Source organism: Labeo rohita, chromosome 13 (genome assembly GCF_022985175.1).
Source record: "Labeo rohita strain BAU-BD-2019 chromosome 13, IGBB_LRoh.1.0, whole genome shotgun sequence".
NCBI classification, from domain to species: domain Eukaryota; kingdom Metazoa; phylum Chordata; class Actinopteri; order Cypriniformes; family Cyprinidae; genus Labeo; species Labeo rohita.
In genome coordinates this window covers 29,065,510-29,209,688 of record NC_066881.1, presented here as the reverse complement: position 1 = coordinate 29,209,688, position 144,179 = coordinate 29,065,510, and the positions used below count along the sequence as shown (strand labels likewise).

Sequence of the window (144,179 nt, the reverse complement as noted above, 5' to 3'; positions counted from 1 at the left end):
CTGAAATTTGGAATGTTAACTTGCATTTGTGAGAAAAAAGGTCAGAATTGTGAGATAAAAAGTCACGATTTTTATTCCACGGCGTAAACAAACAACTACAAAAAAAAAACAGAATTGTGAGGCGTAAACTCATACGTGTATGGAAGCCTGTTTCCGCCACTGAATAAAAAAAGGTTATTGAGACTTTTTATCTCACAATTTCAACTGTTTTTTCTCAGAATTGCATCATGCAAACTTGCGATTCTGACTTTTTCTCAGAATTGTGAGATATGCACTCGCAATTGTTAGAAAAAAAGTCAGAACTGTGAGATAAAAAAGTCGCAATTGCAAGTTATAAAGTCAGAATTGCATGATATAAACTCACAATTGCGAGAAAAAGCCAGAATTGTAAAATAAAAAGTCACAATTGTGAGTTAAGTCAAAATTGCATGATACAAACACAATTCTGACTCTATTTCTCTGAGAAAAAAGTCACAATAACCTTTTTTTTTTTAATTTATTCAGTGGCGTAAACGGGCTTCCATATAACTGCAACATGTAAAACTCAGAATTTCGCGGAAAAGTCTGAATTGTAAGATACAATTACCATTTTTTATCCCATGGATTTTTATTCATATTATCATGCATTCTCTGTTGAAAATAGATACCATTATATATTTTGTAATGTTCAGTGGATGTGATGGTCCCTGTGAGTCTCTACTGGTAATTTGTCGCCTTTTATTGGTGGCTTGTCAAAACCATGAAATCCTAATGGAATATGTCCCAAAACACACTACAAGAAACCATTTTTTAAATGGCTTTAATGGTTAATTGTTGATGGTTTGTAATGGTATTTGTAAACCATTACAATTTCTGTGATGGTTTCTATTGTTTTCTTTTTTTTCGGCAGTGCTAGTGTGGATGCCAATGTATAGTCAAACCAAAAATTATTCCAGATACCAGATATAATTTTTAATATTTTTTCACTAGTGTGTGCAGGACACTGTAGTTCATTTATGTAAGTGAAGATTGCAAAATAAAGTAAACTGTGACATATAATAATTCTTAAATAATGTGATAATGTGAGAAATGTTGAAGGTGTCCAAATAAATTTTGATTTGGCTGTGGTTATCATAGTTATCATTTCTGGTATGAACAGGCAAGTAAATGATAGAATTTTTTTTTTACATTCTGAGCAAACTATTGCTTTAATGTTACCTGTCTACTCCCTCTCCTTTCTCTGACAGAGCCGCAAGCACTTACCACCTTCATTGTTTCTTAGTTTCTCACCTTTCATTTTTTTCTCCCTGCTCTGAGAAAGGATTAAAGAATGCCTGTTCTCTTGTCAACTGTGACACGATGTGCTGCTAAATCTTTGAGCGTGTCTGTCCCACAGTGCTCCGCTCCACCCGACTGACAGCTCCGCTCTACTAACCCCCCGTTAAATGAAAAGCACATTACACACTCCTCCGTACTCACAAAACGACAGGAACTGTGCCACATTTGCAACTCTGGAGTAGGAGGCTGATTTATGTGGAACAAACTGTCAGCAAGCTATCAGTGAGAGCAATGATGAGAGACCGAATCTTACAGATTGAGACATTCAGTTCTTAGCTTTGGCGTGTTTCTGCTAGAATATCCTTTTTTTATCCAGAATTTGTATATTTTACCTAAATATGAAAAAATGATCTCTCTGCTAATGCTGTGGATTATATAGGGCAGTGTCTCAATATGACACAAACCCATAACCCATCATTTTGAACTATTCATTCAAAGAACCAGCTTGTAAGAGTGATTAATTTTGAGGGGCTACACTGGTTCATGCTGTTTGTCTTTGATTTAAACAAATGTGTCATTTGTTCCAAAAGAACAAACACTTTTGGAATACTCATTGCAACATACTACAATTTGGTACACACTAATTTTAATTTTGAATACTATTTAGGACTGACAGTATGCGAAATGTGATGCAACATACTGAGAGAAAGTCAAAATTGTGAGTTAAAAAGTCGCAATTACTTCATTTTTTATATTGAGAAACAGAATTGCGAGGTGCAAACTCAGAATTCTGAGAAAAAAGAATTGTGAGATATAAACTTGGAATTTTGAAGAATTCTAAATTTACATCTTGAAATACTGAAAAAAATCAGAATTATGAGATATAAATTTAGAACTTTGGAATGTTACTTGCATATGTGATTCAAACTTGTAACCTGTTGTTTTGAACTGTTTATTCAAAGAACCAGCTCATAAGAGTCGTTTTGAGGGGCTACATTAGTTCATGTTGTATGTCTTTGATTCACTAAAAAGAACCGGAGTCATTTGTTTGAACGGCGAATGCTTTTGGAATACTCATTTCAACATTCTACGATTTTGGACACGATATTTTTAATTTTGAATACTTACAGTATTCAATATACTGTTTTGAATACTGAAAGTATACTGATACTGATACAAAAATCATTAGGATATGAAATAAAGATCATGTTTCATGAAGATATTTTGTAAAATTCCTACTGTAAATATATCAAAACTTAATTTTTGATTAGTAATATGCAATGCTAAAAACTATATTTGGACTTTAAAGGTGATTTTCTCAATATTTAGATTTTTTTGCACCCTCAGATTTCAGATTTTCAAATAGTTGTATCACGGCCAAATGTTGACCCTTATGACTGGTTTTGTGGTCCAGGGTCACATTTGTTTGTGAATAAGACTGGTGGTGTGCAAGTTTGCTTTTGTATGCCACCTGCGAATTCACTTAAGACATTATAGTCATTATTTCATTATTTTTATTGCATTATTCAACAGGCTTCAAAGTTTTTTTTAACACCAATGCATTTTAGGGTCTTGTGCCATGAGCACTGCATTTTCAAAGATTTTTAAAGATTTTAAGATTCTATTCCATGAACGGCCATTTCTGGCATAAAATAAAAAGGTAATTGCTACTATTTTCTGACTTTATTCTCAGAATCGTGTTTGAGTTTATATGTTGCAATTCTGATTTTATATCTCACAAATGGACTTTTTTTAGTTATGAAATTTTAACACCGAATTGTGTAATGTAAACTTGCAATTCTGTTAAAAATGGCAGAAATGTAAAAAAAAACAAAACAACAAAAACAACAACAACAACAACAACAAAAAAAAAAAAACACAGAATTTCCAGATTATTTTGTCTTGCAATTCCAAATTTACAGTTCATAATTAATTTTTTTTTCAGTTGTTGTTTTTGTGTTTTTATTCTGAATTTTCATCTCAGAAATAAGAGTTTATATCCCACAATTTTGAGTTATAGTTAACGTCTTGCAGGTTAGATTTTATGTATGTGTATATATATATAATCAGTCAAAAGATTTTTAATGTTTTTAAAGAATTCTCTTCTGCTCACCAAACCTGCATTTATTTGATCCAAAACACAGCAAAAAATAAAAAATAAAAAAAATAATAATAATAATTGTGAAAGATTTTTACTATTTAAAATAACTCCTTTCTATTTGAATAGTTAAAAATATAATTTATTCCTGTGATCAAAGCTAAATTTTCAGCATCATTACTCCAGTCTTCGATGTCACAGGATACTTCAGAAATTATTCTTATATGCTGATTTGCTGTGTTTAGGAAACATTATTTCCTAAATGTCCTAAATTTCCTTATGTCATTTTAAAATAATAATAATATTTTTATTTATTTTTATTTATTTATTTATTTTTTTTTTTTTTTTTTTTGAGCAGCAAATCAGAATATTAGATTGACATCTGAAGGATCATGTGACTGGAGTAATGATGCTAAAAATTCAGCTTTGAAATCACACAAATTAATTACATTTTTAAATATATACAAACAGAAAACAGTTGTTTTAAATAGTAAAAATATTAAAAAGTTTTACTGTTTTTGCTGTACTTTGGATCAAATAAATGTAGGCTTGGTGATCAGAAGAGACTTTTTTAAAAAACGTTTAAAAAACCTTTGACTGGTAGTGTATTTATATATTACCGCCTACCTCCCTACGGCTGTGAAACCGGTAGATGCGTGACCTAAAAATTGAATTTCATATTGTTGGCAAGGATTCGCCCTTTGTGATTTAGGTTAGCACACAGGAGGACGATGAAAGTATGTGAACAGGTCAGTGGAAATATGGTGAGATGGCGGAATAATATCCAGCAGCACCTCCGGCAGCTCAGCTCACTTTCTAAAAGTCAGGTAAATGTCAGGGAACAACGGCAGAGCGGATTCACTGACATGAGCTTTGTGTTCAGTTGAACGGATCCTTCAGCCCCTGTCCTTTCTCTGATCACTCACACCTGTCTATTTTATTTATGAAGCAGATACAGTGATGTTTGTGGGCCAACATATCTGACAAAAGGTTAAAGGCCAAACCCAATTGCTAATTTATGGAAGCTGTTTCTGGTACTTGCGACTTTTTATTTTACAGTTCTGAGGAACAAAATCATTAGACAAAGATATAAACTCATATTATTAACAGACAAAACACACAAGATAGAGTTTGGAATAATGTCGCAAAACTAAAATTGCAATTCTTTAACAAATATGTATAAATGTGTATTCTCTTGCTTTGTTTACCACCGCAGATGGCTTTCTTCTCTGCGCTCATCAAAAAGAATTATAGGATTGCTTTCTCTATGAAGGAAACATGCAACGCTGGTAAAAAATGTACAAAAGAAGCCTTACGGAACAGCACGCTTTTGATGCCTTAAAATTCTGCCTACGTAGAGGCTTTGTTATCAGACTGTATCGCACTGGCAGGGGCCTGATTCACCAGCATGAGCTTCATTCTGGAATTGGATACATGAGCAGAATGGTACATGATGAGTTTCCACTGATCCTCACTGAATGATGCTAGATGAAATATAAATAAGGGTCAAAGAGGAAACCCGAGCTGGGGTTCATCATGCCGGTGACTCAATCAGCTATAATAGAGTTGAGTCGAGTAGCTTGGCATTACAAGCAGGTGTGTGTGTGTGTGTTTGAGTGTATGTGAGAGAGAGTGAGTCAACAGAGAGTCAGAGTAACCTTGTGAGCTGGTATGGCAGGGTAGTTTTTGTCCGTTTTTATAATTCCCACAACCAGTTCTTGATGTTTATCTTATTTAAAATATTTTATATTATACATAATAAAATCATAATTAATTGTAATTAATTTTTAAAGTTTTAAATGTGCACAAATGTGCAGTATTTAAAGATGCACTATAGAAGATTACTATAATATTTGAATTTTTTATTTAAATGATAATATTTGTATAATATAATATATAATTTAATATATTTATTCTGGATATTTGTCTTTTAAAATGTTTTTAAATATTATTTTAATATTATTTTAAATCTTTATATTATATAATATTTTATATTTTGTATAATTTTACATTTTTATAAATGTTTTATTTGTGTATTATTTTATATTATATTAATGATATTATTTTAAATATTTTATATAAAATATGTTTTTATTTAATCTCAACAGACACATTTGTTATTTTATGCTTTACCTTTTTAATAGTGTAATAAAAGGTGCACTATAGAGTTTTTATTGTATTATTTTAAATATTTTTATATAATATAATTTATATTTTATTTAAATGTATACATTTGTTATTTTATGTTTTACCTTTTTAAGTGTGTATTGAAGTGTGCGCTATAGAGTTTTTATTAAATTAATTTAAATGTTTTATATAATAATTATATGTTTTATGTAAATATATATATTTGTTATTTTATGTTTTGCCTTTTTAATTGTGTATTAAAATGTGCACTATAGAGATTTTATTATATTATTTTAAATATTTTATATATCATATAATTTCATATTTTATGTAAATTCAGACATTTGTTATTTTATGATTTGCCTTTTTAATTGTATATTAAAATGTGCACTATAGAGTTTTTATTAAATTATTTTAAATATTTTATATAGAGAATAATTTTATATAATTTTATATGTGCATTTTATTTTATACTTTTAAATGTTTATTAAAAGAGCAATGCAATAGCAAGAGCAAAATTACATAATGCACCTATGTTTATCAAAATGACCAACTCATTTTAGTCCTGAACCTTGTGAATTTCCTCATTTGTAAGTTGCTTTGGATAAATGCATCACCTGAAAGGTTGAATGTAAATGTAAACGCAACATTGCAAACCTCATAATCTGACTGGCATGAAAAGCGACATGAAAATCACAATTCATCTGGTGTGTTTTACATGTCACTTAGGGTGGGTTTTTCTGAAATTACTCACTGTAGGAAAAAACACTGCGGGAAACACTGAAGAAATAACGATACACTGCAAAACAGCCAAACACTGAATGCAAATAAATATATTTTTTCAGCTATTTTTAAATCTGTAATTTTTGCCTGAAGGCTGTGATGTTTTCTGCTCTTCTCACGTGTTAGGAAAGTTCATCTGGGTGTGAAGACAGCAAAGTGCTTTGTCTTGTCTAGTTTTTATCTGGCGTTCACGCTTCGCTCTGCTGTTTGAAGCCTCTGTCACCTCATGTGGAACCAAATGCATAACGGAGCATCAGACGTTCACAGTAAGACGTTAGATTGATTCTGAAACACAGATGTTGTTTTTCTTAGTGTTCTACATTCTCATTCATGTCCTCTATTTGGCTCTCAATTTCCCTGTCCCCCTCATCTCAGCTCAGCATCATAGATTACAGCCTCTCGTAATTACATAGGGAACCGCTATAGAGCACCATTGAGATGCAGAAGATGTCCTGACATTAGGATGATAATCCATACAGCACACTCTTCTGTCAGACTTCATTCCCTCCGGAGGCATTGTGGGAATGATTTGCCTGCTCAGCTTGCGGATTCAGTTCTATCTGCCGGAAAGCATAGTAATGAGGAATTTGCATGCACAGGCCCAGTGGGTGACCTGTCCTTTCTGCATGCCAATAGTCCTGCACTGAGCAGGAGGAAACCTTACAAGGTTGTTCACTGCATGTATATGCAACATTTTGTTCTGTTGAATCTAGCATTGCATGCATGATTAATTATTAATGTGATTAACGCTGATCTTATTGCTAATCTTCAGTGCATGGCATAATAACACGGTTCGATTCAGACAGCTGTCATCAGTGATGGCGGACAGGATTTTCTTTATCTTCACTTTGATAAGATGGGAAGTATTTGGGATTTCTTCAGCTGATCACTAGGGTTTGGTTTTTGATCTTGTGTTCATGTACATGAAGTAGAGTGTACAGTTTTCAAAAACCAGACTATCAAAACGACCAAAAATCCCATGGACTGTCACTGAGGGGGTGAAAACTTTTATACAATGAGACTTATGGTGTATTTAAGCCGTCTATTGCTATAGAAAAGCTTAACAACACCCTACTGAAAAACAGCTAAAACCAGCCTAAGCTGGTCTCCCAGACTGGTTTTAAAGTGGTTTTGGACACTTTTTGGCTGGTCTTAGCTAGTCAAGCTGGAAGACCTGCTTAAAGATCAAGCAAGCTTAAACCAGTTGCTTTCAACATAAACCAGCTGGTTGGCTGGTTTTAGCTGGTCATCTAGCTGGTCTTAGACCAGCTTAAACCAGCCAAGACCAGCTTAGGCCGGTTGTAGCTGGGCTTTTCTCAGCATGGGTTAAATTATTTGCTAAATCAGCTGGTTTTAGCTGTTTACTTGTTTTTTTTTTCCTACATCAGCTGTATTTAGCTCGTTTTAGGTGTTGTTAAATGTTAGCAACTTGCTAATCATCTTAACATGCTAGCAACATGCTAATCATGTTAACAACATGCTAGCAACATGTTAATCATGTTATAAACATGATAGCAACAAGCTAACAACATGCTAATAATGCTTAAAACATGCTAGCAACATGCTAATCATGTAAAAAACATGATAGTAACATGCAAATCATTTTGGCAACATGTTACTCATGTTAGCAAAATGTAAACAACATGTTAAAAATGTGCTAGCAAAATGTTAACAACACGTTAATCGTGTTAGTCATGGTAACAACATGTTAGCAAAATGCTAACAACATGTTAGTCATGTTAACAACATGCTATCAACATGCTAATCATGTTTTAAATATGCTGCCAAAATGCTAATAATGCTTAAAACATGTTATCAACATGCTAATCATGCTAAAAACACTATAGTAACATGCTAATCATGTTAAAACATGTTACCAACATGTTAATCATGTTAGCAAAATGGTAACATGCTAGCAAAGTGAAAAATACATGTTAATCATGCTAAATCATGGTAAAAAGCGAATCATGCGAAAAATGTGCTAGCAAAATGTTAATCATGTTGTAAATATGCTAACATGCTAATAATGCTTAAAACATGTTATCAACATGCTAATAATGCTAAAACATTATAGTAACATGCTAATCATGTTAAAACATGTAAGCAACATGTTAGTCATGTTAACAACATGCTAGCAACATGCTAATCATGTTGTAAATATGCTAACAACATGTTAATAATGCTTAAAACATGTTATCAACATGCTAATAATGCTAAAACATTATAGTAACATGCTAATCATGTTAAAACATGTAAGCAACATGTTAGTCCTGTTAACAACATGCTAGCAACATGCTAATCATGTTGTAAATATGCTAACAACATGCTAATAATGCTAAAAACATTATAGTAACATGCTAATCATGTTAAAACATGTTAGCAACATGTTAGTCATGCTAACAACTTGCTAGCAACATGCTAATCATGTTTTAAATATGCTAACAACATGCTAATAATGCTTAAAACATGTTATCAACATGCTAATAATGCTAAAAACAGTATAGTAACATGTTAATCATGTTAAAACATGTTAGCAACATGTTAATCATGTTAGCAAAATATAAACAACATGCGAATCATGCTAAAAATGTGCTAGCAAAATGTTAACAACACGTTAATCGTGTTAGTCATGGTAACAACATGTTAGCAAAATGCTAACAACATGTTAGTCATGTTAGCAACATGCTAGCAACATGCAAATCATGTTTTAAATATGCTAGCAACATACTAATAATGCTTAAAACATGTTATCAACATGCTAATAATGCTAAAAACATTATAGTAACATGCTAATCACGTTAAAACATGTTAGCAACATGTTACTCATGTTAGTAAAATGCTAACAACATGCTAGCAAAATGTTAACAACATGATAATCATGTTAAAAAAATGTTAAAAACATAATGCAGCAACATGTTAGTTCTGCATGTCTAATCTTTTCATGTGCATATTCCTATCAAATGCAATGCAGGTGGTTATTTTAACAGCAGGTCCAAAACAATTACTGTGACAGTCTAATCAGCTCCGAACCCAATTTCACAGATCAGCGATCAACAGGCAAACTGGGCAATGGTGATGCAGTAAACTTCAAAGAGTTGCGGTCACAGAGTTGAAATGAGGGCTTACAGAGGAAGAACCCTAATCAAAAACAACCAGGAATATATTGCTCATCAATTATGCATCGCTGCTTTTGTAGTTGCGTGTTGCAGGTCTCAACACAATGACTGTCAGATAACGCTTCTCTACACACTAATAGAACAATGCCCTATTTATGTGATTTTGCTGAAAAACTTTGACTGAGAAACTGATTCATGTAGTGTTTCATGCAGAAGACTGCATTGTCAGAAAATTGTACCTGAAGGGGTGCGACAGCTTGTATCATGAACCTTTTAGGGGTAAATAAAGTACAAAGATGTACCTTTGAAAGTACTGTGACAGTGACAAGCTGTTGTACCCCTAAAGGTACAATTTTTGCACAGTTTTTCTGAGTCTGTGCTGAGGCAAATGATTAAATTGAAATGCTCGTGGAGTGATTCTTGTGAAACAGTGATATGTGCCCTAATAAAACTATCAAAGCAATCTTGTGTTCTGTATTGTTATGATGAAATGAAATAGCTGTTGTATGGTGTTATGTTGGGTTGCCAATATTGAAATATTGTCTGAGCTTGTGATATTGGGTTTGAACACATTATTATTATGAAAGCTAAATATATTACGCTTTGTTCTTCTAGAACTTCTAAGATACAGCCAAAACCACAACATTCATAATCTGCATCTGTCTGTGCTGTTTCATGACTTGAGGAAGTGTTATTATTATGAACTCATGTTTTGGCCAGAAGCAATGTTGTAAAGTTAAACATCTTAATAATGATGTAGATTTCAATTTGTGTTATATTTTAAATCTCTCCTTTAAGTGATAAAATATATCAGCTAGTCAGCTAGTTTTAGCTGGGTTTTTCCCACTACATCAGCTGTTTTTAACGTGTTTTAGCTGTTTTACCCCTGGTGTTAGCTAGTTTTTTGCTAATGTTTTGACATATACATTGTTTAAGCTGTTATTAAAGCTTAATGGCTATCCTAAACAACAGGCTAAATCATGCTAGCAACATACTAAAACATGTTAGCAATGTACCAATCATGCTAACAACATGCTAATCATGCTAAAAACATGTCAGCAACATGTTGATTGTGCTAAAAATGAGCTAACAACATGCTGATTATGTAAAAAACATGCTAGCAACATGTTTATAACATGCTTATAATGCTTAAAACATACTAGCAACATGCTAATCATGCTAAAAACATAATAGTAACATGCTCATCATATTAAAACATGTTAATCATGTTAGCAAAATGCTAACAAAATGCTAATCATGCTAAAAACACAATAGTAACATATTAATCATGTTAGCAAAATGTTAACAACATTATAGCAAAATGCAAAAAACATGCTAATCATGTGAACAACATGCTACCAAAATGTTAGCAACATGCTAATCATGCTAAAAACATAATAGTAACATGCTCATCATGTGAAAACATTGTGTTAGCAAAATGCTAACATGCTAGCAAAATGCAAATAACATGCCACTCATGCTAACAACATGCTACCAAAATGTTAAACATGCTAATCACATTAGCAAAATGTTAACAACATGTTAATCGTGTTAACAACATGCTAGCAACATTCTAATCATGTTATAAACATGATAGCAACATGTTAACAACATGCTAATAATGCTTAAAACATGCTACCAGATTTAAATAATTTTTTTAAAGAAAAAGTTTCTCACAAACACACAATTTTTTTCCCCTACATCAGCTGTTTTTAGCATGTTTTAGCTGTTTTCCCATGGTTTTAGCTGGTTGTTAACAGGTTTTTTTTGCTCATTTTGACATATACATTGTTTAAGCTATCTATTACTAGAAAAGCTTAATGGCTATCCTAAACAACAGGCTAAATCATGCAAGCGACATACTATTACATGTTAGCAATGTGCCAATAATGCTAACAACATGCTAATCATGCTAAAAACATGCCAGCAACATGATAATTGTCCTAAAATGAGCTAGCAACATGTTTATAACATGCTTATAATGCTTAAAACATAGTAGCAACATGCTAATCATGATAAAAATATGTTTGCAACATGTTAAATCATGTTAGCAAAATGCTAACAACATGCTAGCAAAATTTTAACATGCTAATCATGCTAACAACGTGCTACCAAAATGTTAGCAACAAGCTAATCATGTTAACAAAATGCTAACAACATGTTAATCATGTTAACATATTAATCATGTTAACACCATGCTAGCAACATCCTAATCATGTTATAAAAATGATAGCAACATACTAACAACATGCTAATAATGCTAATAAAACATGCTATCAGATTTTTAAGATTTTGAACATTTTTAAAGAAGTTTCTAACAAACACGCAGCTTTTTACTTCACAATATGTTAACTGATGATCTGGAGTGGTGTGGATTACTTGTGGATTATTGTGATGTTTTTATCAGCTGTTGGACTCTCATTCTGACGGCACCCATTAAATTTCTCCAAATCTGTTCTGATAAAGAAACTCATTTACATGTTGAATGGCCTAAGGGTGAGTAAATTTACAGCAAATTTCCATTTTTGGGTGAACTATTCCTTTAACTTTCAAACTTAAAGTTTAAAAAAAAGAATGCAACTAGTCTGTCTAAAAAAACCCTAGTTTCTAGTTTAATGTGAGTGCATATATTTGTAAAATCGTTCTGTATCTGTCTGCAAAAACCTTTATAGTCAATAAAACCTTTGAACAGAATGTCTGACTCTTGAAAAGTAGCTTGCTAGTGATTTCTGCACGGCTCCCTAATGCGAGAAAAAGATTTGGCTTTAATTCATATAGCTGTCATTAATGAGGGCAGGTGGTTTCTGCTTCATGAGAAGCTGCTGAATATTGTGTTCGTGAAATGTTGCTTTTAATGCGTTTTAGATGTTTTGCTTCTTCGTGGTTTGCTGGCAGAGTGCACTTCATAACAATGTTACATCATATTGATTTAAAAGGTGAGTCGTTTGGATCCCTGATAAACTTGAAGTGCATGAAAATTCAAGATTAACACCAGGAATACAAACACGCCTGTGGAGTTTACAGAAGCATCTAAAACCCCCGACTGTACAGGAAGTCGGTCAGCCAGAATATTGAACTGAGAGACCTACAGTAAAGGACCATCATTGATAAACAAGCAGAGCATTCAGGTGAGACGTCTGTTTTATCACTCAGAAACATTCAGTTCTTAAAGCTGGATCTTTCTTCAGACAGCAGCCCAGCAAAGGATTTACTATAGAAAGGAATTAAAGACAGATTTCTGAAAAACTGCTAAGCAGATTTGTGCCAAGACTCTTTGTCAATTTTTTTCCTGTTAAGACTTTTTGAACTAAATGAGTCCCTCGGGGAAATCTGACTGTTATCATTTTCTATAAATTCTTGGAATTTTTAGATTTTAGAATTTTAGATTTTTAGAATACTTAAAATGTTTTAATTTAGATTCACATCAAACATAAAATTCAAAAATGAAATCCTAATATCTCAGCTGTTTCTCCTAATGATAACAAATTAAAAGTGGATTGAGATCTTGTCTTAAGCCTCCTGCTTCTCAGGGTATTTTTCTGAGTTAAAGGCCCCAGTTACCTCACATCTGCCTCATCTGTACTTTTATGAGTTCTTTTATGTCTTAAGCTGTGCTTAGATTAGTAGGCATTTTAAAATCTGCAATGAAAAGTCAGAGATTTATACTTGAACTCTTTGAACTTTTAACATTTCTAATCACATTCTTTCACAACCATATTATCTGTCCACATTTATGTTATAGGTCTTTGCTCTTGTGTCAACAACTATCTCATTCTGTTCGGAATGGACATAACTGAGAACTTAATTAAGTCTCCTGAGCTGAAAAAGCAAACTTTAGCAATAAAATTATTCTCACTTCAGTGCAGAGAAAGAAAAGTGATGACTCTGCAGAAGAAGGATTTTCACAAGGGCAGATCTTTAAAGGAACAGTTCACCCCAAAATGAAAATTCTGTCATCATTTATTCACTCTTTATTCACACATTTTTCCCAACAGGTTGGTTTTTAAACTTCAAAATGCGCTAAACATGTCATTGTTATTCATGTAATAAATTTCAAGTCGTATGAAATCACATGACAGCTTTGTGTGAGACTTACAGTAGGTTCTTAATTCTCAAATGAATTTCAGTGATTCAGAAACAGGCTAAACTAGACAACACTATTAACATGTTAGTAACATGCTTATCAATCTAAAAACAAGCTAGTAACTTGCTAATCAGGTTAAAATCATGCAAACAACATTCTAGTAACATGCTAGTCATGCTAGAAACATGCTAACATACTAGTAGCTCACTAATCATGCTAGAAACGCTAGATAATCATACTAACATGTTATAATAACATGCTAATAATTATAGAAACGTGCTAGGAACATGGTAGTACCTCGCTAATCATGCTAGAAACATGCTAGCAACATGCTAGTAGCTTGGTAATCATGTTAACATTATAATAACATGGTAATCATTATAGAAACATGCTAGCAAGGATAATCATGCCAGAAACATGCTAATAACTTGGTAATTATGCTAAAATCATATGAGCAATATGCTAGTAACATGCTAATCATGCTAGCACATGCTAGTGACGTGCTAAATCATGTTAGCGACAAACTAATTCATGTTAAATTGTGCTAATGACATGTTAATTCACATTAAATCATGCCAGCAACATGATAATTTATGCTAAATCATGCTAGCAACATGGCTAAACCATGGTAACAGCATGGCTAAATTATCTTAAATCATGGTAGCAACATGATGATTCATGCTAGAAACTTCAATTTAAACAATTAAATTCAAACTTTTCAAAGCTATTTCAAACTCTCAGACAAGTTTCAAAGTTCGTCTGTGAACTTTACTCATCTAGTTGTAATTGTGATCTGATATAAAGAACATTTTATAATGGAACAAATGTCGACCCCTGGACTAAAATGTGGTTTTGCTTGTTAATGTGCAAACTGCTGTAAGCAATTCATGAGCACCATCAGAGATAGAGAGAGAGAGAGTTCAGAACAAGGTCAGACACAGAGAAAAGAAAGACGAGATGGCTGCTGACAGATGTCACAATCCAAGATTTAAACAAAGTCAAGTGCATGTATGAAAAACACACAGCACTAACACAGTCTCAGTGTTGTGACATATAATATCCACATAGCATTAGAGGGGTGAGCACCTGTCTATCTGAATGCTATCAATCTTGAACACCACAATAGCAAAGTTTGTAGTTTAGGCAAATGTCATTGTCTAAATGTCACAAGGATGTGAGGCAAAGAGTGTTTGCAGAGGTATCTGGAAGCTTGTTGTTTTCTTCTGCTTCAGAATTCTACATGCAGATCACGATTGTAGTGAGAAATGTGATATTTACAGACACAGCCTGATCTGGAATAAAATAAACATGAGTGACATTTGATTGCTGTGTTCCCTCTGAGGGAAAGGATATTTTTGTTCTTGTAAAAGATTGTTTGTTTTGATAGGTACATGGTACACTGTGTTCAAGAAAGGTTTGTTTTATATAGGTCGTTCTCTAAAATGAGGCGAAACATAAAATGCACATTCCTAGGATCATTTCCTTTTTTTTATTACTCCGAACCCATGATGTTACCAATTTTTAAAGCACGTTTTATGCCTGCTATATTTAAATGTTTGGGGGTTGAACGGTCAGTCTAAAAATGGCAAAAATCACTGCACTACATTAATTCACTCTTGTTTTTCATTAAGAAATTCCCGGCAAATTTCACACAAATTACAAATAAATGACACATTTTGTGCATTTTTGCTACATTGGAATATACCGCTGTCGTAAATACAGCTGATAACTGTAAACATAGGTTTGTTGCTGCTAAACTTACATACTTCCAAAAAGAAATCTGACACCTGGCAAGGAAACAGAAGACTTTCATCCTGCTAGAAATGATTTTCAAGCTCATGTTACGAGGTAAAATCTTATATGCAGTTGCTTGGGAAGCACTGAAGTAGAAAGAATGAAATAGTATTTTTTTGTAAACATACTTTGTTTTAGTTACAACTAAAAAATATGTCTAATATACAAAACCGTTTTCTGATTACAGAGTTAAAGTATTGAGTTTGACAAGGTTTATGATGTAAATACAGGAAAATCATGAATTTAAATAGGGGGGGAATGACATACGATAATAGGGGCAAAAGGGCAACATGAATGTTTTCAAAATGACCCTAAAAGCACTTATAATAATGTTTGTGCGTATTTCAAACTAAAATGTGTTTCATCTGTAAAATCTTGTATGAAAGAGTGCAAATGCAAAATCTAAACCTGCATATAATTAAGCAAACAAGCAGAAATTAAGCATCCATTCATGTTGTGCTTTGTTTGCAGTTCGCCAACTAATTTCACTTTTTTTTTTTTTTTTTTAATATCCAAATCTCACTGACAGCATCTCATTGTAAAACTCACGAGCACCTGTGGCCTTCAGCTCATGTCTTAAATAACACACTTTCAGAAAATTCTTGAAAAGGTGACATTACTGAATGAATTTATATGTGGCCTGACGTGAATGTGGCATATTCTCTCAGGGTTGAGCAGGCATGGAAGATTTCATGATGCATATTTAATTGCGCTGTTTTACCTTGATGCATTTTTAAAATTCCATTTGGCACTGGTCCTATATACTGTAGAGCCATGAAATCTACCCTGAATAACCTTCATTACTTTAGAGAGAAAGAAAACAAGAGACTACAACAACAACACATTTTTTAATTAAAATAAGCTGAGCTTGTTTCTTCATCAGATTTGGAGAAATGTAGCATTACATCACTTGCTCACCAAAGGATCCTCTGCAGTGAATGGGTGCCGTCAGAATGAGCGACCAAACAGCTGATAAAAACACACCACTCCAGTCCATCAGAAAATGTCTTGTGAAAGAGCTGCATGTTTGTAAGAAACAAACTCATCATTAAGGTATTTTAACTTTAAACTGTTGCTTTTGGTCAAAACAGAAGTCCATAGTCCATAATAACTCTTCCTCCAGTGAAAAAGATTGGTAGGTCTATTTGTAAAAACTGTTGATTTCTTTGTTGTATTATGTGCCAATGGTGACCATTTGAAAATGGGGAAACAGCACTTTTCAAGTTTTTCTCCAAAGTTTGCATGCCTCTAACTCAAGAAGTATTAAAGATATGTTAATGCCCTTTTAGATAATAAAGTCTTGAGTTACAGACATGCGAACTTTGGAGAAAAACATGAAAAGTGCTGTTTCCCCATTTTTGAATGGTAACCATTGGCACATAAGTAATTGCTAACGTCAACAGATTTTACTAATATAATTATCAATCTCTGTGTGAAAATAACATTATAATGCTGCCATCTTTCTAAAGTAATTTTTACCCCCCTGTAGCTTGACTCTGAATTTCAGGTGAAAATTGCCATTTTGACCTTGCCCTACAAAATAGTGGATTACTCAGTAAATATTCATCCATGACATTTAATATTTTGGCTTTCATCATTATACAAGTGTATCTTTCTTCAGAAAATAATATTAGCAAAATCAAAAATTTAAGCTGGGGAAGTTTTTGAAATTTGGTTGATTTGACAGAATGACACAGCTGTTTTTTTTTTTTTTTTTTTTTTTTTTAATAATGGGGTTTCCATCTGAAATCTGATTCACAATCACAATCACTGATCACAAAAATACAGCTCCAAAGGTGAGTTACATTAGATTGACTGCCAGTTTACTATATGCGTCATCTATAAGAGGTCTGATAATTGAGTTTTTATTCTACACACTAGAGTTGGTACCAAATTGTGCAGATGTAACAACTGTGTGTGAAGCTAAAAATTCTCTTCCACTAGATTCCTACACAGGATTTCCGTGCCCTACATTTTTGACGGTAATCGTTGTGTGACGGGATGCTCACAGGCTCTGAATGCTCATAGATGATCCTGATGAAAATCTATGCTTAATAAGAGAAGGAAGTGCAGGCGTGCAGTTGTGTTTACATCCGTGTGCATAATCTGCCAAAGAGATACTTTGAATGACAAAATATAAGATTAAGGAATTGAAAATGGTCTGACATGCGTGTGGGCCCTGTAGGAAAACACTGAATGTATTTTAGGCTTTGAATAGAATATGGTTGAATATCATCCGTACCGTCTATGCAGTATTTTCTAGTATATACTAGTTTCTTCTCAGTTGCTATGGGGACATGCATTTTTATTATGCTTTGTATAAAGGTGCATAAAGGTGGTCAGGTTTTTGTGAAGATTCTGTCTTTCAGCCTGAGAGGCAGGCAGCAAGTCTGAACATAAAGTTGTTCTATAAATTGTTCTTTAGAATATGGTAGCACCACTTAACACTTACAGTAGAAAATGCAATTTACATATCAAATCAAATATGTTTTTAACACTTTATTGAATAAACAAATTATCATGGGAATAATATTAAAGACATTCATATGTGGCATTTCCATGCAAATGAATTGTGCTGGTATTAGATTAATTATTTGTTGTGGTCACTATATTTAGAATGTGTCCCATTTCCATCTTCAGAGCTTCTCAACATGGAAATGGTTCGGCAACATTTATGGCTGAAAGTGTTGAATAAATACGAAGAGAACAAATTAAAAGGGGAATTTGTTTTCCTCCAGGGGGATGTCTGAGAACAGTACTTCAGAGGTAAAATATGCACATTAAAATCTAGGCCAGAATTCTAGGAAAAGGAATATGTTTTGTTTCACTTTTTCTTCTCAAATAGCAGAATATTTTGGTTTGTTTTGACACACTTTCGCTGACTGTTCTTTCACCCACAACATTCTTCATCTTTTATTTGATTCCCTGGGCTATGTGTTGTATCGCAGTTAATAGGGAACATTCTGAGAACTTTGGATAAAATTGTAGCAATGTCATGAACAAACTTTTCATCCAGTAATGTTAAAGTCCCCCTGTAGTCAAAAATTGTATCCCATCAAAATTACATATTTAAATGTTTTTTCTTGTGAAAACAATTTTTTCATGCCTTAAAACAGCTTGAATGTAACTCTACCCCTTGCCTCATTTACTATACGCGGAATTATGAATATGCAAATTAGCTCCGCCCCCACATAGTCCCATGAGCCAGAGACCCCTGATCCACAAACTGAACTGTAGTAAACACGATATAATGGCGTTAATGACTGATAAAACTATGTTTTTATTAGAGGACAACTACAGTAGATAGTTAAATATTCTATTTAATATTTGGTTTTGTGCTGATAATCCTATTGGTATATTTTGCATGCTAATGAGAGGAATCTGTCCTTTGACGTGATTGGTTACTGAAGTTTGTGACGTAGGAAAAAAAAAGCGCTGTTTCAAACCGCATTTCTGGGACAGCCTTTGGGAAACTACAGTTTTAAGGAGAAAATACTCAGCAATGGTGTTGATCAATGGACTGGCACATGGTTTGTCTAAAAGCATATTAAAAACACCACGTAGACAAATAAAAAACATAAAAATCTTGATTTTCACTACAGGGGGACTTAGAACACACTTACAACAGGGACTTACAATAGAATATTTGTTCAAAGTCATCTGGTCTGTAATAATGTTCTCAGAATGTTAGCACAAAAATTTATTTATACGTCATTCCCTGAACTTTTTTTTTTTCTAAAACGTTCTAAATCTTACAACTTGTTCCTGAACATTCTGGAAATTTCAAAAGTAACATTCCTATAATGTTTGCCAATGATAAAATGGAATGTTCCCTTAACTTAATGGGAATGTTAGTAATACATTCTTAGAACATATTTTTATTAGTTGGGATGTGGGATGCGTTCCTTGAACTTCAGGCACTTTTATGTCCCATGCAGGAGTTCAGCTTTATTAGTTTTTTATTACATGTAATCCTGCAAACACGCACCATTGTGTCAGGGTCAGTCAAACTCAGCAGTGTTTCAAAAGCTTTCAGGTGGTCAGAGTTTGGCTGGTTAACATAATTCAGTTAACCTCTGCTGGTGGATGCCATAACTACAGTCTCTGGAGGCAAAAAGCTCTGATTGCAGCCAAAATAATAAATAATTAACAATAAATGAATCAAGAACCACTTCAGTCAAAACATTGCTTGCACAAGCTCTCAAGGATATAGTTTCTGGTTATTTTTTCCATTTGTTTCCTTTCATGTTCTCTAGGCAGCCTCACAAATGCAAGATCTTTTATTACATGTAGACTGATTGATATGGTGGTAGAAAAAATCATAAGATGCAGAAAAGGCAGTCTTGTGTGAACTGACAGAGAGAGATTTAAATCTCAACATATAGGTTATCAGGTCAGTATTTGCATGATTCAGTTGTATGACGTACTTTATAGTGACTCATCAACAGTAGCTAAAAATAGACAGTTAAGCCTCGTGGTTGTTTTGTATTCTTGAATGTGCTGTTATTGTTGTTATCAAGGCTTAAAATGTCAGCTTCCTTTCCTTTCATAGTTTTTGTGTTCTATTTCTATTTATTCCAATCAAGGCTTTATTATTTGAACAAACTGCGTATTTGAGAGACAATATTTTATTCGTTCTAAGCAGCTTTTGCTGTCTTTTTTAAATCAAGTTTTAAAATGCTAATATTTAATATATTTAATATTAAATAAAGAAATGTTGGTTTTATGTTTCTTTGAGTAACATTCCTTCTCATAGCCTTCTTATCATGTATTATTTAATCTCTACATTTTGATGTTACACTATAAGCCACAGAAAAACACAGAGAAGACTTCATCTAATTCTCAAATGCACTCTACACAGTGAATAAAAGAAAGAGTGGCATAATTTACTAAATTATTTATATTAATAAAAGAATGTAACAAAGCCCTTTGGCACAGCTTTATGTTAAATGCCAGCAAGGTAATTGAAATATGCCAGCAAGGCTATGGTTGTAATAGTATACTTTCAAAACATTTCATATATGCATGGATTATCTGAAAGTCATTTGTAAGTGCAGCATACAACCAAAGACTGATTCAAGCTTCCATTTCTAGTTTAACAGTAAGGAAATTATAACAGCTGTGATATCTTCCACTGACAAATTGTTGAGGTCATTATACAGAGCAGAGTGATTATACAGAGCTTGCATTTATGCATTTATACTGCAAGCAGAAGTGCATAAATAGGCGAATATTATGATATTGATGTTTAAATCTAAAATTTTTAATATAGATATATGAAATTATAGGAATCACTTCAGAGATGACTGGATACTTTCAACTGATTTCCTATTGAACTGTTACCAGATGAACTGTAGTGGTCAAACTGTTTAAAATATATCATTTTAATGGAGTTTTTCACTAGTTAACAGTAAACCGGTTACCTCAACTGTACATGTTCGTAGATTTGTGTTGGATGTTATCCTTGGAATGGAAATATTGATATTTTATTTGTAAACATAATACTTTTTTCACTTATTTCAGTTTATGTCATAAAACTAGCTAGCTAAGCCAGTAGTAGTACTGACTATGTTGTGTACACATGGCTGAAGACGCAAAAAGCAGAGAAACAGACAAACCGATTCAATTGAGTGAGTCATTTACGCTGGAATACTGGGTCATATTGTGTCTAAAATGTAAGTACCCCCTTAATATTAGGCATTATTTTGTTTACTGAACTGTTATGTAAAATCAAAATCGTGTGTGTTAACAGCACTTGTGTGGTAGGCTATTGCTGAACTATAAATATTAAAAACAAGAACTCATACAGGGGCATTTCTGTTGCCATATCTTTCCATTTGAAGCATTTCTTCATTTTAGTAGCATTTTTGAACATCTGCATCAAGAACACAAGCTTTGGGTATAGTCTGTATGCTTTTAGTGACAATATCTTGTCAGAATCGTCATAATGCAGTATTCTGCACTCTGTCTCTACCTCTGGCTCCCTGTTCGAAGTGTCATGCAGAGGGGAACGAAAACGCCCCCAGGAGACAGAACAGAGCTTCTCTTTTAATAGCGCTTTCCTTGCTCATCATTAAATGACTTCTCTCTCTCTCTCTTATTCTCCAGAGGTGCCCTGTCTGTCTTTGGGTCTGCTGACATAAGGGGTGAAAATAAAGAGAAAGAAAACCAAGGCCAGCACCCCCGGGCAATGCTGCCTTTTATCTTCCAGAGAGCCAGGGTGTCATCTGCAGTTTAATTTAAGGCCCGAGTCTGCCAATCAGCATGCGTGTTGTGTCTCAGAGGATGTGGATGGTTGGTGATGTAAGGTCAGTGTCTGAAGAGAGAAGTCCAGAGCATTAAAGGGCTTAAGAGTAAAATCAATACATATAAATGAATCTGCACAAGTGTTGTGGATTTGATGCACTGACACTCTATTGTTTCTCATATGAAAGATAAAAAGCTCATTGAATCTGTATTTAGAAACACAGATTTCGAGTAATATTTGGCTCACGTGCATTCAAGGTATACGTTTTATTCATAACTGAACCAAATGACCTTGCTAGTGCCATTGAGGTAGGACCTCAAAATATTTCACAGCATGTTGTAATTAGTGAGCAGACACGTATCCATTAAATTAGTATTTTGCACAATGCCTCTGATGATGTATTGTTTTGCAGTTTAACAACTGCAATAAACAGTGTTAATGCGCACATCAGCTCATCTAATGAGACAGCTAAAAAGAATGGGAAACATAAACTTCATTATTAGTGTAACACGTACAAGCATCATTCAGAAATGCTTTAGAGAGCTATTAGTTTGTAGACATCCTACGTTGGACATATTGTCATAAACCATATCTGAATGTGCATTAACTACTAATCTATTGTGCATTAGTGTCCAATTTAGATTTATTCTGATGTGCATACAGTTTTTGTTTTTTAAGACTGGGAGTAGTTGTCACTTTTTACTTCAGTGAGTATTTCTAAGGGTTGGTTGTTTTTTCCAAGTCAGTGTCTGTATAGACACATTAAACAGCCTATTTTAGGCTTTTCAGCTAAAATTAAAAGAGTTATGAAACACAAAAAAGCATGAAACAGCACAAAATGTAACATGCAAAAATATCAAAGCATTATTTTTATAACAGAAACAGTAATTACACCAAGGTGAGATTACAAAATATAAAACATGTGACTTGTCCCGACGTTGACAAGGTTTTTAAGTTAAAAACTAACTGTCTGTCAGTGTGGTTTTATTTTGTGCACTTGTTTTCCCAACGGCTATTCAAAAAAGTGCATTGGATTTAAGTTTGGAAGCAAATTTAAGAAAAAATATTTACTATACAAAACCACTGCTAGCGAACAGAAACATTTTTAAAAAGTACTTGAATATGATTTTTTTAAATTTAAGGCCTGGAAAACCCTTGAAATCTTCCTGCAGAGGTACTTGAAAAGTGCTTGAATTATTAAAAGACAATGTATCTATGAAATGTGTTTGATTTTTTCAATGAAATATCTTTTCATGCAAAATTCAAAATTAAAAAACATCATACTTTTTTCGCTTGTTTCTGTCAATGTCATAAACAGAGACAGAGTCGTGTAAACATGGATGAACAGATGAAGCGAATCAATTTGAGTCATTTACGCTGGATCCGCTCCGATTGATTCAAACTCGTGACTCTGATCATTCATTTTAAGCGATTCACTAGCAAAAGCCAGATTAAATTAAAAGAACCATTCATTCATGGGTGAAACGGACCTTTTCGAAACTCCGAATCAGTACAATGTGTTGCAAAGTGATTCACTGTTTCGAAGCGCTCCAGTCGGATCGCGTATCGCAAATCATTTGTTTCAGATGGGGACTTCACATCGCGAATCATTTGTTTTAGATCGGGACTTCAAATCGCGAATCATTTGTTTTAGATCGGGACTTCAAATCGCGAATGATTTGATTTAGATCGGGACTTCAAATCGCGAATCATTTGTTTTAGATCGGGACTTCAAATCGCGAATCATTTGATTTAGATCGGGACTTCAAATCGCGAATCATTTGACTTGGATCAGTTGCAGGACTTCAAAAGTCGCGTAATTTTTTCTTTAAAACTGGTCATCATTATTTAAATTCAGTTACATAAAAATGGTTTATATCGGACATTCGCATATCTTGACTTATTTGATTCAGATCGGGACTTAGCGTATTATGATTCATTTGATCTAGATCGAAACGCGTTCTTTGAATCATTTTCTTTGAATCATTTCGCGAATTGAACGATTCAAATCAAACGACTCGCGATACGCGTTTCGAAGTTCCGATCTAAGTCAAATGATTCGCGAACCTGCTCCAAAGTCCCGCTCACAGGAATCTGAGTTTCATGTTGTGTTTTATTCAGTGGTCGAGGCATGGAGGTTGGGATATCCCAAGATAAGAACATTTCTGATAATATGAATCCAGTCAAATGATTCGCTAATCATTATTCAGATCGGGACTTCGGAGCGTGGATCGTGAATCATTTGATTCAGATCGAGGCGTGTATGGCGAATCATTTGCTTCAGATGGTGATTTCGGAGCGGTTTCACGAATCTTTTTATTAGGTTTTTTCTTAAACAGCAGAAAACTTAAAACAATTAAGGCAGTACAGCTGTAAAAACAAAACAAAGAAAAAAGAAAGTATACACAAATACAAATCCCTTAAGAAAATTAACTGTGGTTTTACTGTATTAAAAGTATAGTATACCTTGTAGTAGTAATACTTTGCATGTGCTTCACTTTATTTTTGCCGTTTTGTTTTATTATAATATTTTTATTTATCCATTTTTTTAGAATTTGAAAGAGAAGATATTGTTTGATAAGTGAGATATCTGATTGAAGTCCTTGAAAATCCAAAAAGTGGTGCTTTTCTGTATGAACCCTGTTTTTCAACCTTAAACTTGTCTCCCCATCACTAGAAATATATCGTAAATAAAGCAGGTGCTGTTCCTTTCCATCTTCAATAAATGGTGCAAAATTTTTTTTTTTTTTTTAAAATGTATTTTTAAGCTTTATGAAATCTGACCTCTGATTTCAAGCTTATGACTCTCTCTTGCTCTTACCTTGACTTCTCATTTGAAAGTGTTCAACACAGATGCGGTTACCATAGACACATGAATGCAGAGTCAGAGGAAGCATCACTTAAGAGAAGACAAGAAATTGGCCAACTGGCCACAGCTGATTTAGACTGTAGCACCTGTATTGATTTGGCTTTTGTCTGTATTCAGTCTGCAGATCAGGAATAATTGCGGAAAGCCGCTTAACAAGAGATAAACAAGGACAAACTGACCTGCCGAACCCCAAGAGGCAGTTCAAAGGGAAGTGAACATTAGGGACACTTTTGATCATCGCTTAAAAGAACATAATGTAGTTTGTTTCTCCTTCTCATGTCTTTTTTTAATGGTAGCCGTAGTTTTAATTTATACAAAAGCACCTTAATTTTTAATTTCAGCTCTTTAAAGGAATATTGGAGGATTGATTTAGTAAAATCAGTCTAATGAATAATAAAAAATTAGTGAAATAACCTTTTCAAGAGCAGATTAATGAAAGCTTCAGTTCATTAACTTCAATGTGTCACAAGGGGGCGCTGGAGTTCAAAGAATAAATCACATCACACGTTCATGTCATACTGACTATATAATTGTGTAGCTAGACGCAGTATGTTTTTGTTATTGTGCAAGTATGTATGATTTTTCAATAATAAATGCAGCTCAGGGCTATAAACAGATTTTTGGACAAAGTAACCACTTAAGGTTTATTTTTATATTATGTAATATGTTAAAATATGTTAAAAGGCCTTATGCACCTGAAGACAAATGTCAGAAAGTGTTCAGGAAATTTAAAAGTTTTTAAACATTTTGCAGTTTTAATGTTTTGCGGCACAGAAAGTAAAGGGCATCACGTAACTTATCTCCAGTGATATAAGTGGAGGTCAATTAGGGAAATGCTTTTGTAAAGCTCAAATGGCTTTGAGAACTGTGACGATTTGTTAAATTGTGTTCTTTCTGGCAGCAGGTTAAACTCCTTTAATAGGATTTATGTCATTAGCAAAAACGTCTTAATCATGATCATTCTGGGGCTTAAAGGGATCATTTAGCATGCAAGGTGTAAGCTGTTTGTTTTGTTTATTTATTTATTTATTTTTTTTTACCACATCCAGTATTACGATACGTGCTACACCTCTTTCAATTCTCACACTGCAGAATGCGACAGAAAATCAGCATAACAGATCTCATATTAAACGAAGTCTCAAATTACTACTAGTTAAAAATTAGTTAAGTGTACACAGACTACACTGTTCAAAACAGCATTAAAAGACACCCAATGTAATGTAATAGTGACAGAAAAAATATAAATGTGATATATAAGTATGTGTGTTTGTGTATATGTATACATAGAGAGATTTTTATGTGTTGATATATGTAAATGAATTAACCACAATTAATTTTGTGATTCCAGAAGTTCAAAAACTGTGTTTTTTAGGAAAAAATAAACACAGAGGGAAAAAGGAATATTAATTCAATTCATCTTTATTGTATGCATTTGTTTTGATATATGAATATTAATTATATAAATAATATATTATGTAGACTATTGCATTTGACACTATCGTAAATTAAGGTTTTTACAAGTAGTAAGAATTATTTTGTTGACATTAGAATATTTTATTAGAAATTTCACTGTGGATTTCATAATATTTACAGTTTTAAAAATGCCAATGTTACATTTGTAATTATTTTATGTAGTAATGAATACAAGACTTACAATTCATTATGTGGATGATTCTGTAAAAACACCTTTCTCATGGCCCTGAACCTCTATAATATATTTTATTATATATTTATATATTTATTTAGTTTGTTCACGTTAGTTCACAATGCATTAACTAATGTTAACAAACACAACTTGGGATATTAATAATGCATTAGTAAATGCTGAAATTAACATTAACTAAGATTAATAAATGCTGTATAAGTATTGTTCATTCTTAGTTCATGCTAACTACTGTCGTTGAACCTTATTGTAAAGTTTTACCAGTATTTTAATGTATTTTCAAAAATGCATTATCGTAATCATTTTAATACCATATACTATTCGCATTCGCAGCTAAGCAATCAAAACACTCAACATTAAACTCTATTCTAACACATTTCATGTCTTTTTCCCGCTGTCAGTCTGGTTATTCGTCAAAATGCACCTTCATTTAGAATTTTTCTGTGGTTCAGTTTGTGCCTCCTGGGAAAGACACAAAAGGTGTTTGTAAAACTGTCCATGTCTGTGTGATTCGTTCCATTTTACTTGGAGGCTCCAGCCTTTTTTTTCTGTTTTCTGTGCAGCTATCAGGCTCTCAAACAAGAGCGATTGTTTCTCTTTCTGCCTCAGCATTAATTTAACCGTGCTGTGTTCTCTCACCGCTAATTAAAATTCTTCCTGGCTTCTGTGGGTCTGATCTAGATTACATTACGCTGTAGGGTAGCTGACAGGTCTGAACGGGGCGACCTGGACATGTGACAGATACAGGACAGCCGCTGCCGTCTAATGATCTGCTGGCACGCAATGTGGTCACTAACTAGGCTAAATTAGCAGGTTGCATGCAAAAAGTGTTGAGTTCGAGCCAAATCGAGGAATATCGCTTTTTTCCTGCTTGCTTTTCAAACACTTTCTTTCCCTTGGGAGGCACAAAATCAGATAATCTCATTAGTCTAAACAAAACATTTCAGAGAATGTCAAAATCTTTGGCCACAGATTTTCACAGAGGCTTAAAGCTACAATATGTACCTTGCAGTGTTTCAAATGTATAAACCAAGTGAACCTGCTGTGACCATATGAAAGTTCAAATCCCTGGTCCAGCTTTAGTTTGTAGTTACATTGTTATATATTCTGTATGTGTGTTTAATCATTTCCGAATTTTAACCTTACTTAAGTGTTCCAAAACAGAACAGTTCAAATATACGTTTAAATTCAAATTTTTTTAAAAAAGGAAAAAAAAAAATTGACAGGTGGTGCAGTTATGTTTTCCCCATCTTAAAGTGCCATGCCTACCTGAAAGTGACCTCTAAAGGTCAGCCTTTAATGTCGAAGAGGGTCATGCCCAAGGTCAGAGTTCAACTGACGAAGTGTGACTTGCTCAGAAGACATTCCACTAGCTAGAAAGGTCAGTCAGTGACAAAGGTTGAAGGTCATGGTCTTCCCTGAAATAAATTATTAAAAGATTGCCCTCAGTGAATGCCGTTTATCTGGCAGTGAAGTTATGCACATTGAAATAGGCCTGTTCTATATATGTTAAATAGATATTTTGAAAATAAAATAAATGTTAATTTTCAAGCTTTAATACTTATTGTTAAAAGCATTAAAAATGTCAGAAACAGTTGACTAGGCATATAGTTTTATATCTTATTCAATCAATCAAAAAGAAGAACAAGAACAAATAAATGTCAGGGTTTTCAGAGTTTAAAATACTGTAATTATAGTAATAGTATTATAATAGCAATTCTCATGTAAATCTGATGAAAATGAAAAAATGCAATAATAGATACACTACCAGTCAAAAGTTCTTAAACAGCAAAAACTGTAATATTTTGAAATATTTTTACTATTTAAAATGATTGTTTTCTATTTGAATATATTTTAATATATTCTATTTGAATATATTTGAAGTAATTTATTCCTGTGATTTCAAAGCTAAATAAAAATATTAGTTTCTATAATTAAAAAAATTATACTGACTCCAAGCTTTTGAATGGTATAGTGTATAAAGTTACAAAAGCCTTTTATTTATAAATGCGGATCTTTTTATTATTCGAAGAATCCTGAAAAAAAATTACAATATTGATAATAATAATAATAATAATAATAATAAAAAGTTTATTGAACAGCAAATCAGCATATTAGAATAATTTCTGCAGGATTATGTGACACTGAAGACTGGAATAATGATGCATAAGATTTAGCTTTGATCACAGGAATAAATTACATTTTAAAATATATTCAAATATTATTAAAAATAGTTCAAAATATTTCACAATATTACTGCTTTTTATTTTGGAAGAGAATTCTTTAAAAAACATTAAAAATCTTACTGTTCAAAAACTTTTGACTGGAGTTCACACTAATAAAGAACCAACTATGTCTAATGAATATAAAATTACTACATGACATAATTTATGGTCATCATTTTAATCCAAATTTTATTATAGATACATCTGATAGGATCAGTTTTAGATTTTAACTTCTAACTAAATATAAAAAGCTTTTACATTTGCAATGATGAGGCTGTTAAAACCTGATGCTGGTGTAATACTATATTAAGCCCACAGAGGGCTCATGTGTTCAAATATTATACATTTGGATCTTCAGCTGTCTTTCAAAACACCAGTGGGTCTTAGTCTCTGGCAGTTTGATTCATACTGTAAGTTACATGAAAGATATATAAAATGAAAGTTATATTACTAAATGCTTAAGCATGAAGGGCAAAATATTTATGAGCTTACAATGCAGGTACTGTAAAACTCTTGCCCCATAATATTGTATTGTATTCTATGAATGACTTACGTCTGAAGGTGTGTTTGAGGAAGGAGTTCTGCCTTAAATGGGTCTATTTAGTTGTGTCGTTCATGGCCTTCAGCTCAGGATTATTGAAGCGGCTGAACCTCCTCTAAACAAAACATAAAGAGACGTGCTGGCAGCCGATCCAAAAACGTGACTGTATAACAAACCGTTTACAGCTTATTAAACTGGAGAGACGAACACTAATAGAGAGAGAAGGCATCATATATATTGGAGACGAGAAAACATTCCAGCATAGAAGAGTCTCGGTGGGGGGTTCAGGCTCGAGTGTCGTCTGGTCTGTTTCATGCTGTTGGATGTGCCTCTTTTTCAGCCTGTAGGCCTGTGACCTTTGACCTATCCTCAAAACTGCTGCCTTGTGACAGAGATACAGACTTTGTTTCCAAGGAAACAGCCAACAAATATCAGTAAATGTTTGAAATGATTTTTTTTAACTTGCTACGCACATCATTTCACACTCTACTTCTATGTTTTTTTTTCCAGTGTGGAATTTTTCAGGATTTTTTTGTTCAGAAGATTGAAAATGCTGTCCAAGGCTGCATTTATTTGATCTATAATACTGCAAAAACTGTAAAAATTGTAAAATATTATTACAGTTTAAAAGTACTGTTTTTTATTTTAATATATTTTCAAATTTTATTTATTCCTGTGATGGAAAGCTGAATTTTCAGCATCATTACTCCAGTATTCAGTGTCACTTGATCCTTCAGAAACCATTCTAATATGCTGACTTACTTAAGAAACATTTATTGATATTATTTTATTGCTAAAAACAGTTAGATTTTTTTATTTTTTTTTTAAAAGAAGTCTCTCCTACTCACCAAGCTTGCATTTATTTGATCAAAAAAAAAAAACAGGACAATTTTGACATATTTTTACTATTAAAATAACTGTTTTCTATTTGAATATGTTTTAAAATGTAATTTATTCCTGTGATCAAAGCTAAATTTTCAGCATCATTACTCCAGTCTGCAATGTCACATGATCCTTCAGAAATTATTCTAATATTCTGATTTGCTGTTTGAGAAACATTTATTATTATTATCAATATTTAATTAAAAATTAAAGTAAATTTTTTTCAAGATTCTTTTTGGAATAGAAAGATCCGAAGATCAGCATTTATCTAAAATAAAAAGCTTTTGTAACATTATACACTAAACCATTCAAAAGCTTGGAGTCAGTATAATGTTTTTTTTTTTTTTTTTTTTTTTTGGTTTTGGCAAAGAAATCAAAGAAATTAATACTTTTATTTAGCAAGGATGCTTGAGATTGATCAAAAATGATGATAAAGACATAATTAGACATTATAATGTTACAAAAGATTTCTATTTCAGATAAATGCTGTTCTTCTGAACTTTCTATTCATCAAAGAAACCTGAAAAAAATCTACTCAGCTGTTTTCAACATAATAATAATAATAATAATAATAATAATAATAAATCTTTTTTGGAGCAACAAATCAGAATATTAGAATGATTTCTAATGGATTGTGATACTAAACACTCGAATTGGAAATCACAGGAATAAATTCTGTTTTAAATTATTTTCAAATAGAAAGAATTTTAAAGTAAAAATATTTCAAAATTGTACTGTTTTTGGTGTATTTTGGATCAAATAAATGCAGGCTTGGTGACCAGAAGAGACTTCTTTAAAAAACATAAAAAACTTTTGACTGGTAGTGTAGTTGTTTAGCTGAACTATGTGCCAATGTATTTAATTCCAGTCCTCTCTCTCCATCATAACAACACGTAGCCAGTGTGTCCTTCCTGTAACCGGAACATTATCCAGACATGGACTAACACCATTCCAAACCTTTCCTTGTTTTAAAATGCATCTCATTTGTTGCTATGGAAAGGAAATTACATTCATTCTTTCAAATATGGCCCTGTTTCAGAACACTTCCCGTCAGTGAAAAAGAGCCAACAGTACATTCTGTCTTTTTATTTGCTTCCACACCGAGAGCAGAGAAATGTTGTATGAGAGGTTTCCCCTGTGTATCACCCTCATGTCAGAGACACTGGCGGCTTTATAGCGAGTGCTGTGCTGGACCAGGTGGAAAATCCTTCAGTTTGAATTATGCTTACTTTGGCACCTCCGTATCATAAGCCAAAGTATATTTATCAAGAGTCTGACAGTCTCACATTATTCCAGGAAATAGAGGTTTGCTGCTTTTGTGCTTCACAGTGTTTGACACTTTCATGAGTTGGAAACCCTCAGTCGATAATTTAGAAAGTGTTATAAAAATAAAACTTTAATTACAAATATTATCAAGGGTGTAGGTTTGATTTTGGCATTGATGGGGACATAACGGCAAACAGCAGACATTTCATTGTTCTATCGAATTTACTGCTAGGGACAATTTAGTAGTCGCTGGATATTTGTAGGGACATGTCACAGCATCCCTACTAAATTATATGGAAACTATAGTTCTCTCCTTAAAGAGGTTGAACAACAGATTTTACTCCAAATTTCACAAAAAGCTTCATTGTAATTTAAATTGACACTGAAGTGAGTTGCTGTTTTTGTCACTCTTCCGATGAAGAGTGTTTGATAATGTACCCATTTTGGTCAGATTTTTAAAAAATGTTCCTATAATCTCATTTTGTAAGTGATCTTTCTTTCTGTTTTAAAGAAGTTTACTATGGATTACTTGACTACTTGAAGAGAACAGAGGAAAATGTAGCAATTAATTTGTTTCCTTCTAAATTTCACATACATAAACAAAACTTTAGGTCTAAACATCTCTTTTCTTTATTCAAAGTTGATATTGACAAGTATGTTGAAACTATCCAAAATTCTGTTAATCCGACAGCAATGAAATCTGCACATCTATATTCACCCTATGTCTTAAGGTGAAAAAAAAAACATGGTTAATATAGTTTAATCATGGTAAACACGAATTAACCATGGTTTTGGTAAATTAACCGAAGTTTAACCATGGTATTTGTAGTAAAACTATGGTTATAAAAAAAAAAAAAACTACACTTTTAGTGTAACAATACCATGGTTAATTTTCATTTGTGTATTCTTTCTTTCTTTCTTTCTTTTTTTTATTTGGTTTTGCACTACTTTAATGGTTTGATGGTTTGTACTGTTCAATTAAAAAAAGAAAAGAAATCAGAAAAAAGATTTGCTATACAAGCTCCAAAGTCGCAATCTGAATCAGATGATTCGTGAACCTGCACCGAAGTACCATTCTGAAATGATTCGTGCTCTGAATCAAAAGATTCGCAAATCATCATTTCAGATTGGGACTTCGGAGGGGGGATTTGGGAAATGATTCACAAATTTGCTCAGAAATTCTGATCAATTACAAATATTACCAGGGGTTAGGTTTGATTTTGGCACTGATTTTGGCACTGGCAAACAGCAGACATTTAATTGTTTGATCAAATTTAATGCTAGGGAGAATTTAGTAGTCGCTGGATATTTGTAGGGACATGTCATAGCATCCCTGCTAAATTATATGGAAATCAGAAAAAAAGAAAAAAGGATTTGCAATACATCTCCGAAGTCACGATCTGAATCGATTCGTGAACGATTCGCGAACCTGCACTGAAGTACCATTCTGAAATGATTTGCGATCCGTGCTCTGAAGTTCTGTGAATCATTCACTTCGTAAAGTGATTTGCGAACCCGCTCCGAGGTTCTGATTTGAATGAAAAATTCACAAACCCACTAAATCAAATGATTTGCAAACTGGCTCCCATGTCCCGATCTCAGAAGTTCTGATCTAAACTCACTTGTTCTAATCTAAATCTAAAATGATTTGCAAACCGGGTCCAAAGTCCCGATCTGAATTGAATGATTTATGAACCTGCTCAGAAGTTCTGATCTAAATCAAATGATTTGCAATTCCCGCTGCTTAGTCCCATTCGCAATTCATAATTTAAGATTGGGACATTCAATCATTCAATTTGCAAAATGATTCGTGAACCCACTTCTGATCTGAATCAAAAGATTTACAAAACCGCTCCGAAGTTCCGATCTAAATCAAATGATTTGCGATACATGTTCTGAAGTCCCGATCTGAATCAAATGAATCATGATACACAAAGTTCTGATCTAAATCAAATGATTCTTGAACCCACTCCGAAATCCCAATCTAAAGTGAAGTTCCGATTGAAATCAAATGATTCACAGTTTGTGCTCCCGATCTGAATCAAAAGATTCGCAACACATAATTTCAGATCGAGACTTCAGAGCATGGAGCGGAAATTGGTAATCATTCAATTCACAAAATGTGAACAATTTGTGAACCCGTTCAGAAGTTTCGATCTGAATCAAAACATTCATGAATTAAGCTTAATTCACTTTAAATAGTTTTAAATAGTTTGACCGCTGCAATTCAGCTTGTGACAGTTTAATAGGAAATCAGTTGAAAGCATCCAGTCATCTCAAGTGATTGTTTAATTTATCAGTATATATTGTAATAAATTTTTGATTGTAGTTGCATCTGATTGTATTAGTATATAATATGTGCATTGTTGAAAGTGCACAGTTTTCTAGAGCATTTACTTTAACTTCTCAAATAAATTAATAAAACATATCACTTTTCAAAAATGATTAAGCAGCACAGCTGTTTTCAACATTGATAAGAAATATTTCTTGAGCAGCAAATCAGCATATTAGAATGATGATTTCTGATGATTTTCTGAAGGATCATGTGACGCTGAAGACTGGCGTAATGATGCTGAAAATTCAGCTTTGCATCACAGAAAGAAAATACACTTTCAAATATATGCAGTTAAAAACATTATTTTAAATTGTAATAATAGTTCATGATACTACAATTATTACTGTATTTTTAAAAAAATAAATTCAGCCTAGGTGAGCATATATTCTCATAACAGGACCTACAACATGAAAAAGCCATTCTGGAAGAAAAATAAAGATATGTTTCTCAGATATGTTTCATTATCTCCTGTAATACGTGCTTGGATTAAACTCTCTGAAGCGTGTGTGATGTGTAAAAGAAAATAAACCCGTCTCTCGCTGCCAGGTTTCCTTCATTAGTTCAGCCTGAGTGAGACCCAAACAGCAGTGAACTGCTGAGTGATAGTGAGATATTTTACAGAGATGTGAGAACATTTTTTGAGATACAGTATTTTTCTATACAGTTTGTAGAATTACAAAGATGAGGATCTCAAGCTTAGCTGCTATGCGGTCTGGCTAAAAGTGGAAACTTATAACATTTTCACATTTAATCTTAAACTTTTATGGAGTCACAACTTTAATGGCTGTGTTTTCACCATTATCTGAAGTCCTTTTTGTCTTGTTATCTGTCTCCTCACCAAAAAGCAGAAGGCAAGAGAAGGAACAATCTTAGAAAGGCTGCATTTTTGCATGACCTTACTTGAAATGAAAGTTATGCTGCAGGACAGATCTCCCACTGAGATTGTGCCAGTTCATAGTGATTCCAGTTACATAAGTGAATGCTTACTTTGAAACTCTACACTGCAAATTATAGTGTTTTAAACTATAAACATCTTTGTATGTGCCAAAAAGAGTATGATGTCATATTTACATTTAGGAAAGTATTTGATGAAATGTATATTGAGCCACTGCTACACCCTAAGTAGACGCTTCATGATAACACACTGTTTGACTGAGTGCTAGTAAATACAGTCATTTACCTAACGGCACATCACAGATTCCAGAGTTGTGTTTACCTCGGGTTAAAACGTTTCCACTCGAGTACAAAGTTGAAGGTGGATGACTTTAACTGCAATGGTTTTGCCTAAGGCCTTCTTGGAAATTTCCAGTGGTTTCCAGTCCAGTCAGAGAACAGATCTCTCTTTTACTAGAGACAAAATGTGCATTTCTCTCCCTGTGGAGGTGGAGTTGCATACACAGATAAATAAATAAACTACAGCTCAATTTGAAATCATCACTTGACCTTGCAAGAATCATTATAAAACACTGATTTGCGGATACATTTTTCTAAGATTCTTTGATAAATAGAAAGTTGACAAGAACAGCATTTATTTGAAATAGAATTTTTTGGTAACATTCATAAACTTTTTTACTGTCACTTTTGTGACAATCAATGTAATGCATCCTGGCTAAATAAAAATGTTTTCCTTTTCTTTCCTTTCCTGTATCGTGTATTAGGCTGATTTCTGAAGGATCATGTGATACTGAAGACTTGAGTAATGATGCTGACAATTCAGCTTTGCATCACAGGAATAAATTACATTTTAAAATATATTCAAACAGTAAACAGTTTATTAAAACTGGAAAAAATATTTCACAATATTACTGTTACTGTATTTTGATCAAAATGCAGCCTTAGTGAACATAAGAGACTTATTCAGAAAACATGAAAATCTCTCAGTGATTCCAAACTTTTGACCAGCAGTAGTGTATCAGCTCAGCATTTATAACCACGGACCAATGAAACATAACCAACCATACAGTAAGTTAGCACATTCAAGACTCTGGAAAATGAGTGGAACTGTTTAGGAAATCAGTTTGAAAACAGTCTTTGGTGATTTTGAAATATCTTTATTTGGCAGAAGTAGAAAGAGTAAGATACTAGTAAACTATTCTGAATTAAAGGATTAGTTCACTTCCAGAATAAAAATTTCCTGATAATTTACTCACCCCATGTTATCCAAGATGTTCATGTCTTTTTTTCTTAGTCGAAAAGAAATTAAGGTTTTTGAGCAAAACATTCCAGGATTTTTCTACATATAGTGGACTTTAGTGGTAGCCAGTGGGAGCTCTACATGTACCCAGCCAAGGAATAATGGTCTTATCTAGCAAAACGATTAATCATTTTCTAAAAAAAAAATTGTATACTTTTTAACCATAAATGCTTATCTTGCACTAGATCGACCTTACGCATTAACATTATCATGCACGTGTGACGTAGCCAGAAGTACCGACCCAGTGTTTACAAAGCAAAAGTTCAAAGAAAGTCAAACGCCCTTTACAAAAAAAGGCAAAACAACAATGTCAGATGATTTTGAAGTTGGAGGAGAAAATGAGAGTTTTTTGCTCTACGTTTTTTGAACCAAAGTACACTGATGAAGAACAAACCATGTTGGACCTTTCTAGTGTGATTGCTTATCTGTGCATCGCAGAGGTAGTCCAAGACAAGCATTTGTGGTTAAAAAGTTTATAAGTGACCCAGAGGTTGCGTTAGACTTTAACATTGTCCGTCATTTTGACGGACAGGGTGGTAAAAATTCCGTCATAATATATTATTACCAGTCATTTTAAATATTACAACGCATTTAATTGCTTTTATTTTTGTTTATGTTTCATTTTTAATTATGAACCTATAGGCCAATGTAGGCTTATGCATTTATTTTGAAGAGAACAGATAAACAGATGAGATTGCATAGCTTTTCACTTTGAACACCACACCCTGCAGTAACAGCGATTTTAATATATTATCATTTTTATGAACCAATATCGATTCGGAAATCCCAATCAATCTTTTAGTCTATGCTGTTTTCAGTTGATGAATGAACTCATCAAAAAAATCGCAATAGGCTAAGCTTTGTGTTACTTTTGATATGAAATTGTATTTCATTAGGAAATTCAAGCGATGAATATCATTTTGGCGCCCTTTAATGTGGCGTGATAGATCGTTGTAGCTTCTGTGTACTCGCCCGTGCATAATCAAACGCATAGGAAAACATTCGTGACAGTTTCGTTTTTGTTGTGGATCCAGTGCTTTGCTGCTACACTGGAGCGCACTCGCCACCAACTGGACATGGGTTGGAATTACAGTTAGAAGTTACAGTAGATCACCCTCGGTATAATCTGTCAAAGTGGCGGACGGCCTTCAGATTTTTCGTTTCACTAGATAAGACCCTTATTCCTCGAATGGGATCGTGTAGAGCAAAGGTGCTCAACCCTAGTCCGGAGATCAACTTTCCTGCAGAGTTCAGTTCCAACCCTGACCAAACACACCTGAACCAGTTAATTAGGATCTCAAGGAGCACTTGATAATTACAGACAGGTGTGTTTGATTAAGGTTGGGACTAAACTCTGCTGGAAAGTCGATCTCCAGGAACAGGGTTGGGCACCCCTGGTGTAGAGCCCTTTGAAGCTGCATTGAAACTGCAATTTGGACCTTCAACCTGTTTGTTCCCACAGAAGTCCACTATACAGAGTAAAATCCTGGAATGTTTTCCTTAAAAACCTTCATTTCTTCTCAGCTAAAGAAAGAAAGACATGAACATCTTGGATGACATAGGAGTGAGTAAATCATCAGGAAGTCTTCTTTTTCTTTTAAGGCCATTCTTTTTGCAATTTCATATGGTGCCACAAGTGGAGCCAAAATGGCACACTTCACATTTAGCATGCAATTAGACAAAGAGCAGAAAATGCATACAACTTTTCTAAAGACAGTTATTCAATTTCTGTGGACTTGTGCGAGCAGATTTCATTTCAAGCTTGAAACCTGAATGAAAAAGCATCATCTTTAAGGACAAAGCTGAATTATGTTGCAGCTGTCTGGCACTCAGACTCATACTCTTCAGTATTGCTGCAAACAAACCTCTGCGTCGCCAAGACACTGCAGCAGTCAGACCTCCTTGTACAGGGACAAAGTTTGTCTTCAGGCTGTTAGCTTTTACGACCATGTAGAGCATGACCCTCTGCCTCAGTCCAATGGCTTTATTTATGGCCGGGCTCTTTGTTTTCTCATAGGAATGCTGAGAATGCTACAGGCAGCTCGCTCTCTGTCCCAACAAGATACAAATGAATAGTACTGACATCTTCTTTTAGACACAATCTCACCCACTTCCACTCCTACTACAAGACACAATCTGAGGAATGCAGGATGCTAACAAGTCAAGTCAATTTCTCTTTGTTCGTCTCCATCTCCTTCTTTTTTCACTCTCCACCTACAGTTACATACTCATCCGCTGGAGTATCTGACTGATTTTTTTAATTTAACAATGAACTGACAAACATCAAACATCATATGTGACCGAGGACCACAAAACCAGTCATAAGGGTAAATTTTTTTAAATTGAGCTGAATAAATAACCTTTCCATTGATGTATGGTTTGTTAGGATAGGACAATCGCCTTAAAGTTGTCCAAATGAAGTTCTTAGCAATGCATATCAATAATCAAAAATTAAGTTTTGATATATTTATGGTAGGAAATTTACAAAATATCTTCATGGAACATGATCTTTACATAATATCCTAATGATTTTTGGCATAAAAGAAAAATCAATAATTTTGACCCATATAATTTGCTATTATTATAAACATACAAGCTACTTAGGACTGGTTTTGGTGTCCAGTGTCACATTTAGGGATCACTCAGTATGGGAAACTGGGGCAAGCTTCCACACTTTTTTACTCCCAGTCAATATTTTTTTGGGTAGGTATATTGTTGTAAGTCAGTTTTTATACTATATATCTTTAATTAACACATGCTAACCTTTTGTGACAACATGCCCCAATGGTAAATTAATGTTCTAATGCTGTATGGGGCAAGTTGTCACAATGGGAACCTGCCATTAAATAACCTATTATAGGCTTTTCAGCAAGATTTAAACAGTAAAACATTTACAAAGCACAAAATAGTACACAAAACCACAGATTTTTTTTTAAACTTTCGTCCTTCTAGATACAATATAAAACACAATTTGTTGAGTCAGCTTAAAATAATTTGTTACCCTGCTGCCTTAAAATTTTAAGTTCAGTTAACTAAAGTAAGTTTAGTCAACTTGAAATGTTAAGTTGTACTAAGTAACAACTTAGATATTTGTGTTTGTTAAACTTAACAGATGGGTAAGTAACCCAGCTGCCTTAAAAATTTAAGTTGATTCAACTCAAATATCTAAGTTGTCACTTAGTATAATTTAACATTTCAAGTTTAATTAACTTTTTTTTGAGTTGACTGAACTTTTAAGACAGCCAGGTTACAAATTATTTTAAGTTGACTCATCAAATTGTTTTTTACAGTGTAGCCCCTATGCTGAAATAACAAAAACAATCAAACAAAATAATAATAAACTAAAAGAGAGCTGTTTATTCATGTTTATTTCATATTTAGCTTCACAACGTAAAAACATATGCTGTAGGTATATGCCTTTAAGATTTGGTAGTGTGATTAATGAAACTGTCACTATAAATATATTTGTGCATGAAGGACGTTGTGATGGGAACATTGTATATATATTTGTAGAAACGTACACGTTATCACACTGACTTTTGTATGAAGTTGTGGATGACCAACAGTATACACAGAAAAAGCCTCATTTGATCTGCATGTACAACATCAGAATCTATGCATGCTTAAACTTAACTTAAAAGGCACAGCGGCTGTGTGTCAATCGCATTATTTTTGAAAAACAAGGTGTGCAAGACACTCCGAAGCTAAGGACAAAAAACTTACTCTGGGAAAGAAAGTTCAGCCTCTTCAGTTCATTATTGCCATATCATATTATGGCCTCAAGACAAATAGATTCCCTTTTAGTTCTCAGTAAAAGTCACTTCCTAAGACACTTCCTTATTCATGATATTAAGTACATCATCCAAAATGGATGGGCCCAAGTCGAGTTCAAGGGAGAAAAGGGATCCCGTGACTTGAGTGAGCGACTCCTGCGAGTGGCTTTTGCTTTTGGAGATTTCAAAGTCTGAATCGCATAGACGTCCCTCTTCCACGCCGCTATCTCTGTCCGCCCAGTCACCCTTGATGCCGAACATCTCCTGATCGTACTCGAAGATCGAATCGTCATTGTTACCATTGTTAAAGTTCCCATTGGTATCACTGTTTCCGTTAACGAAGACGGATAAAAATGTTTCAAGCTCGTTTTCGCTGCTGTGCATCTTTGCAAGTAATTTCTCAGGCGTCTCAGTGCGGTCGATCAAAGGTTCGTCCTCTTCGGGGACGGGGCTGGGGTCACACCTAAAGGTGCTGATGGACTGAAGCAGGGTCTCCATTTGAAAGATTTCCAAATCGTCAGAATCGGCTGGAGGTGTTGATGGCTCAGACATGCGACCCTGGGTTATTGGATACACAGTGGTGGAAATCAAAGGTAGAGTCAGTGCTTGGCTGCCTCCGATGGTTGGAAGCGAGATTGCGTTTTTCAGGACTGGTGATGGAGTCTCGACGCAAGATGCATCGGAGGCACTATTAGCTCTTGTGAATTCTCCATGGATGCCATATTGAGGTCGAATACGACCTCCTTTCCCTGGTAGAAGCTCAAAATTTCCTTGCAGGAACGACATGTCACCGAAGGCATCGCACTCGCCGCCATTTCCGATGTGGATAGTGTGTCGAAAGTCCCCGAGAGGCGGGCTGATCATATCCGGGGATAAAATGTCCCTCAGACGGCATTTCTTCCCCTTCTTACTGTAGTTGGATTTTAAGTAGATGGGCGTTTTGGCAGGCATCCCTGCTGTAGAGTCCAGTGGTTATGAAGAGGAACAAAGAATGCTCTGGAAGTTCAGATCTCCTCAGCTGTGCGATAAACTTGCTGGAGTCTCGCAAAGGTGAAGTGCAAGGGTTACATTCTCAGAGAGCAGCTGTTTTAAATGCGTCCTCAATCTTCATTGAAGATAATCCAGCTCGAATGTTTGGATTAATGTCCTTTACCTGGATAAATGGAGAAATAATTTAGTTTTCTTTGTACTCAGCATCAAAGACCTTTGTTGTGTTCATAAATCCAAGACTGAAATTGTAAATGTCACATGTATCTTAAGCACATACAAAGAGAGATCAAAGAAAACATTCATCATCTTTTGGAGATGCTACAAACAGACAGACAGATAGAAAGATGAAGTCAAAAGTTTACATACACCGTTCAGAATCAACAAATTTTTATCAAAATTGGAGGGATCATAGAAAATGCATGTTATTTTTTATTTAGTACTGACTTGAATAATTGTCCCAAACACTTAAACTGCCTGCTGTTCTTCAGAAAAGTCCTTTGAACCAAAGATTTTTTGGTTTTTCAGCAATTTTGTGTATTTGAACCCTTTCCAACAATTTCTGTATGATTTTGAGATCCATCTTTTCACTCTGAGGACAACTGAGGGACTCATATGCAACAATTACAAAAGGTTCAAACTCTCACTGATGCTTCAGATGGAAAAACAATGCATTAAGAGCCGGGGGGTGAAAACTTTTGAACAGAATTAAGATATGTACATTTTTCTTATTTTGCCTAAATATCATATTTTTTTTCATTAGGTACTGCCCTTTAGAAGCTACAGAAGATGCTTACATGTTCCCCAGAGGACAAAATAAGTCCCAAAATAAAATGTTTTCACCCCCTGGCTCTTAATGCATTATGTTTCCTTCTGACGCATCAGTGAGTGTTTGAACTTTCTGTAATAGTTGCATATGATTCCCTTAGTTGTTCTCAGTGTAAAAAGATGGATCTCAAAATCACACAGTCATTATTGGAAAGGGTTCAAATACACAAAAATGCTGAAAAACCAAAGAATTTGTGGGACCTGACAAGACAAACAAGGGACTCATCATTGCAACTATCATTGTAAAAAAAACAAAAAAAAAACAGCTGTGGATCATTCAGGTAACAACACAGTATTAGGAATTAAGTGTTTGTAAACTTTTGAACAGGGTCTTTTTTATAAATTCAACTATTATTTTCTCTTGTGGACTGTATGTAAATGTCTTTTCTGTGAATTATCTTATTCAGGTCAGTACTAAATAAAAAAATAGTATGCGTTTTGTATGATCCCTCTTATTTTGGTAAAATAATTAACATTTTGCAGATTTTGAAAGGTGTATGTAAACTTTTGACTTCAACTGTACATAACTTTTTTTTTCCGTAAAAGCAAAAATAATGAGAATATCTGTTGTTGTCATTCATTTCAAAATGACTGTATGTTTACATGTTTAAATTAACACCACATGACTCAAGAAGCTTTAAAGATAAAGAAAGGATTCCTAGAGATAAAGTAGAAATTGACAGAGAGTTTTAGAGTGGCTTTAGAAAAAGGAGGGCAGGAATAGACAGATTGGAGAGAGAGAGAGAGAAGGGTAACCACAGATCATAAGAGGGAGAGAGACTTCTTGTCCATTTATGGACATATTTCCTTTTTGAGAGGCCTTTAAACACTGACCCTCACTGACAGACTGCAACAATCACTAAAGCAGCGACTCGGCCATGGCCAGCCAAATATGAATGACTGAAAAAACATCCACATTCCCTCGGCAGCAGAGCCCAACGTCCTCTCGCGCCTTTAAGACCCGCTGCACTAACCCATTTGTGAAAATGTAAATATGCACCGTATTCCAAACTTACTTCAAATGTTTGGAATAATTTACATTTTTTTGTAATGATTGCTGAAGGATCATGTGGGTAATGAAAACAATGTCACAATATTACTGTTTTACGGTAAAAAGAGTAAAAAGAGAAACATTTGTATTACAGATGTATTACATAAATACTTAATTAAAACCTGCAAGACATTTGTTCGTCTTTGAAACACAAATAAACATATTTCTGATGAAATCCAAGAGCTTTCTGACCACGGATATCACATGGACTATTTTAATGATGTCCTTACTACCTTTCTGGGCCTTGAACGTGTAGTTGCATTGCTGTCTTTGCAGGGTCAGAAAGCTCTTATATTTCATCAAAAATATCTTAATTTGTGTTCCAAAGATGAACAAAGGTCTTACAGGTTTGGAACTACCTCAGGGTGAGTAATTGACAGAATTTTTATTTTTGGGTGAACTATCCCTTTAATCTCTCTCTCCCGAATAATGGCATTATCATTGGCTTAAGCCTCTGTTATTAGCTCTAAAATCATTTGGAATTAGCAATGAATGCTATAGATGAGATGCATACGAAATTAATCCTACTCAAGAGCGTTTTAAGGATAAAAACCTGACAAATGTCTTCAAATGCTTCATCTGAACAATGTCTTGAGGTGATAACACAAGTGTGGTATAGTATAAATGGAATCACTGACGACAAACTGTTGAAATATTGGAAAAGTAACGCACACCGAGCTGTAACTATACTACAATATCAAACCAAATAGCATCTGTGTCCAAATACAGTTTGAGGCCATTGAAAATTAAAATACCATGGCATTATCTGATAACGTGGAGCCATCACAGTACATAAAATGACATTCTGAACGATGTCACAGCTCAGTGATCCACATCCCCTGAAGTTCCCGGGCTAGAGACAGTCGGGGAGGACACTGTTTACAAAACACTAGAAATTCCATTTCCTAGGAATACATGACTCCCCTGTGGTAATGTCCTAACAAATCACACATCTGATAAACAACAGGGGTACAATGAAAGTGAGCTGCAGTACAGTCCTTGACAATGATGTAGGCTAGTCTGGATGAGTCGTGTAATTCTGGTCGTCTTCTTATGTTCGTCTTTTTTTGTGCCAGTTCAGAGGTCGCCTTGTGAGTTCATAAGGCTTTAAAAGCATATTTAGACACTGATTCAGTGAAACACAAATAACCCTTAGTGAACAGAAAACTATTTTTAAACGTGACAAGCATCATCGGGATGGCTGAAGAATGTGTGGCTGCATGAGTGTGTCGGTGATAGCGAAAAATATGTGCGCGTGTGTGCGAAAGGAATGCGGCAATGCTTCTGGTGTCAGAGCTGCGATCGTCCCCAAATATGCCTTTTTCGTTGCTACTTTCTCATTTTTTTCTTTTATTGTACAACATATCCACTTACCAGATCTCTGTAATAAATTATAATGTAATACAATATAATATAATATAGAGATAAATAAGAGATATACTTTATTCTTCAATTTAAATCTGTGTTATTATTGTTAACTAAAAGTTTTATCTATCTATATCTATATCTATATTTTCTGTTTTAATTTTAATTTTAGCTTAAGTTTTAGTAATTGTCTTGTGTTTTTTGTCATTTTATTAGTTTTTTTTTTTTTTTAAATATGTGTGGATAGTTTATATTCATTTTTATTTCAGTTTTAGTTGTAGTTATTTTAGTACATCAAGATAAACTGAATGACTAACTACCCAAATTAATTTTATGTTTATTATTTTATATTCTATTTCACTTAAAGTGTATTTTTTCAAGTATTTAATTTTTCAAGTAAGAAATATTATATTTTATATTTTATTATTAATATAATATAATATAATATAATATAATATAATATAATATAATATAATATAATATAATATAATACAATATAATACAATATAATAATATCCCTAATAGAAGATAACTAATAAGAAAACAAGAAATATAACCAATAATAAGAGATGTACTTTATTCCTCAGTTGACTTTAATCTTGAATGTTTTGTTGCAGTTACATAAACAGCAGCATCTAGAAATTTAGTTTTTTGGTTACACTGATGTAAAAGTTCACAGAAATCCTGCTGTCATGGCATGATCAAAGAAAGCAGGTGTGCAAACCCCTGGACCGGGTGAAGTAAATCTCAAAGGGAAGCCCAAATAATACTTAGGGTAGGTTAAAGGGTTAGGGTTTGAGGTTAAAGCTATGGTTAGTCCTCACCTAAAAACCTCAGCAGGTGTGAGATGTCTTTGAATAAATTGTTCATTGCCATGACTTGTTGAACAGTAACAAACAATGCCATTCAATGCAGCAGACCACCGCTGAGGTTTAGAAGTAGAGCAGCTGCCTCTCACACCTTCTTGATATGGCTTTATCTCAGGGCCATATCCTGCCTTCATTTTAGATCTGGAATGAGTCCAGGGGCACATGTTGCACTTCCAAGTGCCCTGACGCCCCTTTAGAATGTTGAGATGGATCTGTCTGCCCCCTTTCCCTGGGGGAATGTATCATCACACACCCCTCAGAAGTGCATGTCAGCAGGCCGGCAGCGTGTCTCCCTTCTGACAGACTGAATAAGCCGAAGCCTGAGCTTCATCCAGCAAGGGACAAAATATAAGTAAATTGAGACTAAGGCATGAGAAGGAATAAAGTAGATTAAATGGAGACTCCGTACAAAAATTAAAAATCTATCACTCGCCCTCATGTCTTTTTTAAGTAAGCTTGTTTCCACCACTGAACAAAAAATAAAAAAAAGGTTGTTGTGATTTTTCTTAGAATTGCGTGTTGTGAACTCACAACTGTGAGAAATAAACACAACTGGGAGATAGAAACTCACATTTCTGACTTTTTCTCAGAATTGCGTGATATAAACTCAAAATTGTGAGAAATAAAGTCAGAACTGTGTGATATAAACTCATAATAGCAAGAAATAAAGTCAGAATTGGGAGATGACATTTTTTACTTTTTTCTCATAATCGCATAATATAACCTCAAAATTGCAAGAAATAAAGTCAGAATTGGGAGGTATAAACTTGCAGTTCTGACTTTTTCTCAGAGGTGTGTGAAATAAGGTCAGAATTGCATGATATAAACTCATAATTGCAAGAAATGACGTCCGAATTTGGAGATAAAAGCTCACAATTATGACTTTTTTTCAGAATTGCATGATATAAACTCACAGTTGCAAGAAATAAAGTCAGAATTGGGAGATAACTCACATTTTTTACTTTTTTTTTTTCTCAGAATTACGTAATATAAACTCAAAATTGCAAGAAATAAAGTCAGAACTGGGAGATAAAAACTTGCAAATCTTACTTTTTTTCTCAGAACTGCATGATAAAAACTCAAAATTGCGAGAAATAAAGTCAGAACTGAAATATAAGCTTGCATTTCTGGCTTTTTCTCAGAATTGCGTGATATAAACTCATAATTGCAAGAAATAAAGTCAGAATTTGGAGATTACACTTTTTTTTACTTTATTTTTCTCAGAATTGCGTAATTTAAACTCAAAATTGCAAGCAATAAAGTCAGAATTGTGAGATATAAACTTGCATTTCTGACTTTTTTTCTCAGAACTGTGTGATATAAACTTAGAATTGCGATAAAGTCAGAATTGTGAGATATAAATCTGCAATTGTGAGAAAAAGTCAGAATTGCGAAAATATTTAAAGTATTTCTCGCAATTGTGAGTTTATATCATGCAATTATGAGAAAAAAAGCAAATATAAAAACTCACAATTCAGTGACTTTTTCTCTAGCAAATGCAAGTTTAAATCTCGGAAATGTAAAAAAAAAAAAAACAGAATTGTGAGTTTATATCTTGCAGTTCTGACTTTATCTATGTTTTTTATATATTTTATTCAGTGGTGGAAACAAATAACTGAATAGGTGAGCAAATAGAATATTCATTTTTTGGTGGACTATCCCTTTAAGATTGAACTAAATGGAATTACTGAGACAGGAGACTGAATAAGAAAAAAAAAAAAAAGACTGAAAGTCACCAAATGTGCCTGTATGAGAAAAAATAGACTGAATGTAATTGAACAAACCAGACTGAGACTGAACTTAAGGTAGAATAAAAGCATAGTTCATCTAAAAATGAAAATTCTGTCATAATTTACCCACCCGCATATAAAAAACTCACTAAAAACACTTTTCTCAATGTGTTCCACAGAAGAAGGTAATTTGTTTGGAACATGAAGGTGAGCAAATAATGACGAAATATTCATTTTTTGGGTGGAGTATCCTTCTAAATTTGAACTAAATGGACTGAATGAGGGAAAAAATGAGACTGAAAGTTGCTAAATGTGCCAAAATGAGACTAAATTAGAAGAAAATAGACTGAATTTCATGCCAGATTAAGCTAAACAATAAGACAGAATTCAAAAGCAAGTCAGTCATATGGTTTTCGAAGGATATGAAAGTGAGCAAATGTCAGAATTTTCATTTTTGGCTAGACTGTCCCTTTAAGACTGAACTTAGATTGGATTAATGAGACGGAACGAGACAGAAAGTCACTGAATGAGACTAAATGAGAAGAAAATAGACTGAATGTTATCAAGACTGAACCAGGCAGAATAAATGAGACTGAATATGACCAAATGTGATATAAGACTGAATGCGGCAGAATTAGACTGAACGAGATGGAGTGAGACAAATTAAGGCTAAATTAAAAGACAGAATGAGACCCAATGGGGTGAGAGGTGAGAGAAGACGGATATCATTGCATGCTGCTGGCACTCAGGAAATAACTCACGTGTGAGTATGTGGGTCACATTATTATTAGAGCAAGTGTGAGCGGTGATCCAAACAAGTGCAGTGATGCTATTCCCACTGTATACAGAAATGTGTTAAGACTCTCTTCAGCCCCGCAACGGTGCCAATTTTGATTCTCCCTCTGACCTACTTTAGCCATAGCCTTTTTTGGCTGAAAACCCGACCACCTGGTCCCCATCTAAGAAGTTGTTGTTGCTGCTGTATTTAAAGCACATCTGCATCATTCGGATGTTTTTGGCTGGTCTTTTTACAGGTGCAATCTCCCAGAGCATGCATGCTGGGCCGGTCAAGCTCTCCTCTCTTGGGTGGTTCGGGTTTTTCCTCCTCTCTTGGGTGTTTGAGGCCTAAGCTTTCAATCTTTCAGATTCCTGCGACCACAAATGACCCTGTTGGACAGTGTTCTAAATGATTAAAGACAAATACCACACTCGGCCCAATTTGAGGTTTCCAGTGTGTTACATAAAGCAACCCTTAATTATACTCTGCTGCTCTGCTGCTTTTGGAGGAACCAGGGTGGAGTGAAGTCTCACTTCGCCTCAGCTTCATGCTTTTTACACCCTCCAAGGCTTCTGTTCTCAAGCGGCTGTTGTCTTTGGCTTTTTGCGTGCAAGAGTCGATTTGACTTTCCAAGTTCTGTTGGAATGTATCTGAGGAATTTCAGAAGCTCATTTCTGGTCAAACAGTTGAGTATGTGCCTTGAAGAACAGAGAGGAACCAGGTGTCGGGTTGCTTTGAGCTTCTCTGCCCTTGTTTTGTGGTGTGTGGGAATTGCTCAACATATTCTGCAGTACAAAATCTCACATGTCGTAATGACAGCCATGTGCACAAGTGGAAAGAGGTTTCACAAGCCTAAGCAGCAAATAACAGCCACATGGTTGAGGAATACAACAGTTTTTTGATCTTATGTCATCTTTACACTTGTAAAAATGAGGGGGAATTTTTCAGGAATGCCTTAACAAATGAAAGTTCTTCATTGGCATTGATGGTTCCATGAAGAACTTTCAACGTCCTTTGGACAAAAAAGCTTGAATGTGACCTAGGACCACAAAAGCAGTCATAAGGGTCCATTTTTTTTAAATGAAATTGAATAAATAGGCTTTTTATTGATGTATGGCTTGCTATGATAGAGCAATATTTGTTTGAGATACAACTATTTGAAATCTGCAATCTGAAAAAAATCAAAATATTGAGAAAAACACCTTTAAAGTTGTCCAAATGAAATTCTTAACAATGCATATTACTAATTAAAAATTAAGTTTTGATCTATTTACAGTAGGAATTTTGAAAAACATCTTCATAGAACATGATCTTGACTCTAATGATTTTTGGCATAAAAGAAAAATCAATAATTTTGACCCATACAATGTATTCCCCAGCAACTTAAGACTGGTTTTGTGGTCTAGAGGCACAAATGTTCTGTAAGGGAAACCCAAAATGGTTCTTTAATGGCATCGCTGTGAAAATTCCTTTTTGGAATTTTGGAGTTTATAAAGAACCTTTTGTGGAATGGAAAGATTCCATTGATGTTAAAGGTTCTTTATGGAATTATAGATGCCAGTGAAGAAGCTTTATATTAAGAGGCTGTACTCAAGAAACCCACTCTACACTATTTGCATGTCATTTAATAATAATTCGTTATCATGCACATACACCTGCCAAAAATCATCTAGTTTTACCTGCTCCTGCGTCTTTGCCGATTAACGTCCCTGTTTTCTTCACTCTGTGGTTGCCGTCCCGGAGGTGCCTTGACCCAAACTGTTAGTCAGCTTCTGGGTGGTGCAGCGTGTTGCCGTTTTCGTCTTCTCTCTCACTCTCTCTCTCTTTTTCTGCCCTTGAGGGTTTACTTCTCACAGGCAGGACGTCTGCTGGACAGCTGTTTCAGAATTCCTCCTCTGAAGCCGTGCGGCGTGTCTCTGCTTTGCTTTGCTCCTCCTTTCTCCGCCTGCAGCACCTGTCCCTGCCTGTCTGCAGACGGCGGCCGTTGAAATCCAATTCTCTCGTCTTCTGCAGTCCCGACCCCGCCGGAGCTGCGGCAGTATTTCCTGGTGAGACAGACAGCGCTCGCTCAAGGGAGGAGGAAAATGAATGTGAAGCGTGGAATCTCTCCTACTGTGCTTCACAGCTGCTGAACGTCAAAGTCCTTCCCTTCCAAAACCGAGAGGAAGAAATACAACATCCCTCTCTCTCTTTCGTCTTGTCACTCCCCACCTCCCTTCTCGCACACTCTCTCACATGTTTCTCCTTTCTTTCACAGTTCTCACACTCTGAATCCCATTCGATTCTGTCATTCTGCAATTTATTTCTGCTGACTTCAGCATCTCATTTGTTTGCTCAGCATTTACCAGACACCATTACAACATCTGAGAAGAGAAATGCAACCTTCCTAGATAGATACACAGATAGATACTTATAAAGAAAGCCTGTTTCTCTTTGCAGCTGCACTGTAAACCTCTGTGGAGCTTCTCGTCACCCCGAAAATAGGTTTCCTTGGCAACATATAGTATAGCTCTGCAGTGAGCTCACGTTTGACAGGATTAGGAGGGGGTGCAGCGAGTCTATCCTGCTCATGTGTGGGCGTGTGTGTGTGAGAGAAAAACTGGTGTTAGCTCCGTTCCAAATGCTATATATAGTGAGCTCCCTACCTGGATGGGAGAAACACTATAAGTGTGAAGCTGTTTCTAAGAACGAGATTCCTTATTATAGGCGACTTATGAGGGAATATCAAATGTATGCTTTGAAAATAATACAATCCTACAATGAATTCAGATGAGCACACTAAAAAAATTCAAGATGGAGGTTAAAGCAGGAGAAATGTTGATCATAAATTTGCCTCATTTAATATTTTGGAAAAAAATAACAGTAGTATAATCTTATTAAAAACTGTATATACATATAAACTAAAATAATTTATAGAATTAAAATATTTGTGTGTGCTATGGATTTGTATGCTTATTAGTATCACAGTGTCACACTGTTCGCAACATTCTGACAAATGGAAATGAATTAACAGTCGAGTGAGCTTGGTGTGACAAGCGCTATTTTTGTGGTTCATGGAATAGCTGGTTATAAAGAGCGTTCCAAATCAGTATCTTATGAGCATCCAGATCAGTTTAGATGCTGCCTTAGAAGGCAGCTGTCAGCAGTGGAGTTTACTAAATTGCAAAACAATAAAATATTTTAAATATTTGTCTGTTTTCCATTTTTAAAAAATCTAAAATCATTAAAGTGGTCATTGGATGCCCACTTTCGACAAGTTGATATGATTCTTTAGGGTCTTAATGAAAAGTCTATAATATACTTTGGTTAAAAATTCTCAATGGTTGTGTAAAACAACACCCTTTTTACCTTGCCAAAATCAGCTCTGCAAAAATCATCTTGTTCTGGTTGAGGCTGCTTTAAATGTTAATGAGCTCTGCTCACCCCGCCCTTCTCTACTCTCTGTGGAGTGACGAGCCTGTTTACTTTAGCCCATTTAGCCCCGTTTAGCCGCTAAACCTGCTAACTAGCACGTTATTAGGAAAGGCGATCGCAAAGATTCATAAAAAAATCCCTTATACTCACTTCTGCTGTAAGTGAAGCTGGATCACAAATGATTTGCATGAACATAGACGGATATATGTAGATCGGGAGGCACATTCCCTTCACAAACAAACGTAATCCACTGCATCTTCAGCGGCTCAGATGTCGGGAGTAAATGACGACCACTATGTTCATTATTACATCCAGCAACACAACACCTCAATCGCTCAATCGGAGATATTCTTGTCTAACTTACATCCCTGCTCCGGCACCGAAACAGTGGGGGTCGGACTGTTACAGCTGATTTAAGGCGGGTCTGAGGTAAGACGCTCATGTCAATCAACTATCGTGGGAGCGGCCTCTGTCAGTGTGATGTCACACAAACAAGATGCTGAGAATAGCTTGATTTTCAAAAGGGGAGGTAACTAATTCCACTGGGTGGATTTTTATCATTATAGGGTATATGTGTACATACACTGCCAACACACATTAATGTTCAAACAACATGTAAAAGTGAACTTAGCATCCGATGACCCCTTTAAAGCAAGATTTTTCTGTGTAAGTATAAAAAATTCACTTAAAGTCATTTATACTCCCTTGATTAGATCACAGCAATTGCAAAAGACAATGGTCCAATCAATTCCTGATGGACAAGTCCCAACCACTGAAGTCAAGTCATGTCTGTCTTCACTCGAAGAAAAGACAATCTGAATTTATGTTTCACACCAACTTTGAAAACAAGTGTACAAAAATCTATGGAAGCCTGTTTCCGTCTCTGACTTTTTATCTCACAATTCTGACTTTATTTCATATATTCGCAATTGTGACTTTTTTCTCAGAATTGCATGATATAAACTCACTATTGACGTTTTTCTCAAAATTGCTCATTTATATAAGAAAAGTCACAATTGTGAGATATTAACTCACAATTCTAAGAATAAAAGTCAAAATTGTGAGTTTATGTCTTGCAGTTGTAACTTTTTTCTCATAATTGTGAGTTTATATCTCGCAATTCTGACTTTAGAACAAAAATTGCAATTTATTATATGACTTAACCTGCACTTGCAAGTTTATATCACACAATTCTGAGAAAAAAGTCAAGATAAAAAAGGTTAAGTTGCAATTAACTTATTATTATTATTTTTTATTATTTTTATTCAAAAAACAAAAAACAAAAAAACACTTATATTATTAAAAATCTTTTATCTGAAAACAAGTCCTAAATTCTTAAGTAAATTTCTCAAGTAAATGTATTCTGTTGTCATTATTATTATTTTTTTAATTATCCACCTTATTTTTCCCATAAGAGTGGGCATAAATTTTATGGGTCTGGTATCCGGGCTCATCTGTGTCCAGCTATTTTTAGCTGTACAAAACAGCTAGTTTTGCTGCTTGATATTGCAAACTGGTGTCTCACCATATTATTTTAATGTATTATCTTAATTATGAACACACTGGTTTGTAGTGCAGACATTTTTAATGTTTACTGCATGTTGTTATTCTTCTTGTTATTTCCCTATAGCGGCTAATATATCGGAAGTCTCGCCCATAGGCTTACTTCTGTGTTGAAGAATATGGTGGATACTTAAAAATGTAACTTAAATGTAAAAAAAGACCAATTAAGATTCATTAACAAGTTCTTATTTTGCAGTGTAGGTTTTAAAATAAAGTTGTATAGGCACTTAAAACATCATATGCATGATGTCAGAACTAAATTTACTTGTGGGTTTTGTCCAAAACAACTTAGAGTACAAGGTATGCATACAGTATGTGTGTTCCTTGAGAACATCTGCTTCTTGATCCAGTGCCATACTCCTCTGTAATACATGACCCTTTATTGGCTGCCCACGGAGAAGTCGACCGTGTTTCCTGTAGGATCTTACACTTCTGGATGGTCTGTTAAATCTGAACAATCATTCGGTTAAGTAAAACAGCCCCTATTTGACAACAAGCTTTCTGAATGAAGTCTTTCTGTGTGTTTGTGGGCATGATGTCACATGTGGAGAGCACATGGTCGCAGGAAGAATACGGAGCATTGTCCTCATGTTTGCCAAGCTGCAATCACCATATAAAGCTTGTAGACACTAGCGTTTAGAGGAATCTGAAAGAAACACCTCCAGTTCTTCCCACCAAAAGATACTATTTGAGTTCACATGAGAGCAGACTTAGTGTTGGAAATGTGGTGATGTTTGTGAAAGAATTACCTGATTTTCCCAGTTTCAAATTAGTTTGTTTTGGAACACAGAACAATCAGAGCCTGTGAAAGCCTTTGGTCGCTGAAAAGAGAGAGCTGAGAGCTGACTAACTGCTGCCACTGAAGTCACTTCCTCTGCTGTCAGAGGTTTTGAGGTATTACACAGACAGCAATGCTGTGAGAAACCTGAAAAAGAAGAAAAAGCAACTATTAGTCATTTCATACATTGGATGTGATGGATGTATCATGTTGACAATGTTCAGACTCAAGCATTTAACAGCCGCGTAGTATAAATTTAAATAAAATATAATGTGATGAGATTTTCCCTAAGCTAAAATGATTTGCTCTGGAACAAATAACAGATCAATGTGACCAAAGCCTGTTAGATTTACCCAAAACAAATTATATCTTGAATTATATTATGAGAAATTATTGTTTTTTAATACTGTGTTGTTACATTAATGATCCACAGCTGTGTTTTTTTTGTTTAGTGATAGTTGTTCATGAGTCCCTTGTTTGTCCTGAACAGTTAAACTGCCTGCTGTTCTACAGAAAAAAAATTCCGGTCCCACAAATTCTTTGGTTTTTCAGCATTTTTGTGTATTTGAACCCTTTCCAACAATGACTGTATGATTTGGGATCCATCTTTTCACACTGAAGACAACTGAGGGACTCGTAATGTAATTATTATGGGTTCAGGGGCAGGGACAGAAAAAAAATTTTGCATTTGAAGATCAGGGTAAATGCAACTTATTTTGTCTTCTGGGAAACATGTAAGTATCTTCTGTAGCTTTTGAAGGGCAGTACTAAAAAAAGATATTTAGGCAAAATTAGAAAAATGTACACATCTTTATTCTGTTCAAAAGTTTTCACCCCCTGGCTCTTAATGCATTGTGTTTCCTTCTGAAGCATCAGTTAGTGTTTGAACCTTCTGTAATAGTTGCATATGAGTCCCTCAGTTGTCCTCAGTGTGAAAAGATGAATCTCAAAACCATTCAGTCATTGTTAGAAAGGGTTCAAATACACAAAAAATCTGAAAAATCAAAGAATTTGTGGGACCCGAAGGATTTTTCTGAAGAACAGCAGACAGTTTAACTGTTCAGGTCAAACAAAGCACTCAGCTATCACTAAACATAAAAACAGCTGTGGATCAATCAGGTATAACAACACAGTATTAAGAATCAAGCGTATGGTTTTTTTTTTTTCATTTTTACAAATTCAGCTATTGTTTTCTCTTGTGGACTATATGTAAACATCTTTTATGTGAAATATCTTATTCAGGTCAGTACTAAATAAAAAAGAACACGCATTTTGTATGATCCCTCTTATTTTGGTAAAATAATTAACATTTTACAGATTCTGCAAGGTGTATGTAAACCTTTGGCTTCAACTTTTGTACTTTTTGTGGCTGTTTCTATACAATATTGCTTTTGAAATTTCCCCTTTGTAAGTGACATTAATATAACCTAAAGCATGCAAAGTGATTGCATGTAAATGTAATTTGCTTTGCTAACTCTACTGTGGATCCTGGCTTTACAAACCAGGGTTGAAGGTATTAACTTCCAGAGGTGATGAACATCGCTTAACCCAGGGTTTAAGTGGCTTTAACCTGGGGTTATAAAGTTTCAGATGTCCTGCTTCTGTAGAGAGCAAGTAAAGCAAAAGCTTAACTCCAACAATTTAACAATTCTCCTTGTTGGAGAGTTGTTGACTGTATAAATAAATGTGTCAGTGATGTTGCTAGAGAGGATAAACTTTTCAAATAAACAGTGCGGACATTGTCTTGTGCTTTGATTTGTGTGGTTAAAGCACTGGGCACTGATCTTACTCTTACTTGCTCCTCTAAGCAAAAGCAAATATTTACAAAACTTTCCATCTTATTTTCTTTTAATGAATTTCGGCATTTCCAAGCAGTTACATCACACGTGCTCTTTTTTATTTTTCTGACCTTTCAAAAATGTCCTGATGCTTTTGAAAGTGAGTAAGGGGCTGTTTGAGGTTCTGTTTGGGTCACGATTTTTCCACCTTCCTCTCCAACGGTAGGAAAAAAAGTGAAATAAAGCAAACCGCAAGTATCAAGTGGACGATGTTTTCTGTACTGTCGATGTTTGTAGTGTTTTAGTTCCAAATATAATGCCACACACATTGTGCAACACTGTCCTCTTAAAAATGTCTTATAGATTTCTTGCTAGTCTTAGCAAGACTGGTGTGTTTTGCTGGTTTCGGAGGGGTTTTGGGAACTTGTTAGATCAGCTGAGATCAGAAACTAATTATAGGCTCGTTTAAGCTGTTTTTAAGCCAGGCATCGTATGTGGTTACACATCCTGCCGACTTTTGGCATCTCAGACCTGTTTAACACATGAAAAACAAAGTGAAAGCTAATATGAAAGGCACTATTATCGGCTTCAACAGTATAAATAGAAAAAAAAACAACTTAATGCGGACAAAAGTCGAGGTAGACTTGCACAATGTTGAAACTGTTATTCCTTTTCATTCAGTTCATGTACAAAATGTTCTCAGCCTCCTACTTTCACTGTTTACACATTGGTCCCTGAAGGCAGATCACCTCCAAACACTTAAAGGTTGTGCTTTCCTTAAAGGCATAATTCACCCAAAAATAAAAATACTGTCATTTACTTACTCTCAGGTTCCAAAGGTTTCTTTCTTCTGTTAAACACACACACACACACACACACACACACACAAAAGAATGTTTAAATATTGCCGGTAGCCATTGACTTGCATAGTATTTTTTCCTTTACTATGGAAGTCAGTGGCTATAAGCAACTTTTTGGTTACTGGTTAAACAGAAAAAAGAAATTCATAAAGGTTTGGAACATCATGAGGGTGAGTAAATGATGACAGTATTTTAATTTTTGGCTGAAATAGGCCTTTAATTCAATGCGTTACTTGCTGTTTCTTCATGTGTGAAATTTAACAATTTCTGAGTGAAAACTGTTTTAGCGTCACTTCCGTTTCAAATAATGGAGGCTAATGAAGAGAGTCCGTTCTCTGTTCCCAAAAGAATTCCAGTAGCCATTTCCGGAAGCATGTCGTCTTGTAATCAGTGTGTGGTATGGTGAAAAGAACTGGCCAGAAAGAACAGCCCCAGAACGCATCTATTTATTCCATGAGAATAGGCGGCACACGCAGAGTTTATTACAGGGCGTGCGCGGTCACAGAGTGGGAGTCGTGCTGATTAAAGGGTCTGACTGCTGTCAGTTCCCAGAATGCACTTCTGCATGAGGAGGACACAACATTGTATTTTAGAATCAGGAGTTGGAATATATGTTAAACATAAATAAATACAGATGGGGAAAGTATCCACATAGGTCACATTCTTGGCTAGGTGAATAATAAATACAGTAGGCGTATTGTATAGCTGAGGTTTCTAAAATATGTAGGAGCATTTCTGTCTAAACTTTAGTGGCCACACATGTCTTTCAGAGTGGATTTATTTTTGCTCTGTGTCTTTGTGTTCTGGGGTCATTCCTGTAATGCAGTCCGTTTTGAACGCTTTAACTTTTTAAAAAAGTTTGTGTTGTAATTTATGTATTTATACAGCAGAATAAGCCAGACTTTCAGAAACATGCTCTTATAATTGCTCAGACTCACACTGAGGACAACTGAGGGACTCAAACACAACTATTAAAAAAGGTTTGAACATTCACTGATGCTCCAGAAGGAAACACGATGCATTGAGAGCTGGGGGGTGAAAACTTTTGAACAGGATGAAGATGTCCAAATTTTTCTTATTTTGTTGAAATATCTTTTTTTTTTTTAAATGTAGTACTGCCCTTCGGAAGCAACAGAAGATACTTTCATGTTTCCCAGAAGACAAATTAAGTATAATTTACCTTGATGTTCAAATTCAAAAAGTTTTCACCCCCCGGCTCTTAATGTATCGTGTTTCCTTCTGGAGCATCAGTGAATGTTTGACCCTTTTTTAAAAGTTGTGTTTGAGTCCCTCAGTTCCCAAACTTTTCAAGGGGGTTATTTTAATAATTTCAGCTATTTTTTTTTGTCTTGTGGACTATATGTAAACATCTTTTATGTAAAATATTACTCAGGACAGTACTAAATAAAAAATAACATTTTAAAAAATAACAAAAAAATAAAAATACAAAAAATTTTGTATGATCTCTCTTATTTTGTTAAAATTATTTACATTTTCACATAAACTTTCGCATGCCACTGTATATATATATACAATTTTTTAATAATTGCATGCAAATTTCTGTAATTTTATGAAACAGTGTGACTAATTTAGAGTGACAGAAGTCAATTAGAACCACAAAACATTGCAGAATTCATCAAATCCATTGATAATACTTACTGATATATGTGCTGTTGTTTTCCCTCCAAAATGATGTCACTTCCAGTAGGATGATGTCATTAAGGAACTATTAAGGAAAAATGACAAAATGGAAGGTGATATTAAAGACAGAAAAAATGTAAACAATATTCAAAACAAAACAAATCAAAACAAAACAAAATTTCTTAAATAATTGCCAGTTTTTCATGTTAGAAATGATGGGACATGACAACGTCAACATCATTATATTTATAACAAAAATTACGACAAAATTATAATTATAATTCCCATCCTACAAATAGTGAATCTAATATTTTATCTAGTATATTAGGACATATGTGACCCAGGACCAGACAACCAGTCATAAGGGTCAATATTTTTTTTTTAAAAATTAAGATTTATACATAATCTGAAAGCTGAATAAATAAACTTTCCACTGATGTATGGTTTGTTAGGATATTTGGGTGAAATATAACTATTTGAAAATCTGCAATATGAGGGTGCAAAAAAATCAAACTACTGAGAAAATCACCTTTAAAGTTGTCCAAATGAAGTTCTTTGCAATGCATATCAATAATCAAAAATTAGGTTTTGATATATTTACAGCAGGAAATTTACAAAATATCTTCATGGAACATGATCTTTACTTAATATCCTAATGATTTTTGGCTTAAAAGAAAAAAAAAATCGATCATTTTGACCCATACAATGATTTTTTTTTTTGGCTATTACACACTTAAAAATAAAGGTGCTTTAAAAGGTTTGTCACAGCGATGCCATAGAAGAACTATTTTTGGTTCCACAAAGAACCATTCAGTCAAAGAACCATCTCTGTTTTACCTTTTTATAATCTGAAGAACCTTTTTTAGCCACAAAGAACCTTTTGTGAAACAAAAAGGTTCTTCAGATGCTAAAGGTTCTTTACGGAGCCATTTAGACAAAAAAAAGTTCTTCTTTGGCATCGTGAAGAAACTTTATTTTTAAGAGTGTACTACAAATATATCCGTGCTACTTAAGACTGGTTTTGTGGTCCAGGGAATGACCTGTAGATTATGTATCCTGTTGGTCCTGGAAACAGTCTGGTTTTCATTAGATCAGGTCTGGGATCAGGTTATGGTCAGAGGCCTAAGCCTAAGTGGCTTCTTTCCACTTAGTATTTATCATTAATTATTTGATGTGAATTTCTACCTGCATTCAACTAATGTTCTTATCCCAGATATGAGGTTACTTTTGGGATGCTCTACTTGTCGTTGTATGCTAAGAGAGATAATTAGTTTCCCATAATTATTTAGCAGTCCTTATCTGTAAATTCCAAACGTTTTTTTTTTTTCTTTTTTCCCTAGTCCCATAGGGAAATAGCATGTCACTCCCTTCAGAAAATTCGTAAAGTCATTCTTTATCAGCATAGTCAGTAAATAACATTCCAAAGAGGAGTAGATGGCCATCAGAAAACTCCCATCCCACTAGTTTCGAACTTATACTAAAACTCCTAGGATTTCCAAAGTGATTATTCAAATCCATGCCAGTACTCCTTACAGCCAAACATGTTTCCCACTCCCAAACATAAAGAAATTCAAATGAAATAAAATATTACATTTGTTTTTTATATAAGATAATATAAATATTGAGGTATCATCAGTTTGAGGCAGGACTAAATGCATGTCAAAGTTAAAGGAATAGTTTATCTAAAAAAGGTAAACTTGTCATTTACTCAACCTCATGCTGTTCTAAGCTTCTAAAAGAAGATATTTTGAACAATGTTCGTGTCCAAACAGTTGCTGGTAGCCATTGACTTTTTTCTCCAGTGGCTACCAGCAATTGTTTGGACACAAACATTCTTCGAAATATCTCCTTTTGTGTTCAACAGAAGAAAGAAACAACATGAGGGTGAGTAAATGATAACAGAATTTTCATTTTTGGGTGAACTGTGGCTGTAAAATATTTTTTACAGTATTTATTTAACTTTCTTAGGAACAGTTGTCCCAAAAATTTAAATTAGCTGAAAATTCACTTACCCTCAGGCCATCTAAGATGTGCGTGAGTTTGTTTCTTTATTGATCTGAAGAAATTTAGCATTAAATCATGCTCATATTACACATACTGTAGCCAAAAATAGTGGTTTGAAGTTAAAAAACATTTATAAAACGGGTAGTTCCAGTCCTTGATTCTGATTGGTTGAGCCGTGTTTGAAGCTGTTGTAAATTAGTCTATAAACATACAGCTAAACAACCACTTTGTTGCAGCCAGAACTGTTTCTAAGGAACAACACTGTTTGGCGGAAGAATAGTGTTTTTATTTATATCATTACACTTTATTTGCTCTGTTTTTTGTGAAACCTTACTACGTATATGGAATAACCGTTTTATAAAAGCAATAAGCCCCGCGAAGCCGTGGTTTACAGTGAATTTATTTGTGCCCAACAACGCCCCTTAGCTGTTGTAAATTCACTGTAAACCACGGCTTCTTGGGTTATTGCTTTATTTAATCATGGATTTGTTTCTTACAAACATGCAGATTTTTGCTTTACAAGATGTTAATTGATGGACTGGAGTCGTGTGGATATCTTGTGAATTATTGTGATGTTTTTATAGACTGGTCTTATTGTTTATATGTAGGTATTGGTAGGTAATGTTTACAAAAACAATTTGGATATATTGCAATGTTTAAAACGTAAAAATTGTTATGTTGCTATACTCGTATCATTTTTATAATTGTATTGATAAGTGATTTAGATTTTTGGACCCCTTACCCCAAACCTAAACCTCCCTATTTTATAGCGAATATAAAAATATAAAAAATGTAATAGACCAAAATATTTTGTATTTGAGTAAATAAGTAAGCTTTATTTAATAATGCAATTGAAAGCATAATGCCATATGACAACTGAATACAATAATAATAAAATTAATGCTGCGATTTCAATATTCAAGTCTGTAAAGTTATTCATAGATACATTATTTATATTTTAGGTGGCGTTAAAGGTGTCGTTTTAGCTATGTTAAAATGCTGAAAATATATCAGTAATGTATGTTTTGGTGCCTGTGAAAATGTAAGTAAATGTGCGTTTTGTAAACCACATTTTTACGTAAAATACATACGAATTCTCATGAGATCATGTTGTTCTATCAGCTGTTTGGACTCTCATTCTGACGGCACCCATTCACTGCACAGGATCCATTGGTGAGCAAGTGATGTAATGCTACATTCCTCCAAATCTGTTCTGATTATGAAACAAACTCATGCACTGTACATGTTGAATGGCCTGAAGATTATTACATTTTAAATTTTGGGTGAAATGTTCCTTGAACAAATTTTAATAATGCATTAGTACATGCAGAAACTACACTTAACTAATATTTTACTACTTTAGTTAAAGAATTAGTTCACTTCCAGAACAAAAATTTACTCACCCCCTTGTCGTCCAAGATGTTCATGTTTTTTTGAGGAAAACATTTCAGGAATTATCTCTATATAGTGGACTTCAATGGTGTCCGTGAGTTTGAACTTCCTGAATGCAGTTTAATTGCAGCTTCAAAGGGCTCTAAACGATCCCAAGCTTGTCTAGCTCTGCCATGCGTATGCATACTTTGTAATCCAGGTTAATACAGTTAGGGTATGTTGAAAAAGTCCCATCTCATTTTCTCCTGCAACTTCAAAATCGCCCTACATCACTGCAGAAGTACCGACAGAAGTTACAAAGTGGAAGTGCAAAGAAGGTCAATCGCCCTTTACAAAAACAGCGATGTAGGGCGATTTTGAAGTTGGAGGAGAAAATGAGACGGGAGTTTTTCGAGCATTTGGGGTTAAAAGTTTCTAAATTGTAATTTTTTAATAGAAAATACCCGATCGTTTCGGTAGATTAGACCCTTCTTCCTTGGTTGGGATCATTTAGAGCCCTTTGAAGCTGCATTTAAACTGCATTTTGCAGGCACCATAGAAGTTCACTATATGGACTATATGAAATGTTTTCCCCAAAAAACATAATTTCTTTCTTACGACTGAAGAAAGACATGAACATCTTGGATGCCAAGAGGGCGAGTAAATTATCTGTAAATGTTTGTTCCAGAAGTGGACTAATCCTTTAACATGAACTATAAAAAAAATCTAAACTTAACAAATGGAAGCTTATTGTAAAGCATTACTGAGATGCTTGCTTTTAAACATGCAAGCACCATAACAAAGCAAAGGAACATGTGCAATCTACAGTCTTATGATATAAACCCCTTCAGCCATGAATTCAGTGTGTCTGTGTCCGATCAACACTCTACACTTAACTTGTAAAATGTGTGTGTGCGCATGCTTGAGGGGTCGAGGGCAGGCTACATGCCACAGATACTTGAACATTCACTGTATCAACGGTCACTGAGCGTTTGTCAGGAGCACACGCAGAGCCGCAGAGCGCGTGGAAGACAGCTGCTCCGGAGCGTGTGTGGTTGAACTGAACATGTGACCGCATACAACCACTGGATACTGCAGCATCATGTGCGTCAATAGAATAAAAACATCTGACCATCTGTACAAAGGAGTCACATGGTCAGTGCATTAAAAATGCTTATTTGATCAGTGACCATGAATAGAGAAATATCTTAAATATTTACTCTTCATTGTACGTCATAACGTTTTTTTGTTTACAGCACTTTTGACAAACTTCCGATGGCTGAATTCTGTGAGGCAGTTTAAAGTACTTCCAGTTTCAGCTTGACAAACTGATTTATGACCTTATTCTCTAAATGAATGAGATGTGAGCTTTTAAGAATCAGTATTTCATGATGTTTCCCAATGAAAATGTCCTTAAGTTTTCAGAGAATGTATCTTGTATCATTGTTTATTTAATAAGTAACAATTGTTTATTTTTCTTATCACATCATAACGTGTTCCCAGTTTTAAATGCAAACCTTTCTCATTTTTGTTAGTTTTATGTTTAAAAAATCAGTTTGGCAGTGAAGTATGTAAAATAAACTGAAACCAATAATTGCTTAACTCATTTAATTACGCAGATGTTTACTGCATTTACATTGCACTTGATAGTTTGTTTTCCTAAGAAACTACATTCACATGGTAGAACCAAGTAGGTGTTTATCTGTTGGATGATGTGAAATGAACCAAAGAAGATCCAGAGGGGTCCAGATGTTTATGGTCTAGCATGAATTGCATTCCTGTAATCTGACATACTGTTTATCTCTGTGCACCAGCAGCCAATTTGAGCAGATTTTTCTCACAGCGTCCTGCTGGTGAGTCTGACTATATTGCTTTTCATTTAATGATGAATTTTAAACAAAATCTAGAAATTATTACTTCATTCCCACACATCTGACCACGCAAAAGGACTTCTTGCATCAGTAAATACGTACACATGAGGACAGGAATGTCCAACATTAAGTTAATTAAATTCTGAAACCTAAATACACTACCAGTCAAAAGTTTTTGAACAGTATGTTTTTAATGTTTTTCAGCTCACCAAGCCTGCATTTATTTGATCCAAAGTACAGCAAAAGCAGTAAAATTTTGAAATATTTTTACTATTTAATATAACTGTTTTCTATTTGAATATGTTTTAAAATGTAGTTTATTCCTGTGATTAAAGCTGAATTTACAGCATCATTACTTCAGTCTTCAGTGTCACATGATCTTTCAGAAATCATTCCAATATGCTGATTTTCTGTTCGAGAAACATTTATAAGATCTTTTAAAATTAAAAGCTTTTGTAACATTATACACTATACCATTCAAAATCAAAGTCAGTATATATATATATATGTCAGTAAATATATAGTTCATGACTATACAACTATACATCGTTGGAAAGGTCTAAGACTCCTAAATAGATATTTTACCATATTTTTGTGTTACAAATTATGTAGGAAAAGTAATAGATTAATATATGTCAAGAGTGCAACTTAAAAAAATCTGCATCATAACACCTTTGTCACAAAAGACTTTCTTCATTGCCTTTTTCCCTATCGTGCTTTAGAAATCATAAGAAATCCGTTCAAAACTTAAAATCTCAAAGTTCGTCCTTTGAAAGGCATTTTAAAATCAGACATTGCATTACCATGGAAAATGTACATTAAAATCAAATTACAAAATGTTTTCATTCATGAATTATAAAAATTTAAGTCTGGATAATGCATTTTTATGTCTGTGTTAGAAAAATGGGTGTGACAGTTAAAGGGTTAAATACATTTTAATATATTCATTTTTCACTAGGACAAGCGCTCGGTGAAGCTTCGCTTTTTAAGATTTATTTTATTATTATAAAATCTGTTGCTTGCTTAAAAACATAAAATAAAAAATTCAGAGGCAGAAGACCTCTGTAGTAGATTTAGATCAAATATTGTACAGTAGGCTTTATAGGGTTTAGCTCAAACATGAAACATACAAAGCAGTGCTTTATTTCTATCAGTGCTTTATTAAAAGGGATAATTCACCCCAAAATGAAATGACTGTTATCAGTTACTCACTCCCATGTGATATTTCAACTCTCCCATGTGATGCACCAGTCTAGAATGATGGAGAAAAAAAAAAGTCTTGTTAGTTTTGATAGACTGCTGTTTATGATTGGACAGGCAGATGGTTGTGACGTACTGTCTTAAAATTTTTACCATTATCTTGCAATTTGCTGTACCCACAAAAGCCCCAGAGGGTCTGTCTGAATCTCCTTTGGCTCACCCAAATCACTTTTGCTTAGCTTTGTATCTGTTACATCATCAGGAAGCTGCATTCTGGATGGCGTCGAGTCTCGTCTGCAGCTGTTCGGCGTGTGTGAAGCACATTCCGACTGATCCGTCATTCAGTGTTCATGTAAAAGAAAACAGATGCTTTACCATGTGCAAATCCATGTGGCTCTTTCAAAGTCGTGAAAGAAAAGTCCCTTAGCAACTTATATCCACGTGCTACAAACACAAATCTGCTGAGAATTCCCTTCAAAGTCCTTGATATGATCATGTGATGATTATGTGAATGTTGTAAAACACTGAAGTGACTTTTATAAGATCATGTGACACTGAAGACTGGAGTAATGATGCTAAAAATTCCGTTTTGGTATCAAAAAAATAAATTACATTTTAAAATATACTGAAATAGGAAACAGGTAATAATATTTCACAATGAATCAAATACTTCTATGCTGCTCTTGTCATATTTGGAGTCTGACATACAGTATTTGGTGTCTGCTTACATTGTAAATGGAAAAGAATAGCTGAGATATACGTAAAAAACCTCATTGTGTTACACAGAAGAAAGTCATACGGGTGAGGGTGAGTTACTGACTTTGCATTTTGTGTCTCACTGCTCATGCTGTTGCTTCTCTCTGTCTTTTGTGTGTGAGGCGGGAGAGCAGCAGAGCGAGGAAGAGACAGAAATATCTGAGGGTGTGTAGGCCAAGGTCTAACCACTGGCATGCAGCAGGAAACAGGCCTCTTTCTTTCCAGCGGGAGGATGTGTTTGCTTCTCTATAAGACAGAGATGCTTCTGATTACTCAAATGATTCACAGATGACATTGTCATACATCTTTTCTGACGTTGAAAAGTCATGTACAGTCATGTACAGTTACACAACAACAAAATTACATCTATGTTAACAACTGACGTTGACACAACTGCAACTCTAATCTCGTTTTACACTTGTTTTACACTACAAAATGCATGTTGTGTATGTGTGTGTATATGTATAGGCTATGCATTAAATGCTTCTACTTTAATAGAAAATGACTCATGATCCTTCAGAAATTAATATGCTGATTTCTTATTTTTACCAATGTTGAATATATTCAAATAATATAAAAAATATGAAGATAATAGCTCTCCTGACCTTGTCCCCATGTTAAGAGAAATTGGGAGTAAGGGCAGAGGCACTTCCATCAGCCCAAATATCACACTTTTGGTGTGAAAGGGACTTTTTTGTTAGTGAAAAACGAATAAGCAAGCCCTCTTAATCAAAAGATTATCGAAAATGGTCATTTGTCCCGATCTGAATCAAATGATTTGTGTTCCGCGCTTCGAAGTCACGATTTGAATCAAGTAATGCCCGAACCCACACTGAAGATCTGAATCAAATGATCCGCGACCCACGCTCCGAAGTTCCGATCTGTGTCAAGTGATTCAGGATCCCACACCGAGGATCTGAATCAAATGATCCACGCTCCTTTTTTTTTTTTTTTTTTTTTTTTTTTTTTTTGTTATTAAACATTACAGAAATTCAAAACAACAAGACAGTACAAATACAGACAAAATAAATAAAAAGAAACAAGAATACACACATTTGTTGCCAGGGTAACAAACAAAGAAAAAAACAGGGTAATAAAATTACATCTTAGGATGACACAAAGGATGAATACAGAGATACAGTTTTCATAGCTTTCAAATTAGTAGAACTTTGGATAGTTTCTACATACTTATCCAAGTCCACTTTGAACAAAGAAAAAAGAGGTTTAGAGCCAGTAAACTTTTGTTTATGAATGTGAAATTTAGCTAACAGAAAACATAAATTATGTAATATTTTCCTGTATTCTCCTTAGAATATTCAAATAAGCCAAACAAGGCATCTTTAAAACAAAATGAGAAGTCACTTACAAAATAAGATTGAATAAACACCAAAAAATCCGACCAAAATTTCTCTGTGTGGGTGCATTGCCAAAACAAATGAATGAAGTCTTCTTCAGAAGAATGACAAAAACTGCAGTTCACTTCAATGTCAGGCATATATTTCCTAAGAAAGACTTTAGTGGGGTAACATTTGTGAATCAGTTTAAATGTCATTTCTTTTACTTTATTGGTAAGCAGATACTTATGAGGCAAGGTCCATACTTTCTTCCAAGGTGTATTCTCCACAATATTATTCCAATACGGTACATATGGAACTGTTGTTATCTCAGCCTGGAAGAGAGCTCTGATTTTATAGTTATTTTTCTGACGATCTTCAGAAAAGCATACACCTCCAATCATGGTGTCAGTTAAATTCAGAGAGTAAGAACATGGCCATGGAAATGTAGAACCTTGCAACAGAAAAGACACACCAGAGGGAATGGCATTGAAAACAATCGCATATTCATCAGCACATACAGGAATATTATATTTCTGTAAAAAATCTGAATAATTATAAAGTCTGCCTTGTGAGTTAAAAAGCTGTCCAACTAAAAGAAGGTTGTTTTCAAACCAATCTTTGAAGAAAAGTGATTTATTCTTGTAAAGAATATCCTTATTGTTCCATAAGTAATATTTGTGCGGAGAGAAGTTGTGTTTGTATATGAGGGACCAGGCCAAGAGCATCTGCTTATGGAAATTAGAAAGTTTGATAGGGATTTTTGAGACATTATAATTACAGAGCAAAAGAAAATTCAGGCCCCCAACTTTAGAGAAAATATAATTGGGGATAATATTCCAAAGGGAAAAGGAATTTTTAAGAAAATTCTTAAGCCAATTAATTTTAAAAGTGTTGTTTAAGGTAGCAAAATCTAGAAAATCCAGTCCCCCTTGTTTTATTGGATTCATTATTACTGATTTCCTGATATAATGGGTTAATGATTCGCGCTCCGAAGTTCTGGTCTGAATGAAAAGATTCGCGAACCTTCCCAATTTGAATAAAATGATTCGCAAACATGAACCGTTCCGATTTTAATCAAATGATTCGCGATCCGCGCTCCGAAGTTCCAATTTGTATCAAGTGATTTACGAACCCGCACCGAAGATCTGAAACAAATGATTCGGGATCCGCGCTCCGAAGTTTCGGTCTGAATCAAAAGATTCACGAACCTTCCCGACTATAATGAAATATTTCGCGAGTCCGAACCGTCCCGATCTGAATCAAATGATTCGCGCTCCGAAGTACCGATCTGTATCAAGTGATTCACGAACCTGCTCCGAAGATCTGAATCAAATGATTCGCGACCCGCGCTCCGAAGTTACGGTCTGAATCAAAAGATTCGCGAACCTGAACCGTCTCGATCTGAATCAAATGATTCGCGATACGCGCATCATTGCGATACGCAAGCCTAAATATCACACTTTTGGTGTGAAAGGGACTTTTTTGTTAGTGAAAAACGAATAAGCAAGCCCTCTTAATCAAAAGATTATCGAAAACGGTCATTTGTCCCGATCTGAATCAAATGATTCGTGTTCCGCGCTTCGAAGTCACGATTTGAATCAAGTAATTCGCGAACCCACACTAAAGATCTGAATCAAATGATTCGCGACCCACGCTCCGAAGTTCCGATCTGTGTCAAGTGATTCACGAACCCGCACCAAGGATCTGAATCAACGAAATTCGAAATTCTAAAATAAAATGCTGTTTTAGCTCTTTTTTGCTAGTGAATCGCTTGAACTGAATAATCGAAGTCAGTTTGAATCAATCGGAGGGGTTCCAGCGTAAATGACTCACTCAACTGAATCGGTTTGTCTGTTCCTCCGTTTTCGCGTCTTCAGCTATGTTTGCACAACACTGTTAGGACTACTACTGGCTTAGTTTGCTATTTTTCGGACTTTTTTTTCGGAAAAACATATAATGTTTACAAATAAAATATCCACATTTCCATTACAAAGATAACATCCAATACAAATCTAGAACATAGTCAGGTGAGGTAACCGGTTTACTGCTAACTAGTAAAAACACTTAATTAAAATGAGGTGCTGCACCTCAAAATGCATGTTAGATGGAAACATTGTGCATTATGATCGAGTTTGTAGCTTACTTCATTATATTTTAATTGGTTTGACCAATGCAATTAATTTGGTGACAGTTCAACACAGCATCCAGTCATCTCATACCATTGAAGTGAATGTAAAATTGATCAGTATTGTAGCAAGTATTTGAGAAATTGTTGTATCTGATTTGTATTAGTCTATATAAAGTGATAGTCAATGTAAAAAGAGCAAATGGGAAAAGTTAAAGAGGGTAAACTGTATTTTTTTAGCACTTTGGCTACATTTTATGTTCTTGTTGGAAAATACAGCTTGTTAAGTAACTGTAAAATCAGCTTTATTTAATTTAGTAATGAAAAATATAAAATGTTTAATCAAAAATAAATACCTAGAACTGTTTAGTCTTTAATAAAACTTCAAAGTGCTTTTTTGCTTTTTTGTAAACACAATTTTACTCTTCAGGAGTCATTTTAGGTGAAAACACCACCGTTCCACTAATGTATCAAAAGCTTGGCTCTTCCTGACAGGGTTGTTTGGACTTTCCAAATCCAAATTACTTTAAAACTAACACAGGCCTGGTCATAACAACTCTATTAATAAACTCCCTCCCTCCTACGACTGTAGACGAACCTAAAAAATATCAACAAACACTCTTTGCAAATGTCAGCGTCTGTGTGCAACCAGATTCCCTCCGGAATAAGTTTGTCATAGTCATTCACACGCAAATACACACTCATGCTGGGTGAATCTCTGACTTATTTGTGGGCAGCTAAAGCGTTTAATGCTAAACTGAGCTGACCACAGAAAAAGCATGCAGTTGGAAAAAAACACACAGACCACAAAACACTACAGTAGGATCTCTTGGCAGCCGGGCCAGCAGAGATGACAGTCAATGACAGTAATGGAAGCGCCCCCTGCTGGTGCATGTCTGCATGTGCACACATGCACTCAAAGTTCACTCCATCAATTTAAAACGACTACAGCTACACCGACACCTACAGTCCGTAAATCTCACAGTGTCAGAGTTATTATATTTTTGTTAATATACTGATATTCAGCACAGAGAATCTATGACAAAAATCACTATATTTAAATTTGCTGGTCAATTTTAAGCTACTTTGCTTCCATAATATGTTTCCTAGTGGAAAGAAAGCATCCAGTTTGAGTATTTATTTTATTACAATTTATCTATACTTGCATCTGTACAATTCAAATAATTTGATTCTGCTCTGCACACATAGCTGTTTCACAGGCTTACAGACGCTGCACTGATGTGTATCTTCTGCTGCTGGTATGTGAGGCCACTGATATGCAGCACGTACAGTCTATCCTCCATCATTGCATGGAAAGGAGAAAAGGAAGCAATCGACTCATCTCTCTCACTCCCGTATGTGCCTGCTGCCAACGGGAATGCTTTTTATATAGTGAGTTATGACATCATGGGGGCACAGGGTTACAGAACAGGGTCACGGAGAGGACACTAGCATGTTTTTGTTCTGCAGACTTCAGGAATCTTTAATATCGGTCGTGCATCGGTTTGTGCACATGATTGTCTGGCAGTTTTTTTTTTTTTTATCTCAAAGTGTGCAGCTTTGGAATGTGAAAAGTATTCCCGGACCCTAAAATACAGCAAATTCTGGTTTGTTTTGTTTCTGGAAAATATCCTCAGGAAGTTCAGGGTTGATTTCGACTATAGTGCTGAGATCGAGTTCAAACTGATGGTTCTGATTAGCATTTGGCCGCCCTTACATGCATGAACAGACCATCAGATATAGCAGATTAAATGTACCTTTCAAAACCCGTTACACAAACAGGAGGCCGTTGTGCTACTGTAAATGTGATAACTGTACATGCAGCTTGTGACAGTAATTTAATAGCAAATACATTAGATGTCCACATATACACTTCTCTTCAAAAGTTTTAAATAAGTCTTATCTGCTCACCAAGGCTGGGTTAATTTGATCAAAAATCAATAACACTTTAAAATAATAATACAATTTAAAAGAACTGCTTTGTATTTGAATATATCTTAAAATGCAATTTATTCCTGTGATGCAAAGCTGAATTTTCAGCATCATTAATTCAATCTTCTGTTTCACATGATCCTTCAGAAATCGTTCTAATATACTGATTTGCTGCTCAGTAAACATTTCTTTTATGTTTTGTAACTTTTTATCAGTTTAATTCAGAATACGTGTATTTAAAAGCACTTTTGAATGGTAGTGTATATTTGAAGTTGAGAGAAATAATCAGTGATTTTTAGTTTTATCATCTAATACTTTTCAAGTCTTTTTTAAAGAGATAGTTCTAAGAAAAATAAAAATTCATTTTCTCACCCTCGTGTTGTTACAAACATGACTTTTCTTGCTTCTGTGGAACATAAAAAAGATATTTTGAAGCATGTTTCAACACTGCCTTTCATTGCATAGACAAACATGCTGAATAACATTTTCATTTTTTAAGGTTACACTATCCTTTCAAATATGTATACTGTATTTGGTTTTGCATGATAACTTGATTTTAATTGTTGAAAGGACAATTCTTACATCTCTGAGATGAGCAAATGCCACAAATCTGATCTCGGAAGTGTTTTTCAGGATTCTTTGATGAATCGAAAGATCCAAAGATCAGCATTTATCTGAAATAAAAAACTTTTGTGACGTTATGCACTATACTGTACCATTCAAAAACTGGGAGTCAGCATTATTATTATTATTTTTTGGGGGGAAATATAGAAATTAACATTTTATTAAATTTTATTATAAATTTTATTTAGCAAGGATGCTTTAAATTGATCAAAAGTGATGTTAAAGATATTCATAATGTTACAAATGGTTTCTATTTCATAAATGCTGTTCTTCTGAATTTTCTATTCATCAAAGAAACCTAAAAAAAATTCTTCTCGGCTGTTTTTTTTTGAGCAAATCAGAATATTAGAATGATTTCTGAAGGATCATGTGACTGGAGTAATGATGCTAAAAATTAAGCTTTAAAATCACAGGAATAAATTACATTTTAAAATATATTCAAATAGAAAACAGTTATTTTAAATCTTAAAAATATTTCAAAATTTTGTACTTTGGATCAAATAAATGCAGGCCTGGTGAGCAGAAGAGACTCTACAAAACATTAAAAATCTGATTGTCCAAAAACTTTTGACTGGTAGTATAATTGTTATTTATGTGCTAAGACATCAGGCAAAAGTTGCGCTGATATCTACATGCAAATAATTTTGACAACATCAGTAAAATATTACAATGGTGTAACTGTTATTAGTGACAGCATCTATATATGGAGTTGCATATATGACCTTTCAGCTTGTGGTTGTATATCTACCATCTTTCAAAACCACCATGAGAGATTCCAGTTATAAAAAATATCCTGGATGGCTTTATGTAAGAGAGTCTTTATCTATCTATCAGTCTTCCATTCATGCCACAGGCGTCTGATGCTGAGATAGCCACTGATCTTTATATAGAACGTGAGTACAGTTTCAGCATGTGTTTCTTTGAATAACATGCCGTGACATCGAGGATGATGATTAATCTGGCGGTTTGGTCTGATCAGTACAAGGTCTTGGTTGGATGACAGCTATCATTCAATCTCATGTGAAGCAGCACCTTCCTCTGCTTTGGGTTGCTATGTGTGTTTATAGGCTGAGCGTGTTTGGAACAATGCTGTGTTTTCGTGAAAAGAGGCACGTCCGTGAAACTGCACGTAGCAATCGTAGCCATGCATGCAGGCTCCGCCTCGCACACCTTCATGTGGGCTTCCCCATCACTGTGTTTAAATGGGGCGCTACAGGCTGGGTTCATGGGCGACTGCATGTTTTTCCACAAATAGCCCATGTTATAGAAATAATATCTGAAATAGGACTGTGTGTTGCATCCTCCATTGATTTCCTTTGGAAAACATGCATGTAAAGTCATTATTTACTCACCCTCACTGTAAAATGTTTTCGCCAGTTTCAACTTAAAAACTTAAGTTCACCAGCTGTCTTAAAATTTTAAGCTAAATCAACTTAAAAGTACAAGTCATTTTAACTTTTATTGTAGTGAGTTGAAATAACTTGTAGTTTCAAGCTGATTTAACTTAAAATTTTAAGGCAGCTGTTGAGCTTAAGTTTTTAAGTTGAAACTGGTGAAAACATTTTACAGCGCTTATGTCATATTAAATAAGTAAAAGCTTTATATTTTCTCTGAAACACAAAAAGAGGACTTTTAATGCAGCTTTTTCAAATTTGCAGTGACCACAATTTATGTTACACAAATATGTGGAATAAATGCAATCCAAAAAAAAGAAAAAAGTAGAATCTTTCTTCTTTTCTTCACATTAAAAAAGAAAAAAGTGACAAATGTAAACAATGTGAAAGAATGTTATTTAACGTGGTTCTTCCCTCTTTTTTATTAGACCATACAGTGCTGAATTTTGAAAAAAAAAAAGTCTTCTGTATGCAAAAAAAAAAGGCCTTTGTTCAAAGTATCAGTAAAAATGTTTCATCAAGTAGTGTTTTCACAAAATAAGACTATTTAGGGCCCGAGCACTGGTGGTGCGAGGACCCTATTGGAATTGCTCAGACTCTTGTTTTTCTTGAAAATTAATCGCATTTTTGAGGGCCTAAACATGCTCGAAAATTCACGCCAAAAGTAGTGAAAATGTACATCTGATATGGGTTTCAGAAGTGGGTGTGGCAAAATGGCTTGATAGCGCCACCTATAAAATTTCAACAAAGTGCCCAAAGTGTCAGGCATACAATGACCGATCTGCACCAAAATCCACATGTTCGATAAAGTCCTGTTTTGAACATATGTCCATGACCATATTCAGTCATAGCCATAGCGCCACCTGCTGGCAACAGGAAGTAGCATGTTTTACGCTCGAACGAACTCCTCATTGAGATCTAATGACATCAACATTATATTTGGTCAGTCTTCTCTAAAGGCATTTGCCATGTTATATTGCGAAGTTCTTGAGGTTTTGTTAAAGGGCGTGTCTATGGCGGCCTGACAAAGTGCCCCAAACTTCACGTGTTCAAGAAGAGTCTTGGTCTGAACACATCTAAAGGCCAATATTTTGCTATAATCATAGCACCACCTGCTGGCAACAGGAAATCACTTATTTTACACTAACTTAAACATGCAATGTCCAATCTGCACCAAACTTCTTATGTTTGGTAAAAGTGCTTGCTTGATAAAAGTGACATCTACATGCCAATATCCAGTTATAGTCATAGTGCCACCACCTGGTAGCAGGAAGTTTGGCGCATATAAATGACTGACATATTCCTTCTATATTTACCACTTTAAATGCATATTGCCCACCGTTTGCTGTTTTCCTAAAGCTACCGGGTGGTGGTAAGCCCGTGTGCAACGGCCCTTTCAACGCTGCTTGCAGCTTTAATTCTAGATTGTTTTTCAAAGTTTCAGATTTTAATGGCAACAAGAAATATTCAAAATCATCCAACTTACAAAATATGATCAAATAATCCATTTATTGTCAAATAACTTCACAAACTTTTAAATAAATAAGCTTTTTTCCTCACAAAATTTAGATTTCAGATATTCGAATAGTTGTATTTCATAAAAAACCATACATCAATGAAAAGCTTATTTATTCAGCTTTCATTGACTCTTATGACTGGTTTTGTGGTCCAGGGTCACATTTTGCACAGCTATTTTTGTAATCAGCAGCGCAAAATTAGTTAGAAACTAGTGTTGGATTTCATTTAGCAAGTATGATGCAAGGACAGGGTGGTGTTATGATGTAAAAGTTTATGGGTGAACTCCTTAAAATGATAATCTTGCTAGTCTGAAAAAAAATCTCACAGAGGATTAGAAAAGGGAATCTTTCTGAGAACTGGCTGATTAAAAGCAATCATGTTTAGAATTTTAATTATGCTTTCAAACAGGCTGTTGTTGAAGGTGCTTTCTGATCACGAAGCATAGAGACAAGATTGTAGCAATGATACGGGGATGTTGCCAAATACAGTACATACATGCTGTAGTTTAATCCTAAAATAGGTAATAAAGTTAAATCAAGGTAAATAAAAGCAAAAGGAAAATAAATATATCCTAAGTAAAATTAATTGAAATGTGCACCTGGCAATGACAAAATTTCTAATTATTTCTGAATAAATATTTGCGTAACTATTACTGTACATGGGTCTTCTCATCTGATGCAAGTCTGATCAAGCAGGATTTTTCTATACAGATCATGGAAAGAACCTTTACTGTACATAAAAGAGCTTTTATATGTGCAACGATTCGTTTCATATTCATCCGGTCTGGAAGGCCAGCTGTCATTGGGCAAGAGGCGTTTTTCACTGCTGAGGGTTTGGTCATCAGGATTTAAAGGTGCCAGAAGTACTGGAAGTACAAAGCAGATTTAGGTCCATTGAAGGCAATGCTGCAAATTTATTCATTCAATTTCTCTAACGCAATATTGCTGTCATTTTATGCTGCTAAGCTTGAGGGTGTGGGATGCACAGCAGTGTTGCAGAGGGAGAATATACTGTTCATGGTATCCATGTTGCATTGAGGAACTTCATCTAAGTTCTTGAAGGTGACCTCATTTCCACAATCCTTCTTAGCTTCAGCATGTGCTTAAAACATTAAGAATGTTACAAAGTTGGTGACATTGCAAGGGCGTAGAATTTAGTAGGGAGGCTAGTGTTGTTGTAATTTCCAACTGATTTGAAATAGGTCATTGATATGACATTCATTTTATCATCAAAACTCAGAATCAGTTAAACCACAAATTGCTGTGTTGCAAACTGATTCACTGTTTCGAAGTGTCCAATTGGATCGTGTGTCACAAATCATTTGATTCAGATCTGGGCGTTGGAGCCTGTATCATGAATCATACGTGAAGTTCTAATCTGAATCAGATGACTCGCAAACCCCTTCCAAAATTCAGATTTAAATCAAATGATTCACGATCCACACTGCGAAGATCAGGACTGCAGAGCACAGATCCTGAATCATTTGATTTAAATCTGAACTTTGGAAGGGGTTTGCGAGTCATTTGATTCAGATTGGAACTTCAGGTATTGCGAATTTGATTCAGATCGAGACTTCAGAGCACAGATCATGATTTGCTTGGAAGTGGCGATCTGAAATGATGGTTTGCGAATCATCATTCAAATTGGAAGTTCGGAGTGCTTATTGCAAATCATTTGGTTTAAATTGGAAGTTTGGAGCGGGTTCGTGAATCTTCTGATTCAGATCGGAACTTCAGAGCGGGTTCACAAATCACTTGATTTAGATTGGAACTTCACATATTGTAAATTTAATTCAGATTAGGACATAGGAGCGCAGATCACAAATCGTTCAGAATTTCCGATCTGAAATGATGGTTCGTAAATCATTATTGAAATCGGAAGTTCAAAGCGGGTTCGCGAATATTTTGGATTCTGATCGGACCTTCGATGCTTGTTCGCAAGTCATTTGATTTAGGTCAGAACTTCACATATCGCGATTTCATTCAGATCGGAAATTCGGAGTGCAGATTGTGAATCGCTCAGAAGTTCCAGTCTGAAATGATGGTTCACGAATCATTATTGAAATCGGAAGTCCAGAGTACTTGTCACAAATCATTTGATTTAGATCGGAAGTTCGGAATGGGTTTGCGAATCTTTTGATTTGGATTGAAACCTCAGAGCAGGTTCACAAATAATTTGATTTAGAATGAAACTTTACTTATTGCAAATTTGATTCAGATTGGGACTTCGGAGGGCAGATCGTGAATCACGAGTCATTGGATTTAGATCTGATCTTCGGAGCAAGTTGGTGAATCATTTGATGTAGTTTGGAACTTCACATATCGCAAATTTGATTCAGATCAGAAATTCGGAGTGCAGATTGTGAATCGCTCAGAAGTTCTAATCTGAAATGATGGTTCGCGAAATCATTACTGAAGTTGGAAGTCCCGAGTATTTGTCAGGAATCATTTGATTTAGATTGAAAGTTCGGAATGGGTTTGCGAATCTTTTGATTCAGATCGGGACTTCGGAGCGCAAATCATTTGATTTAGATCAGAACTAAGTAGAGAAAAGAAGTTCAGATCTCGATTTTTGTTTATGTATGTGAAATTCAGCTAGTAGGAAACACAAATTAATTGTTATAATTTCCAATATTCTCTTTCGAGTAGTCAAACAATCCAAAGAAAACACCCTTAAAACAGAAAGAAAAGCCACTTACAAAATGAAATTATGAAAATTTTCTGTGTGGGTACACTGCCAAACAAGTGAATGACATCTTCATCAGAAGAGTGACAAAAAACAGCAACTCACTTAAATGTCTGACTTATACTATAATGTCCATAAAGTTTTTGTGAATTTTTGAGTAACTACTTAATCTGTTCTTTGACCTTTTCATATTTAAGGAGAGAGCTATAGTTTCCAAAGAATTTAGTAGGGGCGCTATGGCATATCAGTCAGCTACTGAATTGTCCCTAGCAATAATTTTGATCAAACCATTAAATGTCTGTTGTCTGCCGTAATGTCTCAACCAATGCCAAAATCAAACCTGCACCCTTGTGACATTGTCTAGTTTCATTCTCACAAAGGCAAATGAGGTTGAATTTCTCTGCATGCCATGATTTCATATGCACATCTTTCACTACTCACTGTAAGAAGCGGCATGTTTTGAAATATCAATTAGGATAAAGATAAGAATCAATATTTGTGACCCTGGACCACAAAAACAGTCATAAGGGTCAATTTTGTGATACTGAGATTGACCTACCCCTGCTGGTAGATGCTGTAACTACACCATTTGGATGCAAAAGCATCTTTCCTTATTTAAGTATATCAGGTATATTAAGTATAGCACTTTTCTCCAGGTTGTAAAGCAACCTACTTGAGGTTGCTTTACAACAAGCATTTAAATGGACAGTCCACCCCAAAAATGAAAATTATGTTACCTTGTTCCAAAACTGTATGACTTTGGTGGAACATAAAAGAAGATACTTTGAAGAAGGTTGGTAATCAAACCAAACAGACCTACATTGTATAGACAAAAATACTATTTAAATCAGTGGGAGCAAAAACCAGAACGTGTTCTACAGAAAATCAGAAAGTCATACAGGGTTGGAATGACATGGGGGTGAATAAATGATGTCAGAATTTTCACTTTTGGGTTGACTATCCCTTTAACTATAATTAAAACATAAGACAAGGATACAAAAACATAGACAAATTCTATTTAAATTCTATTTATGATTACTCCTCCCAAAATGTTAAGACTAGCAAGGCTAAACTTTGTGTGAGTGCAGTGTCATTAATGTCTGTGCAAAGATGCTCAAAGCCAATCAGCAGCTGAAACAGAAATCATAGTTCAAGGTTGATCAGATATTTGTGTTTATATAGACTAGAGAGAAATACACCAAAGCACTGAGCTCCACAGCAGTGAAGGCCACAGATCTGCTCCGTTACTGTAAGTTTTCCAAACTTTAACTGACCACTAACATTTCTTTGATGGTTAGCGTTTTTGGTCTTATTTTTAAATAGGCTATGCATACACAATTGTGTTCAAGAGATTATTTATGCAACTGTAGAGTAAATTACAGATTATTTAAATGCATGACATGTGGGGCCTGTTTTTGAGGTTAACTTAGTTGTGCATTTTCTGCAAGTCTGTTCTGGAGTATGTTTTTGACGTTGTAAAGTGGTATATATTAACAGTGCACATGCAGACTGCAAGTTTGACTCTGTTAATGAGTGATTTCAATGAACTTTGAATCTTGGCCTCCTCAGGTCATTAACATGCAGCTGCAATTTTACAATTTTAATGATGGTGCATCTTTACAGAGACAATATTCAAAGTACAAAGTATACGATGGCTGCTACCTAAAGGAAAACCCATGAAAACAAAAACATGCATGTACCATGTTTTAGGATTCCTATGTAAAACCTGAATATTGCATCAAAAATGTATTTTTGAGAGTGTAATTTCAAATTATATTTGTTATATTTTATATTATATATAAAAGACCATCTGATACCCTGGTGAAGTCGCAGTACTTTTCCTAATAGAAACTGATGTAGTCTTTTTTTCTTGCATTCGTCCACCACTTTTGTTAGATAATCATGAAATAGCTACTTCTTCTCACTGTTAAACATCCTTCGCTTTTCCGCAAAGGGTTTTCGACCGTACGTTGTAACTGAAGTTGTACTGTATATGGTTGCATTATCAGGGCGGAACGTTCAGTATCAAGCACTGGAGTGACACGGACTGTTTTTGCAGACGCACCGCTGCGCTCAGGAGAGGACAGTTTGAACAGGTAAAAAGCTGCTATTTTATAAAAATGTCGCTGATTTATACTTTTGTTTGATGTTTTTGTTAATGGATGTTTGCTGCTGTGATGCTGTTAGAAGGCTATTTTTATTCTCCGGTACATGTGTGTGTATAGACAGATCGCAAGACCTTGACAGCTGATTATCTAATATAACACTGCTGCGGTTTAAAATTTGTTCTGAACTTTGAAACTTATAGTTAAAGTGAAGTGAGAGCCTGTACGAGAATAAGTATGTGCTTTCGTTATTACTGCTTTGCTTTTCTAAACGTGTAACAGATAAAATGCCACTTGCCTGGGAGACGTTTAATCATGCATTTACAAGTAATAATATGAATTCACATTCCAAAATAAGGGCATATTTTTGTTATACATTACTTTGCAAACCTGTGTTGAAATCTGGGGAAATATTTCGGTGAAAGTTCACTAGACTAGATTTATGCTCTGGTCAAGCTCAGACACCTAAACGTTGTTCAGTATAACTTGATGAAGAGGATAGACATAAAATTAAAGCTTACATGAGGGTGTAAACTTGTCCATTTTGACATCTTTTGATATTTTGATCTTATTGCAAATGTATTAATTTTCCAATTGTATCAAACAAGGTGGAGTGTTTTAGAGTTAGAAACAAACCAAAATACCAAATAACATCACAAATTATTTAGCAGTTCTTCATATTTGCACTTAAAAATCCACACAAACTTTGGTCAAAAGTACAGCAAAAAAAAAAAAAAAAACTGTTATAAGTTATAGTTCTAATATTCAGATTTTATATATATATATATACTGTTAAGATGACCATGAGTTCAAACTGAAAATTATTAGCAAAAAATCATGTTTTGCTTGAAATATTTTGAATTGAAATGCAAAAAAATGCACAGATTTCAGATGAACACATGTATTTATTTATTTATAAATCAGCAGTTCTTCATATTTGCACTCAAAATTCCACTCAAACTTTGATCCAAAGAAAAAACTGTAGTAAGAACTGTTATAAGTTATAGTAATAAGTGTTTTCTGTTTGAACATATTTTAAAATGTCATTTATTCCTGTAATTTCAAAGCTGAATTTTTAGCATCATTACTCCAGTCACATGATCCTTCAGAAATCATTCTAATATTCTGATTTGCTGCTCAAAAAACATTTATTATAACAAAACATTATTATTATTATTATTATTGTTATTATTATTATTTTTACTTTTGATCAATTTAAAGCATCTTATATATATATATATATATTATATTATTATTATTATTATTATTATTATTTTTTTTTTTTTAATTTTATTTTCAAAATATAGTTTTTCTGTTGTCTTTGCAGTTTAGGATGGCTCAAGCGGACAGCAGGGCTCTGGCTTTGGGAGTTCTGGCAGGGGCTGCTGGGATCAGCTTAGCGATTGTCTGCTTCCGCAAAATTGGAGCAGGTGGTGGCAGAGTCCTACACCTGAGCAGCAATGCAGATCACACGGCAGGCCGTCTGGGTCTGCAAACGGGCCAGGCGGAGGTGCTGGATCGGCTGGGTGCTCTGATCCATTGCGTGTCTGAGCTCAAAGAGGAGGTAAAAGCCCTGAAGGATGCACTTCCGCACCTGCAGGACAACGTCAGAGATCAGCTGAGGGGCCGGAGCGGAGACGATATCAGTGCTCGCAAAGCAAGTCCCCTTCATCGAACTCCCGCCAGGAGAAAAAGAGCAGGTGTCTCAGCTAGAAGTGAAGGACAGAGCTCAGAAGAGGCAGAGAGTGAAGGAGGGTGAGTTTATTGAGATGCCAATCTGGCAGGTGTTTCTTTTTTTATTCGTAGAATGACAAAAAATGCTTTTACCTGACAGATTACGTGTTACACAAAGTATCAGCCCTAAACTGATTTCAGATTCTTTGTTTAGTTAATTCGGCTTCAGCCTGTCAGCCAATCAGTATGCACATTTACAGGGCTTCCCATACATGGAAGCAGAATGAAATTGAGAACATAGTGGATCATATATAATGCCACATCCAGCTTCATAAGCAGTTTGTCAGGTGTTAGTTTGTTTTGACAGTAAAACTGTTTCACTTTTGGGAAATTTCAGATGAGCTGCTACCATCTTGCGTCTCTGATTACAACCATCTTACCAGTGCAATGGTATTTTTGTAGGTGTGTGTCAAATTCAGTGTCTAATTTGCAGAACAGATGCTTTAAAAGAGACCTATTATGCACCTTTTTACAATACGTAAGTCTCAGGTGTCTCCAGAATGTGTCAGAGAAGTTCAGCTCAAAATAACCCACAGATCATTTATTATATCATTTTAAAAATGACTGTTTTGAATGGATGCAGAAACATGCTGGTTTCATGCATGTGTCTTTAAATGCATATGAGCTGCTGCTCCCCGCCCCCTTTTCCAGAACAGGGCTATGCCTTTACAGCTCATACATCAGATATTCTGCTAAAACATCTGTTTGGTTTTGATTATCATGTCTATCACTCTGAAATCATGCATTTTAAAACAAATTATTTTAAAGTTCTGATAAAGGATTTTCTGAGCGCACAGAAAGTGGCTGTCACATGGCATGTGAGTACTAAACTAAGTCCTCTTTCATGTCTTATTGCACTTAAACTGTCCAATACACAAAAGTTAATGTTAAAAACATGTATGTTTATATTAGATCTGTGTGGCAGCAGCGTAATACACAGTAAATAAAGCAATAAATCCACTACTCTTTTGTCTCCTCTGAGGCTGGGACTCTAAATAGTGTAAATAGACAGAACAGTTAGCATGCTTTGCTCGAACTTTTGCCATGGCATTAGAACTGTTACACCGTTGTCACTTGTAAAAAAAAAAAAAAAAAAAAAAAAAAGATGGCGCCATGGGTGGAAACGTGCAGAAATCTGATGCACTGTTTTTCACATACTTGCAGAAAAAGGCATACAAAAGCAAGTTACTGGGTTATCCTTTTTCATGTTTTCTGGGTTGGTAGATGCACTGGGGCACTTAAACAGCACAAAAACACTTATACATTTGAGGTCAAAAGTTTATATACACCTTGCAGAATCTGCAATGTTTATTATTTTATCAAAATAAGAGGGATCATACAAAATGCATGTTATTTTTATTTAGTACTAACCTGAATAAGATATTTCACATAAAAGACATTTACATATAGTCAACAAGATAAAATAATAGCTGGATTTATAAAAATTACCCTTCTGGAGCATCAGTGAGTGTTTGAAACTTCTGTAACAGTTGCATATAAGTCTCTCAGTTGTCCTCATTGTGAAAAGATGGATCTTAAAATCGTACAGTCATTGTTGGAAAGGGTTCAAATACAAAAATTGCTGAAAAACCAAGGAATTTGTGGGACCTGAAAGATTTTTCTGAAGAACAACGGGCAGTTTAACTGTTCAGGACAAACAAGGGACTCACAAACAGCTATCACTAAACAAAAAACAAAGCTGTGGATCATCCAGGTAGTAATGCAGTATTAAGAATAAAAATTAATACTAAGTAAACTTTTGAACGGGGTCATTTTTATAAATTCAACTATTATTTAGTTCAAATTAGTTTAAATTCAACTATTATCTATTTAGTACTGACCTGAATAAGATATTTCACATAAAAGACATTTACATATATTCCACAAGAGAAAGTAATAGTTGAATTTATGAAAATGACCCCGTTCAAACTTTTACTTAGTATTAAGTTTTATTCTTAATACTGTTGTTACCTGAATGATCCACAGCTGTGTTTTTTTTGTTTAGCGATAGTTGTTCACGAGTCCCTTGTTTCTCTTGAAAAGTTAAACTGTCTGCTGTTCTTCAGAAAAATCCTTCAGGTCCCACAAATTCTTTGGTTTTTTAGCATTTTTGTGTTTTTGAACACTTTCCAACAATGACTGTATGATTTTCAGATCCATCTTTTCACACTGAGGACAACTGAGGGACTCATATGCAACTATTACAGGAAGCCCTTTAAAAACTACAGAAGATACTTACATGTTTCCCAGAAGACAAAATAAGTTACATTTACCCTGATCTTCAAATTCAAAGTTTTTCCTGCCCCTGCCCCTGGACCCATAATAATTACATACGAGTCTCTCAGTTGTCCTCGGTGTGAAAAGATGGATGTCAAATTCATACAGTCATTGTTGGAAAGGGTTCAAATACACAAAAATGCTAAAAAACCAAAGAATTTGTGGGACCGGAAAGATTTTTCTGAAGAACAGCAGGCAGTTTAACTGTTCAGGACAAACAAGGGACTCATAAACAACTATCACTACACCAAAAAAAAAACACAGCTGTGGATCATTAATGTAACAACACAGTATTAAAAATCAAGTGTACGTTTTTGAAAATGATTGTTTTTATAAATTCAACTATTATTTTCTCTTGTTAACCATATGTAATTATCTTTTATGTGAAAAATCTTATTCAGGTCAGTACTAAAAAAAAATAACATGCATTTTCTATGATCACTCTTGGTAAAATAATTACCATTTTGCAGATTCTGTAAGGTGTATGTAAATTTTTGACTGTATATGTTTATACAACAGTTCTTTCTGGTTCTCAAATATGATTGGCTGAGAGGAGTGCTATATTCTAGCGATATCAGAACTTAAACCATTTCACCACTTATATCACTCTGCTAGCTGTATTTCTCATAATATAATTAAAGATATAATATGTTTTGGGTAAATCTAACAGGCTTTGGTCTCATTGATCTGTTATTTGTTCCAGAGCAAATCGTTTTGGCTGAGGGAAAACAGGGTCATTTTTTTTTTTTAAATCAACTATTATTTTCTTCTGTGGAATATATGTAAATGTCTTTTTCTGTGAAATATCTTCTTCAGTTCAGTACGAAATAAAAATAACATGCATTTTGTTTGATCCCTCTTATTTTGGTAAAATAATTAACATTTTGCAGATTCTGTAAGGCGTATGTAAACTTGCTCTAGGCAAATGTAACAATTTAGAGTTTTAGAGGGATTAAAAGTGTGTGCACATGGTTGAGGTGTGATTCAGTGAGGGATCTGAGAGCGTTCCAAATCATGTGTCGTCTGTACAGACGAGGTGAACTCCACTGCCTCCAGTCATTCATTAGAACGACTGTTAACTTAATTCAGCACTAAGCACTTTACAAGTCCATTCCAGTCTTACTAAATTCTTCTCCCGAAGCCATTCAGAAATATTCTGTTTTGTTATTCATAGCATTAAACTTTAGTTATTGTTATTTTTTGCACGTTATGTTTTCCAGGACCTTAAATGTCCAAAATTATGTTATTTTAAGCCGCTTTGTGCATCTTTGCCTCCAAATACTCCAAATGAAAAATAAAGGAAACACCTGAGGCGTTCAGTTTTCATAAATTGTTTTTGTACGTCTGTTTGCAGTGTTCCTAGACCATGACTGACTTTTGTGCTGCTTGGTTATCATGGATTTGCTTTGAGTAGGCAGGATGTGTTTTAACACCACAATGCAACGCAGAGCGTTGATTCATGAGCATATGTGTAGTTTGGTTTTAAAGCCGCTTGGGTTTCAAAGGAGCGCTCATCTGTCAAAACGGTTTCCTCCTTTCTGTCTCTCTTGAAAGCACCGGCCGATCAATCTGAAAGAGTGACTGCTGAGTTATCACTGCCTAATTTTTACTGTCTCATGTAGGAACTTGTAATTTCTGTCACAGTTACATTGCTTGAGTGCAATCACGTCACAGCTTGCCTTAGTTGTTGCTGAAGGATGCTAATACTTGAATGTTTAAAACGAAACCATTTATTATATTTGATTGCTGTAGATGTAGAAAAAAGTTATTGTTTACACAGAGGCAGACAGGTCCGATCACATATGTGTATGATGGAAGTAATTAAATGAACTGCTCTTCTAAATGGAGATATTTTTTTATCTGTGAGGTTGTCTAGTATTGCTGTATAAGTGTTTTTAAAGATGCAGACGGTAAATCATTGTGTTTAGAGTTTGATTGAACTGTGACCACAGGTGCTCAGGCAAGGAAACTTTGTTATATTTAATAATAAGTTTATTTGTGACTTAATGTGGGGTCTCATCTCAACTTGAAACCTCATCTTGATTGTGGTTACCTGCCGATTGTTCATGATTTTAATAATGATTAAATATTTAATAATTATTAAATGTAACATTTGCATGTTTTTAGGATGTTATTAATTATTAGGTTTATTAGGATTATTAGGTTTATGAGTTTAATAATAAAAAACAAAAACAAAAAAAACCCCTAATAATTAAACATTTTAAAAAATATTAAAATAAAATAAATCATTTTAAAATGCAGTTCCTTCACAAACACCAGTTTGGGAAACCTTGACCTAATAAAGGTTTTAATGCTCTTCATGTTGTTAATAATGACAAATGGAACAACAAACTCTTTGTATGTTTATATCACTGTTGTACAATATTGTCCTATTTAAATTAATGTGATAAATGAGTTTTAATAAAAGATTATTTTACCTAAAATATGTAATTTAGTGGATTGTGTTACAAACAGATTGCAGTTTCTAAGTAATCTACCCAGCTCTGTATAAAATATAAAATATATAGTAAAAATATATAGTTATTATATATATATAATGTATTTTAAATACGTTTCTAATGCTTATCAAGGCTGCGTTTTTTTTTTTTTTTATTATTAAAAATACAGAAAAAAAGTTTATATTGGGAAATATTATTACGATGTAAAACAACCTGTGATGCTTTTTTCCAGGATTCTTTAATGAATAAAAAGTTAAAAAAGAACCGCATTTATTTAAAATAGAAATCTTTTCTAACAATATACACTACTGTTCAAACGTTTGGGGTCAGTAAATTCTTATTCTTTCTTTTTTGAAGGAAATTAATACTTTTATTCACTAAGGATGTGTTAAAAAGTAATAAAAAGTGATAGCATAGATTTACATTGTTAGGAAGTATTTATATTTTGAATAAATGCTATTCTTTTAAACTTGTTATTCATCAAAGAATCCTGAAAAAAAGAATCATGGTTCCAAAAACATATTTGGCAGCACAAAAGTTTCTAACATTGATAATAATAAATCAGCATATTAGGATTATGTGACACTTAAGACTGGAGTAACAGCTGATGAAAATTCAGCTTTGCATCACAGGAATAAATTATATTTTAAAGTATATTAAAATAAAAAACTTTTTTATATATATTGTAATAACATTTTGCTGTATTATTCTTATAAAATGTGTGTGGATATATGTGTATATTTATTTATTTATTTATCAGAAAGAAGTATCTTAAGGCTGCATTTATTTAATCAAAAATACCGTAAAAACAGCAATAATGTGGAAGATTTTTACAACTGAAAATAATTATTTTATATTTAAGTGTATTTTTAAAAATAATTTATACCTGTGATGAAACTCTGAATTTTCAGCATCATTACTACAGTCTTCAGTGTCACATGATCCTTCAGAAATCATTCTAATATGCTGATTTGCTGTTTAGGAAACATTTCTTATCCTTGTTGAAAACAGTTGAATTGCTTAATATTTTTATGGAAACCCTGATACATTTTGTTCAGGATTCTTTAAATAGAAAGTAAAAAAACAGCAATTATGTGAAATATAAATATTTATTTACTGTCACTTTTGATCAATTTAATGTGTCCTTGCTGAATAAACATGTCAATTTCTTTCTTTAAAAAGAAAAAAAAAAAAACTTACTGACCCCCAACTTAGTTAGTACCATTCCAGAGGAATAAAGACTGGTTTGTGTGTCCAAACTCCAGGGGCTGCATCTGATGAAGTCATCTGAATGTGTGCACAGCCGGTGACTGTTGGGATGGTAACCATGTTTCCCATGAACAGCTCTCCTTTTCAAAGTCTTCACACTGTGTTATGCATATTAAACACTTATTCAGTTCTGTTCGGGCAGTGGAGGTGTATCACCATAACAAGTGCACAAACCTTCACTTTTTATCTGTAGGGTCTGTCTAGGCCATTTTTAAAACTCAGTTGTATCTGTGCATAAAAAAAGCTGTGTATGGAAAAGCTTTTTGCAAGGTTTATGTTTTGCAATATCTGTTGTTGTTTTTTAATGCTGTTGTTTTTTTGTTTTTGGTTTTTTTTTTTCATCCAAAAGTTTAGAGTAGGCACTGCACCCTCAGTTCATTGTGATATGTGGCCGATGAACAGGAGTCAAATAGTGGACGGGTGCGAATTGTGCTGGAATGAGAATAGAGATGAGCTTTAGTTCTGGTATCAGTTCATTAGCACCTCCGCTGAGAGAACATGCTCATCAGATGAAAAGACTAAGAGGATAAATTAATGTATGAATGAAAACATTCAGAAAGGGGAACCCCGGCCCCCCCATGTGGCATTTTCATAATTGCAACCAAGGCTTTGACAGATGGAAATGTTGGTTAATGTTCAGATCCAAGCGTGCAGCCAGATCCTTGACAGTTGTTGATCTTTGCTGAGGACGGATGTAAAACGTGCTCTTGATCCTACAGTTCTGCTCATGGTGGCCACACAAAGAGTGAGATAAAAGATTGGCATCGAAATAATCCCAGTGGAAAACTATGTTTTTCCTGGATGTGGCTACATCCTTCAATCCAGACAACTTCAGAAGGAAACACGATGCATTAAGAGCCGGGCGGGGGCGGGGGAAATTTTTTAATTTGAAGATCTGGGAAACATGTAAGTATCTTCTGTAGCTTCTGAAGGGCAGTACTGAATAAAAAAAAATATGATTTTTAGGCAAAATAAGAATAATGTACACATCTTCTTTCTTTTCAAAAGTTTTCACCCCCCTACCGGCTCTTAATGCATCGTTTTTTCCTTCTGGAGCATCAGTGAGCGTTTGAACCTTCAGTCATAGTTGCATATGAGTGCCTCAGTTGTCTACAGTGTGAAAAGATGGATCTCAAAATTATACATTCATTGTTGGAAAGGGTTAAAATATGCAAAAATATTGAAAAACCAAAGAATTTGTGGGACCTTAAGGATTTTTCTGAAGAACAGCAGGCACTCTAACTGTTCTGGACAAATAAGGGACTCATAAACAACTATCACTAAAGAAAAAAAAAAAAACACAACTGTGGATCATTCAGGTAACAAAACAGTATTAAGAATCAAACTTTTGAACAGGGTCATAATCCACATAATCCATAGAAATGTCTTCTATATGAAATATCTTACTCAGAGGTCAGTACTAAATAAAAAAATAACATGCATTTTGTATGGCCCCGCTTATATTGGTAAAATAAACATTTTACAGATTCTGCAAGGGGTATGTAAACATTTGACCTCACTGTACATAAAAAATAAATTTAGTATTTTGTAGTTGCCTGCTTGTGCTGCTTTGTAGATGTTCAACTTGAGTTCTGGATGACATTGGAGAACAAGAGTTGCCAGTATACGTTTAGCCATAACAAGGGTTTGATAATGATATGATTTCAGACAGACTGATGAGAATGGCCAGAATGACTCAGATCTCTGGCAGTTGATGTGTAACTGTAGCCCCTTAAATCAAAAACATACTGTCAGAGTGCTCAGTTAAGATTAGAACGCCGCTCAGTCACTTGCGCTCCAATCACAGAGCGTTTCTTTGATTCCTGGGGCTGTGGGTGATTTCCTTCTTGTATGTAACACTGAAGTGCCCTCGGAGGTTCCAGCTCCAACACATCCCTGCAGAACTATCGCTCCAAGTCTCGAATGTTCTCACGAACCATGAATGACGCAAATGCTTTAGGTGCCAGCTCTTAATGGAAGCCTTTTATGTTTTCACTTTTTCTCAAGTCTTTCATTTGTACCTTAACCTGTAATTAATGTTTTTACACACTCATCTCGGCTGCTGAGAGTGTTCGCGCACACCTACAGTCATTGAAAAGGGACGTTTTTTTGAAGGCTGTTAAAGTTAGGCAGGTATTGCGTGCCATGTTGTAAGAAAAATAAACAACCCTCACAGTGTTTTTACATGAAAGCCTTCAGGTGTCAGCCTGAAACCGACAATCCCAGTAAACAATTAATTTGCCTGCTTCACATGTGCACAGATCCTGTGGATGTTTTGCATGCAAACACTTTATGAATGCATATCCATTTCTATTGTCGTGGCCTGAGCTTCCCAAAAAGGTATCGTTTAGGTTAAAGATACCATAAAGCATTTAAAAATCCACTTTGCCTCTGTAATATCAATGTACTTGGGTCCGTTTTTATGTCTTGATTTATAGGAATAGTTCAGCCAAAAATTAAATTTGCTGAATATTACTCATGCTCAGTCCATCCAAGATTAAGATGAGAACACATTTGGAGAAATTAAGCATTAGATCACTTGCTCAACCAATGGATTCTCTGCAGTGAATGGGTGTCGTCAGAATGAGAGTCCAAACATCTGATAAAAACATCACAGTAATCCACAAGTAATCCAATGACTACAGTCCATCAATCAATGCCATTTCTGGCAAAAATGTCCTTCTTCTTGTTAAAAGACCTATTTTGTTTAGAATAGTTTTGGACTGGTTTCGTTTGTAAACAGTGCTTAATCTGTGCATATTTCTCTCCTGATTCAGACAAGACAAAAAATATTACGGTGGATTTGTTTCTTGCAACCACACAGTTTTTTGCTTCAAAAGGTGTTCATTGACGGACTTGAGTGGTGTGGATTACTTGTGGATTATTGTGATGTTTTTATCAGCTGTTTAGACTCTTATTCTGATGACACCCATTCACTGCAGAGGATTCGTTGGTGAGCAGGTGAACCGATGGAGAAACATCTCATCTACATAGCCTTTTTTAGAATTTAGAATTTTCATTTTTGGGTGAATTATTCCTTTAAAGAGTCACTTCAGTTTTCCGAAATACATTTAACGCAATAAACGCAAGTTTCATCCTATAAAATACAGCTAAAACTTTTGTGGTCTAGCAAGTTTCAGACTCAAAAGAAGCCAGTTTCATCACAACAACAGCTATAAGCTCACTGCCTTCTCTACTGTGTGCTACAGGTATATGACTGCACTGACAGATTCCGAGGACGAGGAAAGTGATGATGAGCGAAAACCACCGCAGGAACCGGTGGATGAGCTCACGGCCCTGCTGCGGAAAGCAGACCGACTGCACAGCTGTAATGGTGCAGAGAAAGCAGAAGGCCTGAATGCTCTACTGGAGAGGAAAGCAGAGGTATGTAAACTACTGTTCAAAATTTGGGGTCAGTATGATTTTTTTTTTTTAATGGTTTTAAAATAGATTAATACTTGAGTTGTAATATAAGTCTCGGGTATCCCCAGAATGTGCCTGTGAAGTTTCAGCTCAAAATTCCCCACAGATCATTTATTATATAATTTTGAAAATGCCTGTTTTGAGTGGAAGCAGAAACACGTTTTTGTTCATGTCTCTTTAAATGCAAATGAGCTGCTGCTCCCCGCCCCTTTTTTCCAGAATAGGGCTGTGCCTTCATAGCTCGTTCCTCAGGTACTCTGCTAAAAAACCTCTGTTTGGTTTAGATGATCATGTCTATCTTTAAAGCCATATTAGTTTAAACTTCTGATATAGGGTTTTCTGATCACACGCATCCGAAACACGCAAACAGAAAGCTGCTGTCACATGACATTTGAGTACTAAACTAAGTTCTCTTTCAAGTCTTATTGCGCTTAAACTGTCAGTGTTTGTTAAAAACACACAGGAGTTTCAAAAACAGTCGGTTATGTCTGTGAAGGTAAACAGCTGAGAAAGAAATCGCATGTTTATATTAGATCTGTGTGGCAGCAGTGTAATATACAGTAAATAAATCAATAAATCCACTGCTTTCGTCTCCTTTAAGGCTAGGGCTGTAAATCGTGCTCTGTGCTCATCTGTGCAGGCCACGACAGAACAGTTAACATGCTTTGCTCAAACTTTTGCCAATATACAGTACCTATACCACTGTCTACGCTGTTAATATATGACCCAAACAATAAAATAATAGCAGAAAATTACTCACTGCTCTGGACTGAATAACAGCTATTGCTTTAATAAGAAGACATTTCTTACTTGAATGCTGCCTTTAAATGGTCTGCTAATATGGCAGTGTCCGTCAACAGTTGTGGGTGGAGCTTGTAAAATGTGATGTCACATTTTACAGATTCTGTGATCGACTTGCTCTGAGATCCTGCTTATGATTTTTCAGGATTTAAAAAAAAGAAGCAGGTGGATTTTTATCATTATACACACTGCCAACACACATTTATGTTCAAACAACATGTAAAAGTGAATTTTGCATAATAGGTATCCTGTAAATTGTTTAAAGTGACAAGTATAATGTTACAAATGATTGTATTTTAAATAAATGCTGTTCTTTCCTATTTATCAGAGAATTCTGAAAAAGTATTAAGTAGAACAACTAATTCTTCAGTATTGATAATAATAAGTGAAAACTCGAAGAAAAGAGTTATTTTAAATCAAAATAATACTTCACAATATGACTATATCTTTGATAAATAAATGCAGTCTTGGTAAGCATAAGAGACTTCTTTCAAAAACTTAAAAATTTTACTGACCCCAGATATTGTCTGTGATGGCTTCTGGATTATTAATAAAAGTGTTTTATTAACACTTGTCATGTGTGTGCTTACAGTTTGATCAGAAATGCCAGTTCCTTTGGCGGTTGTCCAGAGCCTACGCAGATGCACATGATTTTGCTGTAGACGTTGCAGAAAAGAAGAGCTGCGCTGAGAATGGTAATCACAGCTTTTACGATTACAGGTTGACATAAAAGTGATTCATTAAGTTAATTAATTGCCGTATCATTTGATTGAATTAGAATAAAATTGATTGACATCCCAAATAATTTATAACCCATCTTGACTTATTCATTAAAACAAAACTACCGTTAATCATGAAGAAGGCAAATGTTGTCTGTCTTTAGGTAATGAATATATTTCGCGCTTAATCTGTCTGCACTTTTCCATTGTCTTTCTGTTCCTTTTTTCCTTCTCTCCCTGCCAATTAAATTCAACACAATAGCCACACAGCCCATGAGTATATTGGGGGACAGGATCAACTAGTTCAGTTTCCGATCCGTCTTTACTATAATGCCTTTAATTGCTGTTCTTCAGTCACTTCTTTGTGTGAAGGCTTTAGTTTCAAAGAGTTTAGAAACATACCAATTATCACTTTTATTTAAATTATTAGAGGAAGTATGTCTCATTAGTCCAGCGGTGAACAGGTGTGTGATTATCTACTGCAAAATAAATGTTTTAAAAATATTTTTTTATTTTATTTAGGAGTGATAAGAAATTGGATGATACTGGTCTGTCACATCAGTCCATCCAATCTTGTTTATTTATTTATTTATTTATTTATATTTATTTATATATATTTATAAATTTATTTTAGGAAAAAAAGCTGGTGAAGAGGCAATTTCTATCAATCCACAGTGTGCTGAAGGTCATCAGTGGTGAGTTTATATTAATATTTAAACAATTTGTTGTCTGGCAGGGTTATTTTTGTATTTTTTATATACTATAATAGTTTTTAATAATATTTTAAATAAGCTTTCTTTTTATATTTTCAGTTTTCATTTTATTTTTAGTTTACTTTTGAAGAATTTTATGTTCTTCTGATATTTTTTTATAATATATAATATCGTTTTTTAAAATGTCTATTTTAAAAAAGTTTTTATTAACTTTTATTCAGTTTAAACTTATTTCACTTTCATATTCAGCAACATTTAACAATTTCAATTTTATTTTATTTATTTATTTTTTTAAAATCTTATATTAATATTTTATTTTAGCTTGATTATAGTTAACAAATACATTTTTTAGTAGTTTTAATTTAGACTGCAGTTCCATAAATTCACCAATGGGAGTGGAAAGATCTGTGGGTAATCTACAGACAATGCTCAAATTAAAAAACACTGGCGCAGCTATAATAATCAATGCAATCTACCAAGAGCAGTGAAAATTACTGTAGAGTTGCAAACAAGCAGCGCCAATGATAATCAGGTGTGTGTAATCTATTAACAACATGGGTGCAAAATGGGTTAAGTCATGCTTTTTTGGGTGTTACAAAATGGTGTAAATACACTTTACTCCTGTAAATGAAAGGAAATGGGAAACCCTGCAAATGCATAAGCAATAAGATCAGATGCAAAAAATAACTGTTCCTGCTGTTCCATTGCTAATTTTTCACTGCGTGTTGTTGGTAAATCCTGACAGTATAACTCCTGGCACAAGCTGTTAGTAAATCTGATAGATCTAAACACATGCTCCAAACTCATTAAAACATGGAAAAATGGACATTAAAGGAGTAGTCCACTTCCAGAACAACAATTCACAAATAATTTACTCACCCCCTTGTCATCCAAAATGTTCATGTCTTTCAGTTGTGAAGAAATGATGGTTTTTGAGGAAAGCATTTCTTCTCCATATAGTGGACTTCATTGGAGCCTCGATTTTGAACTTCCAAAATGTAGTTTAAATGCAGCTTCAAAGGGTTCTAAATGATCCCAGCCGAGGAAGAATTTTCATTCATTTTTTTTCGGAAAATATATATTTTTTTTAATACTTTTTAAGCACAAAAGCTCGTGTAGCACAGACTCTGGGATGCGCGTTCACGACGCTATGTACTATTGAATCACGTTGAAAGGTCACGCTGAACTACAGACCCAGTGTTTACAAAGCGAACGCGCAAAGACTAAGAAAGTGCAAGTAAGTTTGTAAATGCTGTATATTTTTAGCAAAATATAATTAAAATGTTACGTGTTACTTCCCGAACACATCTACTGCTTACACAAATGTTGATCACACTACAAACAAGACAAAACTGTAATGCTATAAGAAACAGAAATAATTTATTGTTTACCTGGGTCTTTAGTCTATAATTAGCTCACCTCACCTCTTATCTGACAAGTTTTTGTGTTTGAGTCATTCGTTCATCACGTGACAACCCCATAAAATTAATGAACAACTCGAAAAACCTGAATGCTCAGAACAGGTAACCTAATGCCAGTACAGAACCTAATAGGATGTTGCGCATGCGCAAGTGAACGAATCACTCCCCGAGATGACTCGTTCTTCCCGAGTCGTATTAAAGATTTGTTCAAAATGAACGAATCGTTCAAGAACGACCCATGACTAATTCGTAGTGTCGTGAACGCACATCCCAGAGCCTGTGCTACACAAGCTTTTGTGCTTAAAAAGTATACAATTTTTTTTTTTTCGAAAAAAAAAATGACAGATTGTTTCGCTAGATAAGACCCTTCTTCCTCGGCTGGGATCATTTAGAGCCCTTTGAAGCTGCATTTAAACTACATTTTGGAAGTTCAAAATCGGGACACCAATGAAGTCCATTATATGGAAAAAAATGCAGAAATGTTTTCCTCAAAAACCATCATTTCTTTACGACTGAAGACAGAAAGACATGAACATCTTGGATGACAAGGAGGGGAGTAAATTATTTGTAAATTGTTGTTCTGGAAGTGGAGTTCTCCTTTAAACATGGGTAATCTGAGAACTGCTACCAAATTTCTTATATTTCTAGTGGGCACATAATGAATAAATCCTCCTAACTCTCGAAGCATTTGATTAAGAAGCCTTAAACTTATATTTCCCTTTTTTTTTTTTTTTCTTTCACCCACCAGTCACATGAACTTATGTGTGTGAATCTGTACAATGACAGTATAAACTAATTCCCAGCATTTCATGTTACTGTGAAATTGCATGGCCCATTCATTCAACATATTCCATGTCCTCAAGTTGATTTCAAAAGGTTTTGCGTTATTCAAAAGCATTTACAGAAATATGGCCCTCATAAGTAGAGAAACACATTTGCATATTTGTTTGTTGCACCTGGGCTCCTGTGTATGTCTGTGGTTGTCTGAATGTATATGTGGGTGTGCGTGTGTGTGGGTGTCCTGCACCGGAGGTGTTTTACAGTTTTGCCAGCTCCTCTGGATATGCTCACTCATCTTACAAAACCCTCTTGATAGCATCACCACACCCAGGAATGTAAACACATGCAAAGACAGCCCCAAGCTAACATATAAATACACAGACACATACACACCGATTTAACTGCTTGCAATTTGTGTGTTTGTGTTGCAGTTTTAGCGTATATACAGTAGTGTTCAAAGGTTTGGAGTCATTAAGGTTGTTTTTTTTTGTTGTTTTTTGAGCATGAAGATTTCTATTCACCAAGTATGCATTCAATTCATCAAAAGAGGCCGTAAAGACATTTACATTGTTAAAAAATAGTTATATTTCAAATAAATGCTGTTCATTTAAACTCTATTCATCAAAGAATCCAGAAATCCAGAAGAAGTATCACAGTTTCCACCATAATATTATTAAACAACACAATGTTTTCAACATTGATAATTATCAATAATATTTGTCATATTCATCCATGGTGAGCATGAGAGGCTTCTTAAAAAATTTTAATGACCCCAAACATTTTAATAGTAGACCATACAAAAGACATGTGTTGTCATTGCATTTAAAAATTTAGGGGACTGACTGACATAGTCATATGTGGATGCTTTTGTGCCTGTCCATCTGATATTGTTGATTATAGATTTGAAATGTAAGAAACAGACATTTCCTCATATTGAAAGACATATGATGATTTGTCTGTCTTGTGCTTCATAACTTTGTCTTGCATCATGAAACATATCACTTAACACATTTTAAATAACTCATATCATTAGACGTCATATCCTGCCTATAAGAGCAGGGAAAGTTGCAAAAAAAAAAAGTAAACTAGTAAAAACGTAATAGATTTAAAATGCATTTATTTTATACAAAGTATAGTTCAAGTCTACTGTATTTACTGACATATCGCTAAACTTACTGATATAAACATTGTAATAAAATTTTATTTGGAGTACTACTTGTGCACAATGCACATTTGCTAAGGCGAGAAGCTGCAGGTGAATAGGGTAAAAAAATTAACTAATAGTTATCTAATAGTTAATAGTTGATTGATTACATTGATAATTGCAAACATTTTTGTATTACAAGTTTTCTAAAATGTTAGGTTTAAATATGCAAATGAGGTATTATTTAATGAAATATGCACTAATTTGTATATAAAGTGCTATAAAAGAAACACTTAACAGGGTCTTTTGTGTTTTCTTTCCACTCGTCTGAAAAACCAAAAAGCCCAAAATCTCAAATTTGACAGGTGCTTGAAAAAGCAGTGTTTTTACCTGCAGTGTCTCTCCTTTAATATTAAGCCTAAAATATGTTTTAATGACACTATTGATGAGGATTGTATGATCTTTAAATAATATCGGCTTTTAAATGCAAAATATTTAAAGTGTACCTGTATACTTGCAATAGTTCCACTTTAGCACATTTAGATATACTTAAGTATATCTTTAGTTGGACTTCAGCACTACTTCCGCACAATTAAAGTTAAAAATTAGTTGTTCCAATTCAGCAAACTTTAAGTGTACCAGTTTAGTATACTAAAAGTACAAATGCAGGATATTTTATTAAGTACATAATATGTAAATGTATTTGTAGTATATTTAGCATGAAATAAATGTATTTTAAATACTTTTTAGTGTATTTATTATTCACTAGGGACTGCAAGACGGCTTTCTGTAGACCTGCTCAGTTTTGTCTCCCTTTAGTTTTTGTGAGCTGCAGTGGTTTGACTGTTTTGATGGCAGTCAGTCAATTAAATACTGTAGTATGTTGTGTTAATATGTTTAGCATGCAAATATTGTAAGTATTGTAATTTACATTCTAATATGTTTGCAGTGTCTAAATGCCACAGCAACACTGCATATACAGTATTTGTGAGCTGTGCAGTATGTTTGCATTTGTTTTGTTACAGTGTGTCTTAATGAAGGTATGTTCACTGATCTCTGTGTCTGTATTTTGCATGCGCAAATCCCAGTGCAATGTTTTCCGTTCCCTCACAGATGCCAGGATTATAACATGGAGTGCAGAGGAGGGTCATTGTGACCTACACACACACACATACACACACACATACACACACACACACACACACACACACACACACACACACACACACACCCACCTACCTCAGTTACTGCTGCTTTTATCTGTGATGTGTCCTTGACATTATGGTTTTCATTAAGGGTCTGGCCTTCAGCACTATTGAATTTTGTCCTGCCCTCAATGCAGCAGCTCTGCTTAAAGGGATAGTTCTCCCAAAATTAATTCAGGGTTTGTATAAAGTACCTAAAGTGCTTGAAGTACTTGAATTTGACTTTTTGAAATTTAAGGCCTGGGAAAACCCTTGAAAATAGCAATATTTCTGAAGAGGTACTTGAAAAGAGCTTTAATTATTGACAGAATGTATCTATTAAATAAGTGTTTATTTTTTAGTAAGCACATATCATTTGACGCAAAATTCACACAATAAAAAATTCAGGCAAAATCAGGCTAAACCAGTAGTAGTACTGACAGTGTCGTGTAAACATGGCTGAAGATGTAAAAAGAGGAACAGATGAACCGAATCATTTACGCTGGAACGGCTCAGATTGATTCAAACTCGTGACTTTGATCATTCATTCAAGCGATTTACTAGCAAAAACCAGATCAAATTAAAAAACATGAGTCACTGTTTTGAAGCGCTCCAATTGGAATCATTTGATTCAGATCAGGCCTTCAAGTTGCGTATCACGAATCATTTGATTTAGAGTTCACAGCGGGTTCGCAAATCATTTGATCCGAACTTTGTGTATCGCGAATCAACTGATTTAGTTCGGAACTTCGCGTATTGCGAATCATTGGGACTTCAGAGCAGGTTTTTAAATCATTCCATGAATTGAATGATTTGGAATCCGTGCTCCCAAGTCCTGATCTAAAATGATGGTTTGGGAATCATTATTCAAATGGGGACTGCAGAGCACAAATGATTTCATTTAGATCAGAACTTCGGAGCAGGTTCGCTAATCTTTTGCTTTAGATGTGAACCTAGGAGCGCGAATCTTTCAGATTGGGACTTCTGAGAGGTTTCTTAAATCTTTTTTTCAATTTTTTTTTTTTAAATGGTAGAAAACATCAAACCATAAGTGAGATCTCTGATTGAAGTCCTTAAAAATCCAAAAAGTAGTTCTTAATGTCCTTTTTTTTTTTTTTTTTTTTTTTTTTTAAAACAATATCTGTGCAAACCCTGTTAATGACTTTTACATTACATTCCAAACCTGCAAGACCTTCGCTTATTTTCAGAACACAAATTAAGATATTTTTGATAAAATCCGAGATTTCATCTGTTCCATGTCACAACATTACCAAAATATATGTGTGTGCATTCCTCTGCTTGTAAACAAGGCGCAGTGTATCCGGGTTCTGCATCAGATATAAATTGTTGAATAGTCCTTATTTTAGTTTTCTTTGCGCACAAAAAGTATTCTCATAGCTTCATAAAATCAAGGTTGAACCAGTAATGTCATATGGACTTAATGTCATTTATTGACGTTCTTACTACCTTTCTGGGCCTTGAATGTGGTAGATACGTTGCTGTCTATGCGGGATCAGAAAGCTTTCGGATTTCATCAAAAATATCCTAATTTGTGTTTTCACTTTTTTTTGGGATGGGAACAGGGGCGAGGGCGGGGGCGTGGGGGGAGGGGGAGTAGAAAGTCATAAATTTGAGCTCTTAGAGTAGTAATAGCACACTACTCCTCAACAAACTGCATAATTTGCATTCTCACAGAAACGTAGCAACTGCATAGCAATGCCTTGACATCCACACACTCTTAAAAATAAAGGTTCTAAAAAGGTGCCTTTACAGTGATACCATAGAAGAACCATTTTTGGTTTCCGTAAGAACCTTTCAGTGAACGGAACCATGTTTAAGAACGTTTTAAAAATTTAAAGAAGCTTTTTTGATTATAAAGAATCTTTTCTGCATTTAAAAGGTTCTATGGATGTTCAAGGTTCTTCATAGAACCTTTATTTGTAAGAGTGAACACTCTAGCTTGACTTTGGCAGCAGCCAGACTTTCTTCAGTAAATGTAACTGTACCTTTTGCAGTTAGTTACTCTTTTCTGAATGGACATGTATTAGAAAGTCCCGATGCAGTGTTCATCTTCAGCTGTTAATTTGTTCAGTTGTTTGGATTTGATGTTTATTTAGCCTGAGCTGAAGGTTTCTGTTAGTGTCTCATGGTTTAAGCTGGTCATTCATCCTTCCATTCTGCATCATAGTTGGTTTTCCTTGCAAACAGAGCAGCAGATTGACCTTGAATGACAAGGGCAGCTCTTGTCATTGAGACTTTATTGAATGCTCAGCCCAAGGTGATGAGAGAAACTTTCTGTTCTGAGCCGAGAGGTAAAAGGACTCTGTTCTTTCTGTCGATCAGTTTGACTCTTAGACCTCTTTGTTTGCGGCCAGTTGCTCAGGGGATTTCTCTGCCCATGAGGAAAATACTGATTAAACTTACATAATCTTTTGGCAGCCACAAGTCTTAGTGTTTTTTTTTTTTGTTTTTTTTTCCTGTTCTTTCTTTGTGGTTTGTGTTTGTGTGTGTATGCGTCTATATAAGATTTCAACTCACTGAAAGGACTCTAAGCAACTGTCAGAAACGACCCTTGGCCAAACCACACTTTTTCTTGTACAAATCCCTTCTCTCCCTCTTCTAGTGTCATTTTCATTCTGTTTACACTCTCTGTTTCTCTCTTTTTCTCCCACACACACACATTTCAAGATAGATAAACTTTACAGAAGTTTCACTCCAGAACACTGGAAACTGCCTGAAGCTTACAAAACCTCCCCGACCTGTTCTGAGCATGAAGAATTACACTAATAGAGTAACAAACATCTGCTTGTTTTCTTTAACACTCTTGGATTTCATGGCGATGTACTCCGATGAACTCCGATGAACTTCGATGAACTCGACATCGTCAGCTTTAAAATCGTGTTTTAACATTTTGAATCTAGATTTGCATTTCCTACTAGAATCAGTGCGTGCAGGGCAACAAAAGAATGAATTTGTAGATAAGACTAGGAATTTGCTTCTGCATGAATAAGATGCTGCATCAGAGCCACCTTAAACATGGCTGTCATCGGCGTTGTCTGAAGTGAGCATGCAATTTGTTTTTTTGTCGACTGTGCTCAAAAGTCAACACAGTAACACTGTCTTTAAACTGTAAGTTATTAATGATTAAATAGATGCATGAAAGACCAGTCACAAATTAATATGCAAATAACTGCTGGAAAGAATGTGTTTGGAAATGCATATGCAAATATTAAGTTTACATTTTCATTTAGTTTTAATGTACACTTTTATTCAGAGTAACAATTTAAGATCAAGTGTAAATTTTAGTTTACGCTACTGTTCAAAATTTTGGATTTAAAAAAAAAAAATTAAAATAAGAAATATTATTGCAATTTAAAATAACTGTTTTCTATTGTAATATATTTTAAAATGTAAATTATGCCTGTGATGCAAAGCTGAATTTTCAGTCTTGGGTGTCGCATGATTCTTCAGAGATCATTCTAATATGGAGAAACATTTCTTATATTTGTCAATGTTAAAACAGTTGTGCTAGTTGATATTTGGTCAGTGTTTGATCATGTTGTCAGCATTTCTCAGCTTTTTGAGTAATATTAAAGACGGACAGTAGTAGGGATGTCACAGTTCTCAATATAATATCGAACCGTTCAGTACGACATCCACGGTTCAATACGTGCTTGTGAATTGCGGTTTTTCGGTTTTGCATTTAAATAACTTCCTTATTTCTCTCTGAATTTGCTATATGTGCGCCTGCGATTTCACATGCTGAAATGAGGAAACGCTTCCCGCTTATATTTGAAAAAGCAACACACGCAGAGCATTTTCCATTCTAATGACATGCAATGATAAGCCTTTCTAAACCTGTTGTCCAACAAAAGAGTTATAAAAACAAAAGTTATAAAAAAAAAATAACTTGTTTTTAATTTACAACATCAGCTGAGTGTTTGAAATAACTTCCTTATATGATCTGATGTGGATTCTTATCACAGAATGAGGCAGACAATAAATTCTATACTCATATTCTATGTGTGTCAGGGTTGCCAACTTTTAAGTTTAGCTTGGAGTGAGATTTGGTGGGTGGGGGTCAGGGGGTGGATTTCTGGAGATTTCGATCTCGATTCAATATCAATTCATATGTATATACTGTACATAAAAGGGGATAAACATGTTTTGTTAAATGCCTGTTTTAGCACCATTTTAAACTTCGGTTAAATTTAGTATTTGCTTGCATTCATTGTATGTATTTATACAAGTATCATTTAAAAAAGGGTGTAAGTTATTACCTTTTTAAATTTCACATTTAAAAACCTAGTGTTTAATCATGTCGAAATATTCAAATGAAAACCTTACAAATAAGTAAGCAGGTATAGCAGGTTTTTTCATTATTATTTTCATTTTCATTTCAGTGGGTAAACCATGACATTGCAAATGAAAATGATGTTGCCTTTCCCCATCACTCTCCAGAATAACATGATACTGTAAATGTCACGTAATAATCAATGCATAATATGCTGTAATGTTTACTAAAAATTGCTGTCTGTATGGTGAAGCTGTCATCTACCCTACTTAAACTCATTCAAATGTATTGTCAACACTGATTTGTTTGAAGAGTTCAATGAACCACGTGACAGCGTGGCGGCGACATCAAAGCTTGTCGCAACTCTGATGTTCAATGGCTCTGGCTTTAACTAAAGCGCTACATTTTACGATTTGACGCCACATTAAGTGCGCCAAAATGGTATTTATTGTTTGAATTTAGTAAAACTTACAAAATTTGAAAGCGCAGTAGCGCGGCTGCCATTTCGAGTGAAAATGCCAACTGGACAACCACACAGAAGCAGACAGAATGACAACGAAAGAGCAGTCAAAGTGGAAATAAAAGAGCGCAATGACTGCAGGGAAGTAGTGTGTGACACGAAAAAGTGCAAAAAGTCACTCTACAGGGTTAGATTTTTTTTGACGGATCAGAATCCACATCTTACGCACTTAAAATTGGCAAATCTCACAGCCAAATCAGAAACGTGATAGAAAATTTCTTAAATCAGTAAATTTTATGACTGCTACAGTAAATGTTGTATTGTATTATTATATTTGTTTTATGTTATCAGTTGTGGAATCCAGTTTTTTAATTATACATTTGAGGCAGTTTTAGCCTGCTTTATTGAGTATTTTCATTTTATGCAATGTTACACATTACTGTTATTATTATAGTTGCTATTATACAGTACTGTGCAAAAGTCTTAGGCCACTAGTATTTCCAAACATTCTGTTTGCCATTAATTGTAATAATCTAGTGAGATTTTTGTTTGCACACTGTCTCTGGAATGACATGAAGACACAGAACAAACTCAGACAGACTAAATCCAGAAGAACTGTGGCTACATCTCCAAGATGTTTCAAGTATCCTACCTGCAAAGCTATCTGAAAAACTAAGCACAAGTGCACATAGGGCAAAAGCTGCTTTAAACTCAAAGGATGGTCACATCAAATGCTTATTTATTTTAGTTAATAGAAGTTCATTGATAAAGAAAATCTATTTATGACATTGTTTTTGACAGCATCCTCATTTTATGTGCCTAACTGCCTAAAAATTTTAACAGTACTGTAGCTTTGTAGGTGTAGGTCTCTTAAAGCATCTTGGAGATGTTGCCACAGTTCTTCTGGATTTAGTCTGTCTCCGTTTTTTCTGTTTCTTAAGACAGACTGGATTGAATGATGGAGAGATCAGATCTCTGTTTGCACGAGGAGTCTGACAACAGCCTGTGCTCCATACAAAAATCTCACTGGATTATTATAATCAATGGCAAAATGAATGTTTAGATATGTAAACTGATATTTCCTACTGACACACTACAGCAACAGACTGACTTTACCTGACTTTAAACCATTTTTTAGCTGATGAAAATACTAGTGGCCTAAGACTTTTGCACAGTACTGTAGGTCTGACATATATATTGTATTTATACATTATATTGTACGTTTTAATTCCCTGGAACACACTACAAACATGATGATCTTGCAGAACATGATGCATTGCAGTGTCTGTCATAACTGAATAATTAAAACATTTTGGAGACAGTGGCTATATGTTTTAATTTTTTTACATAAACATCTTTTTTTTTTTTGTTTACAGTCATGCTTTAACGGACATTAATATAAGACAATAATGCAAAAAAAGTTTACTGTGAAACTTTTAATATATATTTATCGTCTAACATTCCCAGTGTTCTGATGCACGTCCTTAATTTAATTTTATGTTTTGGTATTAATTCAGCATTTATAATGCTAGTACTTGCACTTAAAATAGGAATTTCAACCAAAACTGGTTTCTACAGAGCAAAGATTTTGTGAAAAATAAATGAAAGACAAAGTCTGTTTTTGATAATCACTAGTCTAGTGATTGTACGTTATTCTGTGTTGTCATAATTTTTTTATTGCTATAATAACAAACAAAGATTACAGTAGGTACAAAACATACAAAAATCATTTCAATAATAAACAACTTACGGTTTAATGGTTAACAGAAGTATAAAAATTCTTAAGAAATAAACGAAAAGGTTAAAAAATATATACAAAAAATGTTCATCATTGATGTCATCATTCAGGTTGTGTATTTTAGCTTTAATATACTTTTTTTTTTTTTTCTTCAAACAAAGCAGTAAAACAGTCGTAAACAGGCGTTTTCACTCCAAAATGGCGGAAGCGTAGGGCCTGCTGCTGGGCGCTGATGTTGCAATGGAGCATTCTATTGGCTTTCACTTCTTGTCAATATAAGTTCTTTGCTTGAACGGAACTTCATCAGTGATACTTCTTTGCATATGTGGATTTTCTGCACGAGGGCGCCCTCTGGCGTCCAGTATGAATGAAACCCATTCTATTTAAAAATAATAATAATAATATTAAAAATAATAACTCTCTCAAAAGAAAAAATAGGCAGACATACACTAACCACGCTTTTTCCAGTGTACAGAGGATTACAGGAGTATTTAGCAAAAAAAAAAAAAAACACACTGAAGTGGCAAGATATCAGAACCGAACCGAAAACCGTGGTTAAAAACCGAGGTACGTATTGAACCGTGGACAAACTGTATCGTTGCATCCCTAGACAGTAGAGAAGTGGAGCAAATTAATGCTGTGGAGCATGGAATTTTTTTTAGGTATAAAAATCATAAAAAGTTCAAACAAAACAAAACAAAACAAAAAACTAAATTGCAGGAAATTCTGGAGAGAAATAAAATAAATTTGCATGCATATCTGTTTCTGGTATATTTCCACCAGTATTGCTTTGATACAGTATTTGTTCATTCTTATTCGCAAAGTATCCACATATGGTAAACAGTTTTTATTATTGGGGAAGTTTACCCATAATGCCCCTGTGGAGGGAAACCCCAGATTCCTGGAGTGAGGTGATGTTGTCAGGTGTGTGTGACGTGCTTATTCAGCCAGCAGAACTTCTGCCACTGGCTTCCATCGCTTTGCTGTGGTTAAATGTTTAGGCCTCCGGGCATTGCCAGAACATGACAGCAATGAATAAAAACACTTCACAAACCAATCTGTGAAAGGAGGTGGGGAGGAATTAGCCTCGGGAACATTGAGCAAGCTTCTCCTCATCTGTATGTCTCTGCCAGCAGTTGTTATTAGTAATCACTTCTGGTATGTCTTCATGTTGCTTCAGTTCAGATTTATTTGCAATTCATCATAAGAGCTATTTTTGGTGATCTCCAACTTTGTCCATGCACTGCCATTTTTTAAGAAGTAATCAAGATGATGTTGTCAGTTTTGGTTGTTTTCACTTTGTTAGCTCTGTTCCAAAACCAGTGTATGTTGTTGAAATGGAAACTTGTGAGTGACAGGCAGCAACAAATTGCAATCAAATACTTTCAGACTATGATGTCAGCCTGTTGCTAAGCTAAAATGAGATACTATTACATTTTGTCAGTATTGCATGAAATCAATCTTTATAATCCCTTGGGTAACTTGGTTCACTTAGCGTATTGACATGCGTTATGGGTTTGTTAAAAGGATATTTGATGCTGCATTCGAATTCAACTGGGGCTGTCCTCGGCTAAAGATTTTTCTGGTCGACTAGTAGTCGTTCATTTTAAGGATTAGTCGACTATTAGTGGCACATTTATTAATATTAAATATAAATCATAATAATGAGCCTTTAATTGTCTACATAGCATAATAAGTGCTCAAGCACACGCAAAAAAGCTTGCCACAGCACACCGGCTGATATAATAGTTATAAATGTGTCAAGGAAACAGCAACAGCAAGGAGACTGCATTAACCTTTTAATAATTTATAGATAAATTAGTGTTTTCTTGTTTTTGGATTAAGAGATGAAGTCAGCAACACTGACTCATCATCTCCGCAGGAGTAATGTCCCTGTATGCATGTTTCATATGAATTACATAATCTGAGAATATTTGTTTTCTATTTGAATTGGTTCATTTAAAAGTATACATTTCACTCTTTGTTGATCTTTTTTTTTTTATGTCTGTAAGGCAAGTATACGCAGAGTTTCGAAGTTTCATGCTCAAGTTCAGCATGTCTAATTTGAATCATACTTAATTTATTCAAATTTATTCTTGAAATAGCCTTATGAAAGGTAATTTTTATTCATTTATTCATTCATTATTTATTTATAAAGCACATTTAAAAACAACCCAAGGTTGACCAAAGTGGTGTACAGATCAGGAAGCTCAAATAAAAACAAAATCTATAACAATCTATAAAACAACATACATAAAATTAAAATAATACATTAACAAGAAGATGTGCTTTAAGTTTTGATTTAAAAGAGGAGAGTCTGCTACATTCATTAAAACAGAGACATGCAGAACATGCAGGATTCACATAAATGGTATTTTTGCAGCGTAATATTTACAGATACTAGTCAATATTGCAGTCTGATTTAAGTGTAATGACCTACTTTAGATTATTTAATTCAAACTTTGACAAATTCTGTGACATTCCGCGTTATTCAGTAAATTCCGTTTTTATGACTGGATTCTGCAATTCCATCCGTTTTCCGCATCGTGGAAATCATAGGGTCCTACCTAGACAGCAGAAAGTGCATTCTGTTTGCTTTCATTATTTTACAAAAGCGCAATGTTTCGTTGTTATTCTGAAAGATGTCATATTCTTATGTGTATGACCAAAAATGTATTTTAATGTATTTTAAGAGCAAGTGACCACACCAGCGTCTCCATCGGTCATGCAGCTTGCATAGACACTTGAATGGCACACATTTTTCTAGGTTAACATTCGATTGAGTTGCCATTGAAAGCTGATATTACTTGCATATTTCAGATGAAAAGCCATATTTGAGGTTGATGAATGATAGGTGAGTGTTTTAATGTCCTGTCCGATGTACTATATTACTACATAAACCAGCCGTTAATGATCTGTCCGTCACAGACTGCGTGACTTTTCCACTTCCTGTGGAATTTGTTTTCCTGCGACCAATAAAATTTTGATCAATCAAGCCTCTTCTCATTGACTTTCAGGGGGCAGCACTAAATTCAGTCGTAATTAGGTATCAGCATAATGTTGCTGCCTACACTATGAAAAATGCTGAGTTAAAAACAACCCAACTTGGGTTGTTTGGCAACCCAGCGCTGGGTAAATATTGGACAGAACACACGCTAGGTTATTTTGACCCAGCTGGTTGGGTTAAATGTTTTTACCAAACATGCTGGGTTGTTTTATTTAAGTCAACTATTGTTTAAAATTATTAAAATTATATTGCTGGCTTAAAATGGACTGGAACTTATAAAGAACACACACAGAATTACTAGAGGAAACAGCAAAAGATGAACATTTATTATTAAGCAAGAACACAAAGACAAAATACAAGACAAAATAAATTTATTTGGGTGAATACAGCATAATATACAATATTACATACGTTTAAACAAGCATTTTAGATATAAAAATGTAACATTTAAAAGTAGCATTTTAATTTTAGTGTATTCAACCGTTCTCTGCAATGGCTTTTTACTGAAATTCTCGTGCCAGTGTGTCGCCGAAATCTGAGCCAATGAATGGCTGCTGTTTGCTGGGATTACTGCAAACTTCAGACCACTGCAAACTTCAGTTTCACTCGTAGCTGAAAGATGCCGTGCCTGATTTCAAAACCTGCCCATTAACAAACAGTACTGATATTAGAGAACATATTTTAACATCAAATTAAATTAAACTCAGTACTATAACGAATAAAATCCATTTATTTTATGCAAGGTAAAAGGCATTTCCATCATGCAAAGTGACCGCTGCTAACGCAGCTGACTGACATTTCGTCCTTGTATGTTACGTTGCGTAAAATAAGATAATCTACAGGAGAGTAAAGATTTAGGAATTAAAATAAAATGTATAAAATAAAAATTAAATGTATAAAAAAATTGCGCTGAAGACGTGCACCAAATCTAGCTGCAGTTGGGTAGAAAAAAAAATAACCCAGTGTTAAAAATGACCCAGAAACGTAGTTACAGAAAAACTACCCAGCACCTGTGCGAAAAAAAGTAAAAATAACTATAAAATGGCCCAACAAGTTAAACCCTGCATTAACTGAGCATCTTGGTAAAAATATTAAAAACAACCCAATAAAATGACCCAACGGGCTGAACCCAGCACTTGGGTTAAAAAAAAAAAAAATAGCATTTTTTAGAGTGTAGCTTTGCAACCCTCTTGTCAAGAGCATGCCTCTGATTACTTTAAACTGCTGTCTATATAGGCAGCAAACTTGGTTTTGGCACAGAGTTGTTGGCTTATGTCATATTTGCACCCACAGATCTTGTCACAAAAACTTGCCCATTTATGTTTGCTTTAGAAGAAAGTAGACGAAATATCTTCCTACACTCACTGTCCTGCAATGATGCCAAGGTGATGCAATGTTTATTCTCAGTCATCCTCAGTCATCCAGTCATCCTCAGAGAAACTGCTATTATTCGGTTCATAGTCAGTCCACATTTCAGCTTCTTCTGTCCGCTTTGACAGGAACTGACTGTTTGAGCAACACATAAAGTGAGTTTATCATTTTACATGCCATTTAGCAGAAACTGTGTAGAATTTGATCTAAATGCAGTTGCTATAAGTAAAAAACTAAATGCAGGCTGTAAACGAACTACACCAGGGTCACATGCCTTCAACGCCACTTCCACAAGACCTCAGACAGCTCTTTAAATATTTATTTAAAGAGCATTTTCCTTCAACGTTTGAGTTAGAATAGTTTGCAAGAGCATGATTAATCAATGAATGCAACTGTATTCCCATTTAGCCACTTGTTAGCAGCTGCCTTTTTCAAAACAAGTTAAAGCTACAAGGGGGTATTACTGATGTAGAATAAAATGAGAAAATATCTTGAGCTTTGCATTCACCACAAACTTTATTTCGTTTTTGGGTTTTGGCTTACAAAAAGATGTCATCCCTGCAGCACTCTCTTGGTTTAGCCTTGTAAATGCAATTTGCTTTCCAGATTCCAAAAAAACTGTTCTTACTTTCAAATGTTGCACAAAGTCAGCCAATCAGATTAGATTTTGCTAGATTGAGAAGTTCAGATGGTCAGTGAAGAGTCTGTGGGTGGTCCATGGATGTGCTGCCTGCAGCTGAGACGATTCAGTACAGCACAATCTTGACTTCATCTACCAATCAATTAATTAAAATGCACAAAAGAGATTTTGAAATAGATGCCTTTGCATCATTACTTGAATCTCTTTCTGCATGCATGTAGTTTTCCTTTATTTTACAGTCTAAACAGCCAGTAAAAAGGCTGAGTTCCCACGGTACAACTTATCCACACACACACCAGTGTGACTGAGTACTGTAAGTCTATCCATCAAGGTACATCTGTGCTAGTGTTGAGTTTCTCTCTGGTAAGCTCAAGGTTGAAGACTTTTGGCTACAGAATCTGCCCTCCAATCCACCACCTCCTGTCACAGTCATTTAACCTCTTCACCTCTTTTTTGTGCACATAAAAGGTGTTTCAGCCCTGCTCAATTGTCTGAGTGTGAGTACCAGCAGGATTTACATCGCTATGGTGGAAAAGCTTTGATCACCTCTGAACCGGCACCTCAAAACACTAACTACACATGTACACACGCACATCAGCCCTCTTGCTTTCTTTTTCTTTCTTTCTTTCTTGCTGGCTTTTTATTCCTAGTAAAATCACTGCACAGCCTTAAGTAGCAGCTTGATAAAAGACACCAATCTTTATTAAAAAGCCTAGTTAAATGTGTTAATATTAATCATCAGAATTTTGTTCATTAGTGTAAATGTCAGCAGTTTAACTAGCAACTTGGCACAGGTGTACATTAATTAGCAATTTACAGTGGCTGCGAATGTGGTTTATTCAGTCAGTGATTAGAGTCAGATTTTGTAATGAGAAATTACTCATGGCTGTTATTAGTTTAAATGTTTGTTTTGGAGAGCTGATGTTGATTTTGTTTTGAAGTTTTGAACCCATCTGTTCATTGGTGCCTAAAGGGAACCTCTGGTATTAAGACCTATAACGTAATAAGACAACGTAAATTATGTTTCTTACTAAAATGTGTAGTGGAAAACATAAAAGATTTATGCTTTTCAAAAAAATCCACATTGTTTTATACATGTTTTGGACTATGGGGGGCGCCATTATTTTGATGACGTGAAACGGTTGGACTCTGTGAGCTACTGCTGTTGCAGTTTTTACCGCAACATAACTCGGAAAATAAAATACTGATACGGTGACCACAGCTACTGAAAGAGCTTACATAAAAATGTAACATTTAAAAGTAGCATTTTAATTTTTGTGTATTCAACCATTCTCTGTAATTGCATTTTACCGAAATAACATTAATTCTCGTGTTGGTGTGTTGCCGAAATTTGAGCCGGTGAAGGGCTGCTGTTCGTCGAGGTAACTGCGACCTTCAGACCGTGGCCTCACGTTTCACTTGTAGTGGAAAGATGCCGTGACACCAAAACCTGGCCATAAACAAACAGTACTGACATTAGAGAACATATTGTAACATCAAAAGTAAATTAAACTCAGTACTATAACAAATAAAATTAATTTTTTATGCAAGGCAAAAGGCATTTCCATCATGTGAAGTGACCGCTGCAGACGCAGCTGACTAACAACTCGTCCTTATGTTGCATTGTGTAAAATAATACAATTGAATTTACAGCACAGTGAAGACATTATGAATTAAATAAAATGTATGCAAAGTTTTATTTTGCTGAAGAAGTGCACCAAATCGGTGGTGCTGAAAACTGCTCTCTCCGGTAGAGGACTTAAAATGCCCATACTGTAACTCAGCAGCTGAGTTATTTGTCAGAGACAGGCTTAGCCCAGTGGTTGGGTAGAAAAAAATGACCCAGCACCCGGGTAAAAAATATTAAAAATAACCCAATAAAATGACCTAAGAAGTTGAACCCAGCATTTGGGTTAAAAACGTTACCCAGCAACTGGGTAAAAATATATAAAAAAAAAATAAATAAGTAAAACAAAAAATAAAATGACCCAACAGGCTGAAGCTAGCATTTGGGTTAAAAACAACCCAGCACCTGGGTAAAAAAAAAAAAGAAAAAAAAAAAAAAAAAAGGCAAAAAAACCCAAATATATATATAAACTTTAAAATGCCCCAAGAGGCTGAACCCAGCATTTGGGTTAAAAACAAAAAAAACAAAAATAAAAAACAGCATTTTTTTTTTATAGTGTGGCATTTCTTATCTCTACAGTTTGTAAGCTCTTTCAGTAGCTGTGGTCTACTAAAAACCTTAAAGGAATCAGGGCTAAAGTGGAGAGAACAAAGATGCAGGTTTTTAGTACGTTTTATTCATCCACATAGCAACTTCCCATTCCTTTCTCCTCTTCTTATCACTAGGAAAGCAGTGAAGACGAAGTAATGGCACCCCCCATAGTCCAAAATATAGTATAAAACGATGTGGATTTTTTAAATAGCATAAATCTTTCATGGGGTTTCTATTACATATTTCAGTAAGAGATATCATTTACGTTATGTTAAGCCATACAAATCTTAATACCCTTCTTACCCTTCCAAATCTTACCCTTTAAGGTATGTTCCATTTGTACTTAAAAGTTGGAAATTCCGAATTCTCAGTAGAAACTTTTCAGAGTTCCAACTCGGAATTTCGGAGGAATCGCAGCAACTCCAACTTCTGAATCCAATATGGCAGCTCAGAGCATCAACAGAACAGAAACAGTAGTAATATATTGTTTATCAGTCTGTCTCAATAAATTCTACTATTCAGCCTCGATTTGTTGACATGACACTATGGCATTATCTATTAAAAAAAAAAAAATCTGACTTCTCATTACCAGCTCCGACATCCGACTTTCGAGGTAAACGCTGCATTACATCATAGCATGAAAATACTGTAGAAAAGTTGACAGAAATGTTGAAATATTTCTTCAATTAAGATATTAATACTTTTATTCATTAAAAAATATACTTCTTTAACGCAGATTCCAACCTTCTTAGAATAGATTCCTAAGCTGTTGGATGGTCTCCGGTTGCCAGTTACTCTCAAAAGCTCTGCATAACTGTTTGATAATATACAAGTCAGGTGATTTGTCTGGCCAGAGCAGATGTTGAAGTTATTGGAGATGTTGATGCTCCATCTCTCCAGGTTTTATGATCATGACACCATCATTTTGGCATTTTAACATTGGTAACTGAGATCTTTTTCATGGATTTTGGCTTTATGAAGCTCTCCGTGGTTGGTTTTTGTGGAAACAAGCTTTTTAAAGTGAATATTGAGGTTTGATGTCACTTTGCTGCAGTAGTTCTGTGTTGTTTGGACACAGACCTTCTTACAATCCTTAGCTTTCGGTTTTCGCCCACTGTTTTTTTTTCAGTATACAAATGACATAAACCCCTATAATTAATGAAATTTAGCATAGCTTTGATTCATATAACTAATTGCTGTTTTCTTTTCCCTTTGTTTTTGTCTGTCTCTGCATAGGTATGCTATACTCTGTGGGCTCCTGTCCGATTATGAATCTATTCAGAATAAAATTAAAAATGGTTATCTTTTTAAGGTGAGTGTGCATATTTGTTCTTTACACAATGTGCACGTTTCATTTTGATTGCATGTCAAATGTGTAGACAAATATAACTTAATTTCTAGGTTGTAGAACTTTGCACTTAAAATAAATCAATTAAATTAAAAAATTCACTTTTTTTTAGTATGTATTCAGTCCAGCTGTTTAAAAGTTTAAATGCAGACAGCAGAATATTAAAGCAGTTCAGATGGACTATTGTCAAGCTGAGCTCATGTCAACATAGGAAGTAGTTACTTCCAGTTACTTCCACTTTTAATTACTTCCAGATGCACACATTTGACCCTTAATTATTTACACGTTTATTCCCGTGCTTCATGTAGAGAAGAGTTTAAATGTAAATAATATGGTGATCTCAGCCAAGAGGTCGTTTGAGTTTATTTCAGTGGTTGTATGTGTTGATGGGAGCGTAGCATCAGCTTCTGTGAGAGTTAGTGTTCATAATCTTATCTGAGACCAGAGGAAATGGAATGAGGGTACCACACGCACACACACGTATTTCATAAAAGCAGATCAGCCCGTGATACACGTAGCATTTTATCTTAGCTGTCAGCTTGATTTCCAAACACCACACACCTGCAGAGCTCTGGCAGGTGAGCTAGTAGTGAGCGAGAGAGAGAGGAGCTGAATGACAGATGCGTGTGGTGGGTTTTTCTGTGTTCGTGCGAGACTCTCGAGGAGAAATATTTGCGGTATCTCAGCTGTAGAGATTAGCAAAATAGACAAGTCGTGCCACATAAAAAGAAACCTCTCTCTCTTCCTTTCTTTTTCTCTCCTTCTCAAGGATCATCTGGATAAGGCGATTGAGTTGAAACCTGGAGATCCTCTGTCGTATTACTTGCTGGGGCGTTGGTGTTATGCTGTGAGTGATAGAACATTTGGTGTTAGTGTGATATTCATAACATTATGTTAGTTAAATCTTAAATCAGGGTTCCCAAGCACACATTTTGTATATATGTATATATATATGTATATATATGTGTATATATGTATATTTACTATAATTTTTTTTTTTTGTAGAAAATAATACTTTTATTTAGCAAGGATGCTTTAAATGGATCAAAAGTGATGAAAAAGACATTTATAATTTTATTTCGGATAAATGCTGTTCTTCTGATCTTTCTATTCATCAAAGAAACCTGAAAAATTCTGCTCAGCTGTTTTCAACATAATAATAATAAAAATAACAGTTTTTGAGCAGCAGGTCAGAATATTAGAATGATTTCTGAAGGATCATGTGCAGTAATGATGCTAAAAATTTAGCTTTAAAATCACAAGAATAAATTACATTTTAAAACATATTCAAATAGAAAACAATAATTTAAATAGTAAAAATATTCAACATTTTCTAAACTTTTTGCTGTACTTTGGATCAAATAAAAAGCTTTAAAAAAACATAAAAAATCTTACTGTCCAAAAACTTTTGACTGGTAGTGTATATACTACCATTCAGAAGTTTGGGGTTTGTAAAGATTTTTTAATTGTACTTAAAAGAAGTCTCTTATGCTCACCAAGGCTGCATTTATTTGATTATGCATACAGTAAAAACAGAAATATTGTGAAATATTATTACGGTTTAAAATAACTGATTTCTATTTTATTATATTAAAATATAATTAATGTAATATTAAAGCTGAATTTTCAGCATCATTACTCCAGTCTGAATTGTTATACGATTAGATTATCAAGCAAACTAACTAGAATATATGTTGAATAAAGTGTTTTTTAATATATCTTTATATAAAATAATTTTCTTTCTTTATTTTTTACTTTATTTTAATTTTTTTTTCAGTCAATACACCTTATTGCCCATCTGCACATTAATAAAGAACGTTCTTAGTCATAATTCTCCATAAACATGTTTTATGTACAGGTGTCACAATGTACGTGGATCGAGAGGAAAATCGCTGCTACTCTGTTTGGAGAACCTCCCAGTGCCACAGTCCAGGATGCCCTGCAGTACTTCCTGAAGGTGGGACATGCTTCTGATTAATGGGACACACTAGTGATTGACTGTGTAAAGAGCTGTTGAATAAATGTATGAAGTGTATATTATAAATATTTTGGAAGCTAATATGACAGGCATTTTTAAAAATCTTGTTTTCTTTAAATTTAGCTGGATGCCAAATAACAAATTTCATGTACAAACATTAAATATGGTACTTAAGGTTAAGATTTGTAGTTTTATAGCCATTTTGACAGTGTTTTTATATGGGTCATTTGTTAAAATTTCCAATTTGTCAAGACTTTTTTTTTTAAGGAAGAGAGTTTTTTTTTTTTTTTTTTTTTATTGCCTTCTTTTTACCTTCTTAACTCCCAACAACCTCAGCAATGAAATCAACCAATCCAGTTTCCAGATTTTCTCGCCATAGATTCTCTTTAGTAAAGTATGTGCTGTAGTGGGATTTGTTTAAGGGGTCTCAATAATAACAACCCCTGTTCATTTCAGAACTTGACCTTTGTTCCTACATTCAGTGTTTTTACATATGTTGCTCTCTCTTCGGATGTTCTCCTGTTCTTTGTATCTCACCCATCACTTATTTAAAGGGACTGTGCTTAGACTTGTTGCACCCTGCCAAAACAATACAACATTCTGGAGAGTTATAAAACAGCACGACTGATTAAAGGAGAGAAATAGGGAGTTGTTCATCATCATTAATCATTAATAGTCTAAACAGACGCCTAGAAAATATACCAACAGCTTATGACCAAATAACTCTGTCTCTTCATCTACACATTAAATGATTCATACAGAATCTAGCTTTGCATGCTGCATGGCCGAAAGTATGTAGAAAACCCCCTTCATATTACTAGTACAGGAGGTGCATAAAAACAAGCATTAGTACAGCCATGCATCTCCATGGACAAACATATTTAGTTGAATGTAGCATACATGGTGCCGCATGATCGTTTACAAAGCGAGTTTCATGCAGAAATATCATTTAGTGGAAAGCCTTCATAGAAGAGCAAATCTGGAAATGCGTTTGGTTTTAAATTAAAATGTTCAGTAAACGTGTGTGTGTGTGTGTGTGTGTGTGTGTGTGTGTGTATGTGTGCTTTTGGTTTATATATCCTGGTGGGGACTTAAACCTGAATACACACATACTAATGGGGACTCGTGTCACGATGGGGACCTAAATTGAGGTCCCCATGGGTACAAAAGCTTATAAATCATACAGAATGAGATTTTTTGAGAAAGTAAAAATGCAGAAAGTTTTCTGTAAGGGTTAGGTTTAGGGGTAGGGTTAGGGTAAGGGGATAGAAAATACAGTGTGGACAGTATACAAACCATTGCGCCTATGGAGAGTCCCCACAAAGATAATAAACCAGACGTGTGTTTGTGTGTGTGTGTGTGTGTGTTATATATATATATATATATATATATATATATATATATATATATATATGTATATATGTATATATATGTATATATATGTGTGTGTGTAGAAAGAAAAGTAGAAAGAAAAATAGTTTGTTGTAATACAGTTTCACAATTGTAATGTTTTTAATGTATTTTTAAGCAAATAAATCCTGATTTACTGAGCCTAAAATAATTGTTTAAAAATTACTAAAATGAAATGAAATAAAATAAAATAAAATAAAATAAAATGAAATGAAATGAAATGAAAAAAAGAAATGAAATGAAATAAAATGAAATGAAAAAATGAAATGAAATGAAAAAAATAAAATGAAATTAAATTAAATGAAAAAAATGAAAAAAAAAATGAAATAAAATGAAATGAAATGAAATGAAAAAAATAAAATGAAATGAAAAAATGAAATGAAATGAAATGAAATAAAATAAAATAAAATGAAATAATAAAATAAAATGAAAAAATAAAAGAAAAGAAAAGAAAAGAAAAGAAAATGAAATAAACCCCAAACTTTTGAAAGGTAGTATATGGGTATGATTTTTGCCCTCCGTACTTTTGGCAGTGTAGTTTATTTTAAATCATCTCATCACCAAATGTGCTGTCTTGAATAATAGAATTTTCCAAATTTATATTTAGCTTTTGGTTTTTGTTTGGAACATCATGATTTGAGATTTTAAGAAAATATGTTTTAATACATATTTTTTTTCAGTCTAGAGAAACCCTAGAAGCCAGATCAAATATTAGATGTACATTTTAAAATTAATAGAACTTTTCTCTGTAAAATCTTCATCCAACAATCATGAGCAGCTGAAAAATAAAGGAAATATAATTAAAAATCTGTTTATCAAAAGGTGTAGGAACCCTGTAGTTTACTTTGTCAAAACAAACATAAGCTCATATAGTATGTGGCTACAGCAGCGTTTATATTTTGCGTGATTGTGTAAGTCTCGTAAAAAAGTTGACATCGTTATTTATTGCTCTGATTATACAGTGGAGGTTTACAGCCTGCAATGGTAATTGTTTAATATCTCATTTAACACGCAGAGTGTTGGAGAATGTACCCTAGACGTTTGCCTGCCAGCAGTGCAGTCCTTCATTCGACAGAGATGTGTTTTTCATGATCTCATTTAATTAACTACACCTGAAATGCAAAAAATGTGTTATATAAACAGTCTGTGTTTAGATATCAACAGTCTGTAGTCAATAAATAATTGTAGTTTGACTGTGAATGACAGATTGCGTTTGCTAACTTTGTCATGCATTTGATTCTACAGGCAGAAGAAATCAGTCCCAAGTATTCAAAATACAACTATGTGTTTTTAGCCAAGGTAATGACCATTTTACTTGAGGTCTTGACTATTTTAAGTTATTATTGATAATAAAAATTAATAACATTGGTTATTTTATTGGCTCTGTTTCAAACCTAGTGAGCTGCCTTGCTGACTACCACATTCATAGACAGTTTTCTTCCAAAGCAGCATCCTAACTATATTATAAGTATTAACCAATATTAAATGTTCTATTAGTAAAAAAAAAGTATATACACTACCAATCAAAAGTTTTTAAACAGTAGGATTTTTAATGTTTTTTTTTTTTTTTTTTTTTTAAAGAGTCTCTTTTGCTCATCAAGCCTGCATTTATGTGATCAAAAGGACATCAAAAACAGTAAAATTGTGAAATATTTTTGCTATTTAAAATAACTGTTTTCTATTGGAATATATTTTAAAATGTAATTTATTCCTGTGATGTGCTGAATTTTTTAGCATCATTACTCCAGTCACATGATCCTTTAGAAATCATTCTAATATTCTGATTTGCTGCTCAAAAAACATTTATTATTATTATTATTATTATTATTATTATTATTATGTTGAAAACAGCTGAGTATAATTTTTACAGCTTTCTTTGATGAATAGAAAGTGATCAGAAGAACATCATTTATATAAAATAGAAATCTTTTGTAACATTATAAATGAATTTATCATCACTTTTGATCAATTTAAAGCATCTTTGCTAAATAAAAGTATTAATTTCTATAATTTCTATAATATATATATATATATATATATATATATATATATATATATATATATATATATGTACTGACTTCAAGCTTTTGAATAGTAGTGTGGACAATATTACAAAAAAAATTATTTTAGTTAAATGCTGATCAGTTTTAAATACTGATAATAATAATAATAATAAAATGTTTCTTGAACAGTAAATCAGCATATTTGAAGGATTTCCGAAGGATCATGTGACACTGAAGACTGGAGTAATGATGCTGTAAATTTAGGTTTGATCACAGGAATAAATTACATTTTAAAATATATTCAAACAGAAAGCAGTTATTTTAAATAGTAAAATTTCATTGTAATATTTCAAAATTTTACTGTTTTTTTGCTGTACTTTGTAACAAATAAATGCAGGCTTGGTGAGCAGAAGAGACTTCTTTAAAAACATTACAATCTTACGGTTCAAATTTTAAAAATTTGGGGTCAGTAATTATTTTATTTATTTATTTTTTGGAAATCGTTATATTATTCGGCAAGGATGTATTAAGAGGAACATTTAAACTTTTTATTCATCAAAGAATCTTGTAAAAATGTATCACAGTTTCAGATATTAAGCAGCACAGCTGTTTTCAACATTTATAAAATACAATTTAAAATATATTCAAATAGAAAGCAGTTATTTTAAATTGTAATAATACTTCAGATGATCACTGTTAAATAAATGTAGCCTAAGAGATTTCTTTTAAAAACGTTACTGATCCAAAACTTCTGAACGGTAGAAGTATATAATTGACATTTCTGTAATGACTTCACTCAACTTTAATGGGTTCCATTGAGCTTGAGATAATCTTACATAAGTATGCAACACACTTATGCTGTCTGCATAGGCGGTGCACTGCATTTTGAAACTGAGCCAATAAAGCCTTTAAGGAACATTGAGAACGTTACAATGGTTTACTATATCACTTTTCTCTTGTCAGTGTTATAAAGACTTGGGTCAGAGGAGTCAATCCCGACAGATGTGTGACGCCGCCTCTGCAATGAGCAATGACACTAAAGAGGTGTTTTTTTATTTTGATGAATCTGATTTATTGTAGTTTGAGTCTCTTTGTAATTCTTTATTGTTGATGTTTTTCTTTAAAGGATGAGGAAGCACAGAAGGAACTCGACTCTCTTGTAGCATCACTTTAATAAGATTTGAACAAAAGCCGTCTGTCTCTGTCTTCCGTCTTTTTGACTTCGACTGTAACTGGACTGTAGCTGTTTACCCACAAACCAACATATGAACTACTAAAGTTGGCCAGGCCACGTGATTTATTGTGGCTCTATTACAGAGGAGCCCAGCAGCAATTTTTTTTTATTCATTTTTAGTTTATGAACAAAATACTGTATGTGTTTTGCAGGACAATTTCTTTTGATTCTTTTTGGGGGGGTTTTCATCCCAGAACATTCTAGACAGTATAATAGTTGCTATACACAATGTGGTTGTCACCTATTGAAGGCACAGTGACTATCAGTGGCTGCTGTTAGATTGATTTTCAATTTCATTAAGGAATAGTTTGCCCAAAAATTAAACTTTGCGGAAAATGTACCCATCAGGCCATCCAAGATTTAGATGAGTTTGTTTCTTCATCTTAACAGATTTGGAGAAATTTAGCATTACATCATTTGCTCATTAGTGCATCCTCTGCAGTGAATGGGTGCCATCAGAATGAGACTCCAAACGGCTGATAAAAACATCACAATAATTCACAAGTAATGCACACCACTCCAGCTCATCAGAAAAGAGCTGCTATTTGTAAGAAACAAATACATAATTTAGGTGCTTGTACATTTCTATCACTTTGGGCCAAAATACAAGTCCATAATCTCCTCATCTGTGCTTATTTCACTCCTGGTTCAGAAAAGATGACTTTTTCACTGGAGAAAGCAATAGTTAAGATTTGAAGCTAAAATGTCTTAAAGGATTAGTTCACTTCCAGAACAAGAATGTACATATAATTTACTCACCCCTTTGTCATTCAGGATGTTCATGATTTTCTTTCTTCAGTCGTAAAGAAAGTGTTTCTTGAGAAAAACATTTCAGGAATTATTTCCATATAGTGGACTTCAGTGGTGCCCTCAAGTTTGAACTTCCAAAATGCAGTTTAAATGCATCCCTGATCCCAGCTGAGGAAAAAGGGTCTTATCTAGCAAAACGATCTGTCATTTTCTAAACAAATTGACAATGTCTATACGTTTTTACCTCAAATGCTCGTCTTGTCACGTCTCTGTGATGTGCATGCGTAGCCTGTGTAATCCGGGTCAATACAGTTAGGGTATGTCGAAAAACTTTGTTGTTCTTTGCATGTTCACTTTGTAAACACTGGGTCGGTAGCAGAGGTTGCATTAGACTTTAACATTGTCCGTCATTTTGACGGACAGGTTTATAAAAATTCCGTCATAATCTATTATTACCCGTCATTTTATTTTTCACATTATGTCTTTTTAACAACACATTTAATTGCTTTTATTTTTGTTCACATTTCATTTTTAATCATGAACTTACATGACAGCGCAGTGTTTAAAAACTAAATATGCTAGGGCTGGGTAAAAAAAATTGATTTCTCGTTTTTTATACATTTTCATTTTAATGAACCAATATCGATTCTTAAATCCCAATCAATCTTTTGGTCTGTGCTGTTTTCAGTTGATGAATAGTGCTCCTCATATCCAAAAAATCGCAATAGGCTGAGCTCTATGCTTTGTTACTTTTGATATGAAACAAAGTCTCAGATTTCAAATTCTGTCCATTTCATTAGAAAATTCAAGCAATAAATACCGTTTGCTGTAGCTAAAGTGGGTAGGCTACTCGCCTCGCCTGTGAGTAATGAAACGCATACCAAAAGATTCCTGACAGTTTTGTTTTTGTTCTGGATCCTGTGCTCTGCTGCCACAATGGAGCGCACTCACCACCAACTGGACAGGGGTGGGAATTACAACTACAATTTACAATAGAACACCCTCTATGTAATCTGTCAAAGTGACGGACAACCTTCAGATTTTTCCGTCACTGATTTAAAAAAAAAAAAAAAAATCTGTCAATGACAGACAATTTTCGGTTAACACGACCCCTGGTTGGTAGATCTGCAGCGACGTAAGACAATTTTGAAGTTGGGGAAGAAAACGAGATGGGAGGTTTTTCTACATACCCTAACTATATTGACCTGGATTACACAGACTACGCATACACATCATAGATACGAGATGAGCATTTGAGGTTAAAAACCTATATAAATTGTCTGAACGTTCCACTAGATAAGACCCTTATTCCTCGGCCGGGATCATTTAGAGCAATTTGAAGCTGCATTTAAACTGCATTTTGGAAGTTCAAACTTGGAGGCACCATTGAAGTCCATTATATGGAAATCATTTCTGAAATATTTTCCTCAAGAAACATAATATCTTTACGACTGAAGAAAGAAAGACATGAACATCTTGGATGACAAGGGGGTGAATACATTCTCAGTAAATTTTTGCTCCGGAAGTGAACTTCTCCTTTAATGATGGTTTTGTTTCTTACAAATGCACAGTTTTTCACTTCACAAGACATTACTAGTGGATTAATGTGGTGTTTTTATCAGCTGTTTGGACTCTCATTCTGACGGCACCCATTCACTGCGGAGGATCCATTGGTGAGCAAGTGATAAATTTCTCCAAATCTGATTAAAGTCATCTGTATCTGGGATGGCCTGAGGGTGTGTAAATTGGGCAACATTTTCATTACATTAATAGTTATATAATCTTCAAATACCCAGAACAAATAGGATAATGTGATATTTTAGATTTTGTACAAAGACTATGATAAAATGGTTAAAAATGACAGTGCTTTGTGGATTATTTGGGTGAAGTGACCCCTTCCATTTGGCCTAAGAATGTACTGATTATCAGCCATTACCTCAGAAAAGACAATAGGCCAGATTTCTGAAGTCTAGAGAAATTTGTAGCTAATAGTGAGACAGGAAAGATCTGTCTGGTCGGCATTAACAGCATCCATTGACAGTTCCATATTTTTGTGTGCCTGTAAAGGGCATGTTTATGTATAAACAGAATTTCTCTATATTTTTATCCATCCAAAATGATCAGTTTAGCTCCAGATTATTTTATTATAGAGAGAACTTGCAAAACAGCATGATTATGAAGTTCTATTTATATCTAGCTTACCTATTGATACATATCTGAAACAGACCTTTGAAAAACATTTAATACTTCTTCCAAAAAAAGATGCTGATATGAAATTGTGCGAAATTGAAAATCTGTTAAATGTTAAACTATACTTCCTCTAGAAATGCAGTCTTTTACAGTTTTTATTAGGGACACCCAAACAACTCCATTTAGATTTAATCTTATTAATCACATTCTCTCTGTGTAATTGTATTTCAGTTTTATATAGTAAGCAGACAACTTGAATGACTTGTGTAGATTTTAATCCCTAGACATAATTTTTTGACCAAAGATGATTTCTAAATCCCTGACCACTGCTATATCAGAGAAATTTTGGGGACCAGGTAAATGGAAGGTAATTCCCCCCTTATGTTATTGTTAATATTGTTTTAATATCATTTGTTGTTATGAATGTAAGCATTTTTGTGTTGAAATAATGGCACTTGCTCTGTATGGTACATTTTAGATTATAGGTGATCATTGAGATTTGACAATTGTAATGGTGCATATGAAGATCATCACTTCATCTCTGCTGCTCAGTACAATATACAATAAGGTGAATTCAGGCTGTGTGTTGTACGTTAATCATGAGTTCATTTTTTTTATGCTAATGGTTGTCTTTTTTCATGTTTCTTTCTTTCCATGTCAAAAGGGAAGTGTTAATCCTCAGAATGGCACAGACATTATGCACTGCACTTTTGACTTCATAAATGTAGGTCAGGTACCATATTCTCTGCACTTTTGACTTCGTAAATGTAGGTCAGGTAGTTTTCAGTCAGTATTATGCCTGTACACTCTTGTCCAGAGAGCAGCCAACCAAATGAATGCCAGGAAGCCATGAAAAAAAGGGCTGGTTTTCAGGTGTCATGCAATGATATTACAGGGCACTCATACTGACTCAACACCCATCAGTTGTAAACAGAAATAATCTTTACATGTCTGGACATCTGCCTTTCCCTGCATCAGAACCACAGCATGTCTTTAGCAGCAAACGGTTTCTGATCAGAGACTCTTCTGTACCAGCATGTTTTATGTGGATTGACATCATGTAACCAAAAGTACCTGAGGTGGTCTGCATTTGTTCATAATGCTTTTGGTCATTTTATTGTTCCTTTTTGCAGTTGTATTGTAATTAAAGCTACCATTCAAAGTTTGGGGTCAGTACGATTTTAAAATATTTTTGCAAGAAGTCTCTTATGCCCATTAGGGCTTCATTTATTTGATCAAAAATACAGTAATATTGTGAAAATATTATTACAATTTAAAATAACTCTTATTTTAGTGTTCTTTAAAATGTAATTTATTCCTGTGATATTAAAGCTGAATTTTCAGCATCATTACTCCAGTCTTTAGTGTCACATTATCTTTCAGAAATGCTGATTTGCTGCTCGAGAGACATTTCCTAATAATTTTGAAAACGGGAATGGAAATTATTTTTTAATAATTAATAGCGTTTATTTGATACATTTTTCTGTAACATCATGCATGTTTTTATAGTCATTTTAATCAATCAATTTAATGCATAAAAGTATGCATGAAAACATCATGACCCCAGACTTTTAAAAGGTAGAAAGACATCCAATGATTTCTGATTTCTGTCACCCCAATGCAGATAAAGAGGGTAAAGTCTTCATATGGTATCCTTAATGTGTGTGGAAGTATCTGATAACAGGACAACTGTTCATCCTCAAGAACTGAAAAGCATCTTATAGTCTCTCATTACCTAGATGTAAGTTTGTTCTCTCACATACAGCACGGAAATAATTGCTGCGGGACATGACCTGGATTCCTGGAGGTCTCTTCTAGATCTGATGTTAATGAAGACTTCTAGAAATGAGAGTGGAGCAAGCAATGAGACTGATAGAAATATGGTAAATGCTGAGATTTATGTAAGTTGGAAGAGAAAAAAAGCTAGAAGACAGCCAAACTCTGTGTGGTGAAGGAGGTCTACAATAAGTACTTCAAAATCAGTTGCATATGCAGGAGTTTTAAGGATTCAGTGCTTAAATAACATTATTAATTGTATTTCAAATGCATTTTGGATGATTTCATTGTAGTTTGTGTCTGGGTTATCAAAATGCAATTGTTGGCATATTTAGAACTCAGTGCATACTGAAAATGGCCAAATTGTTTTTTTTCCTAATGAAGCTGAGATCTATCTATCTATCTATCTATCTATCTATCTATCTATCTATTTAATAATATATAAAAAAATATATAATAAATATTTCCTTAGCAGTTAGTTCAATTTTTATTTATTTTCAGTGTTTCTTTTTTATTTTCAATTGAAATTTTCTGCTTGAAATTAATAAAAAAAAAAATAAAACTTAAATCAAAATATGTTAAATCTATAGAGTAATATTAAAAAATAATAATAAAAATGAAGCTAAAGTAAAAAAGAAAACTGAACATTTTCAGAATAATATAATTTTTTATCAAATTGTAAAACAGTTGTGCTGCTTAGTATGTTATAAAACTGGGGAAAAAATCGGATTGTTTGATGCAAGGGTGTAGGTTTGATTTTGCAGTTATCATTTCATGTTAATATGTTGAATTGTGCAGTAAAATCATATCCTATATATTGTATTATAGTATATCGTATTGACAACTCATCAACTAAATACTTACCATCTTAAATTCTACATAACTGGATGTTTTTTTTTTTTTAATAAACACAACAATGTACGTTTTTCAGCTGGACGATATGATGATATATTTTACATTGATGTAAGTGATCACTGGGGTTTAGACCAACTTATGTTGTATTTACAAAATGAGTTCACAGGCAAATTTGCTTTATTTATTTTACCCGCTGTCAAAATCAGACACATATAAGTGTTAGAAAACATGATTTCTGGCTGCATCAATATGCACTGACCACTGGATATTTGTTAAGTTGTTAGGAACATTATATCAAGTTCAGCAACCTTTAGTTTAAACTGGTTATCTTTTTTTCCTGCCGTTTTCGCATCTTCCCTATTAAATCCATTCACGCTTAAGGCTCTTTTGCCACTCAGTCCGACTGAGGGGGCGTGTCCCAGCGGGAAAGTGACGTCAGTGCATAGTCAGATGGCGTTGTGTGGGGACGTAATGACATGTGCAATTAATCGGTCTATGTCAGGGGTGCTCAATCCTGCTCCTGGAGATCTACCCTCCTGCAGAGTTTAGTTCCAACCCTGACCAAACACACCTGTCTGTAATTATCAAGTGCTCCTTCAGCTCCTAATTAGTTGGTTCAGGTGTGTTTGATCAGGGTTGGAGCTGAACTCTGCAGGAAGGTAGATCTCCAGGAGCAGGATTGAGCACCCCTGGTCTATGTACTATGTATATAACATGTAAAACGGGAACATGAAAGGAATGTTCTAAAATCAACTCATGTAAACACATTTATCATAATATTGTCTTATTCAGAACAAGATAAGTACAAGTTTGTCAGTTCCTCTCCACTTTTCGCGCCTTCAGCCATGTTTCCATGACTCAGGTCCACTGCTTTCTTAGCTCACTAGGTTTATGACTTTAACTGAAACGTGAAAAAAAGTATGATGTTTACAAATAAAATATCCATATTTAAATATAACATCCAAAACATCCAAAGATAACATCCAACACAGATCTACGAACATATTCAGGTGCGGTAACCGATTTACTGCTAACTAGTAAAAACGAGCTGGTAATATGACGAGCTGGACCTCAAAATGCATGTTAGATGGAAACATTGTGCATTATGATCGAGTTTGTAGCTTAATTCACTATATTTTAAATGGTTTGACCACCGCAATTCAGTTGGTGACAGTTCAACAGGAAATAGGTTGAGCCTCCAGTCATCTCATGCCATTGAAGTGAATGTTACATTTATAAGTATATACTGAAATGAATTCTAGAGAAATTATTGTTGTATCTGATTGTATTAGTTTATAAAGTGTGGTAGTCAGTGTAAAAAGAGCAAATTGGAGAAACAGATGAAAACAAAACAGCATAGCAACACAAAGTTTACCTGTAAGAGTGGGCGTGGCCATTTGTAAATTGAATGTGTCTGGTTTCCAGCTATTTTTAGCTGGACAAAACAACTGGTTTTGCTGCTTGGTATTGCAAACTGACGTGTCTTATCATATTGTGTTAATGTATTATCTTAATTATGAACACAAGTAGTGCAAACAGTTTTACTGTCTACTGCATTTCGTTATTCTTCGCATTATTTCGCTATGGCAGATTATGAACCGAAATTCTAACACATTACCAGAAAACAGCTAACTTCTGCATTGAAAAATAAGGTGGATAGCCTATGTTCTTACTCCACCCATGTATTCAATGCGCGTCCCTGAAAGCGCACGTTTTTCTAGCATATTTACTTTAACTTCTCAGGTAATATCAGTGGTATGACCTATTTCAGATATGGCTGAAATTACAACAACAGTGGTTACACAGATATATACTAATTGTTTGATCAAAAATTATTGCTAGGGACAATTTAGTAGTTGCTGTGTACATGTCCCTGGCATCCCTACTAAATTCTACACCTTTTTTTTTAAACTAAAATAACACTGCTGTTAACGATGCATTGAGAAAGGTAAGTGATTTTGAGCATTACTTATTTCATTACATCTTTTTTTCTTTCTTTTTGTTTGTTTTATTACTGATATTTTGTCATATCTGACTTTTTTTTAAGCATGCACTGACTCCCTCGTCTCTTTGGTGAAAACTCTTCTGTCACAATCCTAATATTTTAGGGGTAAAAAAGGTATGCAAAACTGTTACAACTCTTTCAAAAGTTACTAATATGTACCATTTAGGGCTAAATAAGGTACAAACGTTTGTACCTTAGGGGGTACCATCCCAGTGACAGCTTAGTAGTTTTTTTCAGAGAGTGTACTATTAATCTGACAGTAGTAAAGCATGTTTTCTTTTCTTCAGCAGGGCCTCGCAGGGGAGCAGCCGGCTGCTGCCGTATCAGTAATCAGTTGGCTTTATCTGGACTTGTCACGCACTCAAAGCCCGGCTGGCTACAAACCTCAGGCTTAATCAGAACAGGATGTGCTGGGAAAGCAAGATAAAGCACTTCGCAGGGACGGGTATATCCTACACACTTTCCTTCTATTTTAGGTGCCCAAATGAGTGGCTGCGTGCAGACATGATGTGTGCAATAAAATTAGAATGGTTATTTTTATTTGTCACTATTTTAAGGGCAACTTCTTAGAATACAATAGTATATGAGAGGACAAAATCACTGAAAAAAACTAATTTGATTACAAATGACTGCAATATTATATTGCATTTATTATCATAAAAGCTTGAGAAATTATACATTTTTGGACTTATACATTTATTGAGTGTTATATATATATATTTATTATATAAACCAGAACATTTAATCACAAAAACTGTAAACTGAATGCAGTTTAGAATTCACAGAGCAGCAAAATGTCAGAGCTTATATGAAGTAGAAAAATATAATATTACATGTTGGTATCACGTAATAGGAACTACATATCAATCTTGTGCATATAAAATATAGTAGATCAAATACAGTCCAGCAGTCTGTTAATAAGTGCAGTAAAATTACAGTAGAATAAAAATCGCTATTACAGTTCAAAAATATATTGCAGCAGTTAGAAATGAGAAAAATTAGTAATCATATCACATACTATACATGTTAGTTAACAAACCCTGAATTTCCCCTTCAGGATTCCCCTAACTAAAATGGACCTGAGGGACACAAAATATATTTCCTTTCGCCTACACAACATAATGCGCCAGATATGAAATATCACATTCAACTTATAATAGACGTAGATGTCCAGAATAGTTTGACTGGAGACTTCCTGTGACCCACTGTGAGGATCTCCAGACAATATTTGATAGGGAGGATGTTGCGGGAACACAGTGGAAGTGGACTGCGTTAAATCCGCTGGTTTATTTTTAATAATAGATTAATGCTTAGAAGTCTATAATAATAAGGACAGACTTTAACTGTGCCATAGTGAGAATCAGGAAATAGTATCAGGAAGACCAATAAAGTGCTGTAAAATTATACTGTACAAATGTCTCATTTTATGAGCTCTATATAGTGACGTTAACAATGCAGCATAGGGCTAGTTTGAGCTGAAGTACCCTAAGCAACAACTAAACAAAAAAAACGTTCTTTAAAGGGGTCATCGGATGCCCATTTTTCACAAGTTGATATGATTCTTTAGGGTCTTAATGAAAAGTCTATAATATACTTTGATTAAAAATTCTCAATGGTAGTGTAAAACAACACCCTTTTTACCTTGTCAAAATGAGCTCTGCAAAAATCATCCCATTCTGATGAACTGTTGCTTTAAATGCAAATGAGCTCTGCTCGCCCGCCCCTCTATTCTCCCTGTGGAGTGACGAGCCTGTTTACTTTAGCCGCATTTAGCGCATTTAGCCACGACACTTACTAACTAGCACGTTATTAGGAAATGTAATTGCAGAGATTCATAAAAAAAACCCCTTATACTCACTTCTGCTGGAAGTGAAGCTGGATCATGAATGATTTGTGTGAATACAGACGCATTTATGTAGATCGGGAGGCGCATTCCCGTAACAAACAAATGTAATCCACTGCATTTATTCAGTGGCTCAGATGTTGGGAGTAAATGACAACCACTATATTCATAATTAGATCCAGCAACACAACACCTCAATTGCTCAATCAGAGATATTCTTGTCTAACTTACATCCCTGCTCCAGCATCGAAACAATGGAGGTCGGACTGATACAGCTGATTTAAGGCGGGTCTGAGGTAAGATGCTCATGTCAGTCAACTATTGTGGGGACGCCACACTGACAGGCATCTGAGAATGGCTCGATTTGAAAAAGGGAATATTATTTTAACAGATTAATTAAAAACCACTGCATGGATTTTTATCATTATAGGGTAGATGTGTACATACACTGCCAACACACATTAATGTTCAAACAACATGTAAAAGTGAACTTTGCATCCGATGACCCCTTTAAAGCTCAATGCAGTCATTAAAATAATAACAGACGTGTTAAAGTCAACATGAAATGTAAACCCTATTTTTTAATGCATGATTGGGTGGTGCGTGTTAATCCAAATATTAAATATTAATTTTGTCTGTAATCTTTTATCAAAATCCAGTTTCAAATAGATAAAAACAATTATTGCACCACAGTTTGTTTTCCTTAAATATCGTTTCATTTGGAAATACGTTATGAAAGTAAAATGTGTTGCGAACAGCTTTTCACATTGACTTTAAACCAGTTAATAAAAACATTGGCATTAAAAGATTGAAGCATAATCAGGGTCTTCTATAAATGAGATTAAATGCGTGTCTATTTTCTAACTAGAAGAACTAGAATTAGCAACACATATTTATCGACTGAATAATGCTATGCATGTCTCAATGCTCTTAGAAACCAACTTTTATTGTCTGAATAAACTATGCAATGTCCTGTTGTGTAGCTTCCGCTTTGCTTCTCTTGCATAACATACCATAAATCAGTGCATCATGTAGTTACAGTAATGAATGGGTGTGTTTCTATTCCGGCAGCTCATTCTGAGCCAAAAAAAAAAGTTTTTGCCTGAGTATGTCATCTATAAATATATTGATAAAATGCATATATGAAAAATTCTTCAGTGTTTGTTTTCTTAGCCACCTTCATTTGGCAAAGTATTTAAATTGCAAGCTTTGATTTCACTTCAATCTTGAGGTCTCTGTCTCTTTTGAGTAGGAGTCTGAGACGTTCCTACCCAGTTCTCCAGCAGTTCTGCGCTGTCACGGAGTGTGACAGACACTTTAAAGGATCTGGGTTTAAGCGTGAGCCCATACTGATAGTCCATGCTGGGAGTAGTTTCTGCTGTAAAATTACACTGATGCACCAGCAAAGAGGTGAAGAGGAAAAGCTGTATTTTGGACACGTCTTCTCCAATGCATCTACGCTTTCCCAAGGAGAAGATCAGGACGTTGGTGGTTAGGTCTTTGTTGAGAGCTCCATCCTCCTCCAGGAAGCGCTCTGGGTTGAATACCTCTGGTTGGTCCCATTTGGTCGGGTCGTGGTTCAGAGACCACTGATTGACGAAAATTACGGTATCTTTAGGAATGGGATATCCGTTGATGGACGTGTCCGTGGTCGTGCTGTGGGGAATCGTAAGAGGGACGAACGAGGTGAATCGCATGACTTCGTAGATGAAAGCCGTGACGTATGGAAGATGAGGCTGGTCTGCGATGGTTGGAAGGCGACTGCGATCTGTCACTTGGTCGATATCCTCCTGAAGACGTTTCTGGACTTCTGGATACCTGCGATGTAAGTGCAGACTTTCTAAGTTCACCCAATCACCAAGGATAGAATTGACTAAACAACATTATTATATTTGGTTGGTCATTTAAAGAAATTGCATTTCATATCACTTCTATTTATAAATAAACCCACCCTCTTATCTCATCTGCGCTAGTATCCTGCACGAGACAGTCATTGTGTTTGAGTTTCACAGAGTGGCCTACATGTTTAAAAGTGTTAGTGGGTCAGATTTCATTTCTTTGTTGCTGTAACCTGCCCTGATTATTTGCTGCCAATACCTGCACGGAAGAGTTACATAACATATGAGTGCTGTTTGGTGTTATTTAGATCTGTCCGTCTCTTGCGGACAATCTGTGAGTTGTTGTATTGCACACTTCAAGTGCATTTGCTCATCTTCATGTCATTCCAAACCCATATATTTTATTTCTTCTGGGCAACATAAAAGATGATGTATTGCAGCAGCTATGTTTCATGCACCAAAATGGTTTTAAAAAAGCATCATAAAAGCATAATTATTCTGGAGAGCATACAATTAAAGATATGCCTCTCAGTGCAAGATGAGTAATGAATATTTTTGGTCTGTTTTACAGGTAGACTGTAAATTTGATTTGCTTAAATTGTAGTTACCCACCCCCTCAGGGTTTCACAGTAGCTGTAAATCATGGTCCAGTGAATACAAACATCCATATTAGTTTGTTATATGATATATATAAAAAATAAAATAATTATTCGAATGACTTGAGAATGAGTAAATGATGTCAACCCCTTTAAAATGCGCATTTTTGACCCTGGACCACAAAACCAGTCATAAGTAGCACAGGTATATTTGTTTTATACAATGTATGGGTCAAAATTATTGATTTTTCTTTTATGCAAAAATTCATTAGGATATTCCATAAAGATCATGTTCTATGAAGATCTTTTGTAAATTTCCTACTGTAAATATATCAAAACTTAATTTTTGATTGGTAATATGCATTGCTAAGAACTTCATTTGGACAACTTGTAAAGGTGATTTTCTCAGTATTTAGATTTTTTTTGCACCCTCAGATTCCAGTTTTTCAAATAGTTCAAAATCTCAGCCAAATATTGTCATATGCATAAATGGAAATCTTATTTATTCCGCTTTCAGATGATGTATAAATCTCAATTTCAAAAAAGTGACCCTTATGACATTCATGGTAGACAAAAAGAATTACCTGACTATTAACAGAACGATCCACTGTAGAGCCGTAGATAGAGTATCTTGACTGGCCCCAAAAATATCTGAGATGGTCGGTGGCACGTACTCTTTATCCAGAAAGACCCCCGGCCCTCCTGCCAGTCCTTTATCCAGAGCAACGATGAACGCGTCAGTCATGTCACGGACGATGCTCATTAAAATAGTCTTGCGGTGCTCCGCCACTTTGGAATAAATGAACTCGTTAAACTCCTTGTTGAGCTGCTTAAACTGGTCAAAGAGAGTTTTGATTGGGTTTGGGAAGTACTGCAGCCAGGGCATCACATCCACGATGCTTCCAGCTCCCACTGTCTTGGTGAACTGATCGTTCCTGCCCACCACCTGCTGGAACTCCTCATCATCATACGCGTACCGGTTCCCGAAGCAAACGGCGCTCATGGTGTTCGCCACCGACACCACCAAATACTGGTGAGGTTCGAAGTACTGCTGCTCGCGGGTTTTGGCCTGAAACAAGTGGATGAGCTCTCTGATCTCGCACACGATGTGATTCTCAAACGTCTGCCTGGTGTGGATGTTGGCTGTGGAGAAATTTCTCACGGTGCTGTGGGCAATCTTCCGATGCAGTTTCCACCACTGGCTGTAGTTACCGAAGGCCATGCTTTTACCATGGGACACGAACTGGAAGGAAGCGAAATCGGGTCTGCCGGCGAAATCGACGGATTTTTTAATTAACGCCTCTTTAATTGCGTCTCCGTTAAGAACCACCACGTTTCGGCTGCCCAGTTTGATCTGAAACACGTCGCCATATTTCTGAGCCATCCGGCTGAAATAAAAGTGAGGTGAGGTACCGAGTTGAGCGGCGTTACCGATGATCGGCCACGAGAACGGACCCGGTAACCGCCCCGGACCGGATCGACGCCGGAACATGAGCATTAAACAAACCAGCAGGGATAATAAAACGCTGCGCGCTGACAATTGAATGAAATCACGCAGAGCCACCAGGAAATCCATCATCGATGTATTTGCAAGCCTTTCAATCAATGCAGATCCACTCTAAATTTAACCTAAGTTTATCAAGTTAACCTGCTGAGCATCAGATCAGTGTTCAAGTTTCCAGCTCTTGCAGAGTGTCTGAGTGATTCATATGAGAGCAGAGAGTATAAAGTCTTAAAGAAGTGTTGTGATGGTCGGTCTAAAGTGAATTCATCCAAGAATTTATCAACGAGATTAAATAACACCACTAAAAGTCTCCTCCTTTACACACTCCTCTCTCTCTCTCTCTCTCTCTCTCTCTCTCTCTCTCTCTCTCTCTCTCTCTCTCTCTCTCTCTCTGAGTGCGTGACTTCAACTGTTGCATAAATGTGATCGCATGTCATATCTATCTTAGGGTGACCACCTGGCAAAAGATCTGTTGCTTGACATACATGTGATTTTGCGGGACACGTGTGAAATAGCATAACTGTAGAAAATGTATCTACGTAAATGCTGATTACATCCGTTGTCATATGCACTGATTTATGTTTCTGAGCACGCACATACAAGAGAGAGAAAGCACGTCTTTTTTATTGAGAGTTAAGAGAATTCTCCTGTGAGAGAAGAAAATCTATTTGCGGAGAAATTTTACATTTAACAAAGCAAAAGGTTTTGGTACTTTTACCATGGTAAGTAGTAATGAGATTACCTCGTATCGTTACCCAATTGATATCATGTACTTACAGCCCTTAATATATAAACGATTTCCGTCGCTCTTATAATAGGTCCATGCAGCAAATAGAAAAAGAACAAGATTAATTCTAAGAAGAAAATATAAAAGAGTTTTACAGTACAGGATGCATATGACGCATGAACATCATTCTGCATGAATAAAAGGACGGAGAAAGTATTAAATGTATGTTTTAAACATGGTAGTTGGATTGTTTTTTTTTTTCTCGCGTCTAGTTTTTGCAACTTTAGAAATGTGCGTGAGAACAGATCATGTGTGCAATAATGCGACAATGATGGGTGATGAGACAATGAATCCAATTTACCTTTTATAAGGAACTAATATTTGACAGGACAATAATAGCTTATACTTCCTTAATGCTTCATCATTGTGGAAAATAAAATAGTTGAGAGCTTATTAGCTGCTGACATATGATGGAAAATTATGCAATGATGGAGATTTTTGATTGTTTTCCTCTTTCTCTGTTTCCACCTGTTGCCACTAGGAGGATCTCATTCCCAACCCGCACTGAATTATATAACACTCAGATTAATTCTTTAAAGGAGACTAAAGACATTCATTCGTTTGTAATTTTAGCAGTTTTGTCCTTCGTATTTTGTAATTGCAATCGGGATGCCAGAATATTAGTACACATTGTTTGATATAAAACATATTATGATAATCACAATCCACTGATTTCATAAAGAAGATGCACAATTTCAAATAGTGCTTAAACGGGTAACCAGCTCAGTTAATGTGTTCCGATTAGGTCATCTTTGAAATTCGCTTCATAACTGATAGGCTACATTTTTTAAACACATCTTAAATCAGACCGTGTGGAGGTTTGTGTAACATATTTTTAAAGAGCTATAAAATATTATCATAGTTAATGTAACTAACAGCATGTAAAAATTCACTACACATTACGATATATTAATAAAAACGAAATTCTTTTAAAAAGTAAGTATGCCGAATAAGAGCGGCGTCATCTCGTGTGTTCAGTACCACGGACAGCGCGCCAGCGCTTCTGCGCCGATTACGTCACGTCAAAACACTCGTCAGGTTTTGATTCCTAGAGAAAGACTGACTGTTTACAGCAACCAAGACTTAAAAACAAATTCAAATTAGCTATTATATAGAACAGTATATTATATAACAGTCAGATATTTTTAAGGCAATGTGCAATTGTGCATCAACAACTGGAGATATGTGCACAGCGTTTAGACATATACTGATTCTTTTATTACGATTTTCTTGTTCTTCTTCTTTTTTTTTTTTTAATAATAATTTATTATTTTTCATATTCTAAAATAGTAGTAAAGTTATCAAAACGATTTGTCTCAATGAACTTATGTGCATTCTAGGATGCTTTTCAAACAGTTTAGCCTATAATGGAGAGCATAAGTCTAAGTGGACGTCCATGACATGCGGAGTCCCTCAAGGCTCAATTCTTGCGCCGCTCTTGTTTAGCCTGTATATGCTCCCTGTATATGCCTATCACAGCTATGCTGATGATACCCAGATTTACCTAGCCTTATCGCCAAATGACTACAGCCCCATTGATTCCCTCTGCCAATGCATTGATGAAATTAACAGTTGGATGTGCCAGAACTTCCTTCAGTTAAACAAGGAGAAAACTGAAGTCATTGCATTCGGAAGCAAAGAGGAAGTTCTTAAGGTGAATGCATACCTTGATACCAAGGGTTCACACAAAACAAGGGGAATCCGCTTTTAGCTATTGCTGCCCGCAGTTGGAACCAGCTTCCAGAAGAGATCAAATGTGCTAAAACATTAGCTACATTTAAATCTAGACTCAAAACTCATCTGTTTAGCTGTGCATTTATTGAATGAGCACTGTGCTTCGTCCGAACTGATTGCATTATGTATAATCATTTTCTGTTGTTAACTGTCTTAAACTTATTTTAAATCAATTTTTAAATAATTTTTAAATCATTATATCAATCAGTTTTTACATTTTACATTTTTTGTTTTATTGTTGTGATCATTGTTTTTATGATTGTTCTACTTCCTTTTTTGTGATTATTGTTTTTATTATTGTTTTTATGATTATTCTACTTCCTTTTATGTAAAACACTTTGAATTACCTCTGTGTATGAAATGTGCTATATAAATAAACTCGCCTTGCCTATAATGAGTTCACATCGGTTCGGTGCTTTTAATTCACTATCAGGCCAAACTCACGCTTTAAAATGAAGGAAACTGATATGCAATTCATAAAAATATACTACTGTATATTTATACGCAAATATTGTAGTTTTATCATGTTAAATTATTATTATTATTATATTAAAACATTGCGTATATATGTTTCTGTCAGTGCGTTTTTGTTTGAAGTTCCTGCTATTAGACAAAACCTGTAAACTCATATCAATAAATCAAATCAGTCGATCAAGCTCCAACAATAATTTTCTCGGGGAATTCAATATGATTCATTTTGTTGGTTTGCATTAATATTTATAGATATTTATACCCTTATCAATGTTCCCTCTAAATTTTAATTATTATAATTTTTTTTCCTGCTGAGCAAAACTTTTCTCTATGGGCGGACGTTTCGGCCACATGAGCTAAAACATTCTTTATACCACACCTGTACAGCGCGCACACAACAGTGCTGTACAAAGACATTCTATAAAGAAATAATTTTAAAAATCTCAAGCTGAACAGTTAAATTATAATATAATATAATATAATATAATATAATATAATATAATATAATATAATATAATATAATAAGAATTTATTAGGCTTATAATATAGGCTAATATAATACAAAACAAATATTTTCAATAAATATTTTCAGAAAAACGTGAGCTTGTGAATAATTATATATATCTAAACATCCCCATGTAGTAGAGTTTACACACTACACACCGTTCTGTGGCCATCATCCGCTATTTCTATCACTTAATCAAGCCACTCTTCTTTAAAACATGATGACGTTTAATTTGACATGTCATAAGGTGGATAGAAGAAATTTGAACAGAACTATAAATAAATCTTATGTAACTTTCAAAACTGCTTTATGGAGTTATTGTGTACTGAAAGTTTTTTTCCGGAAAGACGTTTCGTCAGATGAACAATCGGTATGTTGTTAAACAACAGTATAATCCATTGAATTCACCTTTTTTTGTCCATCACAGCCTCGTGTTCATTCCTGTCACAATTTAAATATGACGCTGTTCTGACTAAGTCTGTTACCAAAACAATCTGTGTGATTAGTGTTATGTTTTGCATGACATGCTCAAAATATATATTTAGATATTTGTTTTTTTTCTGCTTCATTTGTTTGTTCTCTGTTAGTTTTTTCATGTTAGAACAACATAATTCCAGATATAGATACGTTTCCTTTGATATATTATATGCTCAGTGCTTTTGTTTTTCTTTCAGTTATGGTCTCTACACCATTTGTGGACTTGTGGACTCCCTGTGAACAGACTCCCGACCCCCAGGCTACATCAAAGAGCCAGACCATGCTGAGACAGGCCCTGATACACGCACGCAAGGCTTTGCTGTGGTCCAGGTGTTTCCAGGTAATTGTAAAGCTGTGCGTTGTCACTTTAATGTGTTTTATATAAAGCCAGTGCCAGTTTGACAGACTGCATCCTGTGAAACGCTACACATACATCACACAGACATCGGAAGAACTGTATACATATATCCTAGAGAGGAAGATATAAATAACATTTTATAACAAAGGTTAGAAAATGATTTACAATATGCTCAATATAAAATGATTTAAAACTGGTATATTTAGATCAAAGATGACAACCTTTAATTTGGCGCACCATGATGTATCACAAGAAAAAAATAGGGGGAAACATGTAATTGAAGCATATCTTAATTTTTAATTGTTGTTTAACATTTTATTTTTAAAAAATGTAAAAAAATACACTTTTGTGTAATTTATATTGTTACACAATTTAATATAATATAGTCATATATAATGCAACATAAGTGTGATTTTTGCTCTTTATATTTAAGTTTGCTCTCTGATTTTAGACATTTGATGTGTCAGTAGTGCTAAAAATATTTTTGAAAAGTCATGTGATTTACATTTAAGGCATTTTGCATGACAGTGCCTTGTCATTTAAGTCATTTTGATGGTTGCACGCATTTGAGGTTTTGAGTGAAGTAATGATGATCTAATCCTTTAACCAGTAGGAACAGGAAAAACCTTAAACATTGTAGACTATAAAAAAAAAAAACAAACTGTAGTACAACTACTAATATCCATGAAAATGTACAATACTTCACTCAGTAATTGCACTGACTGCAGTAGTTTTGTCACAGCTGTGTGTACATTGAAAAAAAAGGTGTGTGCTTGAGAATGGCTTATCTTCGGTGCTCAGTCAGAACAGTCGACTTCTGGAGGAAACAGACTTCAGGAGAAATGGCCATGGGGCGTCGAGTTGAGCGCTGCAGTCACGCACAGGCACTTTATCACGAGAGGTGACATTAGACACTACTGGAGCTGCCTGCTTTAAGCTTTGTAAGTCTGTTATCAGTTTTGCTGATGGCTTGACTGATTAAGATCCTACAGACAAGTTTGCGTGTTACTTTTCAGTAGCTTTTAAATTAGCAGGAAGAGTCTGAGAATGCTAAAACTTCAAAATATTCAAGTGAAAAACAGAAAAATAAAATGCTTCTGTGCACTTCTACAATTTAATGCACAATTATTAATTAAAAAAAAAAAAATCCTGTCATCATTTATTCTATACTATAATATGGGTATAGTATAGAATGGGTATTTATTTATGTACTCGCATTAAACAGTAGAAAGAAATACATGCAGGTTTGGAACAAGTTGAGGGTGAGAAATTAATGACAGGATTTTCTTTTTTGGGTGAAGTGGAAAGTTGCATATGAATACATATGCATTTAGAATTTTCTTTATAATAATGTAAATTGGGAAACGGCAAGAACAAAACGTATATGCTTTCATCTGCAAATGGAAAGGTTTTTCGCTGTTGCCATCTGTGTAACTGTACACACTGTGAAATGTGATATTGTAGTTGTGGTGTTGAATAGTAGGTCACAGAACTTAATTTAGCAAAGAACATTGTACTTCCTCCCTCATATTAACAGTACTTTGTGTGATTTTGCACCAGGAGAAACTGACATTTGGCGATCTCTTTTTGTTTTCATAGCGGAACAGAGTCTGAGAGCACTCTGAAAAATACAAAATGCAATTTCATTGCAAATTATATTTGAGTGAAAAAGTATGAGTGAAAAAAAAAAAAAAACATACATTTTAATCTCAAATCTTCATCTATCTAGATCAGGGGTGGGGAACATCGGTCCTGGAGAGCCACAGCCCTACATAGTTTTGCTTTAACCCTAATCAAATGCACCTGAACAAGCTTATCAAGGTCTGAAGGGTTACTAGAAAGCAACAGCCAGGTGAGTTTTAATTAGGGTTGGAGCTGAACTCTGCAGGGCTACGGCTTTCCAGGACTGGAGTTCGCTACCCCTGATCTAGATAGAGCTACTAGTGTTTTTTTTCCTAAAAAATAAATAAAATAAAAAGTCACTTAACATTTAATAATCTACAGTCAAAGTTTTACCCAATTATTTTATTTTATTTTATTTTATTTTATTTTATTTTATTTTATTTTATTTTATTTTATTTTATTTTATTTTATTTATTTGTGCTCCAAATCTATTACTTTCTTTTCATGTATCACAGGAGATGTTTGCAGAATGTTACAGAATGTATTTATTTAAAACTTTATTTTATTTAATTTGTATTTTCATTTTATTTTATTTCCATGAAACACAGATGTTTGCAGAATGTTACAGCATTTATTTATTTATTTATTTATTTATTTAAGACTTATAAGGATTTATTATTTTATTTTGTTATTTTATTTTATTTTATTTTATTTATTTTATTTTATTTTTTTATTTCCATGAAACACAGATGTTTGCAGAATGTTACAGAATTTATTTAATACTTAAACTTTCTTTTCATGTTTCACAGGAGATGTTTGCAGAATGTTACAGAATTTATTTATTTAAAACGTACAGGGATTATTTTATTTTATTTTATTTTATTTTATTTTATTTTATTTGCATGAAACACAGATGTTTGCAGAATGTTACAGAATTTATTTAATACTTAAACAAATTGTTATATTATATTTTATTTTATTATTATTATTTTGTGCTCCAAATTTGTGACCTTCTTTTCATGCATCACATGAGATGTTTGCAGAATGTTAAAGAACTTACTTATTTAATAGTTGCAGGGATTTATTTTATTTTATTTTATTTTATTTTATTTTATTTTATTTTATTTTATTTTATTTTATTTTATTTTATTTTATTTTATTTATTCAGTGTTCCAAACCTATGACTTTCTTTCTATGGAACACAGGAGATGTTTGCATAATTTATGTATTTATTTAGTTGTCATTTAAAAGAAGTTTTATTATTTATTTATTTTTTATTGTTCCAAATCTATGACTTTCTTTCCATGGAACACAAGAGATGTTTGCAGAATTCATGTATTTATCTATTTGAGACTTTAAGGAAAGTTTATTTTATTTTATTTTATTTTATTTTATTTGTTCACTGTTTCAGTGTTTTTTATTCCATGGAACACAAGAGATGTTTGCAGAATGATCTTTCTTTTTTTCTTTTTTTCTTTCTTTCTTCTTTCTTCTTCTTATGTTCAAAATATGTCTGGTCTCCAGTGTGCGTGACCATAACTTTTTATAGTAATATTGGCTGAATTTATCCATTCAACATCCTGTGATGGCATTCTGCAGTCAGACTGTCTGATTTCCCTTCTTTGTTTCTCAGTGTTACACTCCTACAGACACATCTGTAAACGCATACAAGCAGGATATAAGTATTTCTCCCATTCAGTGTGATGTGTCAGAGAGTTTAATCCTGAGCATCACCCTGCCTTTCTGTACGGCCCGGTTTCCCTCATTACAACACAATGACCCTCATGACGCTACACTCTCGTCAACCTTCAGTTTCCCAGGAAAATGATAAAACCCCTTCTTTTCCCCTTCCACAAAAGCTCAAAAACATACTAAAACGATTGAAAAGACAAACAATGCTAATGAGTCTTTCAAAGTATCCTAACGACCCTGCAAATTAACAACCAATTGAGGTACAGCCTCCATCAGGCTGCGCAGCTTTTTTTGTCTAGCCAACTGTTGCGGAGGCCCTTGCCAAAGCGTAGTCACTAGTCCGTGAAGGCGTCTCCTCTTCCTGACACTAAAAGGGCATTTTTCCCCCAGAATTTTGAACCATCACCCATGTCAGATTTACATTCTTTTTGTTTCTTTTCTCTCCTTTCTGTTTTTGTGTAGGGACCGTTTGCGGACAATGTCTAAAAAAGGGCTTTTTGGGGAGAAAATGCAGGAAACCATGTGGTGATTCGTGATCAACCGCATGACTGCGCTTTAATTTCAGCCCACACTGGCTCTGTTCCCACTGCACGATTGCCTAACGCTGTTTTAAAGGGCAACAGATATACAGTAGACAGTGGAAGTGAAAAATCATTACAGCAAGCTACAGTAAATGAGTGTGACACAAGCAAGGCTAGCTGTGACTTTAGATTGTTGCTAATAAATATATATAAATATATATTATCTGGTAAATGTATATATAAATATATATTATCTGGTTTGTAGAAAACATTAGTTTAGAGAATTGCATAGCCAGTATCATTAACTCTGTTAAACAGGGCTTTGTATGATGTATACATTTAAACTGGTTGATCTTAATAGGGTTTGCAGTTGCATCATTAATAAAATATAGCTTTTGTCTTCCCAATATTAAACATTTAGTTGTATTTTTGAGATTATCTTGTGATTAAAATAATTATTTATAATTTTTATTTTTTCAAATTTAATTTAATTTAATTGTTTTATTTTATTTTCTTATTTGATTTTATTTGATTTTATTTTATTTATCAGTGTTTCAAACATATGACTTTTTTTTCATGGAAGCAGGCATTGAATAAATCATCTGTATTTGTCAAGCACTTGACTGTATTTTATTTTATTTTCACTCTGGCATGATTAAAAAAAAGTGGCTAATTATTTCCTTGTTTATTTTTCAGATTTTTCTGTTGTTGTTTTGTTATAATCAGAGTTATTTTTATTTATTTTATTTTGTTTTATTTTATTTTATTATTTGCACTATGGCATTAATTAAATAAGTGGTTGAAATTGTTTTTTTTTTTTTTTTTTTTTTAATAATTGTTTGCATGTTTATTTTTCTGTTGTTGTTTTGTTATGATCAGAGTTTATTATTTTGTTATTTTATTTGTCAGTGTTTCAAACCCATGACTTTCTTTCCATGGATGCAGGCACTGAATAAATCATCTTTATTTAGATTCAGCTTGAGGTATTTATTTTATTTTACAAAAATAAATAAATAAATAAAATAAAAATAAATAAATAAATAAATAAATAAATACATACATACATACATACATACATACATATATATATATATATATATATATATATATTATAAGTATATATATATATATATATATATATATTAAATAAGTGGTTGGATTTTTTACATTATTTGCATGTTTATTTCTCTGTTGTTGTTTTGTAATGACCAGAGTATGTTATTAATTATGTTTATTTTATTTTATTTTATTTTATCAGTGTTTCAAACCTATGACTTTATTTCCATGGAAGCAGGCACTAAATAAATCATCTGTATTTGTTAAGAACTTAACAGTTTAATTTTCAGTATGAGCTTTTTTATTTTATTTTATTTTATTTTACAAAAAAACACAAAAGATGTTTTCAGAATGTTGCAAAGATTGTCACATGCACTGAAAATTGTGACTGATTAAAAAAAAAAAGGAGTTGAGGCAGCTTTGGAACAACATGATAGTGAGTAAATAATGTCACAATTTTCATTTTTAGGCAAAATATCCCTTTAATGCTGTTGCCTGACAGACAGTTTGTTACACCTGTTTTGCCATTCACATCAAGCTGTGCTGAGCTGCTGAATGCTAATCCAATTGGGATCCGGCATGAACAAACCAAGTTTTTACGTGTCACTGGACTTCCACTCTTTACCTCCTTTATTTATCCAGCCTCCTTGGAAGAGGTCAGAGGTCAGCCAGCGCTCAAAGAGAAGTTCTGTTCCCCCACGATGAGACATGAAGGCAGTGTTTTCATTAGCAGTTAATGATGACAGACGTTCATGCATGAGAGACACCAGCCTGCAGAGTCACGCAAGGCTCCTGAGTTGGAAGAAACATCATGAAACTGTTTTTTATTTTTGGCACGAAGAGCACAGACCTTCTGAAAACATAATTCTAGGAAATCAAGGCACCATGATATAGGGGAAGCGACCAACTTTATCCTCCACATATCCTTGGCATACAAGTTTATTTTTGGCTACATTTTTTAATGTAATATTTGTTATTAATATTAACTGGCAAATTACAGATACAGCACATAGTACTATGTTGGCAGTCTGCTTCACAGCATGAACTGTGGAATGAATTAAATAAGCAGTTGAATTTTTACAATTATTTTATTTTATATTATTTTATGAAAAGTAAAAATGAAAAAAAAGGGTACTTTTCAGTACTAATATTTAGCATTTAATGGTTATTATTATTATTTTAATATAATATATTTATGTTTAATTATATGAATATGATTTTTTCATTGTTTGCTATTTTATTTCATTGTATTTTATTTAGTTTAGTTTTATTTTATTTTATGAAAAGGAAAAAAGGTACTTTCATTGGGGTGTACCTTTTATTTGATTTTATTTTATGAAAAGTAAAAATTAAAAAAAAAGTACTTTTCAGTACTAATATTTAGCATTTAATGGTTATTATTATTATTATTTTAATATAATATATTTATGTTTAATTATATGAATATGATTTTTTAAATTATTTGCTATTTTATTATTACTTTCATTGGGGCGCACCTTTTATTTTATTTTATGAAAAGGAAAAAAGGTACTTTCTAATATTTAGCATTCAATGGTTATTATTATTATTATTATTATTATTATTATTATTATTATTATTATTATTATTATTATTATTATATTAATATAATATATTTGTTTAATTATATGAATATTATTTTTAAAATATTAAAAAAATAACTTAATAGCTGCCTAAAAATTCCTAAACCTAAAATACCTAAAAAATACCTTTGTATTATTTGCCAGTTTATTTTTTATTTTATTTTATTTTATGAAAAGGAAAAAAGGTTCTTTTATTGGGGTATTAATTTGTACACTTTAGATACTAATATGTACTTTTAAAACACGAATATGTACCTTTTCAGTATAAATAGGTAAAAATGGGGAATATAATTGTTATTATATTAATATAATATATTTGTGTTTAATTATATTAATATGATTTTTGAATTTCATTAGGGCATACCCTTTTAAAAGAGACTAATTTGTACACTTTAGGTACTAACATGTACTTTTAAAATACTAATATGTACCTTTTCGGTACTAATATGTAGCGTTTGATAAATATTACATTAATATAATATATTTATATTTAATTATATTATCATTATATTTATTAATATTATAGTTAACTAAAACCATAAAAACTACTTGAAATAAAATAAATGTTAAATAAAAAAACAAATAAATAAAAAGCAAAGCTTAAAGCGAAGCTTTAATGAATAAATAAAAATAATAAAAAAGTAATACAAATGACAAAATAGGCCCTGCACAGAAACTGTTCTCACAGAATGCCTATTTTATTTTATTAATTTAATTTTTACATTTTCACTTAATTATTTTGTTTTATTTTATTTTGCTGAATACACTTATTGTCAAAACTCAGGCAGTTTTCCCACACGGTATACATAAGAAGTGTATATAAGACATAGACAAATACATAAACTGTTCCTTGGACCAGGATTCAACAGATTTTACAAAGCATTGGAGAATTATGCAGAGCAGATTGTCCGTCGCGTGCGGAGATGTGACTAATCAACATCGTAATTATTTCTGCACTGGCATGAATTGTTTTTTCTATCGTTTCTTCTCTCGTTATTTCTGTCTAGCTTTTGTTTCAAGGAACTTGCGTGACATTGAGCAGCGAGGGGAGGAGGAAGAAAAATCCCCTTTTGGCAAGAAACGGCAACATGCTGAATTTTCCCTGCAGCTAGTAATATCTGATGTTCTGCCTGCCCTCACAGTATTGTTTCAGGGAGGAATTTGTATCATTTCCTCGGGACTTTTTGTTTGTCATTAATGTATCATTCTTTTTCTGGTGGTACGGTTCAGAGGTGTCATCGCATTTTATGCAAGACCTACGTGAGAATTACACTGACCTTTCTGTGTAAAACAATTCCTAGAATTGCTGTGTGTTTGTATCTCCAGGTTTGTGGTACTATCATGCGCTGGGATCATGAGTGTGGTACCACACCAGCGGCCTGTAAGAACAATGCTAGGTGAGTGCTGAAATCGCACGTACGCACGCACGCTATAAGTAGCTGGCACGAGTCCACGTCATCCCAAACGTCCAGAGTGAAAACAAGCCACTTCCTCTCCACCCATACCCCCCTTCAGCGGGACGATAAATTCAGAGTCTTGCAGCAATGGGAAATCTGGCTCCAAGATAAAGATTGTAAGGTTTTATGGGAGGACCGGGCTGTCCATATCAGAAGAGACAAAAGCAGATACAGGTACCAACAAACCGCAAGGCCAGTATTTCCAGATTCTGCAAACTGTCCACTTTAAGATTAGATGATGCTGCTGGTGACAGATTCACGAAATGCCAACTCTGTTCTAGTTATCATTTAAGTTTGTGAGGTAAAAAATAAGAGTAAAAAATAAATAAACAAACAAAATGAAGCGGATTAATTACGATGGGTAAACAGAGTTGACTAATCTAAGTGCCTTTGATTGGTTACAAGGCAAAATGCTGTACAAAACAGCACGTAAAAACAGTTTGATGCAGTGTGAATGAATCCAAATGTAATTCCGCGAATTAACACTTTCATTCATTTTCCGTTTTCATTTTAATCGCAACAGACATAATATGTCTCTTTGTCTCTTTGTATTGAATTTATGGGGCATTTTTGTTCATTTTGGTGGCATTTTTGCCACAAACTGTCGTTAATTTCAGATCCTGATTCGACGTGAAAGCATAAGTCTAGGTTATGCGCTGATATACTTGCCGGCAACTCGCCAAAATAAAAGTTTGCTTATTTCAGGTTTAAAAATTTCAGGATAAAAATTCGTATTAAAATAAAGCGTAAATATTAGTATTTTATTTTTTAGTAGTGTACATTTTATATTATACACTTTTTATATGTTGTTTATTATTTTATTTAAAACCTAAATAAATAAAGTGGAATAATATTATCACTATTATTAATTTTTGTTCATAGTTATGTTTTATGGGTCACACTATGTGCAGTGTGAGCACCAAACCAAATCTCACAAATATGTACTAAAATACTAATATTATTATTACATTAGTATGATGTTTTTGTTTAATTATTATTATTATTATTATATGTATTAATATAATATAACCTAAACCAAAACCATAAAAAGCTGCTCGACATAAAATAAATGTTGAATGAAATAAAATACATTTTAA

The 144,179-nt window shown here is 34.3% G+C and overlaps 3 protein-coding genes and 1 long non-coding RNA gene across 4 annotated transcripts; 1 reads left to right on the top strand and 3 right to left on the bottom strand.

The window, feature by feature from the left end:
* Positions 1-35,108: 35,108 nt before the first annotated feature.
* Positions 35,109-49,332, bottom strand: cdc42ep3 (CDC42 effector protein (Rho GTPase binding) 3). Its single transcript, XM_051125606.1, has 2 exons — positions 48,542-49,332; positions 35,109-40,407 (listed from the first exon to the last, which is right to left on the bottom strand). Exon 2 carries the CDS (start codon positions 40,203-40,205, stop codon positions 39,306-39,308), a length of 900 nt encoding a protein of 299 aa, XP_050981563.1. The 5' UTR covers positions 40,206-40,407; positions 48,542-49,332; the 3' UTR covers positions 35,109-39,305.
* A 7,581-nt stretch (positions 49,333-56,913) lies between these two features.
* Positions 56,914-63,711, bottom strand: LOC127174926 (uncharacterized). Its single transcript, XR_007828926.1, has 3 exons — positions 63,496-63,711; positions 63,355-63,394; positions 56,914-56,981 (listed from the first exon to the last, which is right to left on the bottom strand). It is a non-coding gene; the product is annotated as an uncharacterized LOC127174926 (long non-coding RNA).
* A 13,216-nt stretch (positions 63,712-76,927) lies between these two features.
* LOC127174917 (regulator of microtubule dynamics protein 2) lies at positions 76,928-119,571 on the top strand. Its single transcript, XM_051125602.1, has 12 exons — positions 76,928-76,962; positions 77,723-77,809; positions 79,146-79,573; positions 88,767-88,941; positions 90,374-90,476; positions 91,135-91,195; positions 110,707-110,782; positions 111,588-111,665; positions 112,677-112,775; positions 115,452-115,505; positions 117,173-117,253; positions 117,336-119,571. The coding sequence occupies exons 3-12, from the start codon at positions 79,152-79,154 to the stop codon at positions 117,381-117,383; spliced, it is 1,197 nt and encodes a 398-aa protein (XP_050981559.1). The 5' UTR covers positions 76,928-76,962; positions 77,723-77,809; positions 79,146-79,151; the 3' UTR covers positions 117,384-119,571.
* Positions 119,572-125,656: 6,085 nt separating this feature from the next.
* On the bottom strand, positions 125,657-131,735 carry LOC127174914 (cytochrome P450 1B1). The gene is made up of 2 exons (XM_051125599.1): positions 129,881-131,735; positions 125,657-128,680 (listed from the first exon to the last, which is right to left on the bottom strand). The coding sequence occupies exons 1-2, from the start codon at positions 130,873-130,875 to the stop codon at positions 128,083-128,085; spliced, it is 1,593 nt and encodes a 530-aa protein (XP_050981556.1). The 5' UTR covers positions 130,876-131,735; the 3' UTR covers positions 125,657-128,082.
* Between the last annotated feature and the right edge of the window lie 12,444 nt (positions 131,736-144,179).

Bases quoted from the DNA above. Each gene is read 5' to 3' on its own strand.
- cdc42ep3 (XM_051125606.1), bottom strand. From the start codon at position 40,205: ATGCCTGCCAAAACGCCCATCTACTTAAAATCCAACTACAGTAAGAAG.
- LOC127174917 (XM_051125602.1), top strand. From the start codon at position 79,152: ATGGCTCAAGCGGACAGCAGGGCTCTGGCTTTGGGAGTTCTGGCAGGG. The intron at 88,942-90,373 runs GTATGTAAACTA...GTGTGCTTACAG, and splicing joins TACTGGAGAGGAAAGCAGAG to TTTGATCAGAAATGCCAGTT. The intron at 91,196-110,706 runs GTGAGTTTATAT...GTCTCTGCATAG, and splicing joins TGTGCTGAAGGTCATCAGTG to GTATGCTATACTCTGTGGGC.
- LOC127174914 (XM_051125599.1), bottom strand. From the start codon at position 130,875: ATGATGGATTTCCTGGTGGCTCTGCGTGATTTCATTCAATTGTCAGCG. The intron at 128,681-129,880 runs GTAATTCTTTTT...CTTACATCGCAG, and splicing joins ATCGTTCTGTTAATAGTCAG to GTATCCAGAAGTCCAGAAAC.